Below are 144,179 nucleotides of genomic sequence, written 5' to 3' on the forward strand. Positions count from 1 at the left end.
TACTAAAACTGCCCGATTTATATAACCTAAACTCAACGCTTCAAATAGATCAATTCAAAGGAAAAAATATAGTTCAATATTATATTACATGTTAGGCATTTTTATAATATTAAACATAAACAATAAAAATCTTGTTGAACTTTAGACAACTTTTCTGATTCTCCAACTAGGCAAGAACATTTAAATATATATTTGTTAAAATATCCATGAGAGAACGGAAATTATAGTCCATCCAATACCCAGTACGAAAATGATCATGTAGAATTGACTGATATCTTCCATTTAAGCTATTAAGTACTACACGCCTAATATAGGGTGTCCCACCAAGGTTGTAACAGCCGTTGACCATAGATTTTACTCGACATTTCTGACAAAAAATGTTCGGTTAACTTTTTTCTTATCTACCTTAGTTTTCGAGATATATCGATTTTTCGATATTTTCAGAATATGCCTACTTCCGGTCATTAAATACTCAATAACTCGAAAACTACTGATCGAATTTCAATTTCAAGGGTATTGATGGAAAGAAAAAACATTTCAAATAAGATTAATTTAATTTTATCTGTTGTTTGGTATTTTGTAGTTTTTTATTGTTAGGTATTTTGTAGTTTTTTATTGGGTCTTAAACTTGAAAAAATGCTATTCTTCAAATTCAAAGTCAAATCTCAAACAGATTTTTCTCGATTTTTATCCGGGTGATTATAGTGGTTTCAATATTTCAAAAACTTCTCAATTTCATAAGCTTTCGAATGAGTATGAATTCGAGAAGGTAAGTTCCATGATAAAGTGTTCAAAACTGCTAATATCTGGAATGAACACCTTCAAAATGAGGAAATTCACAAACAGTATGCATCAAGTGGTGATCCTAAAATAAAAATTATATAATTAAAAAATTATATTATTCCTGATTATATTATTATATAATTATAAAATTATATTATTCCTGATATATTGCATTATTTTCTGTAGCACATAGCCTAAATCCTATATAAAATATTAATCATACAATTTTACAAGATCCAACAAAATTTATTCATAGAATAATAATTCAAAGATGACAGAATTAAAAAAAACTGATGGCAATCATTCAGATGGTAATCAAGTTACATTCACTGCTTTCTGGAATTCAAAATAACCTCCATTTGTGTTTATACAACTTCTGCTGCGTTTCATCAAGCTTTGAGTTGCCCGTCTCACTTCGTTGGGCCGTGTCTTCATTACTTTAAACGTCAATCGAATTCTGAGAATCAGTTCCTCCCTGGTCTCTACAGGTTCTCTGTAAACTTTACTTTTCACAACCCCCCAAAAGTAGAAGTCTATTGGAGTAAGATCAGGTGACCGTGGTGGCAAACTTACGGGTCCACCTCGGCCAATCCACCGCCCAGCATAATTTTTATCAAGCCACCCACGGACCTACGGACGTTTCTAGCATAATGAGGGAGGCAGCCAACCAACTAGAGCCACACATTCTGCCTCAAATTGAGAGGCACGTCTTCCATCAATTCCTGAAGCTCATTGACCAGAAAGTCCATATAAACTTCACCATTTATTCTTGCAGGGAAAACGAAAGGTCCATGTATGTGTATTGTGGAAATTTACAGCACCAGTTCTTGTGAACGTACTTTTATCTGTGATCTGTCAATAAAATGTTTGAAACACAATCTTGTGCTAAGATCCAACGGCAAAACTGCATCCTTGAAACAGTATCAGGTTCATTCAACTCTTGAACTGGGTATCATGAAAATGGTCGAAAGTTATTCTTCTTCGATATTCTTTGAACTATTCTTGAAACATCCAACATCCCAGCTGCCCGCCGGATGTTGGATCGAGGATTCTGCTGAATCTTATTCTGTTGAATAAGATTCTCAAAAGCTTCAGAAATTAAGACGGGCCTCTCATACCTTGAAACTGATCCTAGACCCTTACCATCTTGACATCTGTCAATCTTAAAAACGTGAAAATAGGTTGAAACATACACTTCTTGTTATTTTATTCAGGATTTATGGTACAGGAAATAATGCAAGTTATTGAAAAAGTCATATCATTGTAGAATGTTGATTGAAACTTGTGAATATTGTCAGAGATGAATCAGGTAATTCCACCCCTTTAGGATCACCACTTGATGCTTGCTGTTTGTGAATTTCCTCATTTTGAAGATGTTCTTTCCAGATATTAGCAGTTTTGAACACTTTATCATGAAACTTTCCTTTTTGAATTTATACTCATTCAAAAGCTTATGAAATTGAGAAGTTTTTGAAATATTGAAACTACTATAATTACCCGGATAAAAATCGGTTTGAAATTTGACTTTGAATTTGAAGAATAGCATTTTTTCAAGTTTAAGCCCTAATAAAAAACTACAAAATATCTAACAACAGATAAAATTAAATTAATCTTGTTTGAAATGTTCTTCTCTTTCCAACAATACCCTTGAAATTGAAATTCGACCAGTAGTTTTCGAGTTATTGATTATTTAATGACCGAATGTAGGCATATTCTGAAAATATCAAAAAATCGATATATCTCGAAAACTAAGGTCGATAGGAAAAAAGTTTACTGAACATTTTTTGTCAGAAATGTTGTGAAGAATCTGTGGTCAACGGCTGTTACAACCTTGGTGGGACACCCTGTATATTAATTAATAGTTTCAAAACACAACGCAATCAAGATGTTGAAGTTAATGATAGTATCAAGTATTATTATTGGTGTTAAAATTAGTTTTTTGTTAATTTGAAATATTTCAAGTTAGGAAAAAGACTCATCCAGTTGAACATATTTTATCTCAAACAGACATTATATTAGATAAAACGCCAGGAAATGTTTCAATTATTTTTGTTTCAATTAACATAAACATTAAAAATCTTGTTGAACTTTAGACAACTTTTCTGATTCTCCAACTAGGCAAGAACATTTAAATATATATTTGTTAAAATATCCATGATAGAACGAAAATTATAGTCCATCCAATACCCAGTACGAAAATGATAATGTAGAATTGACTGATAGCTTCCATTCAAGCTATTAAGTACTACACGCCTTATATATTTATTAATAGTTTCAAAACACAACGCAATAAAGATGTTGAAGTTAATCATAGTATTAAGTATTATTATTGGTGTTAAAATTAGTTTTATTGTTAATTTGAAATATTTCAAGTTAGGAAAAAGACATATTAGATAAAACGCCAGGAAATGTTTCAATTATTATTTTTGCAATGATATTGCTATTGCAGCGACAAACTGGTAGCTTAGTGAAAAAATAAATGGGTGAATATTACTAATGAAATCACAACATGCACTGTACTTGCGATCAATATCAATTATTAGAAAAATTATCATATTCAAAACAGAAAACCAGTCGCAACAAAAACCATTCCTAATGTAACCAATTTCCCTACCAAAACCATTAGATGTTCCAGAATCATTAATTTGGAGAAAAAAGAAGCAAACTTGTGCTCACTTCTTTGCCTGAAAAGTTTCAAGAGTAACAAAAATTTACATCACTAACATTATTTCAGAGTATCCACAAATCTCAAATGATACACATCTGAGACCAGGTCCCAATAACAAAGACAGCACTAAATCAAATCAGAGTGTGTATCAATTTAAATTTGTTCTTAATCATTAAAAAACAGTCATTAAAATCAAGGGGTATTTACAATTGCGATGATAATCACAATACGGCCTTATAAAAGCATGAATTCAGTAGCATACAAAACTACTTCAAATGTCTAATAGAAATTGATCAATGTAAAAATTGAAAGCTTAAATCCATAAAGTTGAGAAAAAATAAACATGAATAAACTATTTTGAAATGTTGTTAAATAAGTCGAGAAAAAATGTTCTGCTTGAATATAATAGGAACCTTGGGCTTGTGTTACAATCAGAAACCAGTCTCGACCACTAGTGGGGCGCCAAAGAACAACCATTGGCGGTCTAATTTTCCTCTTCGTGAGGAAAAATGTAGAATTCTAAGGTGGACGTAGAGCAAAAAAGTTGAGAATCCCTGATTTGAACGACGACTCCTGTAACTCTATAGTTCAAATTGGATTCTATAGATTTCAAATTACGAATTTAGCATTTCATAAAAGCCAAAGCAGATAGCTCATATGTCCTAAGGAACGTGTTTATAAATGATGCCAAGAACTATCTTGGCGATGCACGCTTTGGTTGAAAAAACACAACAGGAGCCAATCAAAAAAGTTAAACCAACTACTTGAATCGTTCTGATTGGTTCATTAAGACATATTTTGAACCAGTTCCTAAAATTGTTCAATAATATGAATACGGCTTTTAGTCGTGAAATCGTAAAAATGAATATTTTACATTAAAATAAAATTTTCTTGAACGAGTGTTGCAAATAGACTATAGTGAGGTCCACGTTATAATGGCAGTGAAGAAAGAGAGGAGAAAAACGTTGCCAAGTCTCTCCATTTTGCCACTGAGTGTACACAGCTGTTACTCAATTCATCCCATTAAATTTGATCTAGTAATAATTATAATTTCCTTCATAAAGTAATTAATTTATTATCAAATTAAGTTATTTGGTAGGTATTCTATTACAATTTCTTTTAAAAATAAGAGAAAAATATAAATCCTATTGAAAATAAGTAATTTTAATGGAAATAATACTGAAATAACCTTTCAATATTATTTATACCGATACGAGTAGGTCTAACCCACACTAACCTATACGTGTAGGCTAACTGAAGCATGGATGAAGTCTATAAGAACATAGGATGGTTAGTTATCTACTTTTAAAATGTCATTTCAGGTATTTTATTTCGTGTTTATCATACGGTAATGTCTAAAAATTATTTAATTGTTTCAAAAATACATTTTAAATCAATTATACGACTTTTGTAGCCTACTAAAGTATTTTGATAGAATGAAGAAAAAAAAGGCGGCTGAGAATTCTTTGTCTACCATTGTACAGTCACTGTCAAAAATAAAATATTCTGGAAAACAGACAACATCGCAAAGCTAGAGAGAGATAGTGCTAACTGTTTTGTTGTATGATGGAAAAGGACAGCAACAGTATTGTCAATCCTACACTGCCATTATAACGTGGGCCTCACTATAGTACATAATACTTATAATTTGAATTGAAAAATAAAGAAAGCGAATTAGTTATTCACCTTCTTGCCGGCCGCTGCACCCACTTTCGACTTCTTGGTGCCTCTGACTTTCTTCATTCTGTTCTTACGTTCCTTACGCTGTTTCCTTGTCTGTTTCTCCTTCTTGTAGAGACCATGCTGCAAAATATAAAACAAATATGAGAAACACTTACTTCTTCTATTTCTTAATTTTTTTCCAAATAATTCGTGTCATGTCCATATCAATTTTTACATAAATACGAGTAGCCCTTACCAAGAAAGTGAATACAACTAAGAATATCCAATACATTTTCTTCAATAGTTAATTACTAACTAACTACTACTAATTACTAAGTTAATCACTATGTCGTAAGTACTTTAAACAACAGTAAATAGGAGAATAATTTTAGAGCTGATCATCTTCTAATACTTATGCTGAATCTTAAATTCTCTAGAAGTTTACCTAGGAAGTGTCCATATCTCTTACCCTAAACTCCTATGTTTTATTAAATTGATAACTTCAATGGGCCATATAAATAAAGTTGAGCATTTGCTTATACTTCTAAAATATGGAGCATATGCTTCATTTTCTATGAATAGGCCTAAACGTAAGCAAAACCTTTTGCTCATGCTCATAAAAAAATAGTTTGAGCATTTGCTCAAAAGTAAAAGCTTTTGCTCACAATTGTATGAATAAACTAGAGCATTTGCTCAAATTTTGAAGCAAATGCTTCAAAAAAGGTGAGTCTACTCTGGAGCAGCTTTTCACCTTTTGCTCATAGTAAAATGGCTCAACTAATTCGTGCGAGTAATAGGAAACTATACCAGATACGATCACAACCAATAGTTGAAAACTATAAAACTCTTTTCAGATTCAACCATGATTATATATATACGATTATAAGAAGGCTATTGAGATTATAAGATTATGCTGAAAATTATTATAGAGATGATATTTATTCCCACAATTATTTCAAAATTCATAACTCAACTAACCTAGAACTCAATTCATTTCATGGATAGAGCAGAGCAGACGACGCAAACACAAGCGGTGTCTATACTTGCATATTTAGCGCTTACGTGAGCTATAAAAAGTTAAGGCCACAAAGGCGAATCAGCTGATGAAAAATCTTTAAAATACGTGAGCATTTACTCCAGAGTTCAGGAGCATAAGGTAAGAGTATAAATCTCCAAATTTTGCACATAGATTCTAAAAATATCAATCTCGTGCACGTCGAAGCCAAAATTTCAATTTTCCTTCTAGATTTTTCATAATAATTATTGATATTCAAATTTCATTTAAAATGGGAAATACTAATTCATACGGCGAATTCACATTCAAATCATATGATAGAAATTTGATAAAAACAGCTGTTCTATTATTGCTTTCTACACGATTCCACCTGACCTCAATAATATTATTTTGATAATATTGATAAATATTTTTAATAATATTATTATTACTAATATTATAATAGTATTGTTTTGATAATTAATAAATATTTTCATTTTTACAAACTCTGTATAATAATATGGTGAATGTGAAACAGCTGCATCAAAGAAATTATCTCAAAAGCATCTATTTAGAAAAAACATAGTTTTGAAACTTCGTTTTCCTGATGCAATGTATAGGCCTACACGTGGCATGGATTATTAATTTTTCAGTTAGAACAGTTTTTGAGACAAAGTTTTTTGAGCTAAACAAGCGTCTACAGTTTTATCAATGCTGTATCGGATAAATGAATATGAATGACGCATGCAGTTAATATGGCTTTGAATAAATGTGTTGATATTTTCACATAAATGAATTATTCTCTTCCATTTTTATTTAATTACAATCCCAAAATTATTCGAGCCCTGGTAGAATGATTGACTCACTGTAGGCCTACAGTCAGTAGAAAATTTTTATATTGAAATGAGGGGTATTTTGGCATGCTGAACAAAAAATAAGGTCCTATGCACCTTTACGATATTTCTTTAAATGAAAAATGAGTTTTTTGGGTTGTCAAAACTCCCCCTGAAAGGGAAACTATTCAACTTATCCTATCTTTTATTAAAATAATGATTTCTGCGTTGAATAACATGTTTCTTGCCAACAAAAAACGAACTCTGTGAATAGATATGATCTATACTGTAGATTTATATAATTCTATCAATTAAATACATGGAAATTGAAGTATTTATTTCAGTCAGTTTATGGGTAGTTGATGAAATTGATTATCAATAAAAAAAAGATTATAATTTTATGAGTACAGAATTAGTTGAATGAATTGTCGTTGCATTGAGTTCTTGGTCAACAATATTTTAATATTGGTATTTATCCATTCATTATTTTTCTAGGAGTTATTTTATTTAAATTAGAAAATATTTATCAGGTCCCACCAATTTATCATTCGTAACAATGAATTGTTCAAAACATGAAGAATTATAATCAGATAAAAAAAGACCCATATACTTCTGTATTCATGTTCGCGAACGTGTTCGCATGTTTACACTCGTGATGGATAGCCAAAATTGTAGAGCAAACTGCACGGCGAATTGTAATGGAGGACTCTGATTGACTGAAATGTTCAGCGTTCGGAGTACGGTACGGCGAACAGTTAAAACAGAGGCGAGCGGCACGGCTAACGGTTCGGAGTACGGTACGGCGAATGCTTAACAGCTGATTTTCAACTTTATGAAAATGAAGTAAATGCTCATGTTCGCTGAAAGGCGCGATGTTCGGCGGAATGCACGTTTTGCTGCGCGGTTCGAGGTACGGTTCAGCATGTGTGGTCGCACCTTTAGATGTTACAGGACATTTATACAGATCACAGGTCAAAGCAACATAATAATAATCTATATACTATAATAAAGGGAAGAATTGGCTTATACACGTACGGAATAGGAAAATTATGTTTGACACATAATCACGTCTTAACTACTGTACTGATTAACTTGAAATTTTGCATATAGATTCTTAATTAACCGAAGATGGTTATAGGCCTATTTTCGATTCTTCAAGATTTGATTACATCAAGTCTTCAGTTTGTCAAGTTTTCAATTTGTCATTCTTCCAGTTGTTGTATGGAAGCAGTTGAACATTTCTTTTAAAAGGGAAATTAGAAGATAGATATGATTGGGAATCCTATTCAAATAATAAAGACAGGCTTTCCGTCGCACCCAAATTTCGTCCACCATTTTGAATCCAACTTCATTTCTTTAAATTGGAAGGTGGTCATATGATACATGATTTCAAGAGAAAATATGGTGGAAACCGCACATCGATATCTCAAACCTTTCAAAAGTTATTCTAATTCAAAGATACTGATATAAATAATCAATCTATCTATCATCTTCTATACTATAATGAAGGGAAGAACTGGCTTATACACGTATAAAGGATAGGAAAATTATGTTTGACGCATCATCACGTCTGAACTACTGGACTGATTTACTTGAAATATTGCAGAAATTCTCAATTAACCGAGGATTATTATAGGCCTATTTTCAATTCTTCCAGATTTCATTACGTCAAGTTTTCAGTTTGTTAAGGTTTAAAATAAACCCTTGCGAAGCACGGGTTACCTGATAGTATAAAAATAAGCTAATGCTTATGCTTCTACTTGATGCTCATGAGCAAAACCTTAAGGTGCGTACAGACTTTCGCTCTGCTCCGCAACCGAACGTCACTCCAGCAGAGCGATTGATGATCGACCGGGGAGCAACAGTGGTTCGACCGGGGAACGCGAGAAGATCTAACATCTTCCGTAACGTTCATGATGGGTGCGCGGGCGGAGCGACTGTGGTACGATGGAGGAACGAGGGCGGTACGAAGGCGGAGCGTGGTCGGTGCGGGTTGGAAGTGCGTATATGTGTACGCAGCTTTATACTACATGAGTACTCATGCTCATGAGCATATGCTTTGGTATTATTCATATGACCCATTGTTGCAACATGTTACCTTTGATTCAATTTTTTTATCCGATATTCTATCTGTTCTTATCCTTCAAGACGTGTGATATCAAGGTAATTAAAATGAATTCGAAAAATTGCATACGGTAATTGTTTTTAGCTCTTTCTAGTTGTCATAAATGTTCCGTATGCTCAGCCATTAATTCGTTAAAAAAATGGTAAGTGGGAAATAAAAAATGACGGGTGTGTGAGTAACCAAGGACTTTCGGAAAGTTGAAAATGATATTTATATAAGTTTCTTATCCATAAATAATGATCTACAATATTGGTTAACTCGTTGTGCAATGGTATTCAATTGCAAGTGGCGGTGCATTGAGTCATTAATCTATGAAAACAGCTGATGATATGACTGACCCTGGCTAGCCTGTGTTTGGGTTCGAACTTCTTGGCGAAGTCGAGTGTGTCGTAGATGAGCGCGAATCCAACTGACTTGCCGCCTCCAAACGCCGTCCGGAACCCGAAGCAGAACACAACGTCGGGCGTCACGTTGTACATCTTGGCCAGTTTCTCTCTGATCTCAGTCTTCTTCACCGACGACTGGCCCGGGTGTAGCGCGTCTACAACCTTCAACACACAACAATTTACATATTATAGTGGAGAAGGCATATAATAATAATTAGGAGTGAAATTAGCCTATTATTAGCAACATATTGAATTTGATGAGAACTAAAATTGTGTAACTGTTTTTATATCAGAAACTATGTCAGTGAAGGATATGATCTTGCAATTATTGTTTACAGAGCACATATACAGCTTGCTGATGCACCCCTGTCGGCCTGTAGGGAAAACTTTACGTAGATATTTCAGGAGAGAGAGAGACATAATGTTTGTATTGCATGATTGTGCTAAATCGCGACCTTTTCTTATGAACTCATATAAATTAAATAGTCACAGAGACATTCTTGCATCGACTATGTTGCTAATTTGAATCAAGTGTCAAAAAATTCCCGTACAATTCCCGGATTTCCCGCCCCGTGGACACACTGTTGAATATATTCAACAAAATAAGCTTCTGGCACTGCTCCACATTGGTATTTTTGTATGGAGGGGGGGGGGTGCCTTTATGAACGTCTTGAAGCCGCTGCTGATTGTGCAGAAGGCAGTTATCAAGGCTGCGACAGGCCATCCAAGACGTTATCCTACTGATCAACTTTTCATGGAATTTCAGGTTTAAGATATTCGACAGCTTTTTGTCAAGGCACTACTTGTGCATATGCATAAAAGAAGAAGGAAAGTCTAATTATAATTGTATCAAGTCATGACCATTTCACACGTGCCTCTAGAATTAGCAACATAAGGATGCCGAGATTGACGAGTCTGGCCTCATCCCGATGTCCCTATTATATTGCTCACCGCATGTGTTGCATCATGCCTGTTCAGTTGTCAATCTTCAACACATGCAGTAATGCCACGTACAAGAAAATGTTGCTCTCTTGGTTGATCCAACAGCCAGAGTAGAGAAGCATCGGAGATTGCGGTCTGCTTATCATTTCTAAAAGGGTTTTTGAAAATAATATTCGTTTTCAATTTATTATGTCCGTCTCTGGCGGCTCTGATGGATGATCCTCAACCCAAATTGAAACTTTCGATTTTGTACTTCTTCTTCCTATCTCTCTTTCTATCTATCTCTTTTTTAATTTCTCTCTCTCTTCCCTTCTTTCAATTTTTTTTCTTCTTTTCTCTCTCTTCCATGTTAGTTTTTTCCTCTTGTTTCCTCCTCTGAATTAAAATGAATATATTACGTTATTCGGACTCTTCTTCGCACACAGGCATCATAGCCCATGTGAAGAAAATTTCCTATAATGCATTCTATAATTTTCTGTAATGTGTATTTTTATAAAAAGTAATAAATTGATTTGATTTCTATGAGGTCACAAGTTTGCACTATTTTGCAACGTGAATGTTGATCGTCATCTGAAAGCCCCTGTAAAGAATGTTTCAAGATAATAGATAGTGTTTGGAAAGTCACTGAGCGCTTGAATTGTGGGAATAAAAGTGGGAAGTAAAACCGTTATCGCGGTTTCAAGTTACGCAATCGTATGTGGTTTATTGTGACTACTAAACTTACGCTTCAGACGATACACTTCACAGCAGACCACACAAGATTGACAAACATTAATGCGCAATAACGGCATAAATTTATTTCATTCCATACAATTCAAGTGCACAGTTACTTTTTGAACACCATTTATAATCTTAAAAAGTCCATGGTAAGTGTTATCAGATGACCAAAATTTTGCGTTGACAAATAGTGCAAACTTTTCACCTTTTCATGGGAACCAATATTGTTGAATATATTCATATATATTTATTGTGTTTATTGGTTATTGGCAATAGAGCACCAACAAGAGGTGATGCATGTCTTGCTACTGTTGTTACTAATATGAACACTTGGAACTAAAGTGTGGGAGTAGTAGATCTTGTGGCCGATCATCAAGCCCTTGTGATTGACATTTCCGGTTTGTGTGAGGGGGTAAAGGAGGTCCCTTATTGGTGTACCAGGTATACTTTTACCTACTACAGAAGAATTGATGATTGCAACATTCCATTACTTAATGGTGAACTGGAAAGAGTGGACTGGAGTACAATTATTGTGAACAGTGAGCCTCGATTAGCTTTTGTACAGTTCTTTGAGAAATTTATTTCTCTTTTCGACAATTTTTTCTCACTGAGATCTAAACGGCCTACTGTGGATGTAGGAAAGAAGCATAGACTGGAAAAGAAAGTTCAGAACTCATGATCCACAGCTGAAATGGCCAATATTAAAGCCTTAGTGGTTCTGGCAAGTAGCCTTTGTAAATCTGCCACCAGTGATGAACTGAGGAATAGGTACTACACTGCATACCTAAGACTTAAGAATGTTATAAATAAGTCTAAAAAGAAACAGTCTGCCCTGCCAAAAAATGCAAGTCCAGATGATTTCAACTACATCATGTGCGGTGGACAGAGCACCATTACAAAACTGTTATTTAAAAATGGAAAAGTGTCACCTATGGACTTGGTAAGAATTGAAAATGGCTACAAGAGCTCGAGAAGCCCTGACGTCTATGGCTTGTCTACCTTTCTTATGAAGACAGTCATTTCTTCAATAGCCTCACCACTTAGCAGACTGACCAACAGCTGTCTGGAGCAAGTTGTCTTTCCTGATCTACTGAAGATTTCAAGAACAGTGTCAATCTTCTAAAAGGGTGATACTGAAGAGTTGTCAAACTACCGAACTATATCTCTTGATTCCGGTGCTTGCAAAGATTATGGAGTCTGTGATGCTCCTTCAGCTTTCGGCTTATTTTGAGGAGAATTCACTCTTCACAGGGGATCAGTTTGGTTTTCGCCATGGGAGATCGACTACAGGTGCTTTCCAACGCCTGGTGGAATCCATTCTTGAGGCAATGGAGAAGAAACACTCAACTGCCATGACCCTCTGTGACCTCACCAAAGCGTTCAATTGCGTGTCTCATGGGATTTTGCTGGGGAAACTCGGGAGATATGGGATTGGAGGAGTGGTCTTGAAAACAATGGAGGAGTACCTTCACCGGCGTAGGCAGGTTGTAACAGTAAACGGTGCCAAATCGCAGGAGCTAGAGGTCGAGTATGGAGTGCCACAGGGATCAATCCTTGGCCCTTTGCTGTTCCTCATCTTCATAAATGACCTTAGTATGGATGGAAAAGCCCTGCTGTTTGCTGACGACACAACTCTCATTGCACAGGATGAAGATCCCCAATTGGCTGTGCTGAGGTCTGCTGAACTACTGGAGGAGGCGAGATCATGGTTTAGAGCAAACAGACTGTGTATGAATGGAGAGAAGACACAACATGTTCTATGCTCCCTGGGGCTTGGTCTGCCTCCTTTTGGTGGGCCGGAGGTTAAGCTACTTGGATTCTTGGTAGACTCATCACTAACATGGGACCAGCACATCGATATGATATGCAACCGACTTTCCAAAATGACATATCTGATTCGGAAATTGAAAAGTCATGTTTCAAAGAATTACCTTGTGACTGCATACCACAGTCTGTTTCATAGCCATATCAACTATGGGATTGCACTTTGGGGTCATGCAAATGGATGCCAGAGGATTCTCCTTCTACAGAAGAGGGTGGTTCGAATCATATCATCTTCGCCATACTTGGAGCATTGTCGCTCGCTGTTCAGGAGGCTGGGAATACTTACTGTCTCCAGTCAATATGTGCTGAGCTCCCTTGTGCTTCTGAAGGCCCAACTTCACACACTCCAAGCAAGAGGCCAGATCCACAACTACTCAACTAGAAGGAGAGACAACATCGACCTTCCCTACTCAAGATTGGCTAAGCTGCATACCTGCTAACCAATGCGCACATTCAAAATTTTGAATGAGGAGGAGATTGCAAACTTTGTCAGTCTCTTTGATCGGCCATCTTTAGATAACTGTAAAATTTGAACTTCTGTGTTTTATAAATCGACAATGTCTATCCAGTATATACACTGGTCACAGACGGAAGAAAAATTGAATTGAATATTATAAAACCTTATATGAAAAAGTCGCGATTTAGAGCAATCATGCAACGCAAATATTATGTAATCAGTAATAATTCCTAACTTTTTTATTCAGACGAGATGAACTAAATGTCAACTAGGCTATCTTTAATCCAGCCTTACACAATCTTCTAATAGGCCTAGTATAGTAATAGGTATAGTAACTTTTTAATGAAGATACTTGTGATCTGTGACACTACCATCACGATCAAGTAAAGTGTGGTCTGTTCTACCAGTGTTATTTTTTCTTCATGTTGAAGTATATGTAAAGCCTACTGACTGACGCGATCTATCCAGGAATGACCTGGTCTTTGATCGAGAGATTGGATAAAAATATAAGTTACTATCAAATCACTAAAAATCTACAATACTCTCAAAGTATGTGTGAAAACGGCAAGTGGTAAATTACTCGAAATAGTCATAGTCAAAATTGCATGTGATATGTGAAGCATACATGTTATTAAAAAGGAATGCTTTCAAAAGTGGATCACATATAGGAAACTTGTTAGCGAGACGTTGAACGCAATTCGTAATAAGGTTGTTAATTTTGTTTTCGAGTCCAAACGTCTTCAAAGACCATTTTAACTAATTATTACTTGATCTATCCCATATGGAAGCTGGTAAGAAATTGATAATATCGAATTGTGTAATCAAATAGTATAATACATTATGCTGCAATGAATTAATATGATATAGAACAACTTACCATTTGTTTCCGACATAGCAGACGATTTGTCATAAACTTTCTCGTCTTGATAGTAGCAGTACCTTCAGCCTGTAAAATAAAACAAAGTATAGCCTAACTTGAGCTATTAAAATTTAAATCATTCAAAGAGGTCAAAATACTGATAAATTGACAAGTTGTGGCAAATGGATAGAATAAATATCATGAGAGTAGGCCGATCAAATAGGCTAATGGGTTAGAAATAACAGTAGGCTACCGGTGAATGAAAAACTAAAGTACAACACAAATCTATTTTTGAATTTCATTAAAATTGTAAGTTAAAAATAACAATATTCATTATTTTTAAATTTTAGCTCTGAAGCTGTAAGAGATTTTTACAATAAAATCTTGTTAAAAATACAAAAGTAAAGCACAGTAGTACCTACTATACAATATTTTGAGTGGGTATAGCTTGATGTTAGACGAAGTTGTTTACATTTGAGATTGTTATTTTCGAGTAAAATTTTGTGATTAGATAACACATGTGTTATAGGCTGAATAGAAACGGAAGTGTATTATTCGATTTTATTAGAAACTATTACCAAATTAAAGATATTAGAAAAACCTTGTTGGGTTCCAAGACATAACCTAAAAAACACCACGATAAACAAAAACTAATTTTGAATCTTAAATAAATAAAAGCAAATTATTATGATGGAAATATAAAAAACGTTTTTTTATGATAGTAGAATATATATATATATATAAAAATAATAGGAACTAGTTCAGTTTATAAATGATTCTTCAACGTCTGAGATCTTGAAAGGTTAGAATCCTCTTAAAAGACCTTTATTTGATGGAAATTACAAGATGAAATAATTATTGATCAAATTTTATAAAAAGAATGAAAATTTACATTAAAATAATTAAGATGATTATAGATTAAATTTTATTTACCATGATTAACGATGTACCACGCGACAGGGCAAAACCACGAAAGATAGGATGATGACTATTACAGAATTACCAACCAAATACATTTGATTTTCAGCAACAGTATTATTGCATCTCACTACAAGTGAAGAGTCATTTTCTTGATCATTCCTGATTTATATAGATGAAAAACGTTGAAAATAATAATTAAATTGATTCTCCCAGTATTTTTTCTAGTGAAAAAAATATTTTGAGAAATCTTTCTGACAAGATACGGTATATCTCATTTCAATCAGTGTTTTCAGCTTAAATGTATTCAATTGTCACAAAATAGTTTTTTATTATTTTTTTTAATTCTTCACTTAAATTATAATGATTAATGCACTAGATATTCAAAAAAACTTATTTTATATATTTTGATTTACGTCATTTCCCTCAACGTAAGCAAAGTCTTCCTACTGAATGCATTGTCTTTGTCTTTCAAAATGGCGACTAATTCTCAAGACTGTAGTGATCCTTCTCCACCAAAACGATTAAAATTAGACGAAATTAGTTCAATAAGTCATATTTCAAGTATTGGATCGGATTCAGTTCAATTCAGAGTAAACCACAATGCAATAGAAAATCCCGAAGAACGTGAGTAAACTTATTTATTGTGGAAATATGTCATCGCTTTTTCCTACATAAAATGGCGGATTTGTATTTTGTTTGCTTCAATCGATATTGCAGATGATTGGAAGTTGGTGGTGGGGGTTATGTCAAAATATCAAAATAAATGATACGGAATGGCCGAATCAAAGAGAAAGTTAGGTTATCTCTTTGAATAATGCAATGTTAGGCCTATTTTAGAATGTCAGTGACAAATCTCTAACTAAATATTTCTTCTATAGTTTAATTGTGAAATGCTTATAAGTATTTGTATCAATACAAGGTTATTGATATCTGATAACATTGGTTAGATTAAGTAGTGTGTAAACGTTGCCTTATATTTTTCTATTTGGATATTTTTCAGCATCAGACAATCAAAACCTGGAAAACTCTCAAACAATTGCAGATGAAAAGCAACTTTTAGAGTTACTGAAATCTTCATCATCTGAGTCCAGCAGCCCAGGGTATGTAACTTTCACATTAAGTTGCAATAAGTTTAGTTTTGTGACTTAATTTGAATAAATCTTAATTTTATTGCTTGAGTTAGAATAATTTACAACTAGTCAAATTAGGTGATTTATTTATCACTTTAAACACTTTCATTTTTAATAAAGCTACTACTAGCGTTATCTGGAGGAAAATTGAAGTCAATTCCGTGAGTGACTAAGTCTAAATTCTAAGTGACTAAGTCTTAATTCCATCAAGAGTGACTAAGTCTATCTAACACCGGCATTTAAATTAATGATAAAATTTATTGATTGGCAATTAATTTTTTTTCCTGCAGCAGGCACTGAGGACCTTTTCCGGTAGTGTCAAGAAGAATAGCCTAATCATCAATTTTTATTATATTGTTATAACTTATATTAGTTCAATATATTGTATTTTTTAATATTTTCCTTCAAGTCCTGAAAAACGATTTACCAACGTTTTTCATTGAATCCTAATGAATCTATTCGATGTTCATAATAATGTTTCATTACAGAGGTAGAGACGTGGATAATGACGAGGAAGAGGAAGATGATGATGATAATGATGACGATGATGATGATGATTTCGATGTTGCGTCAACCGTCAGCAATATTTCTGACTTGAGTGGAATATCAGAAATGAGTGGCCAGGATTGGAATTGTATCGCTGGTGAGTAATAACAAATAATTTCAAGTGTTATTATTACTACTCAATGTCTACTCAACTTTCTCAATTTCAATGTCTTCACCACAGTCTTAGAATCGGGAAATTGTCCATGTCTTCTATCAATCTCCTTATCATGGTCGTCAGTAGTCATGTAGGCAAGTTAGCAGTGCATCTTGAACGGCTATCCTCTAAGGTGGTTGTATTTGTGGTTCTCAATAAATTCTGTCACTGAATTGTATGGTCATGCAGTGAGTAGTGAGATACGTTTTCAGTTCCTTGTGGTATGATGATTGTGAGATTTTTAAATTTTCATGCTATCTGGCAGAATATTGAAGGAATATGAGCCTGCATTAATTGGTGTGCGTTGAAATCAGTTGAGTCAGTGGTGCGGAATGTCAATATTTAGCTTGGTCCTTGTATTGTTTCCATGTTGACTATTTCTCAAATATAGATCTGAATCTATTGCGAGGACTACAGATCCAAGTTTAGAGTGCGGAAGCAAAACTTCCTTTTTCAAAGTGAACGCCATTCAGTTAGCTGATGTTTTAGAAGAGCGAAATTGGACTCATTAGAGAGGTCAGAATATAAAGTTATCTTCCCGGTATGTTCAGTCGCCATCATGCATTGGAACAATGAGAAGCGCGCATTTGCCGTTGAGACTTGTTTTTCGAGCGGATGTTCTGTGATCACAACTCAGCGCACATTCCGAAATCGCTTTAATCCAGCCCCTTTGGCTACTGTACCGGAACGGAAATTAATTGTTACGTGGGTCACTACGTTCAGTCAAACTGCAAGTGCGACAAGACGCAGAACTGGAGTCCCTCGGCCAATTAGGTCACCTGAGAACATTGAGGCAGAGTGGGTTGCGATCACCACAGCGTTCTGCGCGCAAACATTCGTATGCTCTTGGAATTTCTGATCGTTCTATGAGACGAATTTTCCATGATGATTTTCATTTCCATCCGTACAAGATGGAAATTGTGCAGGAACTTTCTGAACGTGACTTCCATTGAGGGAACACTTTTCATCTCGATTTGGAGTGGCCAGCCCGATCTCCCAATTTGAAACCTTGTGATTTTTTTCTATGGGGGTTTTTGAAATCCCTTGTTCATGTGCACCGTCCAAGGACCCTACAAGATTTGAAGACCAATATCAGTGAAAAATTGCTAACATAACAATAATAATAATAATAATGAGTTTCTGTTCATGGCGTGGTCATAAGTATGGCCACAAGTGAACAAGTCAAGAACATAAAAAACTTTCATAATACAGGTCAAGAACAAAAAAAAACACATCAAACACAAAAAGCAGCAACAGAAGAAGCAGCAAGACTAATGCAAGAAGTATCTACGTACAGTATGAGGATCACAATCATAGAACTCCCTCATAGAATAAAAGGGGTTCTCCTGAAGGAAAGCCCTCAGTCTCCTCTTCAAGACTGTCTCTTGTTCTGAAACTGGCAGCTTGTTCAAAATTTTAGCTGGCTGGTAGATGAGGCTGCTCTGGGTCCTCCCCAATCTACAATATGGCAAGTCCAGCCTCAGCCTGCCTCTGGTGCCATGATCATGCACATCACCCCTGGTAGGCAAAGTACGGACACTGTGGAATGCCTTTATAGCTGACCTGTAAATGTAAAAATTGAATACAGTGAGAATCTTTTCACTCACAAAAAGAGGCTTACAATGCGCTAAAATTTCTGCCCCACAAAGAATCCGGATGGCCTTCTTCTGCACCAGCAGTATATCTTTTACCTCAGAGGCACCACCCCACAAGGTGATGCCATATGCCATCACACTCTGAAAGAAGGCAAAGTAACACATGCGGAGATGGGCCTCTGGTACACATCTTCTCAGGCTCCTGAGCAAAAACAGCACCCTGCAATGCTGGGAGTAGTCATGACAAACGCCAGAAATCGGTTTACTGAGTGTATGGAGAATAGGGGACGTCACCTACTTGATTTGATATTCAAAACTGATTGAAACAAAACTTTACATACAGGATGGGTGAAAAGTCCGAGAACGGCTTAATATCTCATACATAAAGGTAATTTGACGGTGGGTGTGATTGGGGATCCTACTCAGATTGAAAAAAACTACATTACTATGACTTTAAAAATCTGATCCGCCATCTTGGATCCGTCGTATTGAATGCAACTTTTTTAAAAATAGGACGGTGGTCATGCGATACATGATTTCGATACGGAATTTCAAGAAAAAAAAAAGAATGGTGAAAACCGCATTTTGATAAATAATGTGAATATCTTCAAAACGGTTTGAGATATCGATGTGCGGCTTTCACCATTCATTTCTTCTTAAAATTCCGTATCGAAATCATGAATCGCATGACCACCTTCCTATGAAAAAAATAAAGTTGAATTCAATACGGCGGATCAGATTTTCAAAGTCATAGTGAAGTAGTATTTTCAATTTGAGTAGGATCCCCATTCACACCCACCTTCAAATCACCTTTGTGTATGAGATATTAAGCCGTTCTCGGACTTTTCACCCATCCTGTATTATGTGTGTACATTGAAAATAATTAAGACAAACTTTCTGGTCCATACTTGGTTATGGTGCTGTTAAAGCATTGATTATACTATATCAATTAGAAGTGCTCTGTGTTTTGGGGGGATTTTCCTCTGGGCGATTCAATTTTATTTATATCCCCATGAAATTGTATTAGGCTACTCTTGGAATAAATAATTGCATTCCACAAAAAACATTCTGTGCGCGGAATGCAAAATTAATATTATTGAGTTGTTTAATAGTATTGTTGAACTTGTCGATTCATGTTGGACAATGAAGCATTGATGATGGTGTTTCCTCTACAATAATTATTCACGGTACAAACAAATAATATAATTTTCTTTATGAAGTATTGATCGAAATAAAAAACAACTTATTTTAGTAAGATGATAATTTGAGGTAGGCTAATACAGATGTATATCTTCATCCAATATTTTCATCTTCGAAGCATTTTTTCAAGTTCAATTATATTCTTCTAATTTTTATTGCAGGACAAATAAATTGGCTGCAAAGACAAATGAGAAGTGGAGCTGATCCAAGAACTATTCTGGCGAATTTATTTGGTGATAAATTCTATGAAACGAAATGCTCATTGCTGGACAAATTCAGTCTCTGGAGAGTAAGTAAACAGATTTTATAGCTCAAACTCAAATAGATTAGATTATTTATGTAGGCTATGTGAAATAATAATATTTGTAAAACCATGTTTTTATGAATTTATAAACTAAGAGTTTTCAAAACAACTGTTTATTAATGCAAAATTACTGTCTAAACAATACTTGTAAGTTATCCTAAAATAGTTTGTATTTAATATTCGACAATACTGCCAGGACTTGGTTTACTGTTGATAATTGAGAATCTATGTTAAAAGCTAAAAAGATAGAATTATTATTTTAATTACTCTCTATTCTTATTTTTTGTGGTATCTTGAATTATTTGCAGCTGATTGCCAGTGTTCTGAGTGAGCCTCCACCAAGAGCCAAATTACCAACTGTCAACACATTCAGTGATGTCATCCAACTATTGAGATCTTGCAAGAAAGTTATTGTCTTGACTGGAGCTGGGGTAAGTACAAAAATTAATATTCACAAAAATATCGTCCAACGTAAAAAATTGTTTTATAATCTATTTTGAATCAATATGAATCTGACCGGAACAGCGCTGATCCTGGTTTAAGATAGATTTCGTATTGGTGCAACCTAGCATGAAATTCTATCTTTCTTATCGAACCTGTTTTGGCCATCAAAGTCACAATTCTTCCTGAAAAGTTACATCCACCTTCAGCCTTTCAATTTCATACACAACTTTTTCTTGTGTCATTTTGCTCTCGGTTGTAGGGTTCAAATTTATTTGTATTGTTCTAAAATTGTTTGACTAGTTTTTTATATAAATAATAAGGTTTTGATATTCCTTCTATGATCTTATCATTAAGGTATTCCCTTTTTTTCACTGAATGTAATGCCCACGTCAGTCCAGACTTTTGAGTGGGTAATGGGAAGGATGATTTTGAGATTTATAGTAGACCTCATCTAAAATGACATTCTCAGCAGGAAAAACTTGAGCAAATGTATGAAGAACGGTATGTAACTTGAGGTCAGAAATAGTAATTGGGAACAATACCTTGGAGCAGTTGTCAAATATTAAATACCTAGATAGTGACGGGGGTATGGCATTCACCTTGTCAATAATCCGCTGTTTCAACATTGCTAAAGTGTGAGAGTGGCCTTTGAAACCCCTTTCCTCCATATCACCCCAATGAAAGAAGGAGCAAATGCTCAGTCAGACCTGGTGACCTTGGTTTCAGATCAAGTGAAATTCAAGCTCTGTAAGTCGTAGCGCAGTCTGCGTAATTCTTGAGCAATCATTATTTTAAAAGAATGAGACTGAAATATAACTAAAAAATTATTCCAAATTGATGTATTGTTTTCATGATGAACGCGAACGCCAAAGCCACGATGAACACCGATCCAAACCATGTTGACTGCTGAAATAGGGTTAACTAATAAACAAAAATACATCATGTGTAAACTTGAATCACAGCTGATGTGACAATCGAAGCAAACTGCTAAATCGGTTTTGCCGCACCTTGTATGTACCAATCCAACGATATTCACATTATTTGGACATTTTAAATTGTATCATGATATGAATGTCGATACTATTGTTCGTTGAAGTTTTATAATAATTTTGATTTCAGGTATCAGTGTCGTGTGGTATTCCGGACTTCAGGAGCCGGAACGGCGTCTATTCGCGGCTGGCTGTCGACTTCCCCGACCTGCCAGACCCGCAATCCATGTTCGACATCGACTATTTCCGCAGAGACCCGCGCCCTTTCTTCAAATTCGCCCGCGAAATTTATCCCGGACAGTTTAAACCGTCCCCTTGTCATCGGTCAGTTCAATCAATAAATCATTCATTTTTTATTTCAATCAATCATTTTTTACAATTTCATAGAATGTTGAAACAATCATTGTATAACAAATTTAGATGATGTATCTAATTCATAATACAAAATTAATTGTAAAATTGATTGTAATTTATAATAGACCCGTTCAATTTTAAATTATAATGAAATATTTCATCCAGATTTATCTTTTCAAGTGAAAAGAGTGGATGCGAACAAAAATATTGTATATAAACTTATTATGGACTAACTTATTTTTAGCCTAAATTTTGATTAAAGTTTTTGTTAACTGCTTCTCCTTTCGATTAATATTGCATTTTTCAATTCAATTGATAATGGATGTAAAAATATTGCAAAGCCAATAATTAAAAATGTAATAAATGATAATTTTTATCTATGTTTAGATTCATCAAGAAGCTAGAAGAGAATGGCAAGCTGCTCAGAAATTACACACAAAACATTGATACATTGGAACAGGTGGCTGGAATCAAGAACGTTGTTGAATGTCATGGTAAGTGCACAACACAATTATTCTTAAATTTTCTATTCACCGATGATTTGAACAATTGAAAACTAGTATTTTGAATGTTGATTCATCACAATCAATATTGAACTATTCCTAAGTGTTGAGACGCTTATATCAAAGAAGTGGCATTGCGTCTTTGATTTTTTCTTGGCTAATTTATCAGAGATCATTAATTGATAATTCTCTGGGAGATCATTTTTTATTCTAACAAATAATAAAAAAATTGAAACCTCATAGTATCACCAAATTATTTTTATCAATGTAATTTTAATATAATGTAGTATAATATCATAGAGAAACGATAGCATAAGTAGATATCCCATGATATAGGGCTTTTATGTCGAAATTTTACTGTTATCCCAAGCCGATAGTTCACTTAGTTCTTTCCCATGCAGCTGTGTGACGCTGGTAGTCTCTCAAATTATTGTGCCGTTCATACACTATCACCCCAACAAAACAGAAAAAATTGACAATAATCGACAGTAATCGGCTTGAGATAACAGTAAAAGTTGCGACATGAATTCCCTATACCATGGGGTATCTACTTACGCTATTGTTTCTCTATGATAATATTGCTTCAACTTTGATCAAAAGCTTAGCTACCCTTCATAGTGAATTAGTAGTAATAATATCGAGTGACCTGGCTGACTCATGTCTGGTGTCAGAGTTTTCAAGTCGCACCTGATCAATTTCAAATGAATTAGTTGAATAACACTTGTGAAGTGAAAATTCACTTAGCCTACAGGTAGTGACGATCGTTTCGACCTGTTGTTGGTCATCATCAGACTGTAGAAATTTACTCTCTAAGTAAGATAATGACACATAAGGTCGAAAAGATGTCACTACCAATAGTAAGTGCATTTTTACTTCATAAGTGTTTTTGAAAATTCAATGACAATATTAACTTATACAACTTCAAAATTCACTATAACTCATTATAATCAAGCAAACTTCATGTGAATGTCAGGACAAACACTAGGCTACTACTTGGCTACCACATGATTGACTATTTCACCAGTTAATTATAGATGTACTATTTGCTTGCAAATAGGATTACTGTAGTATCATTAAATACATAGTAAACATCAAATGTATTGTACAACATCTTTTTTCCTATTTCGAAAATAAGATTCTAATCAAAACATTTTTCTTATTGAAGAATAGCAGGCAACCCGTGCTCCGCTAGGGTCTAATTAAAACTTGGCCCACTGAAATCTTGGAGAATTTAAAATAAATAGGCCTATAACCATTCTCGGTGAATTCAGAATATTTATGCAAAATTTGGAGTTAATTAGTTCAGACGTGATTCATGAATTTCCTATCCCTACCGCTTTAAGACGGTTCTTTCCTTTATTATAAATATTATAGAGAAAATCCTTTTTTATTTTTAAATACTTTCTTTTCTTTATTGATAAATGAGAAAATACACTATAGTGAGGTCCACGTTATAATGGCAGTGAAGAAGGATAGGAGAAAAACGTTGCCAAGTCTCTCCATTTTGCAACTGAGTGTACACAGCTGTCACTAAATTCATCCCATTAAATTTGATCTAAAAATAATTTTCATTTCCTCAATAAAATAATCAATTTAATGTCAAATTAATGAAGAAAATATATTTTTTCATAATTTGATTCAAAAATTTGCTTCCATAACTGAGATAAGATTTTTATTTTTATACAAACCTGAAATGGCGGCTAATTTAAAATGCTGTGATACACCAATCTGAATTTCAAAACAACAGAAATTTAGTTATTTGGTAGGTATTCTATTCCAATTTCTTTCAAAAAATATAGAAGAATATAAATGCTTTTTAAAATAAGTAATTTCATTGGAAATAATTCTGAAATAAACTTCCAATTATTATTTATACCGGTACAAGTAGGTCTAACCTAAACGTGTAGGCTAACTGAAGCGTGGATAAAGTCTAGGATGGTTAGTTATCAACTTTTAAAATGTCATTTCAGGTATTTTAATTTGTGTTTCTAATACGGTGATGTTCAAAAATTATTTCATTGTTTCAAAAATACATTTTAAAATCAGTTATACGACTTGTGTACCAAAGTATTTTGATAGAATGAAGAAAAAAAATAGCGGCTGAGAATAATATTGTTAGTCTACTTTTGTACAGTCACTGTCAAAAGAAAAAATAAAATATTCTGGCAAACTGACAACATTGCAAAGCTAGAGAGAGATAGCGCTATCTGTTTTGTTGCATGATAGAAAAGGACAGCAACAGTATTGTCAATTGTACACTGCCATTATAACGTGGACCTCACTATACTACCTTATACTCCACTTTTGATTCGTAACTTTCTTAATGAAGTTTACATTTGTGAATATTATTTTATATATTATGTAATATTATTTTAATCTTTATTATAATTAATGTATTATCTGATCTCTTTCATAAGATTTTATGGTTTTTTCTTTGAAAAAAATCAATTCCAGAGATTAATCAGTGAATGCATTTAAAGTAAATGCTCTTGCGATCGAATAGACTAGGCTCTATATTAAGATATGTTATAGAATTTAGTATTTAAGCTGTTTCCTTTTTTAGTATCAGTATTCATTCAGTAGTCTATGGTCCGGTTGCACAAAAGTCTGTAAAAATTTATTTTTTATTAGTTTATCGAGAACCAATCAGAGAAGGTTTTTTATGATAGATTCTCGTGAAAATTAGGCTTCTCTGATAGATTCTCGTAAAATTAATTAATCACGATTAAAATTTCCGGCACTATTTATATTTAGTACAACTTAAATTTAATATCCAAGTTTTTTGTTGATCTGGGTTGATTTCTTCGTTACTGTATTTTCAATCCATTAAGGGCCTTGGCAACCCGCTGTTTCTAATATGTTATCAATATACTGATCAATTTACCAATTTACTAATTTGTCAGGTTCATTTGCGACGGCTACCTGTACCCGATGTCAGCACAAGGTCACCTGTGAAGACATCCGAGAAGCAGTTTTCCAACAGAGAATACCCTTCTGTCCAATTTGTCCCACTAATCCTGAGGATCCAGGTAATTGTGTGTTTACTTACTTTACTAATAATTACTTTACTTCATATTTCGAATTATTCAATCTATTCAAAATTCATTCAGTTCAATGTATTCATTTTTATTTGCTGAGTTTTAAAATACTTTTCAAGTACCTAATAATTATTTTAATTATTTTTATTTTAGCCAAAAAATATATGCCTTATACTGTAACATTTTTCGAAGGAAAATTAATGAAGTGAAAGCATACATTTTTTTGAACATTTCATGCATCAGAATCCTGTTATGGAACAATTGTTTTAAACCTGTTGTTCCTCAAACTATAGACATTGCATTGGGTGTCACTGAAGACTTGCTTCCCAAGGAATTTCTGCTCTTCTGGGTCAGAAAGAGAATATCATTGATTCTTTTGCAAGTGTTCACATATCTACAGCATACCAATGTGTGAACACTCATAAGAACCAATGTATTCTCTTTCAGCTTTGTAGGAATTGATTGGAAGGCAGAACGTTAATAAAAGAATGAATTGATGAAATTACTCATGTATTTCTATAGGGCTAACTTGATAATGATTTGGACACTTGATAATGGAAAGAATACGCGAAACCGGTCGTGCCATCAAAACGCTGTAAAGGATACTAGCGATACTATATAATGATAGAATTTATTAATGTTTGAAAACCCAATATTCAGCGGTCGAATGTTTCTATTGAATCTTTGATCATTGATATATCATGATATCTTTGATAATTTATTTTTGCATATTGTTGCGTTTCATTGTTTATTTACTGTGATTGCAGCGAGTGGTGGTGTGATGAAACCGGACATAGTGTTCTTCAGAGAAAGTTTGCCAAAGACGTTCCACCAATCAATGGCCGAGGATAAGGACGAGTGCGATCTCTTAATTGTGATTGGCTCATCGCTCAAAGTCTATCCAGTCGCGCTTATTCCAAGTGAGTTGCTTAACAAAAAAGATTCAATTTTATCATGAATATGAGTGTGCTTTAATAAGAAATTGGATTTTAAACAACATGATCTGTCATGTATTCATCTACAGAGTATGCTATGAAGTGAACTCGGTTTCATGAAAAAGTACTCGTTAGTATTTCGAAAAGCACACACTAGACAAGCATAGCAAGATGTAATTTAATAGTGGAAAAATGTGTGGAGATCTTAGAGTCACTTATCCATGTATGACAGTCGACGTTACTTTTATCATTTTTTGAACAGAACTTTAATTCAATTCAACACTAATTTTTAACTGGGTTCTATACTGGATACTCATGTTTTTAAATCGTGTAATAGTTAGTTAAAATGTTATCTAAATAAACTAATATAGGGTGTGCATTATAACTGATTCCAACTAATTTAAACGTGACTATGACTGCGACTATGCCCCGTTTCGGAAAACCAATTTTCTGACTCCAGCTTTTTAAAGTCTAGAACTTGGCTAAATCCCGAGCTCGGAAACCGGCCCTTAATTTATTTTTCTCTATACTGCACAGAAAACGTTCACTTTCCAAACAGTCTATAGGTTGGAGAGATATCGTTTCACGTACAGTGTAAGTGTAAGTCTGTGGTCAGCTGATTGTTCACTTGTTCAAATCATTAATGCAGTCACCCTTAATCGCGGCGATCGATCAGGGATTTTAGGCGAGTCAATCATACTTATACTGTTCTTTTCTCTTGTTATTGTAGTTGTAGAATTTTTTTATTCAATTCAAACGTCAAACTCTTTATTGCTTTTGCAACATTATCGCTCCCACTACGTGTTGCGTGATAACTGTTCTGCTCAAGCAATAAAGTTGCGTTTTAACTCTTGAAACATAAAATCTATTCTCATTTCTCATAATATTTTAGGCTCTTCCAATATCCAGCTTAGCAATACTATTTTAAATATTTCAATTACGAATTATTTTTCCAGGTTCGCTGCCAAGCCATGTACCGCAGATTTTGATAAACAGAGAAAGCCTGCCTGATTTGAACTTTGATGTGGAACTGTTAGGTGATGGAGATGTCATCATCAATCAAATTTGCTTGGAGTAAGTTGTAATATTAATAATTTTGATTGTTGCTATTAAAAATAATTGTTCTGGAAATTAAATTCAGTATTTACAAACTGATTCTGAATTGATACTTAATTCTGAATCCGAACTGACACAATATTTGCTTAGAAATTGGAAAATACCATTTTTTAAATAAATACTATTTTGTTTATGTATTATTCTATACTCTCAAATATTACTATAAGCTTTCTAGCAAATTTTCATAAAAATTCTGCTGGGGAATTGAACATTAATACATTGGTTAATTATTTCAATCTGAAAATACTAGAAAAATGGTTATGTTTATAATTATTATGTGCACTCTCTTGTAAATTTATTTGATCTTAGGATGATTTTTGAGATGAAATTTGAGAATGGTTAGAGTTGTTTTCTCATGAGATGATGATTATAGTAATCACCTTATTGAAACTGTCGTTCACATATAATATTATTTGGATCGGTAGTTATGTGTTCACTCTTGTGATTTTCAGAATGGGAGAAAACTGGAATGACGTATGCTGGACCAACAACAAACTGATGGAAACTGAACCAAATATTGCATCATTTCAAAGGTAATACCGTCAATTTTTCTATAAATTTCAAAGGTTAAGAAGACTAGGCTACTTCCTCGATGGTTATTCGTTAGCCAATAAATTGCATACCATAATACTTACATTTCAAGCTCTATTCAACCCTTTTTTGAAACTAGCTTTATCCAAGTCCAGCTTTATCTAAAGATGTATCCTCATCATTCTGATTTCATATTTATGTTTTATTGTTATCTAAAAACTGTGTATTCAGAGATTACTTTAATCATGTTTATTTTTCATTTATTTATCAAAACGTCCCTGACTAGCTTTATCCAAGTCTTCATGTATCTTTTCATTTATTATCCTTATTCTATTAATATATCTATGTAAATAATTGAAAGAATGCATTAAAAACTTGTATCTATATATTTTTGTATTAAACAACATTTGTTTATTGTTGTCAGATGGGGCTCAGATGGGGCAGAGTACAGCGAAGGCGAGATGTCGGTGGACTGGTCGGACAGAGCCGTGCAATCGGACTCGGCCGCCTCTGGCAGTGGCAGTCTGATGGCCGCCGATGCAAGCATGGAGGAGGAAGTGCAGGAAGATGTAGAAAACAGCCAACCGACACAGACAGCTGATTATGCTTGTGGTAGGTAGGCCTACATATTTTGGTCAAATCTTTGACCAACGATATTTGCATCTATTGGTGTAACAATCAATGGGTCGGTTGAATAAAAGCTAGCAATTGCTAACTCCAAGTAATTGTTTTTAGACTTAGTTGAATAAAGTTGGCTGGCACTAACTAGGACTAGATAGAACTAGGGATATTCTGGTCGCCCTAGCAACCACTCAATGCATGTGGATAAAAATTGACGTAGCAACAGCCGCTAGACCTATTATTTGTTCAAGAGTGTGATCACATTGGATACACTTATGTTCAAGCGCATCTGAGATTATGCATAATCAAGTTCAGTGCGCAGATCAGAAACTAAATCTGTGAAAAGCCATAGAATAAAATTTGGTTGATTGAATAAAAGCTAGCTCTCATAGAATATAAAGCAATTGCTTGCTCTAAGTTATTTTCAAGCAAATGCTAGGATTCGAGTCAGTTGTATAATTTTATTTGTATACAGTAGTTGAAACTAATTATAAGCTACGAGTCACTAGATTCTAGTTTCTATTCAATCGTCCGATTGAGACTCGCTTGGAGCTGCTCAAACTGAACACCACAAGCAAGTGCACGCGTTCAGTGTGAATGTTCCTATGGCTCTTTTCAGTTTTGTTTCTTATCTTCGCACTTGGTCATGCTTGATCTCCCGTGCACTTGCTCATATAAGCATCCAATGAGATCATACCCTAAGAATTTTCCGGAAACATGTGATGATGCAATTACTCCTAGTTGCATCTACCTAGAACTAGCACATGATTATTCAACTGAATTTGTGCATTAGCTAGAACTACAGTAACTATAGTATAGTAGGTTTATTACTGTAGCTAGAACTAATAGCTAGTTGTTAGTCACTAGATTCTACTTTTTGTTTAATCGTCCCATTGATAAAAGGTGACCGAAGATCTTTGACCATATCCATATTATCATATATGTGACAGTATATTGGTACCATAAGTTAATTTTATAGCGTTTACATTATAGTTTCAAAATAACCTTTTTCAAAGCCAGTGTATAATGAGGCTATAAGGCCCAATTCACTGAGAAGTTGGGTATGGAGTGGATGTGGCGCTGACTTCTGCCACTCCTATATAAACATATGATCGATGCCACCACTTCTGTGTGAATTGGGTCTTACCGTTTTCTATTCGAACATGGGTTCATGGACCAATAAGAATTCAGCATTTGACGGGATTAATAACCTAGAGAGAAATTATTGTAAAACCAAAATCAGCATTTTTCTGCTTAATTTTGATTCAATTAATAATGTTAAATTCATTATTTTTCAAAATTCTGCGAAGTTGGGGCTATTTTCTTCGGTATATCACCTACTTATAATAAACATATAAAATATATTTACCAACTTCTATTATAGTTAGACTATATTACATGAATATCGGTATGTCATTGTTATCTTTTTTATAAAATATATTTACCAACTTCTATTATAGTTAGACTATATTACATGAATATCGGTATGTCATTGTTATCTTTTCTTCGGTATATCACCTACTTATAATAAACATATAAAATATATTTACCAACTTCTATTATAGTTAGACTATATTACATGAATATCGGTATGTCATTGTTATCTCAAAAATCATGCTTCAGTAGTAATAATTGGGAATGCTTTAGTAGGGCCGGTGGATGCAAGTGGTCATAGATAAAATGAAGTGTATACAAATGCATACTTTGATATAGGCACTCGTGAGATATTTAAGACACTCGCGGAAACACGTGCTCCAAAGACTCTTTTCAACAACCGATTCAATGGCTACTATTTATCATTTTTAAAGTCAAAAGAACAAATAATGATGAATTTATTTGATTGTGATTTTAGACTTCATCTTTCAGATGAAATTATGTTTTAAATGTTGTTTTCTATTGCACAGGCGATTGCGGTAAAAACACCCCCCAGCCGACCGTCAAGTGCCGCAAAATTAGGAAGATTAGGGCCAGAAACAAGATGGCGGCTGAATGCTCGTCGGAGCCGAGCGCCCAGAAGGACGACCGACTGTTGGCGTCCAGCGACAGTGAGGGCAGAATGTCTGTCGAGCAAGAGGTACCGGTAATCCTAATCCACTTTATATAACAGTAGAATAATTGAAGGTGATGTGTAGTATTCAAAACATTCACTATAATCCCCCGCTTATAAACGTTGATAAATTGATTTCGAATCGATACGTGAATCAACTAATAAAAACCCAATTCTAAAAACCAATTGAAACTAAACTCAACTACATTCAATGTAGAAAGTAATGAATTTGGAAAACGTTTAATACAACTAGGAAACCTGTAAGGAATATTGAAGAATTGTTGTCCATGTGCAAAGTAATTACTAATTCGAATGTATTAATAATGAATTTACTTAGCATTAAGTTTCATTTATCGCATTCTTAAGAAACACTATGAAGGCACGCTAAGAATGAATTCTATAACGCGGACCTGACCAAACGAGCATAGAGCTAGAGCAATCTTTGAACATAGACACAATCCGACATGAGAAGCATGAGTGATATATCCCAAAAAATGAATGAATCCACTCACTTTTCACACTCCTTCATAGGTGTTAAACTGGGTAAAACCGGTAAATACATATTTCCAATAATATTTATATATTTGAATATGATTATAAGAATAAGTACAATTTCATATAACGGGATAATCTTTTTTTATCTTTACCGAACGCATGACCTCTCATTGAGCAGACTATACGAACTCGTATAGGCCTACAGAGCACATGGCCTCTTATGGGGCAGCAAACCGAAATTTGGTGGCATTTATTCGGTATGCATGGTATAGGTCTAAGCATTCGTTGGTTTGGTTTAACCCCAGCCTAACGGTGCGAACAGAACGAGTAAGTCGCAGTGTTTCGGTTTCGATCGATACCACTAATCAGGTTCAGTGACTATATAGCAGCATTATAGCGAGGAGTTGACCAACGCGATCACGATACCTGTGAATGTACGTCCTGACATGACAGTTCACAGTTGAGAGATGCCACGCTAGATAGCACTGAACAAAGTCTATAAATACAGGTCATGGCACTCGTGTTCCTTATGGAGCGGCCATAATGTGGGGTCTTTATGGCTGTATATCCAATCGGGGTCTTTATATCCAATCTGCTCATAACAAAATCATGCATTATGCTTTTTAAAAACAATATTCTCGTTCAGATAATATGTAAATTCAGGATTTTCGATTTTTTAATAATGAAATTTCAATAATAAATGGTTCAATTACTATTCATTTTATTATTATTTAAAATTTTTATGATTCATAAAGCATTGGGACAAAAGACTAACCTCAAAAAGAGTTTGAAGTTCCCAATATAAAAATCAACAATTCAGTTCCTAGTTGAAATCTAAATATTATTATTCTGTGGGAAGAATAATTTATTTTAAATTCAAAGCCAAGCAATATTCCTTGAACAATATAACAAAATAACACATCATGTTGTTCAATCTATAATGATAACAGCTAATAAATTTGAAAATTGGTGAACTAGAACCCCATAAAATGGCGATTTTGCAATGCATCACGGGATTGTGTCATGACCTGTATTATTTTATACACCTTGCACTGAACAAGGTCTATAAATACAGGTCATGACACACTCCCGTGATGCATTGCAAAATCGCCATTTTATGGGGTTCCAGTTCACCAATTTTCAAATTTATCAGCTGCTAACATTATAGATTAAACAATAATGATGTGCTATTTTTTTATATTGTTCAAGGGATATTGCTTGGCTTTGAATTGTAAAATAAATTGTTCCGACAGAATAATAATAGTTAGATTCCAACTAGGAACTGATTTGTTGATTTTTAGATCTAATTGATCGGGAACTTAAAACTCTTTTTGAAGTTGGCCTCGCATATTTCTGTCTTGTCCCAATGCCTTATGAATCATAATCCTTGAGTTACAAGAATAAGTACAGTTTTTAATTATAAATAAATGAATAATTGAAGCATTTATTATTGAAATTTCATTATTAAAAAATTGAAAACCTTAATTCGCATATTATCTGAAACAGAATATTGTTTTTAAAATGCATAATTTTGTTACGAGCAAATTTAATTAGATTGGATTTTCAAATGTACCGTCATAAAGACCCCCATAAAATGGCCGCTCCATAAGGAACACGAGTGTCATGACCTGTATTTATAGACCTTGGCACTGAAGCCGTAGCGCAGCGCGTCAGGTTTTAAAAGAACAAATTATTCACAGCTGAAAATAAATAATTGAACTACATCTAGTTTTCCCAGCCCTGAGGTCACAGCGATTTCAAAAAAACAGAAACGTTATCTTAATACTGAATTATTCCATCCACACACGTTGTGCGTTTCTTGTCATGGTCCAAGACAAGCCCAATAAAGCCGCGGAGACCAGGGTGTGTTGCCAGATTCACAATTTTCACATTTAACCAGCAAAACGCCCGGATAGAGGACTGTCTTCAAAGTTTACAAAGTTTATAATGAGTCATCTCATTCCCGCTGTAACCCATGGCTGACAGTACAACTAGTATTTCTGAAAGATATAGATATTATCTTCAACTAATAAAGGGCTCGATACTAAGATATTTCAGGTGAGAAGAATCTCAACCAGTCACATATAAGTATCTAATTACAAATGTAATTTGAGTCGGTTTGATACAAATTGGTCTAATCATGATGAAGAGATGATGATTGTTACTGAATATAGTAGTCTCCTTAACTTGGTTTTATTGAATTGTAATTTGTTTGAATTATTGACTTCAGAGGAAAATTAATTAGAAAACAACATGTAGCAGACTTCAATCAGTGTATCTTCTAAGGCTGCCATAATCCGCTCATATTTTTCAAAGAACCTGGTAGGGAATTGAAAAATTTAAGTCCTACATAATGTGGCCCCTCTCTAGTAATGAGAGCCTGTGTATTGGGTATTTCAGAGTAAACGCTTTGTGTCTGTGTTGTACCCATGGGAAAGGCTTTTATCCATGAATCATCGTCTGTTTCTGAAAACAATGGAGGCTATTTCAGAAAAATACAGGGCTGGTACAGTAAGGAGTTTTAATCGTTTAAAAATTGACCTACACGACACTCTAGAGTCAAATCCTTTAATCAACCTGATGGCCTTCTTTTGTTTTCGAAAAAAACTCTGTACATTTTTTTCACTACATCCCCAAAACATAATACTGAAGCGAATATGAGACAAAAAATAGTCATGGTAGACAGCCAGTGATGCTTTGGAAGTTGCCACTCTTGCAATTATTGTTTTTAAAGCAGAGATATCGATATAACTTAACATCAAGTGCTTTCAAATGGCCATCCCACTTGAAATTTCTCTGCAGCTCCACTCCAAGAAACCGGACCAGTTCCGAAGAGTGGCATCCCTCACTTGCATCAGAACAGATTTTTATTTATTTATATAAAATTATTTACAAATTTAGATGAATTTACCGCCTAAAAAGCAGTCAGGTCATGTCAGAGGCTCTGAAATTTATCAGTTGCGACCTGAAAACTCTGACACCGGACCTGAGCCAGCCAGGTCACTTGATATTATTATTATCTTGTAAATCAAAAAACATGTCGGCTGTCATATTGGTGAACGGAAATGGAGACGTAACCGCACTGTTCATATACATGCTTTACAATGTGTTTGTGTTAGAAGAAGGTCGATCGCGACCGTGATTCATTTTCGAAGCTGAACATCGACATGATCTTTCTGTTCGTTCTCTAAGAAGATGGTATGGTTCAGTGTAAAAAATATAAAACTATGCCAAAAATGCTGAAATATTGCAATTGTGAATTAATGTGATGTCTAGGAGATGGTGAGTCGCCGCCACTTGTCGACCGACTCGACGCGGGACAGCGGCATTGGCGACGGCAGCAACAGCAACAGTAGCCTCAGTGCCGCCGCCGAGCGCCACATGTCCCTCGACTCGCAACACTCTCAACACCTCTCAACACCCATCAACGTCGCCTCTCGCCTTCCAGGTTTGTGCCGCCTCCAACATCAACTCATTAACAATTACATATTTTTCAATAACTGAAGTTACCAAATGAATGCTTCATTCTATCAACTGATCTTCAGTTTCAAAAATCTACATCTTTTCCAATAACTATTATAGAATCATGTGAGCGTATTCACTTCTAGTTTATAATTCTCAGATAGCTCAGTTACAGTGTACTTTTTGTGGGAAAAATCCAAACCAAGTGAATTTTTTGTACAATGATGTGAAAAAACGTCTCTTTTTGTAGATAGAATTTAAAATGGCGATTTTCGGTTGTTGAGAAGCAGGTGGAAATCGACTTGAAATCGTTCGAGAAAACATCAAATTTATTTAATATTTAGTGGGACATCAATTCATTCATTTTCCAATGACTGTAGTTTGCAAATGATTACTACATTCTATTAACTGATCAACAGTTTGAACAATCTTTCCAATAACTGTTGGAGAGTATTCACCAATAGTTGCAGCTGAAAATTTCGTTAACGAAAAGACAATTCTCTGGATTTCGTATGAACTGAACATTAATTATCTGAGATTATTCATTTCTAAATGAGGAAACATCAGATAGCTCAGTTATTGTGTACTTGTTGCGGGAAAGAAGCTGAACTAAGTGCACTTGTTTAACTAAACTAAGTGCACTGATCAACTAGAAGATCAAACAAGCTTCCAACAAGTTACTACAGATAAGGTAGGAAACGCTTCTCGCATTTTGTCAGCGAGCAACTCAGCTAGTGTTTCAACAAGCGTTTCGTACCTTATCTCTGGTAACTTGTTGGAAGCTTGTTTGATCTTCCACTTGATCATGTCATCACAATAATATTTAATACTAATATTATAATTTAAACGATAGTAGATTTCAAACCAATTCTGTAACATAACCTTTTCAGTATGATGTACCCAGAGTTCTAGTGAATTCAGCTGATTTAGAGAATTAGCTTTTCGTTGACGAAATTTTCAGTTGCAACTATGCTATGACATTCTACTTGTCTCAATCTTGAATAATTTTCTGTTCATTTGAGCAATTCGGTTAAGTCGATTTCTACCTGCTTCTCAACAACGGAAGATTTAAATTTTATCTAATAAAAAAAGGCGAGAATATTTTTTCATTTGGCACAAAAAGTGCACTTAGTTTAGCTTCTTAGCTTCTCTGCTGTCCTTGACGTTGATGGTCTTCCTGATCGTCTTGCATCTGCGACACTCCCTGTTGTTAGTAATTTGAAATGGCAATTTTCAACAGTTTTTGCATCCAGTGTTGCATGGAACCCTCGTTCAGCCCTCCACCACCTTTGTACTCGCACCACAGATCCCCAGACCTCATAACGAGCTGCTATTTTGGCTCGTTCTTCCACAGTCAAGAGAGGGGTCATTTCTAAACTGAAACAAATGAAAATTTGTGTTAAACAAAACCTCAAGGAGTGCTCTATCTAACAAATTTAGATCTAACCAAATTGGTTCGTAAATGAAGAAATTATAGCTGTATAAAAATAGGGCATGACTTATCAGACACCCTGTAGATCGAGGTTAGATGTAATTTAAATGTAATTTGATGTATCGTATAAGTTTACTCTGGTACAACTTTGTTTTTCTTCGTATAAATTTTCTCTGGTCTGGGTTTTTCGCAGGCTGAAGGTGGCAGTGTCTCTCATTCTTCTCAGCTTCGAATGCATGTATCAAAGGACTATTTTGGTCAGAGTATAGAAATTTATTTTATTTTGACCTTCGAAAATTGTCTTTTTCTGACATATTAATAATGCCTTATTCAGGGAACCCTTCAAAATGAATGTTTCTTTCATAAATGATCCATTAATCGTACGATGACTAACATTTTTGTGATTGCAGAAAACAGCTACTTCTACATAAGGCCTAACCGCTACATATTCCACGGCGCAGAAATGATGGTGGATGACCCCAGAGAGCTACTCCCCCCAGCTGACGACAGATGCGACACCACAACAGCTGCCCATCAGCTGACAATCGACCGACAACAGCTGAAGCAGTATTTGTCGGTGGTGGCGCATGACAGCAAAATGTGGGGAAGCAACGCCGCTGCCGCAACCTCGCCCGACGAAGACTTGTGCCTCGTCAATTCGTCATCGTCATCAGCTGTTGAAGCAGGCTCATCCACCTCACACAATCTATCGTCAACAACTTAGGCGGGCGAGATCAGGTTAGGTAGGTAATTTTTCTATTGTGTTGAAATTGTCGGTTAAGGTTGGATGACTCGCTAGCGATGTGAATACGTTTATATTTCGCTGAAGCTATTACTTTATTTTCAATCGTTAAACTCAGCTATAGTGCTGGCAGCGAGTACCAAAAAAATCATAAAAAGTACAATACACAAGTGAAAGAGAAGAAAAATTAATACAAATATGTATGACAATAAAAATGTACAGAATACTGATAATATGAGAAAAGTTGAAGTGTAATACAAATGGAGTAAGTTACTGCTATATTAAATTTTATGATTGGTTGCTGTTATAAGTCAATGTTGATATATATTGTGTTGGAAGGAATATATCTGAAATATAATTGAGAATTGATACAATTATTGATGAACTGTAGTTAGTGAAATGAGATGATGGTGATATTTAATATTATATTATGTTTGTAAGAATTGAGAAGTGTTTATTGATTTTATCCACTCTGCTATTTTTTTAGGATTTGCTTTTGTTGTTCTATTTGCTATTAAGTTTTCTGGTAGCAGGTTGATGAGTCTATTGCAGATGTAAGGAAATTGTCTTCGGCATACAGTCATGTCAGTTCTGTTAATTTGATAATTATCTTGCATTCGAAAATTGTAGGTTCGAGCTTGAGGTGTAAATAGATTTCTGTTTTTAATTATGTATAATATTATGTTTTTCACAAATAGTTGCCTAACTGTTAAAACTGGGAATTCTGTAAAAAGGAGATTTGTAGGGTAACGTCTGGGTCGACCAAGTGCTGCTTTAATTAAGTGTTTTTGAATTAAGGAGATTTTGTTAAAATGTACGTCCAATGCCCCACCCCATACCCTAATGCCATACTGTAATACTGACTGGGCGTAAGCAAAGTAAATTAATAGTAATATATTTAAATCACCTAACCCGTTTAACCTGTAAAATTTATGTATAATATGTTTCATTTTTTTACATATATTATCAATGTGAGCGTTCCATTTGAGTTGTGAATCTAACATGACTCCCAGATATTTTGTCTCCCTCACTCTTATCAATGCCTGACATACACAGTTTTCATCCCTCTCCTGTAACCCTTCCAACTCTACATAATGATTATAATATGTACAGGAGTCTGAGTGAGTTTTTACACCATCTTGAAATAGCTCTGTAGGGATAGACCTTTCTGATGGAGAGAAAAGCATGTACACACTTTTTTTTATGTTAAGTGTCAGCGTGTGGTGATCCAGCCAAGATTTAACCCTAGCCAGACCAGCCTCGGCTAAACACTTAACCTCCCGCCAATTTGACCCAGTAAAAATTAAGGCCGTGTCATCTGCAAAGGAGATGGAATGGCATCCATTGATGTCAATTTTCAATAGATCATTGATATATACCAAAATAATAACGGGGAGAGCACTGTACCCTGTGGAAGACCGTAGTCGGTCAATGTCAGTTTACTGGTGTCAAGGATTTGTATTCTTTCATGCAGGTAACTTTTAAATAAATTTAACACCGTTCCCCGGATACCTATTCTCTCTAGCTTACGTAGAAGGACTTTATGAGGAATGGTATCATAGGCCTTTGCCAGGTCCAAGAACACAGCCAGAGTTTTTCTACTGTTTTTAAAGTTTTCCGTTACAATTCTAACCAACTCAGTCATTGCATCTTCGGTGGATTTACCCTCAAAAAGCAGTCAGGTCATGTCAGAGGCTCTGAAATTTATCAGTTGCGACCTGAAAACTCTGACACCGGACCTGAGCCAGCCAGGTCACTTGATATTATTATTATCTTGTAAATCAAAAAACATGTCGGCTGTCATATTGGTGAACGGAAATGGAGACGTAACCGCACTGTTCATATACATGCTTTACAATGTGTTTGTGTTAGAAGAAGGTCGATCGCGACCGTGATTCATTTTGGAAGCTGAACATCGACATGATCTTTCTGTTCGTTCTCTAAGAAGATGGTATGGTTCAGTGTAAAAAATATAAAACTATGCCAAAAATGCTGAAATATTGCAATTGTGAATTAATGTGATGTCTAGGAGATGGTGAGTCGCCGCCACTTGTCGACCGACTCGACGCGGGACAGCGGCATTGGCGACGGCAGCAACAGCAACAGTAGCCTCAGTGCCGCCGCCGAGCGCCACATGTCCCTCGACTCGCAACACTCTCAACACCTCTCAACACCCATCAACGTCGCCTCTCGCCTTCCAGGTTTGTGCCGCCTCCAACATCAACTCATTAACAATTACATATTTTTCAATAACTGAAGTTACCAAATGAATGCTTCATTCTATCAACTGATCTTCAGTTTCAAAAATCTACATCTTTTCCAATAACTATTATAGAATCATGTGAGCGTATTCACTTCTAGTTTATAATTCTCAGATAGCTCAGTTACAGTGTACTTTTTGTGGGAAAAATCCAAACCAAGTGAATTTTTTGTACAATGATGTGAAAAAACGTCTCTTTTTGTAGATAGAATTTAAAATGGCGATTTTCGGTTGTTGAGAAGCAGGTAGAAATCGACTTGAAATCGTTCGAGAAAACATCAAATTTATTTAATATTTAGTGGGACATCAATTCATTCATTTTCCAATGACTGTAGTTTGCAAATGATTGCTACATTCTATTAACTGATCAACAGTTTGAACAATCTTTCCAATAACTGTTGGAGAGTATTCACCAATAGTTGCAGCTGAAAATTTCGTTAACGAAAAGACAATTCTCTGGATTTCGTATGAACTGAACATTAATTATCTGAGATTATTCATTTCTAAATGAGGAAACATCAGATAGCTCAGTTATTGTGTACTTGTTGCGGGAAAGAAGCTGAACTAAGTGCACTTGTTTAACTAAACTAAGTGCACTGATCAACTGGAAGATCAAACAAGCTTCCAACAAGTTACTACAGATAAGGTAGGAAACGCTTCTCGCATTTTGTCAGCGAGCAACTCAGCTAGTGTTTCAACAAGCGTTTCGTACCTTATCTCTGGTAACTTGTTGGAAGCTTGTTTGATCTTCCACTTGATCATGTCATCACAATAATATTTAATACTAATATTATAATTTAAACGATAGTAGATTTCAAACCAATTCTGTAACATAACCTTTTCAGTATGATGTACCCAGAGTTCTAGTGAATTCAGCTGATTTAGAGAATTAGCTTTTCGTTGACGAAATTTTCAGTTGCAACTATGCTATGACATTCTACTTGTCTCAATCTTGAATAATTTTCTGTTCATTTGAGCAATTCGGTTAAGTCGATTTCTACCTGCTTCTCAACAACGGAAGATTTAAATTTTATCTAATAAAAAAAGGCGAGAATATTTTTTCATTTGGCACAAAAAGTGCACTTAGTTTAGCTTCTTAGCTTCTCTGCTGTCCTTGACGTTGATGGTCTTCCTGATCGTCTTGCATCTGCGACACTCCCTGTTGTTAGTAATTTGAAATGGCAATTTTCAACAGTTTTTGCATCCAGTGTTGCATGGAACCCTCGTTCAGCCCTCCACCACCTTTGTACTCGCACCACAGATCCCCAGACCTCATAACGAGCTGCTATTTTGGCTCGTTCTTCCACAGTCAAGAGAGGGGTCATTTCTAAACTGAAACAAATGAAAATTTGTGTTAAACAAAACCTCAAGGAGTGCTCTATCTAACAAATTTAGATCTAACCAAATTGGTTCGTAAATGAAGAAATTATAGCTGTATAAAAATAGGGCATGACTTATCAGACACCCTGTAGATCGAGGTTAGATGTAATTTAAATGTAATTTGATGTATCGTATAAGTTTACTCTGGTACAACTTTGTTTTTCTTCGTATAAATTTTCTCTGGTCTGGGTTTTTCGCAGGCTGAAGGTGGCAGTGTCTCTCATTCTTCTCAGCTTCGAATGCATGTATCAAAGGACTATTTTGGTCAGAGTATAGAAATTTATTTTATTTTGACCTTCGAAAATTGTCTTTTTCTGACATATTAATAATGCCTTATTCAGGGAACCCTTCAAAATGAATGTTTCTTTCATAAATGATCCATTAATCGTACGATGACTAACATTTTTGTGATTGCAGAAAACAGCTACTTCTACATAAGGCCTAACCGCTACATATTCCACGGCGCAGAAATGATGGTGGATGACCCCAGAGAGCTACTCCCCCCAGCTGACGACAGATGCGACACCACAACAGCTGCCCATCAGCTGACAATCGACCGACAACAGCTGAAGCAGTATTTGTCGGTGGTGGCGCATGACAGCAAAATGTGGGGAAGCAACGCCGCTGCCGCAACCTCGCCCGACGAAGACTTGTGCCTCGTCAATTCGTCATCGTCATCAGCTGTTGAAGCAGGCTCATCCACCTCACACAATCTATCGTCAACAACTTAGGCGGGCGAGATCAGGTTAGGTAGGTCATTTTTCTATTGTGTTGAAATTGTCGGTTAAGGTTGGATGACTTGCTAGCGATGTGAATACGTTTATATTTCGCTGAAGCTATTACTTTATTTTCAATCGTTAAACTCAGCTATAGTGCAGTCAACAGGAGCAACAAGACTTCATCACGTAATTTTCAAGCGTTACATGTACCTATAGTGTGGTCAGAATAAGTAGCGTATTTGTGGTCATGATTGATGCTAAAACCAAAACTTGGGAGAAACTTGTTCCCTAGAAACCAAGTACTGAAATCGTTCGTTCTTACGCTATTTAAATCTTACTGAGCAAAGTTTTGGTCTAAAAATTTCCCATAAATACGGCTCTAATTTTTGTTTCGATACTTCAAGTGACTTGGCTGAAGAATGAGTATTTTCGTCGCTAGTTGGTGTATCTTCCAATACATTTCTCAAAATTTGTATCTCTTTTTTGAATTCATGCTGAATTAATTTATTTTTTGATTATTTTTACCTATTTTTTACAGCTTCCTTGTAAATGTTAGTTTTTCTTTAGAAAGATTATTTCATGTTATTATCATAGACAGTTTGAAATGTAACTTAGCTAGATTGCACCAATCGCGATCAACTGTCTTGAATAAACTGATCATACCTACTCAGAATGGTAAATTAAACTAGTAATAGTTTGAACCACTAGCAGTTCCGATTTGAATGATCAAAATGAAATGACTTTCAGATTGAAAATGCTTTCTGAAAAAACATCAGTATATTCAGTATTTTTGTAACAAAAAATTACCAAAGTGAGAATGTAACTTAACTCTGACAACATTAGCTAAATTTGTGTTTCGACGCAGGTTGACAATGTTTTCTTTGTGTCAAATGTTTAAACAATATTAAATTTGAATACAAATCGGAATGATTTGGTCAGGCTTGAACTATTTTATATCGTGTAAGAGAGTATTTCAATAGATTTTCATCAATACTGCGAAAATGGATGTAGTAGTATAGAATAGGTATATTTTATTATTTGAAACACTTTTTAAATGACTGCAGGACGGGATGAGGTCTGTGCACTTTCTACACAAACTTGAATCTTCTTCTTAGTTGCTCCAATGATAGCTTATATCTTATGATATATGGAAATGATGTGGAAATTATTATTGTGTTGAGCTCCTCTTCGGGTTTTCTGAAATCATTTATACATTTTTTGACACTTGAATATTTTTGCTGGGAATCGCCCGAATTCAACCATTTATATTGAAGAAATTTAGATACCTAAGATTCATTTATTAATGTACAAATTACAGTTCTAAGTGAAAAACGTATGTTATGTATTTCCAACTGATATTTTTTTAATTATTTGTATATAAGTCTAAAATGGATTGATAACTTTCTTTCTGGGTTTAACACGGGAGTTTGATATCTTACTTTCAAATGTTATTTATTCTACGATACCACATCGTATCAATGAAGTAGGTTGATTCTACGTGATTTATTCTGTTAAATTTTGTTTTCTTACCTTTTGGTAAGGTAAAATTGCCAGATATAGAACTATTTTTCTATTATTACACGAAACTGTTGATCAGTTCTTTGCATAATTTCCTAAGAACCCTAATCATTGTTTTTTTTTCACTAAATAATTTCTTCGTTCCTCATTCTATCACAGTTCTATGAATTGATAATTAGTAAATTTGGAAAAGTAAAATCATAATCAAAGGTATGATTATAAAGGAACTACTAAGGTATAATCTATTATTATGATTATTGTTGCTCTCAATTCAAAGTATTCTTTCTCAATTTCATGATTTAAGTCTCGCATTTAACACTCTTTCAAAAATGTTTAGTGCTGCATTCTTGTAGCCTAATGTAATTTCTATTTGTCATGTAGGTTGTACAAACCACGAACCTGATCTATTTTTAGTGCCACCGTTTCAAACATTTTTTATTTGATTATTATCAAATTCTCATTTAATGAGAATGTACAGTTTGTTTTATATCCCCTCCTAAATGTTTCATTCAAATGACTTGTCAATCAATTCAAGCAGAGAATATATTTTTATAATTTATTTTTCACCTTTATTTTAATGTTTGTATTTGAATGAACATCATTGTATGATATTTTCTCTGAAATAATCCTGTTCTTAATATTTTGAGAAGATCCATAATCATCTAATATATTTATGTTGTATGCGTGATATAATATTATATGTATAATCATTTTTATATTAGTGATTCGGAACCAACCTAAAACATTGTAGGACAACTATCTTTCCCTCAACAATATTAAGAAAATGATGTAAATCATAAAGGCCAATTGATAAAATAATTATTAAACATAATTTGGTACAGAGGATGATATTTATTGAAAATTTATTCCTAATTATTTATTCTCCATTTAATGCTTCCATTGTTAACAAAAAAGTTGACTTTTCTTCTGTTATATTTACTGTATTTATTTATTATCCAATCATGGTGATTATCCTAGTAATTTTCAAATTTCCCATAAATATTTTATTCTAATGCTTTATTTTAATACATTCAAATTACATTCAATTAGCTATACTTGATCATGTATCACCTTTTTTTACAAATTTGTCGCGATATTCCAAATTCTTTAATAAGCATATTAAACTAGTAAAAAGTTGCATATTAGCCTACCCATTGACTCAACATTTTTTGACAAAAATCTGAGTTTGTAATAGCGTTACATGGTTTTGGTGATACTTGCATGTATTTTGTTTTAATTTCTGAAAAAATGTCTCCCATTTATTAAATAATTATATTATTGACCACATTCACTCTGCATTTAAAGGCTTGCATTGTTCTTAGTAGTAATATTATAATAAATGATCACTCAACATTTTAAATTAACTCTATGCAATGTATACATTAATTTTCATCTTAGTGTGATAACTTGATATTAATTGTTGTTGGTATTTATTAGTTTAATATAACAATTTATTGTTTAGAAATGATTATATTTTCAATTGAATTTGTTCATATTCTTGTTTGTAATTTGTGTTCCTTTGGCTGTTTGTTGATAGAATTTTAGGTAATTAGATGTATTGTTATTTTTTATTTCTAATAAAATAGGTTTATGAATTGACGGAAAGGAAGCAAATACCAAGTGATAGCTAATTTATATGCCTCAATTTTTATTTTTCAATATTGATATTAAGAACCATTTTCTTGACAAATTTTAAAATTTTATATTTCAGCATGCATTTGATTTAAACCACTGCACTATCATCGATTTATTCTAATAATATATGGAAAACATTATTCTTCCCATACAGTGTTACATAAGTGATATTGTTCTGATTCACTTCATTGAATTATTATTGATAAATCAACTTTATAATATAAATAATAGCATGCAATTAACAAATATTCACATAAAAAAAATACAAAACTCAGATCATTGGCGAAACAAATTTAAATTGCCGTTATGAAACTCGCCATAGGTCCAACTATAATATTATGAAATCCCTCAATTGACACATGGGTCAGAACTATCAAATTCTTATTACTTAGCACACATTTTATATAGAAACATTCCAAATGAGATCAGAGAGGCTGAGGTGTGCTGTTTGGCCGTGTATAGGAGGGGTGTCGACAGGTGGCTATATAGCATTGGCTGGGAGGCAGCTGAAGCCCTTCTCTGCTCTCGTTACACCCGCCAACAACCCTTGTAGTGATAAAATTCCTTGAAATCATTAAGTGATTTTTCTTGACACTATGTAAATGTTATTTTTTCCTTTTTTTAATGATAAATTAGTCCTTTCTCTTATTTGTATCCCAGCGTGACACGGTCTCAGAGCCATCCTCTCTCATTATGAATAAGTTATCTTTCTTCATTTTTCTTATTTTTTAAAATATATTCATTTACTTTTTAATTATTATAAAAAATATTTTGTGATTGCAAATGTGTTGTCCATGGAACTCTCCTCCACACGCAGACGATTGGTCTTTGTGGGGGAATTCCGTGCACTATATGTATCTCGCTTGCTATTTTTGTAAAGTACCTATTTTGTAAAGAAGGAATAAAGATTATTTGAATTTAAAATTTGAATTCAATTTTGAAATTGAAGAACTTGAGGTTCATTTCATTTTGACCAAAGAAATTGTTGATGGACTCTTCAAAAATGTATATTAAATATATGGTATTTGTTTCCTTTCCCAGTGGACGAAGATATTCTCTCATATAAGTTGGCGAAAGTGGATGAAATTATTGTAACAGATCAATTACGAGAAAATGATAGTGGCTAACTTTGAATTTAAGGCTGTAATAATTATTATCAATTATTGAGCAGATAGATTTGTTTAACCTGCCCTGCCTTTCTCTTGCTTTTTCATAAAATATGCTATGCATCCTCTATGAATCTTCTATTAATCGTTTGGTGTCGTGCCCTGTTCTCGTGAATTGAACTATCTTATGAAAATAATTATTCATGCAATTGATAAAAAATTGCTCCATTCACAACTATTATCTCATCTATTTTCAATTCGTTATTATTTTAGTTAAATGATCTGGTTATCTTGACGGAATTTCATGTTTCAGACAACTTTTTCTCAATAAAATCTCTGGTTGGAAATTCAACTCAGATTGGGATTCTATCAATTTCTCTTTATTGATTTGTTACGATAATTATTGTATAGTTCTTCAAGACTAATCATTTCACCTCATGTCTAGGCTTTTACACCTGTATTACTCCATATTATATTGTTATACTAGATTTATTTAATTAATTCAAACAATTTTAAAGTATTCGGTGTTAGAATTTAGATAGGAATCTTCTAATTGTAGCCTACTGATGTAGGATAATTTCAATGAAAAACGAGGCTCTAGTTTGAAAAAGAGGTAAATTCCAAAATTGCAACTTTTTTCAATTAGGTTGAAATTTTGGTGCTTCAATCTTTTTCGAAGTAAATGCTTCATTAACGTTTTGTATATTTTATAATTAATATAATGTTTGTTATTTAATAATATTAGATAGATGATTGATTAAGACCTATGAAATTAACTTCCAAACTCAATATGTTTCATTCACTTAGGCTATGACAATTTATTTTCATCGATAGAGAATTATTAAATTTTCTCTGTAGGCTAATATTGTGTGTATGAACTGCTTCAGGTTGATATCAATCCAATTTATTATTTTTCCCCCTAGTTGAATTTATCTCTTTTTTCTACTTTCTGAAATATTATGAGGAATTTCATAGTGTAAAAAATCTTCCTTTTCTACCTGCTATTTCAAAATCGTTTTTCTCGCCTCCATGTTTCTTTTTTATTATCATTTTTTGTTTTCTTTTTTCTGTTCTTTCATATATGATTTTCTTCCTGTCCCTTTTCTTTTCTCCCTCAGAAACATTACTATAAATCTTGTCACTTGATATTATTTTATCTACGTTATGAACTAATTATATTTTTATCATAATTGATATTTTACAGTAATTTGATCGTATTACTTCTAACTTTACTCACCTTTGTAAATTTGAACTTTTTTTTAAGGCTGCGTTTTTCTGAACCAGGATCGAATTCTATCTACAATCAGCTGATCCCGTATTAAATTTAACTCCGGTTAGCAAACACAGCCTTTGAAAAACAACTTCAAATTTATTTATTGTTAGACTATTTTTAAATCAGATACAAAAAAATCAAAGTGCAATAATTACAACATTTGGTTACAAATTTTAGGTTCAGAATAAATTAACTGCTGCAACTACTATAGCACCTCATTTCCATTATAAATCATGTTTTGATAGCAACATGCCCATAAATTATTATATTTATAAGGTAGGACTATTTCATTGTATGAAGTTATTGATGAGTTCATCAATTTCTAACAAAATTAATGTTTGCTCTGTTTCTTCAAGACATTCAGCACCTGGATGGATTGAGATGAGAATTTTTGTCAAGAAAATTACGAAAAGCAAGAACAAAATCGTTGATCATCAACTTCTCAGTAAACTAAGTTACCTTTACCTCATCTTTCTATATTTAGCTGGTTTCTATAAGTATAAAAATTAATTTCAATCTCTATAAAGCCTAAAACTAGATGACTAGTTTATGAAATGGAATTTTTTCTTATTCTAAAATATAGTCTACCTAGAAAATACTACTTCTCAAGCAATACTCTTACTCATTCATGATTCTAGCACGATTTAACTCAAAAATGTCTATGTAACCTTGTAAATTATTTGGAATTGAAAAAGTATAGTTATAAGTGCTTCTAGTTATAGGATTTGTGGTGAAGCATTAGAGAAAATTGATATTAAAATCTTTTTCTACAAAGGTTGTGCCACTCCCACTGTATTGCTGTATTGTATAGTTTGAAATATTCTATTGTAAAATTTTACCTGTTGTATTTATGTGCTTTTAAAAAATGTGTTTTTTATGTAACAGTAAAACCCCTTGTGGTTAATCTATTCACGTACATTGTATATTTTTCTATCAAATATTACAGTCTCCTTTTGCAAATCTTGAATTACTAATCTATCAATTTATTCTTCTGTATCAATGTTGTCAAAATTTTCAGTGTAAATAAAAATATATGCTAAAGATTCTTATTTATTTTGTTCCATTCCTTTTCGAAAGACTACTACTTTCCGATAAATTTATTTATTTAATGTTCAATTTTACCGGTATGTGAATGCTGGATTCTTAGTTAGGTAGGCCTACTTTTTTTTAAATAATTAAATATAACGGCCAGCCAGGCTAAATTTTTGAATAGTAGCGCTCATCGAATTTCCATTTAGCTGTTTCCCTATTGTCAATATTTGCAGTAGCAGAAGTCTTCGGGGTGAATTACAGCATTTAATTTGGATTTTCGTTTAATAATAATAATAAAATATAAACTCACATTACTTTATCCTTAAACAAGAAATGTTTGCTCTAGTTATTCTTAAGTGAGAATCAATTATCACACATTCTCAGACTGCGAATGTTTGAATACTCGAATAAGAAATAATGGTCTTCTCATTGCGTGGAAAGTTATTAACAAATTGACTAAAAACATAACTTTTAAAATTTTGGAGTTGAAGAACACAATGTCAACTACCTTAGTAAATGATGAATTTAATTGAGCGAAATTATCAATGCACTTATAATTATTATTTACGACTGAAACTATCTGTCAATGTCGGAATAAATTGAACATTGAGAACGGAGAAATATTGAGTTTAACTTTGGAAAATTAGCGGAGATTTTATTGTCAGAATAATTGAAACTAGCATTCATTATCAACGTTGTTCGTCTATGCAATATTCGAAAATCTCAATATCAAGCAGGAAATAATTATTCTAAAAACTATTTATCCCAAAACACCTTCAATTAGATCTTTTAAAATTATTTATTGTTTTGATAGAAATTTGTGGTAGCCTAAATGTCTAGCTTTTGTTTGTTGGTTGGGTTTTCTAAACATTAATATTGACAGAGTAATGGAAAATACTTATATGAATTTAACATTACAAATTAAATATTATTCTAATTTAAAGCTATATTAAGAAATTATTATAATGAGGAAGAAACTAATAGCAGTCTACCTGAGAACCGTTTTGCAGTCAATTATTGTTATCAAACATGCACATTCTCACACATTCGTTTTCGTAAATATCAAATGAAAAAAACTCGTTTCATCATTGTTACCACTGAGTGAGCCTATTATTAAACCAGGTATATCATAAAGTGAATGAAATATAGATTATTTTATTATAATTTCATTGAAAGAAAAATGTTCTATTGAATTTGAATATTGAACATTCAAGTATGCTATACTATGAAAATACAGTAGCCTACTGATGCTAATTTGAACACTTATACTGAGACTGGTACTATATTATATTGATCACTTCGTATCAAAATATTAAACATGAAATGTAAAGATTTAGTATCAAAAGTTTTATTTCAGTTTGTTGAACATTAATATTGGTCATTTATGTCCAATTAAGCTTCTAATACGTAAGTTTGACAATAAAAACCCTCTAATATTACAGTAGTCCAGCCTATTTTTAAAAATGTACTGTCGTTATAACTTGAATAACGAGTGTAGCCGCACCAAGGTGAAACGATCGTTGAACACATAATGAGTTGTAACATAGCCTTCATGCTTCCAAATAATATTAATTATATAACGCAAGATATATCATTTAACCAGTATACAAATAATGAATACTCGTCGCTCATCACCATACTTCATAAATCTAAGAGACTTAATTTTTTTATTTGAAAATCAAATCCAAGGGCCAGTTCCATAGTATGTCTACTAAATTTAACCACGGTTAAATGATTTCATTGCATCATATTGGCATCATAGTGGCATTGTTTTTTTTAATTACATCATTTTACAGAAAAATTAAGTAGACGAACGTACAGCTGGGTCCTAATTTGTTACTAGAGAAAACAATTTTCATCTCTACAGTTATTGCCTGCCGAAAGGTGTAGCCTACAGTCTCTTTTCCTTACAATAAATTCCAACAGATAGTCAGTCTATTGAATTTTATATTGATCTTGAACATCGAAAATTCAAGTCCAAGGTAGACTAGGTCTATTCTGTTATCTGTGAAAATGAACAGTTAACACATCTATACGATGTACTGTTTTAGTGCATATATGGAGACCTTTCCAACATTAGTACTGACGACACTTCTCGCCAACAATCAATAAATGCGCGTGGGATGATACTCGCGCATGCGCTTTGGGTAGTGGTGCTCGTTTATGAGGGGAGGAAGGGGTAGAAGTCACAAAAAGCCACAATCTGAGGTCTTCCACAACTTGAAACTACTTTGTGCTTCGAGTGTTAGGCTCAAACATTTTCCTTTGAGTTTTCATTCATTGCTAGCAGAGAAACAGCTCTGAAACTGTTCAATCATGATGAACCAAATTAGAAATTGAATAAGCTACATTTTTGACAGGCTATCTAGATTGCAGTGTTGGGTGTTAACAAAGCTGTACTGAGAAGGTGAGTGATGAAAAAATCATAAATTTTACAATCTTTATGATTTTTATTGGACTACTTGATAAGACATTCTTCAATAATTGATGTCTGTGCCCTGTGAATCTATACTATCTGTTTAGTGATAAATTGTTGAAAATTCAGTTGTTATACTAACAGCCGTATCTCGTATTCCGTATGGATAGGTATTATAAACTACTTTTTTATGATCTGATTTATCCATTTATATTCATTGAAAACCCACGTTTTGATTCTTTTCCATACTCAAATTTAATAAATAACATGATTTTCAACTCCATCTGTTAACAGATGTTTATGAAAAATGTTGGCTTATTCTCTTGATAGGGGTTCATTCTAGAATGATGGTGATACCGGTATATTCTAGAAGATATTAAACACATTCTGTGTTGTAGTGAACATGATATGGTATGATTCATTTTAACTTAATGATAAAACTATTTGAAATTTCATAACCACTGATTTACCTAATGAAAAAATTAAGTACCGGTAGCCTAACTATTTCTGATTACTATATATGCTGTACCAAAACCAATCTAGAATTTAATAATACTATAGAGATTATCAACTGAAAATGGCTTTTCATTGTTTTAAAAACCAGTGTTACCGTATGTCAATTCCATTTAAGAAATCCATTAATATGCTGACTAACGATAAGGTTTGGACATAATAATATCAAGTTTAAAAATATTTATTCATTCAATTCGCATCAGCACCTGAAATTAGAGATATAACGGACCGTGATTGTCAGTACAGCACCGTAATACAAAAGCAATGAGAGTTGAAAAAACTGAAATTGTTCTACCCATCTGGCCTAACTTATTGATATAGTAGGCTAATGTTATAATCACATGAGAATTTCAACAATCTGCATCCCCATAAATGATTAAACCCATGATACTATCAGAATGTAATAGCAGTATATTGATCTAAGATAACAATTTCAGCGTGTGTTACAATAAACCACACTTCAAGGAAACTTGAAAAATTTCCTTATTGGAAAAAACTCACTTGAGTGAGATAATAGTCAGTATAGCATTTTATCAAGGCAATTTTATTTTTACGTTTTTGTCTGTTGAAAAAAGACAAATTTGAAAGTTTTTTATGTTTTGTTTACATATATTTTGACATTAACTGATGAACACTATTGTTCATAGCCTTCAAGCAATATGTGAAGTGAATGTGTGAAGTAAAAGTTAAAGCGACACAGAAATCTGCAATATTTTGTCAATGTGACATCTGTAAGTACCAATATAACATGTTGACCAGAATTTAATAATAAATTATAGGCATGAGAAACAATCAAAAAATTCCACATAATCGAGCTATCATAATCTAAGATTATTTTTTGTTCAGTTAGACGTATTTTTTGGTAGCTAATGCTTTATACTTCGATACAAAAAATAATTATAAATTGATATTCATGTCATGCTCGGTACATGAAATTATTACGATGAACGGTATCAATTTAAAATACAATAATAGAAGGGAAAAGGTATTAGAGAGTCACTTTTTGCTATTAGAAAAAACGACTAGCAGTCAGATATTTTACAATAAATGAATTAATCACTCACTGTGACAACGAGATCTTTCGGCAGGTTCGCCATCTTCTTGGTTGTACTCATAGTATTAGAGAGCTCTCAGCCTTCATTTCAACTATACAATTTACTAATTTAGTATGAGACAATCAATATTGTTTACCATTTAGTTTGGTAATCTAATTAATTTTTGAAATTCAATTTTATTATTATTATTTTGAGTATCTATTTCATTATGCAATTTATATTAAACATTTTTGTATATGCCTTACTAAAATCCAAATATACCTGGATAATGGTGATAATGCTCATAAAAGTTCATATAAATTCATAAAAATATCGAGTATGTACTAACTTCAATAATAAAAATCACTTAGAAATTCATAGGCGAGTTACACTTCTTATGAGACAATCAGTTGGGTATGAAAGATTGAAATATTATATGAGCTTTACCAAGTTATCTCAAAAATAAGTTGACTCAGGTAGAGCTGAATATGTTAAAATATAATATTTGACCAAGATTGTAAACCGCAACCTCCGCCCAGTATACGTTCAAGCACTGATTTATGCAGACGATATCTTGCTAATAGCTAACACTCAAAGAGATCTACAAAATGCTGTAACAGAATGGTATAGTGCGATAAGAGATAAGGGAATGGTTATCAACATTGAGAAGAGTAATAATAATTGATAATTTTTAAATTAAAAATGATAATTTTTTTAAAGTAACATAGTATTTTCTCTCGACCTTACTCTTCTGCTTTCAACTCGGGCTGACCAGTTGCCAGTAAGTCTTTTAAGAAATTATTAGCTTAGTTGACAGTATGTCTTGTAGGAAATTAGCTTTTCATGATAGTGTTGTTAACAACAGATGATTAGCATTGTCAATATGCCAACCCAAACAGCCATTAGCCGTTTTTACAACAATATCTCGCCGATACGACAGGACAGGACAGGACAGAATTTACTCTGATGGACAGGTACCAATTAGAGGAGGCTGATGTAGTTTATAACTGCCGAGATCTACTGTACACAGAACTACTAGTATAGAAAACGGTACTATTCACAATAAAAATTTAATCAAATTCATAATAAATTGGTTCACGTTGAGTTAGATATTTTTCAATACAATGATAGTAGCCTACAGTACCTGTAGGTACTGTTCACAATAAATACGGTACAGTAAAATTTGAACGATATTGTTCAGGCAATTGGAAATGTTGATATCACAAGCAGTAGGTCTATTACTTTGTTAGCCAATTGTGTCAACTGAGATAAAAGTCATAAAAATATGTAGGGTATTCAACACATAACAGATCAACATCTGTTGATACAATATGAGAGCATGAATTATGGCTCGAATAAAGTAATAAATTTTTCAATTGAATGACTGCCGGATATGATGATGCAATCACGATGATCGTCACGTCATATTTGTCACAGATTTTTTACGTGAGTACATTTGCCTGTTATGTTGAGAGGCAGTATCTTAATAAAAAGCAAAGAAATAAATAAAAATCTCATTTCACTGTTTCGGGTAATATTTTGAAGCTGAAAATGTGTAAATAACATTAAATTTGAAATAAAAATGGTCAAAATTCTCGAACTGTATAGGTACCTTGAAATTGAATTATACCCCTCACTATAATTATTGTAATATTGTAGTCCTTTATACAGAAACTGTATATTATAACTTAATTTAATGGCTTGTATGTTCCCCTTAGCCCTAGAGGAGAAGGTCTATCCCTCTACAGTATATAACCTATACTAGCAGAGATCAGATGGTTTATTCTATGATACCAGATTATATTAAATAAAGATGGAGCTGCTAAAAGGCTTGTTGTAATAATTTTGTATTATACAAATATTGGAATAGGCGGATATAATTTTCCTATGAACATAGGTTCGGAAATGTTTTGTTAAAGTTACCAATATGAATATAGCGGGAGATTCCCATTGTTTAGCCTATTTCAAAGTTACAATGATAGGTAATTTTTCAAAATATTGATTTTAAAAATAGACAAGTCTTATTTCAATTTTCGAGAATACAATCAAATCCAGAAGCAGCTTGTAGGTATAAAACCAAGGTACCTAGGATAGATGTATTCTAGGTACATTGGTATAAATTTTTGAATTACAGTTAAAAGTTACTATATAAGAAACTTTAAATAGTAGCTGTAGGTTGAACCATTCATAAACCGACACTACTTGAGTGGTACTATCAAAGTTCATAACATTGGAGGCAGAGAGATTCAAAAGAGGTGGTGAATTGAAATAAGTAACAGCAAATGAAAGGTTCATAATATTGTCTAATAAAATAGAAATGTAAACAAAACAGACTACGTGTATTGTCATTGAATAGATCTTTATTGTTTGATCATATCTGACTCAGCTTTATATCCACAGAACATAATAATATCAAGTATCGTTTATTATTCTGAATGATAAATTATGTTTTATAACTTAATCAGGCTTCCCAACATTGACCATATTTCCAATTATTTTTTTTACAAGTATAAGAAGCTCATTTAATAATTTTTTATAAAAATACTATATCTTTCAACTCTGATTCAGCTTTATAAAAAATATAGAACACATTTGAAGCTGATCAAATATAAACAAGGTTTTTCATTTTCATTCATGAGCTTTTCTAAGCTGAGTGATATTCTTTTTCTCTACTGAGCATATAATTTCCATAATTATCAACAAAGTTACAAGATTGCAGTTGCAGGTGATCTCAATTTTTATAAGCCTTATTTTTCCTATGTAAAGTGCGTGCAGCCTGAAAAACTGCGATCTCGCCGTTCAAGAGAGCAAACACGTTTTCACTCGACGAAAAAGTTCGTCTGCTTTCATTACATGTCAGCCCTAGTTACATGCATGACCCATCCTGAAAGTTTGCTGAGCAAGCAAGAAAAAATTATTATGGATAAACTTGGAAAGTAGCGTAGGAAAAAGTGATTTAGGAGAGCAAGGTCGAGTTATTTTTACACCGTAACTTTTGGGCTACTTTTCCATCCATTAAATTAGGTCTATGGTGTGTAGCCTACCCCTACACATCAAGATCTTCTCCTCTCCGCTCTCACAATAATTCTCACCCTCTTTTTCTTTCTCTACTTTTCACGATTTCTCTATCTCTGAATCTTATTGTTTTTGTCCTCATCTTATTATTTCTGTTGTTGTTGCTTTTCTTCATCTTTTTCGTTTTTCTTTCTTATTTTTATTTTTCGACTAAATATTTCAATCGAAATCTTTCTTATATGTCATCTTAAAAAGTAAATACAATTCTGAACATTCTAATTATTTTAGGATCATAAATGGCATGATGAATACATTCCATTTAAATTAATAATTCACTAGATTCAAAAAATTATTGGTGGCGGAAACTAGAAATTACATAATTTCCAATTTCTTTGCATCACCCATAATATTAGGCTGTAAAGCTGAATGTAACATGCAAACACATCTTTCCAGTGTCGTCTTAAAAAGTAAAGGGGTGCATTTGGACATTTTGATTGTAAGATCATAAATAGGATGATGAATACATGCCTTTCCATTAGTATTCATTCATACGACCTAGTTTTATATGAGTTTTTCGTGAAAATTACACTATTTAAAAAAAATCCCTTCTCCATTCGATCTGTATACTGTAGTAGCCAAGTGCCGTGAGTTTTTGAATTTAAAATCGGATGTATTAGACAACAAAATGGAAATTGGCAGGAAACAATAATATTATGTACCGGTAAACTAATAATTTTAAGATCATTGTGCATTTAACTACACTACCTATACTTTATAAATTTCCTACAATGGAAATGGAAGTACATTTTCATTTCCTCCTACATGAAATATAATCTCCGTATATTGTTGATTTCTGCGTTAGAAACTGATAAAAAATCAATTAATCACAGAAAACAAAATTTAATAATGGTTTTAGAAGCTTATTATGATCATTATCTTGGCAATACAACATGTTGACCCATATCCCATATGTCAAGGTAAAATAGAAAATCATTATTATAAAAGTAAGAGTCCAAAACTCCATTAAGAAGGGGGAGAGCCTATAGTAGGGATATAATTTCTTGAAAACTCAAAGTGAAGGTCTTTGTAAACAGACAACTACTATCGAAATAACGAGGGGAATATCTATCAGAAGAATTCTCAATGTACTAGATTGGTTATGTTGAAATAAAATCGGTAAATAGCTTGTGAATCCATGTAAATTGGCGAGTTTTTGCAAAAATCGCAAACCAGTTATCACAAGAGAATCAAAAGAGATTCAAGGACGAAGAAAATAATTGGGGAAACAATGAATTAGAGTCTTTCATCATTGATTAAAAATTACTTTTATAGATACTGACGATGTAATCTGTTTAATCAAATAACGGGAATTCATCTATATAATATATAAAACTACAATTTAGTTTAGATTATTTTAAATCTTTTTATTGTTATTAATAAATTATAGATTAAACTATAATTTTTAGAAGAAAATTATCCTAGTTATTCCTTATTGGCTTCACACGAAACCGAAATTCCGAGGGCCTTATAAGAACACTAGCCGTCAGGCTCGCTTCGCTCGCCTTATCCGTCTAGCCAGGGGGCTCCGCACACTGGACCCCCGACTGGATCGTCCAAGAATGAGATCAGCAGGCTCGCTTCTCTCGCCTGCATTTTTCATTTGTAGGACGATCATTATATTAGGACGATCCAGTCGGGGGGCCAGACTAAACGTCTGGCTAAACGGATATGGCGAGCGAAGCGAGCCTGACGGCTAGTAATATAGTATTCCCAGGAATAGCTCTGATTGAAGTAGCAGTGCCCAATCAATTTTTCCGCGATAAATGCATTTCAATCTTCAACTTGGTGCCAACCTAACAAAGTCAACTCAACTTAATGCCAACCTGACAAAATTATTAATTTAGTTACCAGTTAACAACTGTTTCGAAGAGGTACTCTCTCTAGATTATAGTTCTATATTAACATATGGTATGGACATTTTTCAATTATAATTAAGAGAATAAGAAGAATATACATGCTAAAAGACGAACTTTAAACCCTTTAAAACCACCCTTAGAGTTGAAATATTGCCAAAAGATTTCTTAGTGCGCCTCTAAAGGGCCAACTGAACATACCTACCAAATTTGAACGTTTTTGGTCCGGTAGATTTTTAGTTCTGCGAGTGAGTGCCATTTCGCTTTTATATATATATATATATATTATATATATATATATATATATATATATATATATATATATATATATATATATGATATTATTTTGCATTATTTATTATGGGCATTAAAATTTATTGTGATAAGCAAATCAGTCGAGTCGATTTAACAATAATTACAGTAGCTACTGTAATTGGAAGAGCTGATAGTTGAATGGATAAATCAATAAGATAGAGATAATATCCTACTAGTTATCTTTTATAAACCATTATGCAAATTGTGTTGAATGAATAAGTTTTAAAAATATTTTATAAATTTTAAATTTCTGATTATCCAGTACCGTACCGTAGGTCTATTGAAAAATAAATATTTTATGGAAACTATAGGCTATTTCTGATATTTTCCTGATATATTCCATCAAAGTTAATTTTATTGAAGACTTATTATAAATTTACTCCAGTCAGGCATATAATAGAATGGCCTTCATTTGATGGCGTGGCAAAGTTTGGACAGTATAATATAATGTCCACTCTATAGGTAAAATATCTATAGGTCCACTCTATTTTCAAGAAATATATTTTTATCTATTTCATACACACATACAAGTTTAATACATATTAACAAAATGAATACATGCAAACATCAACAACAATACACAATGATAAAACAAAATAAAGATATATAATATTTATATCTCATTATTCTCTGTATCTTGTAATTGGAATTATTGAAAACAATATTTCAGCATTCAAAACTGATTAAGATATTAAGATAGCATAAGTTTTAAATTTGAGCGTCTTTGATATTTTTGTATTATGAACGTTTTTAGAACACCGACACGCCGTTTCATTCATATTGTACATTCAATGAACAATTGAGGAAATAATTATTTAAAAAATCACATTGTTTCTTCAATAAGGTTTTTTTTCTAATTATTAATTGGAAAAATAATAATTAATTTTATTTCGTAAAAAGTTTATAATGGATAGGGCCTAATGTTACCGTAATTTGAAAAAAGTATCGGCATATCTATTAGCCTACTGTATTCAATAATTTTATTCAAACATCTAGTACGGTAGTTTCTTTCAACTGTTAAAGGCGTAAATTTTGATCATTATTTATGTTAATTTGATAAATTATTCCATAAAAAACACATTTTAAATGAGTAGTCTCTACTTCATTCTCTCTTGATTATTATTTTAATTCAAAATCAGCGGATCTATTTTCAAAGTTTTAAAAGCTCTTTATAGACTCTAGAGATAATTATCTATCTTTATCATCTTATCGAGATATTACGATGTCACGTTTTGATACTTCCAAAATAGTTTGTTGTCTGCTGTTTAAGCAAGCACAAAATGTTTCCCATCATTTTTCAATTATTTCAGAGCAAACTAACTTTAGTAGATAATAGCAATCTATTTCAAATATATGATTTGAAATTAAAAATTAACTTTTGTATTCCTCGTTTTCAATGTGATAATTTTATTATGCCTTTAAGAATTCTGGCATTAAATAATGAAAAACAAAATTCAAGGTTATCTCTACAAAACACAGTACCTACGGTATGTAATTTAAGGAGTGTTTCCAAAAATTCCATTTCATTATTCTGATCGGATCAAAATATTGTTTTTGATTGAGTAATGTAGTTCTATATAGGCTACTATAGATTAATTTTTACATTAATATCGGCATCTACAAACTTATTTTTGCAGCTTCACTATAATCAAGGATTGATAAACTCATTCTTATAAGTTATTTATAATTATGTATTAATTTATTTTCACAACCCTATTTTGTAATAGCCTAGCGTAGTCTATTTTAAAAAGAATATTTGATAATATTATTATTTTAAAGATAAATAGACTTGATAAGACTTTCTATGAAGTAACTTAGTAAGCAGACGTTTTTATTTGCTCTTCTAATAATGACATTCTCTATTGACATCAAAATAATATTGTGAATAAGCAAAAAAATATACATTCTAAATGAAATTAACTAGAGTAAATTTGGAAATTTGAAATCTGAATTATTGGGTAGTTATAAAAAAATATTTCAATAAAAATAAATTGACTCATTATTTGATTTTTAAACATGTATTGGCCTATTGGTACATTAATTAAAAATTAATTTGGATTCACAATTTTACAATTCGAATAATAAATTAATGATAGGCCCATCTATCAACTGAGATTCTAATTAATTCGCTATAATATATAAGTTGTTTTGAATTCCTTCGTTTCAGTATTATTAGATAATACCGTTATTACAATAGAGTTAGGTACTTGATTATAGTTTTAACTTTATAGTTTTTTGATAGAATAGGTAATATTAGTTACAATTACTTTCTTTGACATTTCAAAATTGTATTTACATCTTCTGTAGATACATGTTGATACACCATGTTTGAGAAATCCATTCCATTCGAGTAAGCCTGATTTTTGATATTCTATTTCAGTAACCTTTGTTATTCCATTTAAAAATCTTATTTAATTTGAAATCCATAGACAATTTGGTCTAATTTTCCACGTCTTTATACTCGTAGGTAGGCTACTCAATTTCAAATCTTTTTAATTTTTCAGTTGAACCGATTCATATGAAGATGTTAGCTGAAAGTTTTGTGCTGATGTCAGCGGTTTGGCTGCTCGCTTTGACTGACTGCAGTGCGGCATTCGAGTTTAAGCACCACAACAACTTGGAAATGCAGACTGCGATGGAGGAGGTGCATCGCAAATGCCCCAAGATCACACACCTCTACACCCTCACCGAGTTGTCCGTTCAGAACATCCCGCTCTATGTCATCGAGTTTTCCAGCAGGCCTGGACGCCATCAGATTTGTGAGTAATTCAAATCATGACTAGCACTTGCAGGATAGATTCCGTCAAAAATGGTAGAATCAACTATACATTTATTAGTGTATAACACATTAATGTTGATCTATTTCATTTTTTCACTGTAGAATTTTATAGAAATAATAAAAACTGTATTATTAGTTTTTATTTTCATAAATAGAAACAGTGTTATTGAATTTTAAAAACTGTACGTATACGGTACCTATTTGAAATAAGGTTTTACTCAATGTTACCTACTATAGTTTTCTGCCTTTCATAGGGGATAGCTGATACAAGTATATCTGATGTAATATTGATATCTAGATCTGTATAATAATATTATACTGTCCATATATTATACTGTTCAATTCATATTAATTTTAGGTGAGTTTTAAATTTCCAGGGAAGTAAGTGACCAAATAAAATATACAGAACTATTCCATATTCAGATTAATTTTCAAAACATTATTTGAAAAAAAGTACTGATTAGCCTTATCATTGTTGAGAAATGGTATTTAAATATTATAATATAAATATATGTTTTAAATAAATAAACTAGTTTGTGATTGTTTGTTCAAAACAATAGTACACAGTTGGTTGATGGGCAAAGGAAGACAGAACATATAGAAAAAAACATTATTTCAAACAACAACTAACCACCTAATGACGTACTAAACACTAACTAATTAATAATCCGCCCATAAAAACAAAACAAACAAAACCTACTCTAGAACATGGTACCTACGCTATAGTGGAGTAGGTCAATTTCCACACAGAAAACACTAAACATGTAGAGGACACATTATAGGACATGTTTTGTAACTAACTATCGTATGTAATTGTAATTTATCTTATATTTTCTGTAATTGATGTAGTAGTTTCATTTTTTTGGGGGAAATGAACATTTATTTATTATTGTTACATGTACAGTACACCCCGAATTCAAATACATAGCCAACATGCACGGCAACGAGGTGTTGGGTCGAGAACTGCTGCTGAAGCTGGCTGACTACTTGTGTGATGAGTACCTGGCTGGCAACGACAACATCATCAAGCTCATCCAGTCCACCAGGATACATCTGCTGCCCAGTATGAACCCGGATGGATGGCAGGTGGCCACTGATGCGGTGAGCTTATTACACCAATCAGCGAGTCGCAGACATTAGCTCTCATGCCGCTCATTACACTAGGGACACCAGTCAGCCACCAACAGTCTGTGCGAGTCACACAGGGCATACAGCTCGTTGTTACTCTGGGGAGATAAGGTAGTAAGCTACCAAGAGTTCAAGCAAATCGCGGGGCATTAGTTTGTATGGCGCTCGTTATTCTGGGGACATCAGAGGGTGAGCTACCAAGAGTCCAAGTGAGTCGCGGGCATTAGTTTGTATGGGACTCGTTACTCTGGGGACATCAGAGGGTGAGCTACCAAGAGTCCAAGTGAGTCGCGGTCATTAGTTTGTATGGCGCTTGTCACACTATGGACACCAGTTAGATATCAACAGTCCGTGCAAGTCGCTGGGCATCAAGTCTTTTGGCGCTTATAACACTTTAAAAGGGACACCAGATGTGGAATACTATAACGCTGTCTAATTATCATCACATGGCAAATCAAATAGTTTATTGCACAAAAAATACATGGTACAAATAATCTTTTATAACAGAACTGTGCTACGTACACGTTGGCAGAAGAAAACTTGTACGCCGACGTTGAGTCTTGACATAACTTGAGACACTTTATATACTAGGTAATTAACATTATACACACATAAGATCTTCAAAAAGACAAAATGAAATAATTTTAATGAAACCTATAATTTAGTAAATACTATAAAATTTATATTTCTTGGCATTGAACCATTTTTGCTGCTATTATGAACAAACGTACACCACTGGTTTTCTAATGAAATACATGCCTAAATCCCCGGAATTCTAAAAAAACATGATAGACGAGGAGCTCAAAGCTATTTTAGAAAAACTTTGACTAGTAGTGGTGTGCCGGGAATAATAAAATGGAATTAAACGTGAGATCACAACTCAAAATTATTATCTTTATTTTTATCAATATTAAAAATTTCTTTATATCTTTATCACAGTAAAGTTGTAGAAGTGAAGTGTAGTAAGACGAAAATTTCAATTAAAACAAAATTCAAGGCTACTATTCATACAGCAAGCAAAATACAGTCTGCTGGGAGCTGGGAGTGAGTTCATTATTATAACATTATCATTTTATAACATTATTATGATGAGCTCATTATTATAATTTCATTTACGACAAAAAACCTAGTAGCCTATAGGAATAGGGCCTATTATGATTTTCAAGAAGCAGAACATTTTTTAACAAAATAGTATTGCAATATAGCCTACCGTTAGCATGGAAGAAAAATATATTAATTATCAATCCATCCCACATTCCTGGTCTACCCCTTCAATTGAATATTTTTTCAAGGAAATTTATTTATTCTTCAGCCTACTTATGCATCTTTATTGTCTTGATGAGATTTGTGGGACTCCATTGTGAACTTTGTAATATTGTTGAACAAGTGAGATGAATGTTTAGATGTATTAATTTTTCATGTTGTATGAGTGCAAGTCACTTATTCATCTAGAGTATTCATTTTTTATCAATACAATTAAAAATAATAATAATAGATAAAACTGGGTAAGAGCAACAAGTCCCAGCCTAATTCTGGAATAGGTAATAATGAATAAATTCCCTTCAATCTCGTTACAGTTTACACTGAACATTAACAATTATTTTTTCTATAATTAGGACTGTAAAAGTTTATTACTCTTCATAGAATTTATCGTCGTCATATTCTTGATTGATTCTCGAAAATCTTTTTTTCAGGGTGGGAACGACTATCTAGTCGGACGAACAAACAAGAACAATGTCGACTTGAATCGTAACTTCCCTGATTTGGACAGGATCATATTCAGCAACGAACGATCGCACATTGAACACAACAATCATCTCATCAATATGGTCGATCGTCTCACTGAACCAGTAAGCTAATAAATTTAATGTTCGATATCTCATAATCAATTTTAACGTTCATGTCTCAATCTCTATAAATAAAAATGAATGTCTGTTTGTGTGTCAGTTTGTTTGTTCCCTATAGACTCGAAAACCAGCCTACTTGACAGCGAACGGCATGAAACTTTGGGAATATGTTGTGTGAATATTGGGGATGGTTTCTGACCAGAAATTTTAATAAGGGGGCTAATAATAATTATACATTAATTCATTTTACAGACCTTTTTTTTCGAAATTGTCGGCCGAGCGGCTAACGTGGAACGGGAAGATCATCATGATTGAAGATCATGTTGTGATGATAATATGATTTAGCATCTAAACTTACCAGCTGTAATAAACACATCACTAAAGATTTGAGTGAAATATCAATGTTTTCAATATTAGTTTTTGAATATCAAAATTGAAAATTTTTAGTTTAGTCATTAGTTTTGAAGTGGAAATTGGACTTTTTGAAGTGAAAAATTAAATCTTAACCTCATTCTTTTTTGAAACTTATTTGTAAAAATTTGGAAGAAGACAGTTTTGGGCTATGTCTGTTGTCTTCTCCCAATAAATAAATACATAAATTAATTAATTAATATTATTGTAGTCAGGAATTCGGAATACAGTAGGTAGTATTTCAATTTATTTATTCAGAATACAGTTTCAATAAAACCAGTATTCACATATTTTGAAATACTCTAGCTATTTAAATAGTACCTCTATATTGAAATACATTCAAAAAATACTAGGCTGGAGTTTTATATTAAGGTAGGTATTATACTAACCAAATAAAGTGCAAAACTCATGAATAATAACTTATACCATAATATCCTTAGTGCTTATTCAAAATTATTCTAATTGGCCTGTCTGACTAAACGATGTGAGATGTGAGCTTGCTTATTTTACTCTGAAGTCCAACACAACTTTTCAATCACTATTGTTAAGGTATAATACGGTATCAATTCTGTTTTAACTCCACTTCTCCTTTGGAAGTTGAGCAATTCAAGAGGCAATGAGCTCAAAATATATGGAATTCTACATTTTGGAGCTCTTTTGCCATAGATAGTTATTGTTCGATCTTCAAGGTCTATAAATTCAATATGTCTCAATCACTGGCTATAGGCCCATAATAATATATATAATGGATATCATGGCTATATCATTGGTACCAGTCTATTGGTATTGGCATATCATTGGTATATATTGTCACAAAGTGAATTTTTGTGACGGATGGAGAGCCGTCGACTAATGCATAATTTAGCGAATTTATTCTATTTTAGAATTGGAATTGGATCGACTGCCGGATATATTTTGTTAGACTTGTAGTTGTATATGCATTATCACCATCGCCGTCAACCCCTTTAAATCATCAGCAGCGGATTCATCTAACCAGATATTTCCAGATCTTGTTTACCACTCGGCTACCGAGTTGAGTCGGTATCGCTCTTCATGAAATTTCTGGAATAGAAATATTGTTACCGGCCTAATCTACTATATGAATCAGCAGTATTGTCATCATTTGCTGCACCCTTAGCATCAGGAGCAGCTGAGTCAAAACCCCGTCACATGACCAGTGGCGTGATCGTCTTTTCAGACTCTCATTGGTCAGGAAGCTCTTTTCCCCCGGCCTCCTAATTTTCAGCGACCCGGTGCAGCTCCAAGAAGACCTGAGAGAAGGCAGTAGTTCGGTGAACGGGTTCGTGTACGGCTGCGTTCCGAGCGGCGCTCCTAATAGTGGTGTAATAGAGGGTTAATATTCTATTCCGTATTTTAGTGAATGGAATATTGTATGTCGAATTGCCGACTGTATTTGAAGATAGAGCTTCCTGGGGGATTTTCTTTCTTGTGGGTTATTTTTCCTAAATTCGTATCACTGGGGGTGAACGAATTATCCTTGGTTTTGAAGCCTGTAAGGGATCTCAAGTTTGTGTTACAAATAGTTGAGTGGGGAATTTAGCTAGGCTCTTAAAGCGGATTATTTTTGAGTGCTTAATTATAAGTCTCGACTCTGTCGCTTCACGACGTTTTTAATTATAATACGGGAAGTGGGAATCGGTTCGCTATTTTCCGTATCAGTATCCACGTCGATTCAGGTAATCGTATGTCAGGACTGGTAGTCCGTATATTTTTCTTTCTCTGTAGTAAGGTGGCCTTTAGTTTAAAGAGTAATTTTTCTCCATTTAATTTTTATTCTTGTAGGGAAATCCCTGTCCTTTGTAAGAATAGTTTTTTCCCAATTAATTTTTATTCTTGTGGGAAAATCCCTGTTCCTTTTGAGGATAGTTTTCTCGATTAATTTTTATCCTTGTAGAGAGATTATTATCATTTATGGTAGATTTTCTTTGCTTAGTTTTCATACTATAGAGTGGCCCTGTATTTTAAATTCGCTTAGCAGTTTCTGACTTGCTGTAATTCCAAGTAGGAAAAGCCCAATCCTTTTCCTAGAGAACTCAGGTGCAGCTTGAGTTCGTCCTTGTCGAAGTTTCTGGACTGCGACGTCCATTCTCTTTCTTTCTCTTCACTTTCCCTATTCTAAAATCCTTCTAGCTCTCAGGTACAGCTTGAGGACTTCCTCGCCGAAGTTTCTAGACTGCGGCATCCTTTATCTTTCTTTCTCTTAATTCTTCCTGTGTTAAAATCCTTCCTGATCTCAGTTTCAGATTTGAGATCGTCCTAGTCGCGGGTTTTCAGAACCGCGAATCCTTTCTAAAATTCTTAGAAACCTGTCCTCTTTAATAGCAAATATTATTTGCTGGTTTTCCCTGTGGAAAATTCACGAATTTTCCCGTGATCTCAGTTGCAAATTAGAGATCGATCTTGTGGTAGTCCTTAGACTGGCAATTACTTGGAAAAGTCTGTTGAAATCTTTTCCTGAATTAGGAGTCTCTGACTCGATATTTTCCTTGTGGAAAATCCTGGAAAAATCCTTTCCGACCCTGACAACGACAGACTGTTGTCTTCCCGATATTATTCTACAGACTGTGTCTGTGAAAAATCTTTTCTATCCTCTCATAATAGTCGACATACTGACTATTAATTTAAAAGCGTTTCGGACGATTGAGAGTGATTCCCATACCCTTAAGGGCAGTTACAGACTGGCCCTTAATAACTGTCGCGCAGTCATCAGACTAGTGCGGAAATCCTGTTTAGCAGTTCCAGAATTGCTGAAAATCCTTTCGCAGCTGCAGGCTCGCGATTCGGAAATCCTACACCTAAAACCTTATCCTCTAAATTTTAATTACCACTTAATTGAAATTGATATACTGTATTTAGCTAGCAGGTCCAGCTTGCTGAGAGCTAGAGCGCAATTCTCAGATTGCGGATTATTGAGCAGGTATTTATTTGCTGTAGAGAATAATAATCTTATTATTGATTCTCTGTTCCCTATACCCTATACCGTATACCTCGTACCCTGCACCCTATTCTCTAAACCACATCCCGGGCTTGCAGGTACAGCTTGCTCGCCGTCAATTCGCAGTTGGTCCAGATTGCGTACTACCTTTATAAATAGAATTATTGGTAGGGATCTGATAGTCAGATCCGTCTCCTTGTATAGGGTTATCTTAAACTCCCTTAAAACCCACCCTGTATTCCAAAGGCCGAGGGCCGAATCGGCCAGCAACGGCACGGGCAAACACTCTTCCCCTGAAATTAAAAATCTCGCGAAAGAAGCAGAGGGTAAAGAATCAGGATAGAGGGAGAAGTGTAGGTCCAGCATCTCCACCAGTCAATACGGTCACCGACCCCGACCCATACCCGACTGTAGCTAGTCCGCGTCGTAGCAATACTTCGCAATTATTAGAAAACCTAGAGGGTGGAATAGGTCATGCTAATAAAACTGACGTCTCCCATCGTGGGGCTAAGACGTCTGGCGCCCAAGAAAATCGCGAAGAGGGTTTAGGTGAATCCCAATCCGCGATGAGTGTACACGGAGAAGAGACTACTCATCAGGATGATGAAGTCGTACAGGCGGTCCGCCGGGAGGACCTCGCGGAACGTGAAGCCGACCCCAGAGTGTCGTGGGTGTATCGGCTGAATAAGGAGGAAGCGGTCGGCTACCTAGAGAGTCTCGGCCTGTCGGCAGCGGGGACTGTGAAGGAGCTGAGGAGGAGGATGGTCGAGCACCTTCGATCCCGGACCGCTGCTGCCTCTCAACCAGGTACAGAGCCGGCACTGTCCCGCTCTTCAGGCACGTATAGTCAGGGAGAAGTCTGCGACAAGGTAAGAAGTTGGAATTTACATTTTGATGGTGTATCGGATGCTCCCAGTTTCATCGAGAGGCTCGCGGAACTCCAGGGCGCATATGGGATCTCTGGGGAGCAATCTCTTATAGCCCTGCCGGAGCTGATGGAGGGAGGTGCCCTACTTTGGATGCGGAATCGTCGCTCCCAGTGGAGGACGTGGGCTGATTTTGTAGAGGCATTTAAACTCCGTTATTATCCTCATTCTTATAGTAACGACCTTGAGAGTCAGATCATTGCAAGGAAGCAGAGGGAGGGCGAACCGGCTGATGAGTATGCCGAAGCCTTGCTTACCTTAATGAGACGGTTAGGTAGTTATGAGGGGGATAGGATGCTTCAAAGATTGTATTTAAATTTATTACCGAGGTATAAATTATATGTTCGTAGTGTGGGGGTTAAAAATGTAGATGAGTTGTTAGATGTAACCAGAGAGTATGAGGCGATTCGTGCTGAAGAGAGAAACGGGAGGTTATCTCTGAAAAACACGAAAAATGATGGAGAAAAACGGAGTGATTTTCAGTCTAAAGCCGCGCCGAAAACGCGAGAAAATAGGGTAGGAGAAATCCAAGAGCCTAAGTGTTGGAATTGTAATAAAGTAGGGCATTGGAAGTCGAATTGTCCCGAAATTTCTAGTTGTCAAAAGTGTAAAGAAATTTTTGACTATTGTAAATGTGTCTCAGAAACTAATAACGTATCAGGAGTCGCTGTAGTGAAGTCATCACGACGTGTTTTAAGTACGAGGTCAAAGTTGGGGGATGAGCGCATTTTTATTGATGTAGAAATTGCAGGAAAAAAATTTATTGCACTGTTAGATATGGGAGTAGAGGTATCCTGTATTAGCGGTAAAGCTCTTAAAGTGTTAGAGCAAGTAGGGTGTGTTAGAAAAGAAAATTGTAGTCACCATGAAGTATTAACTAATGGGAAGTATAATAATTTATCCATAAAAGAGTTGAATCTATTAAACTTTATACCTGTCCTAAAAATATAGAGAAGCAGGGGAATGCTTTAAATATTAAGAATAGGCAGGACAAGGTTGTGGTACGGGATGTACTGTCACGATTTTCTCATAGAGAGGGGGGCGAGTTGAATAGAGCTAACGCAGGTTGTAGTGTAGCTCATTCAATTGAAAATCGCCGTAGCGGTAGCGAATTTAGTGGGAAAGGAGAATTGAAAACCCGATCCGTGATAAGGAGATCAGGGGTGAATGATTTTGAAAACAATTCATTGTATTCTAGCTGTCAACAGTACAGGAGCCGATGGAGAAGAGCGAAAGAAATAGGTAGAATTGCTGATGTGTTGCCGAATGTGCGTTTCAAGGTGCTCGAGTGTAGGAGCAGAACTAGGTAGATTTCTAATGTGTTCCATATGAGGGGTGAATGGTTCTCTTTTCTTCTTTCATCTTTTTCTCCGTTTTCTTTTCATTCTTCACAGGTGCTGCGCCGTTTTACTTTTCCTTTCCTTTCAGATTATTATACAGCTGCTTTCAGCCAGGGGCTGTCGTTATCGGTGTTATCGGGAGATAACAAGCGATGAGGTCTATTGCTAACTGCTGTTACAATAGTTGGAGCAACAGGTTGTTTCTTTTTCAGCGTTAGGTCATGCTTATCTTGTGGCTTGGGAAGCCTGACCTACTACACTAATTATTCTTCTTTTCAGCTTCGAGGAGTCAACCGGTACCTCGGATGCTGTATTTTCTTCTCATCGCCAACCCCCCCCCCCTCCTTAGTAGGAGTGGGGTGTCACAAAGTGAATTTTTGTGACGGATGGAGAGCCGTCGACTAATGCATAATTTAGCGAATTTATTCTATTTTAGAATTGGAATTGGATCGACTGCCGGATATATTTTGTTAGACTTGTAGTTGTATATGCATTATCACCATCGCCGTCAACCCCTTTAAATCATCAGCAGCGGATTCATCTAACCAGATATTTCCAGATCTTGTTTACCACTCGGCTACCGAGTTGAGTCGGTATCGCTCTTCATGAAATTTCTGGAATAGAAATATTGTTACCGGCCTAATCTACTATATGAATCAGCAGTATTGTCATCATTTGCTGCACCCTTAGCATCAGGAGCAGCTGAGTCAAAACCCCGTCACATGACCAGTGGCGTGATCGTCTTTTCAGACTCTCATTGGTCAGGAAGCTCTTTTCCCCCGGCCTCCTAATTTTCAGCGACCCGGTGCAGCTCCAAGAAGACCTGAGAGAAGGCAGTAGTTCGGTGAACGGGTTCGTGTACGGCTGCGTTCCGAGCGGCGCTCCTAATAGTGGTGTAATAGAGGGTTAATATTCTATTCCGTATTTTAGTGAATGGAATATTGTATGTCGAATTGCCGACTGTATTTGAAGATAGAGCTTCCTGGGGGATTTTCTTTCTTGTGGGTTATTTTTCCTAAATTCGTATCACTGGGGGTGAACGAATTATCCTTGGTTTTGAAGCCTGTAAGGGATCTCAAGTTTGTGTTACAAATAGTTGAGTGGGGAATTTAGCTAGGCTCTTAAAGCGGATTATTTTTGAGTGCTTAATTTATAAGTCTCGACTCTGTCGCTTCACGACGTTTTTAATTATAATACGGGAAGTGGGAATCGGTTCGCTATTTTCCGTATCAGTATCCACGTCGATTCAGGTAATCGTATGTCAGGACTGGTAGTCCGTATATTTTTCTTTCTCTGTAGTAAGGTGGCCTTTAGTTTAAAGAGTAATTTTTCTCCATTTAATTTTTATTCTTGTAGGGAAATCCCTGTCCTTTGTAAGAATAGTTTTTTCCCAATTAATTTTTATTCTTGTGGGAAAATCCCTGTTCCTTTTGAGGATAGTTTTCTCGATTAATTTTTATCCTTGTAGAGAGATTATTATCATTTATGGTAGATTTTCTTTGCTTAGTTTTCATACTATAGAGTGGCCCTGTATTTTAAATTCGCTTAGCAGTTTCTGACTTGCTGTAATTCCAAGTAGGAAAAGCCCAATCCTTTTCCTAGAGAACTCAGGTGCAGCTTGAGTTCGTCCTTGTCGAAGTTTCTAGACTGCGACGTCCATTCTCTTTCTTTCTCTTCACTTTCCCTATTCTAAAATCCTTCTAGCTCTCAGGTACAGCTTGAGGACTTCCTCGCCGAAGTTTCTAGACTGCGGCATCCTTTATCTTTCTTTCTCTTAATTCTTCCTGTGTTAAAATCCTTCCTGATCTCAGTTTCAGATTTGAGATCGTCCTAGTCGCGGGTTTTCAGAACCGCGAATCCTTTCTAAAATTCTTAGAAACCTGTCCTCTTTAATAGCAAATATTATTTGCTGGTTTTCCCTGTGGAAAATTCACGAATTTTCCCGTGATCTCAGTTGCAAATTAGAGATCGATCTTGTGGTAGTCCTTAGACTGGCAATTACTTGGAAAAGTCTGTTGAAATCTTTTCCTGAATTAGGAGTCTCTGACTCGATATTTTCCTTGTGGAAAATCCTGGAAAAATCCTTTCCGACCCTGACAACGACAGACTGTTGTCTTCCCGATATTATTCTACAGACTGTGTCTGTGAAAAATCTTTTCTATCCTCTCATAATAGTCGACATACTGACTATTAATTTAAAAGCGTTTCGGACGATTGAGAGTGATTCCCATACCCTTAAGGGCAGTTACAGACTGGCCCTTAATAACTGTCGCGCAGTCATCAGACTAGTGCGGAAATCCTGTTTAGCAGTTCCAGAATTGCTGAAAATCCTTTCGCAGCTGCAGGCTCGCGATTCGGAAATCCTACACCTAAAACCTTATCCTCTAAATTTTAATTACCACTTAATTGAAATTGATATACTGTATTTAGCTAGCAGGTCCAGCTTGCTGAGAGCTAGAGCGCAATTCTCAGATTGCGGATTATTGAGCAGGTATTTATTTGCTGTAGAGAATAATAATCTTATTATTGATTCTCTGTTCCCTATACCCTATACCGTATACCTCGTACCCTGCACCCTATTCTCTAAACCACATCCCGGGCTTGCAGGTACAGCTTGCTCGCCGTCAATTCGCAGTTGGTCCAGATTGCGTACTACCTTTATAAATAGAATTATTGGTAGGGATCTGATAGTCAGATCCGTCTCCTTGTATAGGGTTATCTTAAACTCCCTTAAAACCCACCCTGTATTCCAAAGGCCGAGGGCCGAATCGGCCAGCAACGGCACGGGCAAACACTCTTCCCCTGAAATTAAAAATCTCGCGAAAGAAGCAGAGGGTAAAGAATCAGGATAGAGGGAGAAGTGTAGGTCCAGCATCTCCACCAGTCAATACGGTCACCGACCCCGACCCATACCCGACTGTAGCTAGTCCGCGTCGTAGCAATACTTCGCAATTATTAGAAAACCTAGAGGGTGGAATAGGTCATGCTAATAATATCAATGGCTACATTATTCAATGATTGTGGTCTTTCGATGCATTCAGTATTCCATTGCAATTATAGGTACTAATTCTGTTATGGAAATATTGTATGTCTTAGCCTAGGAATATATTCCCATTATCCTTTCATGACATTCTGATTTGACTTTCTCAGTTGAGTGAGAAAAGCATTTGCTGACTAATCAGCAAAACATTGTCCGCTTTGTATTAAAATAGATCCTGCTTCATAAAAATGTTGATGTAGTATATTAATACAGTAACAGCAAGATGTAGAAAACAAAAAACAGTATATAGGATAAGCTCTAGCACTACCCCTAACATTTATTACCGTATATAGTTCACTGCAGACTGCAGTTTGCTCATTTGGAGTAGCTACCGGTTTTAGATATTCGATTTGCCATTAGAAAGGTCTGTTCATTTTAAATTTGAAGCACTACCTATCTATTGAAAACCCTTACTACACAATCTCTGAATATGTTCAAGAACATGCTTTCCAGCATTTAAAATACGGTACCTACTGTTGTCCTTTTGAGGTTTAGGCGCTATAATACCTACGTACCTAGTTAATTATTATATTTGGTCACTCCACGACACCATATTATGATTGAAGCAAAAATTTGACAATTCCCCAGTCAATGACTGTGGTGAAGAATAAATTAAACCAAACGAAACTATGCAAATACTGTAATACTGTCTGTGTATATTTTCTGTGAAACATAGGTACTTTTAAAGAGAATCTCATAGTTGAAATTGACTCATGGTCCATAATGATTTTCACTTGAATCATTCTTTTTATAGATTCAGTCTCACAGCCGGACATATTTCTGGGTTTGCTTATGCAAATACCAATCACTTTATTTTAGACATTCATTACAGTAAATTTAATTTTGTTATTTCTTTCAAACTGATCTCATTTTCAGATTCAACCAGAAACGAAGGCAGTGATGCGTATGATAATGCAGACACCATTTGTGCTGTCAGCCAACTTGCATGGAGGGGATCTAGTCGCCAACTATCCTTATGATGAGAGTCGCTCCGGGGTGGCGTCTGAATATTCTCAGAGTCCTGATGATGAAACTTTCAGGTAGGCTGAATATTTTTTTATAACATAAATAAAGAATAACTAACATTAGAATTAACTTATTTTAGCGTTAACTACTATTGTTAGCTTAAGCCGGGTCCACTAACTGATCACACTCTACTTTGAATTAAAAGAATTGATGTTATTAAATAACATCAATAATATAAAATATAATCATAAATTTCATGGGGGATACTGACAGTTTAACGTGAATATAACAAATGGGTTCCTCTAAAAACGTTGCAACTGACAAAATCTCACAAAGTGATGCTTCAGTGTAAAGACGTTGGTGGAATGGGTCCCTGCCTAGTCGTGGCATCTGTGGTTGATGGTATGCACTATTTTATAACAATATAGTGTGAACTATCAAACACAGATGTTGCTGCTAGGTGAAGAATTATTATTAGCGTTTATACACTGAAGCATCACCTTGTGGAATTTCTTCAGTTGCAACGTTTTTAGAGGCACCCATTCCTGTATAGTATACCTACTCAGCAATGGACTGATTTGGTATTGACTTGTTGCAAACCATAGCAGCAGCAAGTAGAACGTGACAACTTATTATCAAAGAAAACAACTAGGCTATCAAAGTGTTTTTTACTACATCGTAGAGCAATACTGCAAAATTTTAAAAACAGTTTTTGATATTCAATTATTGTGTGTTACAGACAACTGGCGCTGGCTTATGCATCAAAGCACGCCGACATGTCGAGTCCGTCTCGCAAGGGATGTGGCTATGAGGCTTACAACTTTGGCAAACAGGGTGGTATCACCAATGGTGCTGCATGGTATAGCATAGATGGAGGTGAGCAATCTATTGAGATTATTACATTGAGATAATTTGTTTTCCATCAAGGTGAATGGGGCTGGAACATTGTAGTGTTCATTCATAGAAAAGTGTGACCCATATTGGTTCCTTCTTGGGTCACGGTGTGACCCATCAATATATTCTTTAACATGTCATAAGAAAAAGCACTCATGCTTGATTTAACATTAATTTGACATTGACATTTGAAAATGGCATGAAAGTATAAAGAGGGTGCTAGTATATCTCTATAATCATTGAATAATGCTTTATAAATTTATAGTTTATTTTTTATTTATACACTCTACTATGTTTATAATTACTTGACGATTCCACAAGTTGAAGTTTCAAAGAAAAAAAACTTGTAATAATGGAAAGCTCAAAAGCAATTGAAATTTTACTATGAACAATACTGCAAAATTTCAATACAATGCAAAGTTCTTGGTTGTACAATTCTTGTAGGTATTCAGTTCTTGAATACTGTGGTGGAACAGGGGAGGCACGTTTTTGGGATACTCTGTTGCATAATATAATAATAATAATATTTAATAATAAAGTATTTAATAGGGTTTCTTGAATAATTGTTTAAAGATTATGAAAATGACTAGTAGGTACCCTCTCTTTTTACTATTTTTACAAACACAACTAGTTTCCAGCACTCATGTTCGATTCAACATCAATTTGACATTAAAACTTGAAAATGACAAGAGTGCTCGAAACAGTTATGTTTATATAAAAATATAAAGAAGGTACTAGTAATTTATATAATAATAATATTTAATAATAAAGTATTTAATAGGGTTTCTTGAATAATTGTTTAAAGATTATGAAAATGACTAGTAGGTACCCTCTCTTTTTACTATTTTTACAAACACAACTAGTTTCCAGCACTCATGTTCGATTCAACATCAATTTGACATTAAAACTTGAAAATGACAAGAGTGCTCGAAACAGTTATGTTTATATAAAAATATAAAGAAGGTACTAGTAATTTATATAATAATAATATTTAATAATAAAGTATTTAATAGGGTTTCTTGAATAATTGTTTAAAGATTATGAAAATGACTAGTAGGTACCCTCTCTTTTTACTATTTTTACAAACACAACTAGTTTCCAGCACTCATGTTCGATTCAACATCAATTTGACATTAAAACTTGAAAATGACAAGAGTGCTCGAAACAGTTATGTTTATATAAAAATATAAAGAAGGTACTAGTAATTTATATAATAAATAATATTTTATAATTACAGTTTATTTTTAATGTATATATTCATAGAAACTGTTCGAATCTCAGCCGTCCTGGATATATTTCTTGTGCCACTCACATGTTTTGGATGAACTCGTGAAGTTGTTGGTCCCAGCTGCCTTAAAACAGCAGAGTGATGTTAGAGCGGTCTTGAATTAATCACGTGCGACCTGATAACTCTGACACCACATCTGAGCCAACCAAGTCATTCGATATTCATTTACCGTACAGTATTTATAATTTACCTATAGAATTGCGTATATTAATAATAGTCCAATTTAATTCAACTGTATAGTAGAATTCATTATTTCCTTTTTATTATTTTACATTTTTAAGCAGGTGTAGTATTATTGTTCATAGAAATAATTATTCAAGAGCATAAATTTGAAAAGAATTGCATATTCATCCACTGTAAAATATTTAGTTTCCTCACTGCCAATTTCAAAAATTGTCGCTTATTCATAATTCGTATCCACTGGACGACTATGGGCTTTTGATAGATACTCTTTTTTGGTGTAAAACAAATTTAATCCAAACTACTCTTTCTTTACTTGTTTTATTACTCTGCATTACTTCAGTTAATCAATAATTGTTATTTCACTTTGTAGGCATGCAAGATTTCAACTACCTCTCTTCAAATGACTTTGAAATCACCCTGGAGCTCGGCTGTGCAAAGTACCCACCTGCTGATGAACTGGAGGCTGAATGGAATAAGAATAAAGATGCTCTAATACACTTCATCTGGCAGGTAATTTTTTTGATAGCTTTTAAAAGCGAATCATTAATATCCTTCAAAAAGTAATCTGTCTCAAGTATCAAGATTATGAAAATCTATGCAATATCTAGGTCTTGATATTGGCGTTTATCCATATTGGGTGAATACACTGTAAAAAGTGGGATTGACAATATTCAACAGCTTTTTTATAAATTGTTTAGCAACAGAATTTCAGTCAAATACCTTATAATGCCTCCTTTATACTTTAAAATGTATAGTCCTAGAATCCCTAATAAGATATACGGTACTCTTGAAAAACAACCCTGCTCTCAATCATATCAGATTTGTCATAGATCTTAGACACGCAACTCTAAATTATTGTATGTCTTAGGCTGGCCGCTAACGGCAGGACATGCATGATATACACATGACGTTGTCACAGCAAACATTTTTTGAGGTTAGGTTTTTGTATCTCCGATTTTTGTTATTTATTTTTTCTTTTCTGCTCTATTTGATATTAAATTATTTTTCTATCATTATAATTTGTAATTCTTCAGTGGTTTATTTATTGTTATAGTTTTTTATTGTATGTTAAAAGCATCTCATTGATGATAAAGACAAAGCATGCATGATGTGTGTGAACATGTGTGTGTGTGTGTGTGTGTGTGTGTGTGTGTGTGTGTGTGTGTGTGTTGCATGATAAACATGCATGTCCTACCGTTAGTGGCCATTCTTAAAACACTATTAATAGGTGATAACTTTAGGTAATTGATTTTCTATAAATCAATTTTCCATGCAACCTCTATAGCCAACATTTATGTTGAGCTGCTCCATCCTTCATGCAAAATCAATCTTTCTCTTAGGATGATGATGCTTCTGGTATGGTATAACCCAACATTACAGTTGCTCACTGCAATTCGCCGTGGTATTTATAAAAAATCTTTTTAAATTCTAAACAACACCGTAGAAGACAATAATTCCAGAATCATAAGAAATAATTATTTGCAACTCATTTTAAATTATGCTCTCATTTTGAATCCAGTAGCCACTAGCTCCAGTTTCTCCAGTCCTTCACGAATTCTACTTTATATATACATTACGTATACATATACGTTATACTTTATATATACTTTACGTATACATTAAAGTCTTTCACGAAGTTTCTCCAGTCCTTCAGAATTTTTTTACTACTGTATTTCAATTTTCCAATACTATAAAGTGTAATAAATATTCAACTGAAATTATTTTGTTTGTTTTAGTCTCACATTGGTGTCAAGGGCATTGTTTCGAATCAGGAGACTGGAGCACCAATTGCCAATGCTATCATCCATGTTAAAAATGTGACAGATAATAGAAACGACGAAATATTCCATGACATAACATCAGGTAAGAAATTCTTATTTTTTCAAAATGATAAATTGATAATATTCACCCATCAAAAATCACAAACGTCCAAAATGTATTCTAGAGTCAAATTGCAATATCAAAAAAAAACTGTTGTCAGGAAATTAACAAAACATCTTCACATTAGTATAAAAACATTTTTTAACCTAAATTTGAAGAAATGTGCTTGTGAAAGGTACTGAAAAAACACATCAGTCTACAGTCCTGAAATCTAATGCTGATATCCAGCTTATACTAATGCATGACTCACTTTTGTCTCAGAATGAGCTATGAATGCTTCTAAATGGTAAAGCCAGGCTGGACTGAGTGAACACAAGTTGAAGCGAATACTTTTTTATTAATAATCGGAGGACCAGACCAACAATAAGTTGATCAAATAAAGTATTCTAACACATAAATCAAGTTCAATACAACAAGGCGGTGTAAAACAAAGTCTTTTGTACGAAGGTGGGAATCTCACTACTAGGCGGGAGCACAACTTGCTTAGTTCTTATACTGTCTTTAAGAATTATACACAATAATAGCTCTCAGGTTCAAATAGATGCGGTATCACAGGAATAAAACACTTGGATCAGATTGATCTTGTAGAAAATCAACATACATCTAACTTAGAGCGGGAAACGACACAATACGTTGCAGGAAGGTCTAGAGGTGCAGCAAAACGTCCATCCAATCGCAGTGCATGGAGATTGCCAGAGACTTCTCTAGATCACGTTTGTCATTGGTCAATAACTTCATAAGCTAAACCTGAATGCCCTGGAAGAATCTAGAAGCCCCCCCTGTTTCTACTTCCTCTGAAGGCCCTGCTTCTGCTGCATCAACCCTCTGGAGGCCCATTCATAACACTGCCCCCTCCTTAAAACTGTTCTGTCCCAGAACAGTCAAGACCCTTCCTGAAGGTCTGACAAGCAGGAGCTGGTTTCAATGGATCAGCTTGTGTATTCCATGGATTGTAAACTCAACAGTTGATGCTGATTCCAGTGTTCTTGAAGATTCTTCCAATCATTGGTCTCACAATTTCCCAGTCCAATCCATCATAGCCACAGCTGAGTCTGGGGATCCCAAGTTGCTCCACTCCCAGGAATTGGAGATGAGTCCACAGGTGCATTAGACTTTGCCACAAAGCCTGATATGTGGATTCTTCCTGAGGTTGGTCCTTTGTCACCAAATAGAACAGATGTTGGTTCTGGTCCTGTGGATGAAGTGCTTTTCCCCACTGCTGGATTCTGGAGATTCAGCTTATCTAATCTTCCAAACTCCCTCATAAAGACTGTAGCAATCCCTTTTGGTGCTCCCACATTCCTAGCTATGCAATAGCTCTTTGGCAGGGTGAACAGGTCCTGGCGACTGTCGGTGTCATTCCCTTCTTCCTGTGACATCTCCATATTGACCATGAACTCTTCAAAGTCAGGGCTGGCTGGTTGAAGAGCCTGCACTTTTTGAGCTTCCCTTGCAGTATCGTTTTCATGATAGGGTGCCAGTCGGTTGAAGTGGACAATTCGTGGAGTACCTCGTGGCTTCTTCATACTGTACACCATATCGTTGATCCTTGTGACCACTTCATGAGGTCCATCCCAGGAAGTCTGCAACTTAGGAGAGTATCCTCGACATCGTTGAGGGTTGTACAACCAAACCTTGTAATCAGCCTGGTATTCTCCATGGTCTGCTTTGATGTCATAGCATTGCTTCATCATATCACTCGCATCCTGTGTGTTTGTGCAGACAGTCTCTTGGTTTTCATCCATCTGTTTCCGGAGCTTGGTGATGTAGTTTTCCTGTTCCAGGTCTTGCATCCATACTCCAGGTAACAGGGTAGTTGCATATCTCGCCCAAAAACTATCTTTGCTCATGCCATTCTCATAGTATCATTGATTGAGCTTCGGTATGCCACCAGGAAGAAATGGAGATGTTGATCCCAGTCTCGTTCATCCTGGATACAACCTTTGACAAATATTTTCTCATGATCCTGTTCATTCTTTCCACCATTCCATCAGATTGGGGTTGCAGTGGTGTTGTCCTGGTCTTGTTGATGCCCAATACTTTACACATCCGAGAAAACACTAAAGACTCAAAGTTTCTCCCTTGGTCTGAATATAACTCTAATGGAATACCAAAACGACAGAAGAACTCCTTCACCAATACATCTGCTACAGTAATGGCCTCCTGATTCAGCAGGGCATAGGCTTCTACCCACTTGCTGCAGTAATCCATTGCAACCAGGATGTATTTGTTCCCATCATCAGTAGTAATTGGAAAAGGTCCCGCAATGTCAATGCCAATTCGTTCAAATGTGGCTCCCACATTGTATTTCTCTCTTCTTAGGCATAAGGCCATTGGCAGATACACATACTGCACAATTTCGGCACCAGCACTTGACATCCTCTTTGGAATTTGGCCAGTTGAACCTCTCTCATACCTTTCCAGTGTCTTGTGTACTCCAAAATGTCCACCACAGACTCCATCATGTAGCTGTCTCAATACTTCTGGAATTCTTTTCCTTGGGACAATGATTTGTAGTCGTTTCCAATCACCTGCATCATTTTCCATCACCCTCTTCAAGATTCCCCCCATCTTCCACAATGGAATGCCATTGTGCCCAAAGGGTCTCAATATGTGGTGAAAATGGAGCCACTCCTTGCCAGCTGGGTCTTCCTTCAGAATAAAATAAAATCAAATTAAAAAACATTCATAAAAAACAATTACATTACAAATTAGAATACTATAACAATTAAAACAATGAAGTTCTATGCATTGAATAATTTCTTAATAGGCATAGATAATTCAATGAATGAATATACACCGCACTATAAATGATATGTGTTGGGGTATGAGTTATTAGTTGCTTGTTGTGAGTTATATTTACTATTTACAAACTTCATTCACTGATATGGGATTAAAGTTTTTTTATAATGAAATTAGTAAGAATTTATAATACAAACAGAATTATGAAATTAGTAGATGAATATTAATGTTATATTAAGCTAATAATAAGAAAGTTAATGTTTAGAAAAATGAAAAACAAGTAAAGGGAAAGAATGCAGAATAAATAGTTTTAATATTTACAGTATAACTAAATTTTCACAATTTTCTACTCCAATGTCAACTAACCAGGAAAATAAACTTTTCTTGAACCTGTGTCTATTGAATTCTTCCCTAATGTAACTTGGTATTAAATTGTAAATTTTTGGTCCCTTATATATGTAGTTTCTTTGCCCAAATGTAGTGTTCATCCTTGGTACTATTAAATTTGTGTTTCTCTGCCTTGTTTCTCGTGATGATAGCCTGGATGTAGAGTTGTCTTACACTCAGTACTTTACTGTCCTTGAAAAGAATGTTCGTGGGGAATTGATTCTCCTTGAAACCTATTATTTTTAGTATTCATTTTTGAAGTTTATAGAGAGGTTCAACATGTATAGAATTCATAGCTCCCCAGATAATTACGACATATCTTAAAATTGATTGCACTAAAGAAAAACAGTTTTTAATGTCTCATAGTTGAGAATTTACAGAGTTGATAGAATTTGTAGAGAAGCTTCCTGATCCAGGTAATTGATAGATAAATGTGCTTGTCCCATTTAAATTTGTTGTCCACTATTGTTCCTGAATATTTTATTTCATTGACTTGTTGAATTGAAGGGCAATCACACGGGTTGTTGGTGCATCCACACTGATTATTGAAGAATCTGGTGGTCTCGTCCGTTCCGTCAGAGAAAAGGTTAAACATTTCGTTTTTGTTGCATTTACTGTAAGCGAATTTTCTCTCAACCATTTATCGACTTTCATCAATTCTTCCTGTGCCAGATTAAAAACTTCCTCCCAGGTGTTTCCTTCAAAAGTATACACACATCATCAGCAAAAGCTATGACTCTCCCTCTTATCTTAATTGAACATAGCTCATTTGCATATGCCAAATACAGAATTTGCCCAAGAACTGTTCCTTGGGGAATCCCAAACTTCATCGTTTACTCTGAACTGAGATGCCGAGTATAACGTTTCCAAGTCCACAAGTGCTTTGGATCAGGATCTTTCTCCTGGTCCTTTAGAATTTCACCTCCTCCCCAGTAATCTGTAGCTACAGTTGTCCTGTCCAAAGCTGCTCCCTTTCCCTCCTGGTGTGAACAGTGCTTGCAGTCCTTGTCACAGTATCCAGGATGATCTTGCTTATCTATTGGTGCTTGGCTAAGTGCATTCTTAAGTGTGTCAAATGCCTGCTGACAGTCTTCATCCCAGACAAAACTGTGCTTCTCCTATGTCAAATTTGTAAATGGCTTGACTATCCCAGAGAAACCCATCACAAATCGCCGGTAATATGCACAAAGGCCAAGGAAACTCCTTACTTCTGATTTGTCTTTGAGTACAGGCCAGTTTTTAATAGCTGATACTTTTACAGAATCCATTGATACACTCTTTCATTGGAAACCACATGTGATTTTGAAAAGACTTGCCCAAGACAATGATGTCATCCAGGTAAACCAAAAATGTTTCTCATGATAGTCCCTTCAACACACTCTCCATAAGTCTTTCAGAAGTGGCTGGAGCATTTCACAACCCAAAAGGCATCACATTAAACTGCCAAAGTCCTTCCCCAATCGAAAATGCAGTTTTCTTCTTTGCTTTGTCTTCAAGTCCAACTTGCCAGTATCCACTTTTCAAATCCAGAGTTGAAAACAACTTGCAACCTTCCAGGCTATCCAGTGTGTCATCAATCCGAGGAAGAGGGTAGCTGTCCTTCTTGGTGATATTGTTTAGAAGATGGTAGTCCACACAGAACCAATGTGTGTCATCCTTTTCCTTCACGAGCACCGCTGGTGATGTCCAAGTGCTATTTGATGATTCAAAAACTCCTTCACTCTCCATCTCCCTCATGATTTTCCTCTCCTGGTTTCCTCTCGTTTAGCAAATGGAAGTTTTCTGGGGTTCTGGCAAATGGGTTTGGCATCTCCTGTGTCTATTTTATGCTTGACAATGTAAATTCTTCCTTTTGCTCCTTCTCCAATGTCGATAATATCCTGGTAGGAGGTTATTAAATCCTTCACATCCTTTTCCTGATCCTGGTTTAAGTCCAGACAAGATTCCTCTACATAGTTCTGTAGTTTCCCAGGAAGCTTCTTCTTCTTGGACTGTGTTGATTCTACTTGATGCACCACTGATGCCACAGGTGAACAATGTCCCAACAAACCGCCTTTCTTCAAGGTGACTTCATAGTTATTTACATTTATCAGGCTAACTGAGAACTCATATTTATCAGGGAATGCTGAGCTGGTGAGAAACAGAGTTCAGGCCACTAGGACACCATGGCCAAGCTCTTCTTCAAGAACTACAGGTTCTAAAATTGCATTCACCCCTCCAGGAACTCCTTCTGTTGTCCTTGCCTGAGTCACAATCTGGTTCCTTGCTGGTATGGTGATGTCCTCCACTAGTCATACCTGTGCAGTACAGTCTTTTTTAGGTTGTAAATCCAGCTCTAGTCCAAAAGTAGAGAGAAAATCCAAGCCCAGTATGATGTCCTCACTGATTTTCGCTATTAGCACTCAATGTCTGAAGCAGGCCCTACCAATCTCAAAAGTGGACAACATCTTTCCATAGACACTGACAGCTCCCCTGATATACACCTCCCCTTTAGCAGTTCTCAAGCTTCAGGTTGTTGGTGATATGTTTTGTTGATCAGTTAATGTTCCAGAGTTTATCATTGTCATAATGGCTCCAGTATCAATAAGTAGTCTCCAAGATGAGCCATTCACTTTTCCATCTATGAAGAGACTTATCTTTAATTTATCTGACAACATTGCAACAACTGCTGGGTCCTTCTGCCTACAGGTTGATGATTGCCCCTTTCCATCAACCCTTTTCAGTTTTCCTGCTTCTTGTTGGACATTGACTTCTTTGGGCACTTGTTTCGAAAATGGCCTCTCTTTCCACAACATCTACACCTGATCTCCTTCTTCTCAATCCTGAACTTCTCCAAGATCTTCTTTATTAGTAGTTTTGTGAACAGTAGACCTCACACAGTTTTCTCATTCACAAGTATCTGATGTCACCTGTTCTAGTTGATTCATAATTTACTCTTAAGAACTGTTATTTGTTTTCTCCAAGATCAGAAACTCACTTATGTTAATAAACTCAGTTCACATTTGAATTTGTATCCTATAAATGATAATTTCTGGTTATGATCCAGTTCCGTGATAATCTTTCCATCTGATAATAATATTACCATACTCAACTATTTTGAAATTATTTTTTTCAATCAGGAATATTATAATTTCTTCAGCATTATTAGTCCATTCAATCATTTTTTATTTTATTTTCAATCACCTATTAATTATGTTCTTCAAATGTGAGAATATTGATAATGATGGGTATGCATCATGAAAAATATTGAAACTACCTTATAGAAATAGACACGGCCAGACATCTGTGTAATCCATGCAATGAATAATCCACTTGTCAGCTGACTGATTATGAATAATTATATAGTATGATTTATCCTATCTTCAAAGTAGAAGATATATAGTGATATCAGAGTATCGAGGAATTCTTTTTTTTCATATTATCCTTAAAATGCTAAATTTCAAAAAATCTTGTGTATACATCAACGCACAGTTGAAAAAGGAATGTTCCTGCCAAATCCCTGCCAAGTCTCATTGAATTCTATCCATGCAGTTGGCCATAATCGCGTTACATACTGACAGACAAAAGAAAGTCAGAGTTAAAAAATAGACCTCACTTCGTTCGGTCAATCATTTCCTCCATGAACTCATCATGATTATCCTCCACCAAAGCTGCTCAAACATGGACATGACCCCTCACCGATTGTGTCACAGCTTCATATCCCAAAACCTGAGTGAGTGCCTCCTCACTGAGGGTCTGAGGACGAGCAAGTTTAACAGCTCGTTGTGTTGCTCCCTCACGAAGACCATCCAGGAATCTTTCAACTGCCAAGCTCTCATAAACCTCATCATCAAGAGATGGGTAAGCATTCCTCACGAGGCGAGCTATGTCCGGTTTCAAATTCTTGGAGTGATTCATTTGGCTTCTGAACTCTGTTTTTCAATGGTGAGTGGTGAAGTTGATCCATGTGTTTAAATCCCATTTCCATGTGCCTCAACAGTTCATTAACAGTCCCGTCTGTCAGCCATTGGAATCGTCTGAAGTACTGCCAGTGCATCTCCATGGAGTGACATGTTCAACATTGCAGCCTTCACTACTGGCGTCCATCCATTTATAATCGCAGCTGTATCAAACAAGGCATGGTAATCCTCCCATGGCATTTTTCCATCAAACGTTGATAGTCCAATGTGCTGAGTTGGCATAACAATAGGCTCATTGTAGTTATTGACTGGGGTATCCTCCCTAAGTTAGATAGCAGAAGTATCATTCACTTTCAGAGCTGCTCTTGGCCCACCATTGTCATCAATTTGCAGTTCTTTAATCCTCTTATAATATTTATCTTCTATGTTTTTTAGTTTAGTTTCCAAAATCTCATTGTTTCTCTCAAGTTTCCCAAATTTCCTTCAAATTTATCTTGCAAAATTTTATTGTTCTCTTGTAATTTTTCATCAAATTTACTTCCAGAGATAATCTGTTTTCTTCCAATTATCTTTCCAATAATGCCAATGGTGATTCATTTTCTTCTAATTTACTTTTCAATGATTCAAATTCACTCACCATAAGGGCTTCAGAATCTATTTTGAATGAGAAGGTTTCTGAGCCCTCACTCTGAGTCAGTAATGCTTTGTGAAAACGATTTTGAAGAGAAGATTTTGAACCATTTGTGTTCAAATCACACTCTTCAAGCTCGGCATTTAATTTTCTCACTTCCAAAATTTTAAGTGTCACACCTTTCCCAATTATTTCAGATTAAGTTCCAAAAAATATTCCAAAGTTCACAGATATTCACATATTAATAGCGATAGGAACCAAGATAAAAGTTCACTCACTTGAATATTTAAATTCACACTTGAAGATGAAAGTTCAATCAATTGGAGATAAAAGTTCACACTCACTCGAGGATAAAAGTTTACACTCCCATATTATGATGCTTGAAAAGAAACGATCACACACAAAGATAACAGTTTATAAGATCGCCTCAAAAATAACGTCCCCAATTCTGACACCAAAGTTGCGGGTTTCTACACTTGAGGCGATTTATACTGATTAGATTTACTACTTATAACACTATAACACAGAGAGAGGTAAACTAGAAACTACTATAAACTGATAACCACCTGATAAATTAAACAGAATTATCACAAGCATATGTTAAACTCATATAAATAACTGTATAAGAATAACTGTCACCAAGATAATAACTGTATAAACAACTAAAAGAGTCTATTATCACTTTATCACGTCTCTGTTAAGATGAGAAACAGCGAACACTCCACTGTAGTTTTTCAACTGAACTTGCCGACTGAGATACACTATTAATATATAAGGCGAGCAGAACAATCTAGAAAGGTCTAGTCTAGAGGTGCAGCAAAACGACCAACCAATCGCAGTGCATGGAGATTGCCAGATACTTTTAGATCACGTTTGCCACTGGTCGACAGCTTCTTAAGCCAAACCTGAATGTGCTTGAAGAATCTAGAAGCCCCCCTGCTCCCACCACGTCAACCCTCTGAAGGCCCTGCTTCCACTGTGTCAACCCTCTGAAGGCCCTGCTTCTGCTGCGTCAATCCTCTGAAGGCCCATTTATAACACCCAGATTGAAAAAGGAGCATTAAGTTGGGCATATGAGAGATTTTTATCTTATGTTTTGGGAAAGCGTTTCGAAATACTACAGGACTACTTTTCATGGTTCATTGAGATTATTGAAATACAAAAACCAACTTTGGAGAGTGTTGTTCAATGTATGGCAAATATTTTTGCTTGCTACGGTATACCTTGTGTAGTTCGCACTGATGGAGGTAAGCTACTCAATTTGACATTTTCAGAAAATTCTCTGAACAATAAAGTTTTGAACACAGAAAATCAAGCCCAAAATAAGCACAGTCAAATGGTGAAGCTAAAAAAGCAGTGCATATAGCAGAAAGGAACCTGACCAAATGTGAAGATCCAAACAATGGGCTCCTCTCATAAGGAAACACTCCTTTAGAAAGTGGTTCAAGTCCAGCTGAATTAATGTATGGGAGGAAAATCCGTACAACACTTCCGTCTTTGTCTACTTTTCAACCTACATCTCAAGAGAAAATCGGTGTTTTCAGAAGGAAAGACTTTCAGAGGAAAAAGTACAATAAAATATGTCAAGACGATAGAAATGGAGTTAGGACATTGCCTGAATTAGCACAGGGGGAGAAAGTTTGGATTCCTGATATAAAGTGGTATGAAGCGGTGGAAGAAAAATGACCTGATAAATCTTACATCAGGTCAAACGATGGAGTGCTGAAAAGGAACCGAAGACATTTAGTTCCTTTAGAAAGATAAATACAAATCCCAAAACAGGCAACTGACCAGGGGAGTTCCTCAAGGTACAGTTTCGGACCAATACTATTCTCCTTGTACATGAATGACTTGTCAAAGAATTAATAAACACTGGCAAGCACAGTCCTTTTTGCAGATGATGTAAAATTCGTGGTAGGGGACATAAGAGAATTACAGACTCAAAGAGAGATATTTATTAGTGATATCCAGGATTGGTGCATGGCAAATCGTTTGTCAGTTAATGTGAGAAAGACCTGTTACATGGATTTCTCCATGCAACGCCAAGCACCCCCCATGTATGAATTTTGGAATTGAGGCTGAAGAGGTTTTATTTATGGTGGTGTCTTGGTTTCTGGGCATAAAAGTGGATTCTGGGCTTAAATGGAAGATGTACATTGTATGCCTCATCAAAAAGATGAGTAAGGCTGTCTTTGCAATATCAAGGCTAGCAAAAATAATGAGTCAGAAAGTGAGCTTGACTGCCTACTATGGATACTTCCAACCTATGGCTTAATGTTCTTGGGGTTGTCACAGGACTCAATAAGGGTATTTAGGATGCAGAAGAGAGTTGTCAGGATGATTTTGAAGAAATCTCCAAGAACCTCCTGTAATTTAAAAGTTTAAAAATGATTACTTTTCCTAGCCTCTATATTCATGAATGTGCAATGTATGGATTCAAATTGTAAGAGTCCTGACTCACTGGGACATCTATTCACAGATACAATACTAGAAATAATAGAAAGTTCAGAATTCAGGTCCATAGAACTACATTCTTTGAGACAAGCCCTCACTATATGACAAAATAGCTATTTATGTATTAAGAGCATAATGCGCGACTTTATCGCTCGGGCAAAACAGTTATCATGTGACGCGAAGTGGAGCATGATAATTTTGCAAGAGTGATAAAGAAGCATCAAGCGCAAATTGCATACAACATTTTCCTACAACTGCACAAACCTGTTAAATTACTTATATCTGGGAGAGTTAATAATAATTCGTCTACACTGATATCCATCATGGCTGCAGAACCGGTACAATAACCGACTTTTTAGGTTAAGATCTGACCTAGTTTTGGTGAGCTGCTTAAAGAGCTGCTCATCAGCTTATTAGCGAGCGTAAAGAAACTCTTCTGCGCATGCTCGAATGACTAGCGAGCATAAAGGAAATCTACTTTGCATGCGCAGATGGTTAGCGAGCGAAAAAAAAGATTCTCCTCAGAAATAAGCTGTTTTACGAGGAGAATTGAGTATGTGAATTCTTTTTCTACACGCAGTTATAGAAAAAATATTTTATATGCTCTCCCTACAGAAATCACCAATTTGAAGAATAAAAGGGAATTCAAAAATTGTCTGAGAAACTGGCTGATGAACAAATAATTTTATAATTTTATAATTATTATTAAACAGAAATCCAAATTAAATGCGTTAGTTCACCCCAAAGACTTCTGCTACTGAAAATATTGACAACAGGGTAAACAACTAGATGGAAATTTGATGAGCACTATACTATTCAAAAATTATTTGTCAGCCCGGGATAGTAGCGCTCATTGAATTTCCATCAAGCTGTTTACCCTGTTGTCAATATTTGCAGTAGCAGAAGTCTTCGGGGTGAGCTACAGCATTTGATTTGGATTTTCGTTTGATAATAATTATTAATTCATTAGCATTTGAATAATTGCAATATCTCAGTAACTTCCATCTGTAGAAAGAATTTTATAGTTTGGAAGAGTTTTAAGCTGCATTTAATAATAACGCAATGCGTTTATAACAAAATGTTAATAAATTAATCCTTATTGATTCTATTAGATTGAACGGAACTTGACAAACACTTATGTTCATCATGTGTATGATAAGTTATGTTCAATCTAATAGAATCTATAAGGATTAAGTTATTAACATTTTGTTAATAACTTTGGTGTGAATGCAGCTTTAGGGGGCTCTGCCATATCTGTCAATCTTAAATAATTTACAGATGGAAATTTAAGGCATTTGTTTTGGACTTTCTCAGTAATAATTCTTAGATAATTATTCTTAACTAATTTAAATATGTAAATTCACAGCATTTCACCTGAATTTTAATTTAACTAATTCATTAACTTGTTCTTCTTGTTGTGTTTTTTGTTGTTGTTTATATTTATGACGAACTGCCAAACATAGTAAAAAATGTACATGCAGAGAGTAATCGATTGAAAGAAGCATGTAGTGACGGCTAATTTAGTTTGGGACATATTAAATACGTTTTCGTATCCAAGACAAATAAAACTCAGTTTTGTGTTTATGGTTCTCAAGTATAGAAGCATTTCTTCAGTGTGTAAATCGATTATGAAATGAGGATCAAATAAGTTTTTTTTTGTCTCCAGTGCACGATGGCGATTACTATAGACTGCTGACTCCGGGCTGCTACAAGATCACTGCCTACTACAAGGGCTTCTACCCGCAGACGCATGAGCAGTGCGTCGAAGAGCGTCCCTACCAGGAGGCCACACTCGTCAACTTCCAACTACGTCCACTACCAGCTGTAAGTTGATGAGCAAACTCTAATTAGTTGATCAAAGATTGATTAAGTTTATCCGAAAGTTGTAAAAACGATAATTTGCTGTTTGAACTTCTGTCGAATAGTTTACGAATAATATAGGCTAACATTTCATTCATTATTGGATTATTAGAAGTATCTAGAGATATTGCATCGAATCAATGCTTCTGCTACTGTCAATAGTTGAATTGGTATTTATACTCATGGGATTTATATTATCAATGTACCAGTTAACGACACTCATTATGTCTGGGAATCCGCCTCAATAATGTTATAAAAAAAACTGTGATACAAATAATATTATTGTATATAAATATGTTATTTAGATACTGCTGCTGTATAAATTCTGTGATATTTGAATACTTGTTATAAAAATACTTTGATAATATTGTTTTCTAAATTTTCTTTTGTACCTTGCAGGTACACCAAGAGATCCCCTCCAACATGGACCCCGATTATGACAGCGATGATGACAACAACGTAAGATGGCTCTACTTGAATCCAAGCTACTCAGGAATGCACAGCAGTTATTAAATGCAAGATACGATACATCAGACACAGCACAATCCTCTGTCAAAAAATAAAACCTAAAATATAGTGACTCACCTCAAGTTAGAACAATCTCGAATTGTATTTCATCAACTAGGAAAAGTATGAATTCAAAAAATAACACTGATATGGTTAGAGAGCTAAAAAATTAATGAACTGTTCATCAGAAGTTCGTCTGTAATGCAGGGTAGAAGTTACCAATGCACTAGACTAGACGTGAAGTATATATAACAAGCGTGTTCACACTGATGTCCGGTTTCACCACGCTTGGTCAACACATTTGAACATGCTCAAGCCGAGTACGAATTACACGTGTATATACTGGAATTATTGATAGTAAGTATCTTCATAGAAATCATATTATGTTTCAGTGCACTCGTTATTGTAAAGCGTTCCTAAGTTATGTTCAAATGTCTTGACCGAGCTTGGTGAAGCCGGACACTAGAATAGGCTAAATAATAATCTTGAAAAACTACAAGTTCTGTTAATGCAGGATAAGATAATCCCTACACTAGACGTGAATAGAAGAGTGTGCTATGTTATAAACTTCTATAGCCTATGTCAAGTGTTTATTCGTTCTCCTGTCCTAAAAAATACATACCTATATGGTGAGATTCACTAGAAATTGTCAGCAATGGTTGGATGGAAATAGCATTAATGTTTGATGTTGAAAGAAATGCTTAAAGTTGAAATTCAATCTCTCTATGGAAGGTTGTAGCCTACGCTATGAATAAATGAATAGCCTAAAATGCTTGAGGTGCTTAGCCTATGAATAGGCTACTGATGAACCTAACTTTGGAAAATTAATTCAAGAAATGATCATTTATAACGCAATGCCTGTTTTTTTTCTTCCCAAGTATGAATTGACAAGTAAGAAAAGTATTAATTGAAAATACCAGAGTGTTCTGAGAGATGATATGTTTTAGTAGCCTAATGCAATTTTTCTCCAGTTTTCACTCTGAGAATTTTTCAATGCACCAACTCAAATTGGTTACGATTCAGACGCGTTTTAAAGAACAGAGTTCCATTTTTCATTTCATAGAGTTTCTCTCATGATGGGTCGGTCCTCTTTGGAATTAGATTATAGGAGCCTTAACTTTGAAATGTCATCGGAAAGAACAACAGTTATAAAAAAGTACAACTCAGAGATTAATCAGAAAAAAAGATGAATCAGAAATCAAATTGAAAATCAATTATTGATACCCAACCAAAAGTAGACATCAACAAATGATCCTAGTAATTCACCAATCTAGAATGAAAGAATGTATTAATAATATAAAACCGCGTTTATATAATTTTGTTGACCGAGCGAAGTGAGGTCTAAGGGTCAGGTCGATTGGAATCAAACCCAAAATCACTAGCATGCTCCAACAAGGAAGTTACCACGACACTAGTTTGTTAGACAATTCATGATAAATCTAGACAGTAAAATAACTTGATTACAAAAATCGATCAAATTGATTTGAATTCAATGTTAAGAAAGGCTCGCTTCGCTCCCTCAACCGTCTAGCTAGGGGGCTCCGTCCTCTGGACCCCCGGCTGAATTATCCACAAGTAACTATCATCGCAAGCTTCAGCTTTTCGGCGTATCTTTGGCATTATTTATAACCTTTCTAATGTAACATTTTCATACCTTGGCTGAGCATTCTTTATAGTCTTAATTTTATGTTCATTTCTGAAAAAAGGTGAAAAATGCTGTAAGACGCTGGAAAACCGCTTATTTTAGGTGGTGTATCTTTGGCGTTATTACAAGGCCATTCGAATACAATATTTTTACACCTCAGTTGAACATCTTTGCAAAATTTAAATATTTTTTATTCATTTATTCTCAGAAAAGCTAAGAAACCCCAGAACAACCCTGGAAAAACACAGTTTCGGTCGTATGTTCAATTTTTTCAAATCCATTCTTAGTGCACCTCTTAAGGGCAAATGGATCATACCTACCAAATTTGAACGTTCTTGGTCTAGAAGATTCTTTGTTTACTTAATGAACATGATGCAGTCAGTGAATGCCATCTTGCTTTTTTTTTTAAATAAATCTTTAAATCAGCAAGACTTATTTTGTGTAATATAAAATGGAAGTAATCATTATGTATCGTTTGGAAGGTGATAGACTGTTATCAGCTTCCAAATTGTTGATGTTTTTTGTTGTTCTCTTCAAATTTTGAAACTAGTCAAATTACAAATAGATTCAGTTACCAATATAGAAATGTTATTAAGTGTTTGTAAATATGGTACATATATTAAATTCTATGTTATCAGTGGAGAAATATAATAATGAACAATGAAAAATGTGAGTTTTGTTCTTAAATCCTCAGTCTGGAGCCTCATTTCCTGCCATAAGTTGTTTTCTAAAGATGACAGGACAGTATAATGACATCTTGTCTCCACGCAGAGGCGGCCCTACATGAAGGCGAACAAAGGCGGCGCCTGGGGCCCCACACAAAAAAAATTAAGGAGGAATTTTAAAATTCAATATTTCAATTTAAAATATCCTATATAATCGGCAGAACTTCGATCCTATGTACAACTAATTTCCAGATAATGATTATTGTTTACTCAAACGCACTTTGAGTGGCTAGGCATTAACTATTGGCTGCTAGGCTAACTGTAGTTTCGGCTAATGTATGGCTTGTATGTTTTTTGGAACGTTACAAAGGCTTTATACATTGTTTTCTCTTTATCTAATAGATGGAGTATTCTAAAAAACAAAACAAATATTACCCTTACTTTGAAGCCTCTATCACAAACTAGATGGGAATGTAGAGTAGAAAGTGTTGAAGCTCTTCGTTATCAACTAAAAGAGATTGCTGAGTGTTTAGAAGAACTTTCAGATTCTTCTAATGATTCTGCTATTGCCAGCGAATGTAATACACTCACAAATTCTTGATTAATTATTTGGTATGATTTGTTGGTGAAAATTCAGTTTATTAGTAAAATGTGGCAAAGAGCTGACATGGACCTAGGATCAGCAATAAACCACTTTGATAAGTTTCTATCTTGGTTGGCTGAGTACAGAAATATTGGCCTAGTCTCTGCAATGGTCAGTGCAAATGAGATTGCTGAAGAACTTAGTATATCAAAAGAGTTCAAGAAAATTAGACATAGAAAAAGAAATCCAGCTTTTCTTATGAAGGAGAAGATGATATATTAAGCTCAAATGCAGAAGACCTTTTCAGAACAGATTTTTTCTATATTCTCATTGATAAAATTACTGAAAGCACTGAGTTGAGATTTATTGAGCTTGAAAAGTATGAAGAGAGATTATTTTGGGCATCTCTATAGACTAAATTCATTGAAGGACAAATCTGATAGAGAGATTTTAAGTTTCTGTAAACAGCTTGAAGAGACGCTAACATTTAAGACAGAAACTAAATCTAACTCCGACATTGACGGCTCATTACTATGAACTATGAAGAATTGAAAATGTACTGCCGAACCATACCTGTAGACTTGAAAATTAGTGAAGCAGTTAAAAAATTACTGATTGAGAAAAACTTAATCGATGTATATCCTAATACATATGTTGTGAATGATGATAAATTTATAGTGAAAACTTATTTCTTGTTTATTGAATCAGCACTTTTTTCCAAGTGAATAGTTGACAATTATTTATTTTAGATAATAAGAGGGGCCCACCGTTAAACTTTGCCTTGGGCCCCGCAAACTCTAGGGCTGCCTCTGTCTCCACGAGCAAATAATTCTATACATCCTGCAATGCTACATGCATCTAAAATACTACTACTATGTACCATATTATGTATATAGGCCTATATACTACATTAAGCTATAGATAGATAGAAATATGATTAATTTGAACAAAGCAAATACATAATGATGCACAAAAAAGTTCACAATGTCTTTCATAAGAATAAGTACAATATCAAAAAAAATTATTTTACAAAAATCATCATAGACTTGGCAGAAGCCGTCAGTCGAGTTGTTTACTCTATAATACACTTTCAATAACTATCTTATCTGAGTTTTGACCGTCGTCTTGCAAATCAATTTTATTCTTCAATTCGATTCTCAACACAGACCAGAATTAGGCGTACGGTATTTTTCACAACTTAGATAACCAAACTATAACAGTATCGCTGCATCGATTCTTATCTCATCACCAGAAATGTAACGCTCTATTTCCAACACTGATTCGTCTGGCCGAAAGAAAGTCTCGATTTTATTTTATCTTTCTTAACTACTGTTTATTCCCTATCCTGTCATGGTCAATTTGAACAGCTCAATACAGTACCACACTAATACTATTTCACTAATATAAATTATTGTCACGAACACTAAGAAAAATTTGTTGATTTAGATAATGTTTCGTAGAAAAATAGAGTACCTATGTTTTACATAAATAATAATGATTATAATGCAATTTCTTGTTCAAATCAAACATTATCAAGCCTACTTGAGTGGAAGAACATAATTTAATCTAGTCTGACCATTCAACTGACAAGAAAATTAAGTTTCAAGTACCTAAATAGTTATATTTTAGCAATCTTAGCTGTTGAATTCCCTGACCAACCATTCCCTATAACGCAGAATATCCTTAAGATACCCGAAAAGGCGGTACCATTCAAATAACTAATTATTATGACTCCACTCATATGTGTAAGGAAACCACGCCTGTCTTATCGCCCCTAGTACTTAACACTTACCCATGAAGTGGACCAAACTCTCAGGCTCTCTACTGTTACATAAGGAACATATACCCTAGTGGAAAAGATCCATAGAAATCGATAGAAAAACTCTATTGATATCAATATATGCTCATGGATATCAATACGTGCTCATGGATATCAATAGAAATCCATGGATACCAATGGAAATCACGGTAAATACAGTCAATGAACTTATATTGATATCACTACAAGTTTAGTGATATCAATAGAAGCTCATGGATATCAATAGAAATCCATGGATACCAATAGAAATCACGGTAAATACAGTCAATGAACTTATATTGATATCACTACAAGTTTAGTGATTTCAATAGGAGTCCATGGATTGCAGTAATTTTAAATGAAGTTAAAAACTGAATAATTTTGGCAGATTTTCAATTTTCCCGGAACAATGTATTTTTGATGACTGATTCGGGTGTAGAAGTGAATTTCCAGCACTTTTTGTCCTATGTGAAAATCCTGTCAGACGTGCCGTTAACGTGCTACTGACGTTTAAAATTTAAAAAGAAATTTGGTTCATCATGAAAAATTCTGAAAAAATTCATGGACGTTTCTGTTCATATTATCAACCTTGTCCTAGAATTTAAAATGATTCCATTCAAAATTGGAAAAGTTATAACACTTTTTCAAATTAGATCACAGTTTATGAGGAAAATCATGCAGTATCCAGAATTACTCACAGACTTTGAAATGATTTTTGGGGTTTCAATTCAAATAATAACAACCTACTATTTTATCATTTCCAACATTATTTCAGTGTCAGGCACAAATGTCCCCCCATAAAAAATCAATAATCTCCACCTGAAATTAATATCAAATATTTTAATAACATTAACATTGTCAATAATTTTGAAATTACCACCATTACTATGGTACCTATCGAATGAAAATATCAATATATTATCAATATTATTGATACTGTGAAATGGAAATATCAAAGTCTTAACAATCGATATATCAAACTAATTCTAATTTTTTCCCGGGGAAAACTGATTTTATTGCATTCAAAAATGTAGAAATCAGGATTGTATTCTACTGTTACTTATTTAAACTATGTAATTTGAATAACACATTTCCAAACAAAGATGTAGATGACATTTGAGAATATGTAATTATTAATAGTTGATAATTATTATTTATCGATGTATTGATAATATTATATCGACATTTTGGGTCTATCCATAGACACGATCATGATGCACAAGCACAATAAATTTTGCAAAGGACCAACGGTTTTTCAAATGAGTTTCATAGTCTGTAATTTTTGTGATTTTATCCAGGAAATATAGGTAAGTTGAGTGATTTTGTTTTTATTGATGTACTGTAAAATGAAAGAATAAATTTATTATAGGTCTAAATACTTATATATTAAATGATAATCTTTTCGAAAGACTATTATAGGCCATGCATAACATAACCTTATAACACAACACTGAATACCGTATTATTTAAGGCATAACTTAATAATAATAAGATAAAAGCCTCTTGAATTTATCATTGCTGGAAATAAGATGATTATTATTCTAGGCAGACACATTCCAGGGTTATATGCTGGTACGTATAAATTTAAATGTGTAACAAAACTTTTTATTTAGCCTAGCCTAAGTAATTGAAGTCACCACAAACTAATCTACACTCATGTTATTTTAATGAACTTAATATCAATAATATATGACTGTGGATTGATAGATTAAAATTTATTCAGTTGTTTTCTGGACCGGCAGGCTTTATTTAAACTTTTTCCAGCAAGCAATTGATTCATTTATTTATATTAACAGCTTTATATCATATTCCAATTTAGAAAAACTATCGGTGTAGTCCTCTCATTTTAGCAATATATATTTTATATATTATAAGAAAGAGTGAGACTGTGTGTTTGCAACATTGTGTGTTTTTCCAATTTTTTAGTCAAAAAATATTATTTGAAATATGTTTAATTATAAGTAAACTTTGTTTCATCTCTGATAGGAGCTGTGGTGATGAAATTTACCAACACAAAAGAAAAAGACATAGGAGCAGTACGGTAATCAAATACTGGCTGAAGTCTCCAAAAACTTGGCTTACCAGCAAAGAGAAATCTAAGTAAGTCTCAATTTTGATTAATTTAAAACAGAATATAAAGTCAAACAATTTTTTTCTATGGGTGATGTCCACATGAGCTCCACTTGTGCTAACCATTATAAGTTAGTAATCATACCGGGTGAGTCATATGTAAGGGAACCTTTCAATAAATTAGACTGTTGTTGATATAATACTGTAGCTTCCAGGATATGTTACTGGTCAAATACTCTAACTCTTGATGTACTGTACAACTGAATTTCAACCCCTTCATAAGGGGTTGACTAGGTTCAGAATGTATAATATGGTGACTCAATAGTTTTAACTGGAAAATTTTAATGTAAATGCCTATTGTGTGGTACATTATTTTAAAGGGCTTTTTAAAACAAGAAACATAACATCAATTAAAATGTACTATGAAACTTGAATCCAAAACGGTGGCTGATTGAAGTTACAGTTTGTAAAGAAATGAGGGGTTATAACTCAAATATTTTTAATGTAAACACCCATTGTGTGATACATCATCATAAAGGTCTTTTTAAAACTAGAAAGATGACATCAATAAAAATCTATGATACTTTTTTCCAAAATGGCGGCTAATTAAATTTTATCAATTGTTTCTTTAAAAACCAAAACTTCAATCAGCCGCCATTTTGGATAAAAGTATCATAGAAGATTTTTATTGATTTCATCTTTCTCGTTTTGAGAAGGCTTTTAAGATAATACACAATAGGTATTTACATTCAAAATCTTTGATTTACAACCCCCAAGTCACCCCCTTATGAGGAGTTGTATGTCAAAAGGTGGAGTATTTGACCAATAACTTATCCTGAAAGTTACAGTATTATATCTACAACAGTCTCCAACTTATTGAAGGGTTGAAGACTGTGATATTTTGAAAATAAATTCAATTTTAATATAAATTATTGTTGTTTCACCATTTTATTAAAGCAAAAATCTCCCTATTGGCCATCCAGACATTTATGGTTTTTTCCCATTGGTGATTGGTTTTTTCCCAACAGCTGAAAAAAGAAGCTTACATGAAACATTTTTGAAATTTGTCAGCTGTTGAATGATTACAAATGAAAATGAGCTTTCTTTTTGTAATTATAGTGTCCAGCTGTTAGATTGCATATATCACTACTTACTAGGAAAAATCCATTTGTCTGAATAGGACTGTTAAAACTATTCTCCATCTTCAAACAATCTCTTTTATTGATTTTTTGAATTTGTATTGTCATGTTTCTCTGCACGGTAGTCATTAGTTTGTATCTTTGCAGCTGGAGCACTAGTGGTCCACTGCCGTCCTGATACTGTGCATTCTCGTTGCATATTTTATTTATCTTTGTTCTAGTTTTTGGATATGTTCTAAAGCCTTTGTAATTTATTATTGTATTTGTCAATTTGTTGTTTGGCTTCCGGATATTTTTTGCATCTTTTTAAAGATCAATTTTATTGGTGATTTCTTGATCAAGGTAGCACCTGCTTGCTATCCTTTTCCTGTCTTCACTGTTTCATCGTTTGTCTGTCTACCAGAAACTTCGTGTGTGTCTCCATTTATTTCTACTTTATTCGTGAAAATAGTTTCACCTTGCCCTGTTTTACTTGTTTTATTTTTTGGATACATTTTATCGGTTCTTTGGAGCCATCAACTTTGGAATTCGGACAATTAGTTAATTTGTTATTTCATTTCTAATTTGTCAACGTGCTCGGGAACTCTTGTGTGTGTAAGCTACAACTTGAACTCTCATCTCTCGTGAAAATAGTTTCACCTCGCCCTGTTTTACTTGTTTTATTTGTTGGAGACATTTTTTCGGTTCTTTGGAGCCATCAACTTTGGAATTCGGACAATTAGTTCATTTGTTATTTCATTTCTAATTTGTCAACATGCTCGGGAACTCTTGTGTGTGTAAGTTACAACTTAAACTCTTATCTATAGTAAAAATTTTTTTCACCTCGCCCTGTTTGTTTATTTCAATTGTTGGATATTCTTGACTGGTTCTGTGGAGCTATTTTTAGTTTTTTCAAGACTTGAACACTTGTTTCAATTTTACATAGTTTATTTCCATTACAGCATTCTCAAAATGGCTGCTTGTGTGCGTCACCGCATCTGTCTACAAGTTTAAATTTGTTTTACATATTGCAGACTCTTGTCTTACATCAAGTGCTAACCTTGTTTAATATTTCTTTATTTGCATTGTGGGACTGAAAGTTTACCCATCATTCATTCTATTCATATTTATTGTGATATATTGCCAATATCACTCATTTATGTGACTCTCAATTGTGAATTGCATTTTACAATTATTGCAACTGAATATTTCCAAGACTCAGGAAATATATCCTTCGAAACATTGATTGAAAACTCTTCCTCTACAACTGGCTGCTGTTTCATCAGCATTTCAAACAAGTTGGAATCTTGTTCCTCTCCTGATGTGTCCATTTGAGCTATTTGAAGCTCACGCTGTCTTTGAAGGCCCTAGACCAAACCGGGACTTTGACTTTGGCCTATTCGAGCTATTGGAAGCTCACGCTGTCCTTGAAGGCCCTAGACCAAACCGGGACCTTGGCTCTTGCATTTATGTTCCGCAGCTAAGTATTTTTGTATCATCTACTTTGTATTTTTATACTGCCCTAATCTATTGTTTTTATCTTTCAGGTTAGGAATTCATGGTTGTTCATATTCAACCTCACTTTATCTTTGAGTTATTTGATCAGTCAAACTGCTCTTGAGACTTGTTTGTCAGTTCTTTGTATTCAATTCATGAATGTTCTGTGAACATTGCAATTATCAATCCTTTTGATTCTTTTTTATTATTCTTTGATTATTGCTAAAGCTTTGTTTCTGCATTTTGCAATTAGGCTATTTCAGTATAGGCTACTGTTATTCATATAACCTTATGGTTAATTTCAACCTACCTGTTTTCTTTGTTAGTATCAAACCAGTTCAAATGTTGAAGCTTTGCAATTCAACATATTTACATCTCAAATTTCCTAGGTGTTGTTTGTTATTAGAAATGACAATTGTAGGTTTAAACTAAAGACTACTTATTATAGACTCTGGTATTCTATAAACGTTTGTTTAGTAGCCATTACATTATTCCATTTTTGATAGCTAGATAGATTATTTTCTATGTGCATTGTTGTTATATTCATAATTTTTTACTGTCACTCATTAATAATTAAAATTCAAATTATTTCAAATTATTACTATTTCAAATTGTTATCAGTTCTTGCATTCAGATTACTGTTTTTTATTTACTCTGTTCTTACTAGAAGCATTAATACCGTTTTCAAATTTACTTCATGTATTCAATCTTATCTCTTGTTCATGTGTTTTGACATTCTTTAATGCTGATTAAAGTTTTGTATTTTACTAACCTACTTTTTCATTTAGCATTTCACCTTAGCCTACATGTTGATGATTAGTTTTAATACTGAGTTGCCTAAAACTGTTTTGCATTCATTCCAGTGCACAGGTTTTTGAATGCACAACGGTTCTTGCACTCATGTGGAATTTCAGTCACGTGTCAAATCAATCAAGACACATTGTTTCTCTTATTTCAGAATTTGATTTATTCTCTTCTATTTATACAGTCCACTCTTTTCTAAGACTAAATTCCACAAGGACTTTATAGTTAAGTTTAATTTTTATTCAGTTTTGTGTAAAATTATTGTAAAGTTAGGGTAGAGAATTTACTTCACATTATATTGTGGTTATTCAAAAGTTTTATAAGATTTATAGTTTTTTAATGTAAAAATAAAGAATAATTCTTTTCAATAATTGAAAAGTTTATTTATTCAGAATAATTAAGGTAATCCTTCTCCATCTTTTCACGATAAAATATTGTAAAAATGTATTTTAAAAACGTTATTTTCATGTGAATTTTTGGAAATTTTCATGTGAAAGAAATGACCAAATGTTGGACAAGAAATGTAGAAAAAACCGTTTTATTCATGTTCTTTTCTGAGAGTTCAGTATAACGTGAAAATGTAGAAACAAAAAAAAAACGTTATTTTCAAGTTTCAGTTTCACGTACTTTTCACATGAAAAGTTGGAACATTTACACTTTTTTCACGTGAAAAAATGTGATTTTCTCGACTTTTCCACCAGAATATGACGTTATAATGTAAAACTGTGAGGACATAATTTTCACGTGAAAAAAACGCTCTTGTGTTATCTTGGACTTTTCTTTCAGGAGAGGGAGAGTCATGCATATTTAAATACATTTTTAGGTTATTAAATAAATTTGCTAGCAGATTAATTCAGGAAATAAAATCCTTATTTTATAATTTGTAAAGATTGTATACTTTGAACTGTTATTTGTTCTAGAAATGTTCAAACACTAGATCCTGGAGGAAAATCTGAATGCTACAAAAATTGAGATTGAATTGAGGTGCAGTAACATAAACCAGTATGTAGCTCAAAAAATTGCTACTTTAAACAGGAAGAGATTAAAGTATTCTGGAGCACCACAATAAGGACCTTTCTTAATAGATAAATGACATGCATATGAGTTATTTTAATAAACAAACTTCTCACATTATTTATGTCTTAACTATTTACATCCCTTAATTTTTCATCAATTTATCAATAGACATCTATTCACTGAATCCAATTTACTTATATTAATTATAGATAATTAAACAGGTATACTCTCTTGTATGATGCCAGTTGCAGCTGGGTTAAAATATTATAATCCTTGCAAATGTTATCTTCATCCTAAGCTGCTCTCCTAGATTTAAAAGAGGATTTTTACTATAAAGGAGACAGGCTGCTTATAGATGGCTATTGATCTGTATTGATATCAATACAGCTGGTTATGTATTGATATCCATGGCTACCTATTGATGTGTATTGATATCATTAGGTATTTGGGCCAATACATATCCATGGAAATGTATTGATGTGTATTGATATCAATACAGCTGGTTATGTATTGATATCCATGGATATGTATTGATTTGTATTGATATCAAGAGGTATTTGGGCCAATACATATCCATGGAAATGTATTGATGTGTATTGATATCAATACAGCTGGTTATGTATTGATATCCATGGATATGTATTGATGTGTATTGATATCAATAGGTATTTGGGCCAATACACATCAATACATATCCATTGATACCTATTGATGTGTATTGGCCCAAATACCTATTGATATCAATACATTTTTTTTATTCATCTCTATCGATCACTTCCACTGTCTGTAGTTTTCTGCTCGTAAGCAGGTCCTTCTATATGGCAGCAGCCCTCCACTCACTTCTTTTCTCTGCCAGTCTCTTCGTTGCATAGTAGCTCATCCCCTCCTTGATGTCGTCCAACATTTTTTATCTTCTTCTCCCTCTTCCTCTTCTCCCCTGAATGGTCCCCTCCATGGCATCCACCAACAAGCATTGCCGTCTCATCCAATGTCCCAGCCATCTCCTCTTTCTTCCCTTTATCACATCCAGTAGACTCCTTCCCTCCCCAACCCTCCTCTACACCTCCTCGTTTGTAACTTTATCCCTCCAACTGATCCCCTCCATCCTTCTCCATATCCACATTTCCAATGCCTCAAGCCTCCTCTTATTCTCCTTTCTCAGCGTCCAAGTTTCTGCACCATACAGTGCCACACTCCAAACATAGCACTTTATTAGCCTTTTCCTTAGTGTCTTGTCCAGTTGGCTACAAAGAATTCTCTTTTTCTTATTGAATGCTGTTTTTGCCATAGCAATTCTTACTTTGATTTCTTTGTTGCATTTCATATCCTCTTCCATTATGCTTCCCAAATACTTGAAAGATGATACCTGTTCCAACTGTTCACCCTCTAGTACAGCATTCCCCATTCTTGCTCTCCCTGCACCAATTCTCATGCACTTTGTCTTCCTGACGTTTATCCTCATTCCATACCTCTCACAGGCCTCATTCACATCTCTTAACATTCCATTCATCATTGTCCAGATATCAGCCAGGATCGCCATATCATCTGCAAATCTTATGCACTCTATGTGTCTTCCTCCAATGCTGACTCCTCTTTTGCCATCCAAACATTCCTGCAATGTATCCTCTAGGTAAACGTTGGAAAGGATTGGTGACATACAACATCCCTGTCTCCCTCTTCCTATTCTACTCTCTTCTCCAATTTCGCCCTCTATTCTCACTCTGCTGGTCTGGTTGACATACAGGTTCCTGATTAGTCTCCTCTCCTCCCATTCCACACCTCTTCTTTTCAGAGTATCCATAGGTCGGTCCCATCTGACTCTGTCAAATGCTCTTTCCAGATCCACAAATGTCACAAAAACCTCTCTCTGTTTCTCTACAAATCTCTCTCCAATACTTCTTAACAAGCCAATTGCTTCCCTAGTGCCTCCGCCTCTCCTAAAACCATATTGTTCCTCTCCTATTGAGTTATTCAACCTTCCATACAGCCTTCTATTTATTATTCTCAAGAGGATTTTCGCTGTATGAGCTATTAGACTGATTGTCCTGAATTCCTCACATTTTCGAGTGTTTTTCTTCTTTGGAATTGGTACAATAACTGAGATTAGAAATTCCTCAGGCCATTCTCCATTCTCATATATTTTGTTGCACAGATATGTGACTTCTTCAATTCCCTTCTCTCCCATTTCCTTCCATAGATCTACTGGTATTTCATCAATGCCACAAGCCTTGCCCCTCCTCATTTCACGCAATGCCTTCCTCACCTCTTCCTTCAATATTCTTCCATGCTCTCCCCTCAATTCTTGTGCCTCAGTTTTCCTCTCCAGCTCTATCATAGTATTCTCATGTGTGTTATACAAATCTTCTATATACTCTTTCCAACTGTTTAGAACTTCCTTTTTATCATACAGAATTTCACCATCTCTGTTTTCAATCTCCATTTTGGTCCTATTGCAATTTGTCCTGCTATCCAACTCCTTCACTGCTTGGTACATTTTGTCAAACCTCCCTTCTCTTTCCAAAGTTTAAATTTCTAAACATCTTTCTTGTAGCCATTTATTTCTAGCTTTGTCTGTTTCTCTTCTTAATTCATTGTCAAGCTTCCTGTACGTTCTCTTTCCTAAATCTGTTTTATCATTTTTCCACTTCCTTCTTTCTTCCATTTTCTTCAGCATATCAACATTAATCCATTCCTTGCGTATTCTTCTAGACTTTGTTATCCCTACAGTTTCTTTTGCAGCTTCTTTCAGGCATTTACTCATGTTGCTCCATTCTTCATTTATTTCTTCTTTCCTTTCCTTTCTCTTTGCACTATACCTGTTTACTAATTCATTTCTTTTACCCTCTTCCTGGAGCAACTCCAGATTAAGTTTTTCAACCCTTTTACCTCCTCTAACTCGTTTCAGTTTTATTTCCACCTCTGCTACCACCAGGTTATGCTCAGAGTTTATGTCTGCTCCAGGGTATGTCTTTGCATTCTTCAAACAGTTCCTGAATCTTTTCTGTATTAATATGTAATCAAGCTGATATCTTTCTTCATCCAATGATGATGTCCAAGTGTACCTCCTTCTTTTTGGATGGTCAAACAGGGTATTGCCCACTACAAAAGACTTGTCTTTGCAGAAATTGATCATTTTTGTACCTCTTTCATTCCTCGTGCCATATCCAAAGCCTCCAACAGTAGTTCCTTCAGCTCCCTCTCCCACAACCGCATTCCAGTCACCCATAATCATAATACTTGCCCCCCTTGCCTCTCTTTCTATTATTTCTTCCATCCTTCCATAGCACTGATCCACTTGTTCTTCATCATACTGGCTTGTTGGCATGTATGTCTGAACTATTACTAAATCCTTCTCAGATCCTTCCAGTCTCACCATCATCAGCCTGCCATCTATGTAGTCCACTCTCCTTACTTTATCCTTGACCCTAGGTCCTAGCAATACTCCCACTCCATGTTGTCCCTGTTTCTCCTCTCCTGAATAGAACAACTTGTAATCCCCACTCACCAGTTCACCATTACCTCCCCATCTCATCTCACACATTCCCATTACATCCAATCTGTTTCTCTTCATCTCCTGTTTAGCATTCTCCAGTTTTCCCGCTTGCAGTAGTGTTCTCACATTCCATGTTCCAATATGCATCCTCTCCTTCCTATGTAACTTCTGGTGTCCCCTTGATATCCTCCCCCGGAGATCCGAATGAGAGGAAATAATGATGGAACTGTTGGAATTGATTGCTTGACTTGGGTTAATAATAATGTGAGAGTAAAAATTTATAATAAGTTTATTTGTCAAATGACAAGCCCTGGTGTAAATAAGCAGCTAGGTAACCATATTGTAGACTTTATTGCCTGTCCAGATACAAGATTATGTGAAACCTTTACCTCTGACTTGGCTAAAATGCATTGTATTACTCGTTTGGAAGCAACAATTTATAACTACAGCATTAGAAATAACTATAGCTCTAATCAATTTGACCCTATTCAAGATTGCTTGTCACTCTTAAATGACAGTAAGAATTATTTCCAAAATGCTCCAATTTATTCTGTATCCTTAGCTAGAATGTGAACTAAACTGACAAACAATTTAAAGAATAGCTGTTGTTTGGTTTTTAACAATCTCTTACAATATGTTTACTGGGGAAATAGCAATACCAAGAAATTGAATGGAGTACAATTAAATCTGCCTATCAATCCACAACAACGAAATAAAATAATATCCTATGTAATCTCTGCATTTAGCTTTAATCTACTACCCATTAATTATGTGGAAATTTTCGAGGATACAGACAACAAGGACAATATTAGTTTTATACAAAAGTGTTATATTAAGAGTGGTGAGACTTATTTCTCCAAGTCAACCACAGTTTCCTCTACCATATCCAAAGTTGTTGACTTAGATGAGTTGGGCCTTGTAGCAACTTGATACCACAAGTCTTAAGAAAACGAGCAAACATAACCTGTAAGCTTCTCCCATACCCTGTTAAAGAGATACAGCCCTTGTCTCCAATCACAATACTATCTACCAGAAAGCGTAAGCTAGAACTGGATGAAATTGATCCAAAACAGAGGAAAATTGAGTTTTTTGAAGCCACACAGTCATTTAGGGAACAGCATAAGCAGCTAGCAGAGTTTGAGAAAGAAATAGAAAATTTGAGAGAGGAACTTGAGCCATATTTTCATTCACATTGGTGGAATTTTGAGCCTAGTGGGGTTTATAATGTGACTGCATTTTCTGTAAATAATAAGGGAAAATTTCCATATGTAGGTGTTTTACGAGAAAAGGAAGGTTCAAAACATGTGTACATTGTAAAAGGGTATCACAAAAATGTTTTTCTAAATGCATACAACGCAATAGAAGACCTTAAGAAAGTGGGTTATTTTGTAATCCCATACAATGACCAAAAAGAAATTATTTGTCTACCAAGGGAAGAAATTATTTGTGAAATTACCACCAATGGCATGACAAGCTATAATGGTAACAGATTTCCAAAAATACAAAATCTAAAATTTTTGTCAGATGTATGGAAAAACTTGGAAGACACTCCCTTCACACAAAAAGAAGTGGAGCAATTCAACAACATCACAATGCTGGAAATTAAAGGGAAAGTAAAAGTAGGACAGTGCAAAAGATTAGAAGAGTTACCAGAAGGGACAGAGTTGGTCATTATTACAATAAAAGAAGTGTACAATAGAAACAAGATACAGTATATTTTACAGTTTGAGAGCCCAGAAGAATTGTATGTGTCTAACTATTGGTTAGAGGAGGAATTTGAGAGCTCTAACATTGATTTGGATTATAAAATTAGAATTAAGCTAGATGTTCTAAAGCATAACCCCAGTAGACATAAGGAAAGAGTTGTATTTTGTATTTAATTTAAGGTATTGTAAATAGTGGAAAATGTGAGTGCAGAGAAGGTTGTAATACAATGTGACATCATCCAGGCTAAGAGCAGAGATTGGTGGACTCAAGGTCACATGATAGGGGGAGGAGTGGGGGTCGCTGAAATTGCATCACTGAAAGTAAAGTAAGGTGATTTCTTACCTATATGATTATAATATGAGGGAGCGAAATCCAAAAACATCCTGTATAATAGTTCCTTTTTACCTAGCAGATTCTCATATGGATACTACTCGCTGTTCAAATATACTTTAACATTGTAAATACCACAGCTATCGAAATTAGATATTGATTTTTTAATTTTATTCTTACGATCGGTTTGAAATGCAATTATAACATATTTTGGACTATCAAAAATCGATGTGGTGCGGACTGCCCAAGAATGGTTGAGTGAATTTTGCAAATTTGGTAATTCACAAATTTCACAATGCTAGAAACCTAATTTCAGTGGAGTGTCAGCATCGAGCAGTCTCAAAAATTTCAGTCTTATGTGATTGTAGGGCATTTTCCATTGCAGTTTTGTAATTTTCACACTAATGCTTGTTCCAGTTGCGGACTCAACACAATTTAGGTCTGTCGGTGACCTCAATAAGACAAGTTCCTGTTTCAAATTTAAAATTATTCTTTGAAAATCTTCAAAAAACGGGAGGATTAATTTCAGCGGTACACAGAAAGTGAATTTATTATCTGTTAGCACATATCCTGCTCTGTCAAAACCAAGGCCAAGTGATATGTGTTCTTATCGAGTGTATTCTTCAATAGTATAGCTTTAATTGTGGATGTTAATCCAATCAATCTTGATTTAGAAATTTGCTGACCTGCCAATTCATATTGTATTTCATCAAAAAGGTTGCTGATTACGTTACTGCTTAATTTATAGTCTGCCGCAACTGGTGGTCAAGCCGGGTCTGTTCCCAGTTTTGTACAGCTAACTGTTCCCTCAATAAATATAAATGATTTGCAAGGTAAAGAATAGACATCTAAAGAATTTATGCCAATATGTGCCTCAGCAGAGTTTTTTATTTCTTGTCCCAAATAAACTGTATGAGTGTGAAATTGGAATTTGGTTATATCATTATGAAACTGAAGCTCTGTCTCCACGTCCAGAATTTCACTAATTGCGGCTCCTCCTCCTAACATTCCGCCAATCAACTATAAAACCTAACTTTTCTAATATTCTCGTACTTTTAGCCGACAAATCACATTTGTTTTTAGGTGTTGACGCTCCCATGTTCGTCTCTCTAATGACATTGTGAATACATGTCTTATTTGAACGTGGATTGAAAACAAGATAACCCAATATGTTTACTTTTGTTTTTCACGTATGTGCAACCTAATTGTAATTGTATCTCCACGGAAATCAATAAACGATCCGTTCTGGTCTGTTACCTTTACATTAATAGTTTGAATTTGATGCATATTCAAAGGTACATAAATAATCAGTGATGGTACTTTGTTTATTAAATAACCGCTAGGAACCTTGGGCAAAAATTCGTAGATAATATGTTTTTGTTTTCCGTCAGAGTAACTACCACATGCTAAATTACACTCGAGTACAATACTACCAATGCTTGTTATGTTAACCAAATGCTGGGAATAATGCCATTAATTTGCTTGCAAAACAACATTATCAAAACCAAGTATCTTACCAATCGAATCAGTACGTGTTAAATCAATAGCTTTATCAGAATGAATTTCAATCTTCATAGTATTTGTGTTTGCACGTATAATAAGTTTATTCTTCTTCTCATCAATATTCAATTTATTCTTTAAAGATTTTATAATATCCTCAACTTCATATGCACCCATATCCAGCTCAATTAATCTATCACCATATTTGAAGCTGGAATTTGTTCCTTTGTTAACGTTTGCAATACTATTGTAACTACAAAAATTAATCAATCCAATTTCCCATTCACGATTTTCATCCAATTCTATAATTTCTTGTGAATGTTCGTAGAGGTTACTTGTGTTAGATCTTAATGTAATAACAACCATCTTGTAATGTGTGTTCAGCACAAACACTTGATTACAAATGATTTGCAAGAAACAATAATGGAAGATGACCACAAAAATCACTATTTAATGGTTGCATGTGCTCTACATTATAAAATATATTTACTCCAATTTCTTTTTTCCAATATTTGTCCAATTTGTATGGCGGTTGTAAATTTCCAATTGGATCAAAATACCAAACATTAGAGCCGACTTTTTTATATGCAACCCAATGTGTGCCATCCTTGCTTTCCCTCGCTAAATTCACAATGCCATTCTCATTTTTTAGATTTTTTTGGGTAATGCATCTAGCATATATATACCTCTTAGCCGAATCTGTAATAATTTTGACCAATCAATCAAATCATAATTACTCAATTCTCCTCCAATATTCATGTCTTCTTCTTCTTCTTCTTCCTACTCTTCTTTGTTGTTCTACGTTTCTCAACTTGTTTTTGGGGGAATAAACTCACTCCATATGATGATGGTGGTGGTGGTAAAGAGGGTGGGATTAAAACTCTCCCCCCACTATTTATTTTAGGAAAATGTTTCAAAAAATACCCTTTTCCTGCAATATGCTCTTTCAACTGAGCTATAGCTTTGCATCTAATATCATTACTATAACTTCTCCTCTCATTCTTCCTCTTCTTCTTCTTCTTTCTCAAAGACCCACCAAACGCTGCTTTAGCTTTCATGATGTTTGTAACAAGATACCTAAGTGCTTTCTCGGCAAGGGGTGTTTCTGGATTTTTGAATATGTCCCACGCTGCGTTCACTAGAGCTCTGTCAGCTATCGCTTGAGTTTTATTATTGCTATTTTGTGTATACGCTATATCATGTACCTTACAGGCTCTATGTAATGAATTTATACCTTGATCACCTCTCTTTAACCTTTCATTAACCTTGGTGCCCGGGCCACAATACTGATAGCCAGGAATGTGAATTTCATTTTGTTGAATGTCAATGAGCTTATTTAGAATAGTGGATGTCACATTACCTGCTAAACCCGTCACACCCTTGAAAACTTTTGCCGCTGAACTCAAGATTCCTCTACCTCGTTTCCTCGAACTTTGCTTTCTTCTACATACCATTTTCTTACCTTTCAACTCAATGGTTGAACATTAACTGAAGTTAATTAATTAATTAATCATTACACCAACTTAATCAAAAAAAAATTGAATTGGTTTAATTTCAAATCGAGTTGGAAATGAATTCACACACACACACACACACACACTATCAGATTGCTATAAGCTTATAACATTGTTCGAATGATAAGAATATTATTTCAAATAACAAATGTGAAAAGGTGAATGCAATTTGAAAGGGAGAAATGATGTCATTGCACCCGCCCATATCTGTAGGAATGCATGCCAAAACAGATGTGCGAGAGAGCAATGTATCAACTCACCGAAACTGCTTGGCTGTATGTGTGTGTGTGTGTGTGTATGTGTGTGTGTGTGTGTGTGTGTGTGGTGTGTGTGTGTGTGTGTGTGTGTGTGTGTGTGTGTGTTGTGTGTGTGTGTGTGTGTGTGTGTTGTGTGTGTGTGTGTGTGTGTGTGTGGTGTGTGTGTGTGTGTGTGTGTTGGAACAAGGTATAATACGGGGAGACAATCAAGTATACACAGCACATTAAGGGGAGGTGTGTACACTAAGGGGAGACCCCGTAGTGTCACTGCTCAATTTTAGTAAAAATCACTTCTACATGCTTAAAACCATGTAAAAACGTAATAAAAAAAAATCTCCCCATTTTGTTAGTACTCCACCTAATTGGGATACACTCCAGTTTCCAAAATTGCCACCACGTTGTGCTACGATCGCTAATACACACTTACACAAAACTCATTTACGGATTGAGCATACAATGCGGGGTACTTGCATATCCCTGCATATCTCCATTGTCTCCTTCACTGTTCGAAGTAACTGGTTTGCTATGGGGCTTGCCGTGAATTTATGAATCAGCAACTTATCTCCTTTTTCGTTCAGACTCATTGAGTCACAGCTTAGCGAATTCATAGTTTATTTTTCTGTTCATTCACTTGAGACATGAGAAGGGAGCGAGGAAACATGCTGCCAGAATGTATTGTGGTACTGATTTTTTAGTTATTTGGTACAAATAGTCTGAAAATGATTCTTCACAAAAAAATACCCTCTGCTAACCTTACAGTGTTAAAAATACCTGTTTTTTTCTCCATATAACTCAAAAACCTTTCATAGTGAAAAAATCCAGAACTGTTTCCAAGAGAATAAAATCCTCTACAATTCAACGCCAAATTAGGTTCATCACAATCAATGGTGACTTGGTAACACAATTTCCCGAGAATTTTCCGCATTGAATTTGGGTTATTGCTAGAATGATGCGAATGGGAGGCTTGTTAAGATTCAAGAATAGCACGTCAGTAAGTTTATATTCTTGAACAGGCTTCACTGAGAATTCACTTACTGTTTTAGAGAAGCGGATGCCTCAAACTTTGCTAACCTAACATTGTATCTCAAGATCAGGATAGCCTATGATAAAATGAAATTGTCTCTTAGTTTCTCTCCATATTGACATTTTCTTCTGTGTCTGTCAATCCTTGCGAAAACTCTCTTGTAAACCTTGGATTGAATATTTTACTTGTGTACGGCATGCTCACTTTTTGTGAAAAGACGTTGTTCCGGAGAAAAGATTTAGTAATCATACCCTGCTCAAAAAAAAAAAAAAAAATAGTAGTCAAAACACCTTTTCCAATTTTATTTGAGAAAGTAAAAAGTTAATTTGAGAAAGTATCAATTGTATTTGAGAATAGTCACTTGTAATTGAGAGAATGTCAGATGTAGCCTAAATGAGAATAGTCAATTGTATTTAGGAAGTCATCACACATGTAATTGAGAGTAGTGAATTGTATTTGAGAAATCGTCAAATGTAAATGAGAAGATATCATATCATGAGCAGACATTTGAAAATGAGAAAATTTTCCAATTGACATGTCGTGACTCTTCTGTAGCCTACAGTACAGGTTTGATTTGAGCAGGAAAGGATACTGTACTATGTACACAGTATTCCATAGGCTTTGTATGTGTGAAATTATTATTTTCAATTGTGAAATTGAGGAGCTGGGTAGAAGAACGACCCGAGGCCACTCGTGTCGTTTTCCCGCAACACGCTTCATTCTATCCGCCATTAAATTCTGAACAGATTGGTACATAAAATGTTGTTGTATCTTGAAAAATGATTGAGTTGTGAAAATTTTTTGTTTGTGTGGCAAACCTGAAATTATTCAGCTGACAAGCTGTGAGCCAGCAGCCAGTGAAATCCTTATTTTGTTTTCTTACAAAAGAAGAAGCTGATTGATTGATTGATTGATTGAGTACTTTGTAGATTACTTGTACTTATGTAGATTACAGTATATACTGGCTTATACACTCATATACAATAGCTTACAATACAGCAAAATTATAGATGAATTTACATAATATAGACTAAGAAAATAATTATTGAACTGTATATGATATGGAAAAAGCAATTGGAATAACTATACAAGATTATATTGTAATGCATCTACATAAATTGGCGGAGCTTTGGACATATCAATGTCCATTCTTCGGAAAGAATATTAAAAATATCCTCCCAACTAACTCTCTACCAAATGAATGGTATAAGAAGATCATTAATACATCCAAGGGAACCAATTATCCTCTAGATGATGAAAATAATGAAGAAGACGCTCCTGAAGAAGAATCCGATGCTGAAAGCATTGGGTGTATGAATTTCCCGAAAATCAGAACAGTACCATGTAACATTCCAGAGTCTTGATTATGGGATGAAACGTGTTCAAGAAGAAAATATCATCTTCAATTGTTCACTTCTAAATGACATTTTTTAGATCTTTATTACCTACTTATTAATTATCCAATATCATGAGCAATATATTATCACTACTCTTGATACGGGTTTTTCATCATTTTATTGAACCTCTGAACATGTAACAACCAGGGTTATGGAAAAACGACCTGAGACAACACACCTTATATCAATAATATCAGTTAGCCTTGGATTACTGGCTAATCATGAATAATAGCATTGAAAATAGTATAAAAAGATCAATAAAGTTCAAATACTTGCAAGAATATTGCATTCTGATGAAATAATGAAGATGTGTACTAAATATTTCAAACTCAATTTACACAAAACTTGATTTTTGACTCAGGTCGTTTTTCCACCCAACTCCTCAATTATTTCCCCTGTACTGTTCACGAATGATTAATGAGAATCATTTCTATGTATGTATTGGCAACACGACTTTTGTCTCCAAACATTTGAACTTGATGAAGATCAAATTCTCTATGTTCACGGCGCAATTGAACTTTATCATCAATCAATTGAATCTCTTGATCAAGCAATTCGGTAACTCTCCATTGGATTTTGGGGCTCAAAAATATTTTTTTATTTAAAAACTAAACGTTTCATTCGAATATAAAATATATTATCATATTATTTTTTATGAGTACAGTTATGGAAAATAAAAGTATTGGTTTTTTAAAATCATTCCCCAATTACAACTGACAACTTTTCGATTTCAAATCGTATGTTCTCAAATTAGGAGTTGATAGTGAGCTGTTGAACGGAGCGGTCGCAGAATTGTTTTGCTCTCTTATCTCAAGTTTCCGGACGGGTCGTGCTTAATCGGTTCATTTAGTGCATGTTTAACCTAAAACGTTCTTTCGTAATAAATTGAATTATCAATTTGTTATTTATTTGTGAAATTGTTTTCAAGTGAATCGAAATATTCAAAGTTTAAATTAATGAAAACAGTATCCAACAATACTTTCCACCAGACGGTAGTGCTAAAAAGAGACCTAGAGTTAAAAGTTCTTTCGTAATAAATTGAATTATCAATTTGTTTTTTATTTGTGAAATTGTTCTCAAGTGAATCGAAATATTCGAAGCTGAATGAATAAGAACAGTATCTAACAATACTTTTCACCGGATGATAGTGCTAAGAAGAGTCCTCGTGCTAAAAGTTCGCCTGAGCTCGAAGAGATGGAACAGAAAAAGCGTGCTCCAGACCCAAGTGTTAAAGCTTCCGGTAATGTGAACTCAGACTTTATTGAATCACTATTTGACCGTTTTGAAAAGCGGTTTAGTAAGGCTATGGATGAAAAACTCGCGCTGCTAGCTACAAAGGTGGATTTAAATGGTCTAATTGAAAAAGTGAATAAACTCTCTGTCGAGAATTAACAGTTAAGAAATCAAATTGTTGCTCAAAAAATTCAGAATAATCTCATAATCAGGAAGATGGAAAATTTTGAAAATAGATCGAGAAGGAACAATATAATTTTTCGCGGGCTGAAATATGAATGTGCAACAGTGGATTACGTGAGAACTGTCAAAGACTTTTGTGTGAGTCATTTGGGGGCACGAGCAGGTACCTGGGTTAATCGAGCACATGCATTGGGCCAAGAAAATAGATAACGGGCCAATCATTGCGCATTTTCCGGACGATCAGGACATCCATTTCATCACGAGAAACAGTAGGAAGCTAAAGGGTACACAGTTTGTGATTCATAAAGACTTTGCTTTCGACACAAGAAAACGACGATCGAAGCTTTTCCGGGTGCTTGGCGAGTTGAAGAAACAAGTTCCGGGAGTGAGAGGAGAGTATCGGTTGAAGTGGATCGTTTAATCGTGAATAGTCGGGTTTTCACGCTGAATGAGGAGAATGGACTGGTCCCGGAGGGAGAGGATGGGCTGCAGAAGATCGGGAGCATGTTCGATGAGAGTGTGATGCGGGCCGTGAGTGGGAGCATGTGTGATGAGGAGGAGCGAGGCGGCGAGGACGAAGACCGCAACCGCTGAGATAACGCCGTCAGTCCGTGTGAGAAGGGACAGTTGAGTATAGTAGCGTACAATGTGGCTGGATTAAGTGGTAAGATTGTTCAAGTATATAATTTTATTTGTAATTATGATGTTTTTGTACTATTGGAGACGTTTGTTGAAAGAGGAAAGCAATTGTATTTTGAAAACTGTTTTCAGATTACAATTTATACTGGGAATTCGCAGTTGGAGAATCAAACTGAGGTAGAGCAAAGGGAGGAAAGTTAATAGAAATTAGTAAAAGAATAGAGAGTTTTTGTAAGGTAATCGATGCGCTTGAGAGGAAAGTTATTCACATGAATGCAGGACAACGGGATGAATATATATAGTTCCAATTTACCTGAGTGGTGGAGGAGACATGGAATGGGAGAGAGAATTCAATACATTATGGGAGTTTATGATAGTGCAAGAGCATAATAGAAATAATATGATTTTAATTGGAGATTTTAACGGTAGAATAGGAAATGGACAGGACATGTCGGAATTAACAGATGTAATAGAATTGGGAAATGCACTGAGTAATAAGCAAGAGCCAAAGGATGAGGTGATTAATATGAAAGGTAAGAAAATATTGGAGTTCTGTGAGGTTTTTAATTTCATCATTATGAATAGAAGGATAAGTGGAGATAGGTGGGGAGACTTTAGTTTTATAGGCAGAGGGGCTTCCGTAATAGATCTATGTTGCATGGCTGTCGAATTAGCGCAAATAGTTGGAAAATTTTCTATTGTGCCAGAATTTTTATCTGATCATTTCCCAATTGAAGCTACGCTAATCACGGTTGATACTTTAGAAAGAGAGAGCACAATTTTACCACTCTTACCGAAGTTACATCATAATAATTTAGTTATTGTAGTGAGGTCTATGTTTTAACTCGGATTTTCTTTTGTCTGTCTGTCTGTCTGTATGTATGTATGTAACGCGTTGATAGAATTCTATGAGATTTGGCAGAAATATTCCTTTTTCAACTGCGCGTCGATGTATTAATACACAAGGTTTTTTTCAAGTTTTGCATTTTAAGGATAATATGAAAAGAGAAGGAATCCCTCATTACTCCGACATCACTGTATATAATTGACCGAGCGAAGTGAGGTCTAAGATTCATGTCGACGGCTGTGCATTTCTCTTTATGTTTATATGTTGCGCATTCACAGCGATATACGGCAATATATTTCCATGAAATTTAACAGGTATGTTCCTTTTTAAATTGCGCGTCGACATATATACGAAGTTTTTCAAAATGTTGCATTTCAAAGATAATATAAAAGGAAAAGGAGCCTCCCAAAGATACTCACAAAGATACAGAATATCTCTTGCAGTTAACAGAAGGCTTGATGAACATGGATCTTTGAAAGTTGTTTTTTTTTTGCATGCATCCACTCTTTCAAATAGGATACATTATTCTGAATTATTCTGTGAACATAGGTGTAGACTACTTTCTAGGATCATGTAAATGTTAGGGTCAAGCTACTGAGAAGTCATGGTGGGGGGAGTGAACAAGGCCGTCGTGTTTTTCTTAGGCTAGTTTCACACGGCAGAATCCCGTCTCCTGAAGATCATATTTCAGATCATTTCATATTTCGCAGCTCGAAGGCTTTCACAAGGGGATCTCAAATTTCAGACGCGTTTGCTCAGAGTATGACTCATTACTTTTCTCAAAATATTCGGATTTGGATTCAGCGACCCCAAATTTTTTAAAGCGTAAGTCCCATTTTCGAAAATACCCAAAAACAAGGGAGTTACAGCAGTTTTTAATATAGCTTTTACATTATCATAAAGTTATGTTTAGTAAAAATGTACCTACTAAGATAATAATACTTCTGCCTCACAGGTAAAGGTTTTTAGAAGCTTTTAAACACTCTTGAAAAGTTCAAACATGAACATTTTAAAACATTAGGGGCCGGTTTCCGAGCTCGTGATTTAGCTGAGTCCAAGACTTTAAACAGCTGGAGTCAGAAATTTGGTTTTCCAAGACGGGGCGTAGTCGCAGTCATTGTCATAGTCACGTTTGAATTAAATCTCGAAAAACTAGAAAATTGAACACAAAATAAAATAAAGAGAAAATAGTGTAAAGTTTCAGCTATTTTGAATTATTCAGGAATGTCTAATTCCGTCAAGGAAAAACGTTTCCAATTATAGAAATGAGAAAATAAAAACTAAGAACTAAGACTTCTGTTATAAAAGCTGACCTTTTGGAAAGCCAATTTTCTGACTATTGCTGTTTAGAGTCTGGGACTTAGCTAAATCCTGAGCTCGGAAACCGGCCCTAAAAGTTCTAGTTTAAAAAAAAATTCCAGCTTTGAAAGTTTCAAACTTCAAAAGGTTGAATCCAAATATGGAATCAGAAATCATTTCCCATTATCACTCAATAAAATACGAGAAAAAGTAACCTTGTACAGTTAACTTCACTGAATTATTTACGTTGTCGGGATTTCAATTTTGTCATACAACAATCTAATTCATTAGGTTGAAATCGTTGAATATTACCATGGATTTCCTGTTGAATCATTGACTTAAAATCTTTGCAACAATCAATAAAATCTATTACACAGTATAAATATTCAGTCAGTGAGTATAGAATGTAACATTCTATACTCACTGCATACAGTAGGCTATAAACATTGTGCTGATCTGAACAGTGAGTATAGAATGTAATTACATTATATTACTCTAACAGCTAACTGGATCTGAATTGATCTATTGTAATAATGGACATAATGAAATAATGTCTTACTATTCCAAGTAAAACGAAACTAATGTTTGTTTTTGTATAAGAGCTGCTGAGTGGATACTGCATACTGAGAAATTCATAAATGATTCAGACCAGCCTGGCGACTTCGATGCTATCGACACCGGAATCTCCTTTTATTTCAATCAATGAATGAATCTGAATTAAAACCATGTATTGTATCAACTATCCTATTATTGTATTGTAATTCGTGAAGCCTGTTTAGTAAAAGCCAGTTACATACACATCGATTTTTTACCGTCCTTATAAAATTCTATTAGATCAAACAGATGATGTTTGACAAGTTGCACTTATTCGAATTCATAAGGATGTCAAAAAACAATCGTACAAAAATCAACGTGCATGTAACTGGCTTTCGAAGACCCATACGATATTGTATTCTATGATCAAATAGAATAGTAAATATCGAAATAAGTGTTGCAGCCAGAACTTGTGTTAAGAACCGGTTTTGTCCCCGCTTTGTAAGTTAAACTAAACACACAATTCCTCCCCAGAATGTGGGTTTGAAGTGTACACACCATTTCTCCCCGCTTTGTGCAGTGGAAGTGTACACACATTTCTCCTCGGTTTGTTCAGTGAAAGTGTACACACATTTCTCCCCTTTTTGTAGGTTTAATGCGTAATTTTTTTTTCAAGTTAACAGAAAAAAAAAGTTACAACTGTATTGAACACATATTAATATACTTTCTAAAACAAAAATTAAGTCTCCAACATGTGTGTGAATGTGTGTAAATCAGCCTCCCCGCAATGTATGTTCATTTCTCACCTCCCCGTTTGTTACCTTGTTCCAGTATGTGTGTGTGTGTGTGTGTGTGTGTGTGTGTGTGTGTGTGTGTGTGTGTGTGTGTGTGTGTGTGTGTGTGTGTGTGTGTGTGTGTGTGTGTGTGTGTGTGTGTGTGTGTGTGTGTGTGTGTGTGTGTGTGTGTGTGTGTGTGTGTGTGTGTGTGTAGTAGTAAAGACGTTTGGATCTGTGCATGCTCGCAACAAACTATAAAAGGGGAGCTCAGCTTATTTACATATCATTCGCAACAGAGTGCAAGCATGTGAAAGGTGAACCATTCTTCTGTGTTTCTACTATTCATTGTGAACTTGTCAACAACAACAACTTTTCAACAACAAGGACGAGACAATCTTCTCACAAACAAAGGTTAGTTTCAACAAATATTATTAACTTGTATGTGTACAGATTTTTTTATATAACAATCGATCATTGGAAAAAATCTGTACACACAAGTCTTTGATTATTATTATTTGATAGCAAGGAAATATTATTTGAACTGATTAGAGATGGAATTGAATTACGAGATATTATTGTTTAAAGTAATCGCTCATGCAAAGATTATTTGATAGCAAGGAAATATTATTTGAACTGATTAGAGATGTGATTGAATTACGAGATATTATTGTTGAAAGTAATCGCTCATGCATAAATTATTTGATAGCAAGGAAATATTATTTGAACTGATTAGAGATACAATTGAATTATGAGATATTATTGTTTAAAGTAATCGTTCATGCATAAATTATTATTTGTGGTCTGGCCAGAGAACTCGAACTGTAGCGCCAAAATGCCAGACTGCAGTTCTGCCAATAGCAGGCTTGTGTGTGCCAGCGCAGACCGTCCAGCTGTTTTGGCCTTGTCAATGTTAAACCCCCAGTCCATCTTGTCTAGTCAGCCCATTGTCTTGTTGCAAGACCGAATTTGTATTTTGTCATGTAATTTTGATCGGAAATTTCTTGTAAATAATTGTTTGAGTGTCGTGTGTGTGAATTATGAATATAACAGCGTAAATAGTGTTGAATTGAATTAATTTGAATCGGATTTGAATTTATAAAGAATCCAGTTTGAGCTTTGTTCAAAACACAGTGTATGACTTGCAAGTTGAACACAGAATCAACGCGAAAAGGCAGCCCGGAAGCAAACCTGTCTTCTCCCAGATTTCATCCCACCCTGAATCTGACCAAAACACCTAATAAAGGCTTCGAAGGGCAAGTAGACAAGATTGGAATCAATCTGGTGAGTTTTTGCTCTTTTTTATTGTTCATTAATGCAGAGTTTAACTGTACAAATAACCTGGCTCAAATTGAAGATTAAATTTTGCCCCTTGTTTGTATTTGATTATTTGAATAGTAAATTACAGTCCTCTGGTAGCTCTAGCCTGAGCTTTGTTCAGAACATTTCTTGATCCTGCCAGGCCGGAATGAATTTAAATTTGTAATTGATTGATTAATTCACACACATTGGATTCAAGCAGTTTCATATTTGTCAAATGTTGGCATGTTGAGAATGGTCTGATCTATGCTCAACTTAAGTTTGTTGTAGCCTTGTTCTAGAGCAAGGATTCTTGTCAATTTGTATTTGTCTGAAATTAAATTCATTTCAGTTAAAATTGTAATTTTCCTGAAACTAGGCTCATTGTGCTCTTTTTTGGGAATTTGTTTGTTTGTTGAAATTTATAGCCCATTGTCCATTTTGTTATACATGTTAGTGAAGGTTAATCACCTGTATGATTTTGTTTGTTCAATTCAACAAGTTATCGTTTGTTTGTGAGTTGTTGGAAGAACATTTTCTAATCATATAGTTTTGTCTTCAGCAGTAACTTATCTTGTGAATTGATAATCAAAGTTTAACTTTGATAACTTACTAGTCGTGATTCTTCCTTTCATCTAGTTTCGAACTCATTCTTGTTTTATTGTCTGTTGTTTGTATTGTCGGGGCTGAATTGTTTTGTGTATGAGTTCAAGATGGTGGAAAAATTACAGAAACAAATCAGGGTGCATTGCGCTAAACTGGAACAATTGTATGCCAGATTGCAAAGAATTTATGAACTGTCTAAAAATGTCTCTGATCCAAAAGTTGCTGAGCAATTTTCATTCTTGTATCCTCGGATGTCTCAGACCATTTTGGATTATGAAAAGACAGAATTAGTGGTTAATGAGTTGGAACTTGAGTTGAATAAAGATCATGTTGTAGCATTCAATGACTCACACCTAGATCTGTTTCAGTATATTGAAGTAGCGGCTAACACTCTCAAACAGAAAGAGGTGACTGATGCTATTGCTCAATCTTCGGCAGCTACAGCAGCTAGTGCACAGCTGGTCGTGTCCGAGTCAGTACTGCCTAAAATCGACCTTCCGAAATTTGATGGGAACCAGACTCAATGGTCGGTGTTTTATGAACTATTTAAGGCATTGGTACATGACAACAAGAGTTTGAACGATCAGCAGAAGGTCCAATATCTTGTAAGTAGACTTACTGGACAAGCAGCAAATATTTGTCATCATTTGCCACCATTGGCTAACAATTATCAAATAATTTGGCAGGCATTATTGACCCACTATAACGATCCACGGGCACAAGTCGATGCCTATTTCAAACAAATTTTTGAATTTCGTCCAATAAAATCAGAATCAAAGGCAGGTTGTATTGCGATTTTGGATGAGTTTTGCAGTTCAATCAATGCAGTGAAGAGATTGCGACTCACTGATTTGTCAGACTCGATATTCCTCTATCATGGCTTGAGATTGCTGGATCCAAGTTCTCGTAGAAATTTTGAATCGGCCATCCATGACAAGGCTATGCCAACTTATACCGATTATGTCAAATTCATTGAAAAGCAAATTAAGACTCTTCCTTCTGATGAGAAACAGACTGAATCATTTAATATGGGGCACAAAAAGGATAATAAATCAAAAGTGTTTGTGGTTCAATCTAATGATTCATCTAACGATGCATCTAGTAAAAATCCCAATTGTCTGAAGTGCTCAAAACCGGGTCATCGGTTAGTAGATTGTGCAAGTTTCTTGAAAATGACTCCTTGGGATCGTTATTGTTTGATTAAAGGAAAGTTTTGTTGTTTTCATTGTCTTGATGTGGATCATTTGAGTAGAGATTGTCGTAGTAAAACTCAGTGTGCTCAATGTCGAGAATCTCATCATTCTTTATTGCACTTTTCCAGATCAAGTTCCAATGAAGGTGTTGCGTTCTTGTCGAACTCCAAGGCAGGTGGCACATCACCTATTAGTTGTTGTTCTACATCCAACGATGTAGAAAATTCGACCATTGTGTTGTCAACCGTCACTGCACATGTTCGAGATTGTAATGATCAGCTTTGTGATGTTCGTTTCTTGATTGACACCGGGAGTCAGTGTCATTTTGTTACAGCCAAATTGTGTCGGCGTTTGAGACTACCATTCCAGCTCATGAAAACCGTTGTTTGTGGATTCGGTGGTGATACTAGTGAAGTTCGAGGTCGTACTTGTGTGTCGATTCAGTCAAAGTTGGATCCTACCATCAAGTTTTCGATGGATGCCACAGTGGTAGATAAAATCATCGACAAGTTGCCTTCTTGTGAAATCGACAGATCCAAACTTCATCATCTTGAAAATCTCACACTGGCTGATGACAAATTCTACCTTCCTAGTAGAATAGATGGCATCATTGGTGCGGAGTTAGTTCCTCACTTTCTACGTGGGAGCCCTAGTATAGGTGAATCGCACAAATTGATTACTGTTAATAGTGTCTTTGGTCACATTCTGATGGGGAGAGCGCTGATTCTCACTTCAACAACAAATGTGTCGAATTGTTTTACAGCCATCTGTAGTCCATTCGTTAGTAGTCCATCGTTGGATAGTTTTGTGGAACGTTTTTGGGAGTTGGAATCGTGCCCTGCACCAAGCTGTCAACTGAAACCGGAAGAGTTGGAGAGTGAGGTAAATTTTCGGAAGTCTGTACATCATGTGAATTCTGGTCGTTTTGTTGTTGCCTTGTCATTTGCGGAGCCGCCTAGCAGCTTGGGAGATTCGTATGCTGTTTCCGAACACAGACTGCTGACTTTGAAGAGACGATTAGAGCTTGACAGCAATACTCGTATTTCATATCACAAAATATTGATCGATTACCTATGTCAGGGTCACATGTCGTTTGTAGCAGATCAGACAGACCGAGGTGGTTACTACATACCGCATCACGCCATCGTGAAAGCAAGCAGCACTACCACACCCATCCAAATTGTATTTGATGCTGGTTCCAGAACATCATCGGGTTTGTCATTGAACCAGATTCTTCATGCTGGTCCCAAATTGCAGACTGACATTTTTGTTTTGTTAGTTAATTTTCGTTTGTTCCCAATCGCACTAACTGCCGACATTAAACAAATGTATCGACAGATATTAGTGGAGGATTCCTGCCGTCATTATCAGCGTGTATTGTGGAGATTTTCGCCGGATGATCCAATCGAAATTTATCAGCTCAATTGTGTTGTTTTTGGTGTTCCAAGCTCTCCATATTTGGCGCTTTGCACCGTCCACCAGCTTGTAGAGGAGGATGGAAATCGTTATCCAGCAGCCAAGGCGAGAATACCAAGAGACATGTTCATGGACAACTTAGTCACATCTGTCGCCACAGAGTCAGAAGCCGCAGAGCTGTATCGTCAGTCCAAGCAGCTGTTTGAGGGAGGAGGTTTCTCGCTCACAAAGTGGACTTCAAATTCACCATCAATGTTGGAGAAATTCTCGGAGGAAGAGAAATCGTTTTCGTATAAGGATTTCGAAGAAGACAACTCCTTGGCTATCTTGGGATTGAATTGGCAACCTAGTACTGATCTGTTTCAGTTTTCAGTCAAGAGTGGTGATGTCGTCGCTACTAAGCGTTCTATTCTGTCAGTGATGGCTCGTATCTATGATCCACTTGGTCTCTTGTCACCATTTACATTATTTCTAAAATGTCTTGTCCAGAAACTGTGGAAATTAGGAGTGGATTGGGACGAGAAGCCACCTGAGTCTATCTGCACTCTTTGGGAGAATTGTCAAAAAGAGTTGCCTCTATTGTTGAAATTTGCTGTTCCACGTCACGTTGGTTTGTTCCAGGATTCTCACATCAGTTTGATTGGTTTTTGTGATGCATCATTGTCTGGTTATGGTGCAGTTATCTATGTGAAGTCGCGGAAGGAGAGCGAGGAGCCAAGAGTTGTATTATTGTGTTCAAAGTCCAAGGTAGCACCATCTAGAGTTGTTGCAATACCTCGTTTGGAGTTGTGTGCGGCACTCTTGTTGGCAGAACTCATGAATTCAGTAGTCACTATTATTAGTGAACGTTGTCATGTGTCTCATATTGTCGCACTCTCTGATTCTACAGTCACCTTGTGTTGGATTAATGCTCCATCCGCGAAATGGCAAACTTCTTTTGTTGGTAATCGTGTCACAAAAATACAGGATTCTTGTATACAGGAGTGGATGCATGTTGCCGGAATTGAAAATCCCGCTGACTGTTTGTCTAGAGGTTTATCACCAGTTGAGCTTGTGAACTTTCCATTGTGGCTCTTAGGTCCATCATGGATAGCAGAGGACGAATGCGATTGGCCCATCCGAACTCAAATGGAAGAGATCGTGGATCCACCGGAGGCGAAAAAACCGTCAGTGTTGACAGTCACAAAATCTCCTGATTGTAACAGCAATGCAGTATATTCATTGATTGGTCGTTGTTCGGATTATGGTTGTCTTTTGAGAATTGTAATTCTTGTTCTCAAATTCTTATGAATCTTACCCCAATCAGAAGAATCAGATTTTGATGTTGCTGAGAGGTATCTATGTAAAGTGGTACAGAAGATACATTTTTCATCTGAATTTGTGCAATTAGAGAAGGGAGAGGATTGTTCTATGCACCTACGTCGCCTGTCTCCATTCATTGATAAAGGTGTGATTCGCGTTGGCGGTTGTTTGTCTCATGCTGGACTTGAATTTGAGACTTGTCATCAGATGATCTTACCAAAATCCGACACTTTCGTATCGATGTTAATTGATTATCATCACAAGAAGAATTGTCATGCTGGACCTTCGTTATTGTTGTCCTTGATCAGACAGAAATTCTGGATACTGTCTGCTTGCTCTATTATTCGTATTTGTGTATTTAAGTGTAATTGTTGTTTCCGTATTCGACCTAGTAACAAAATTATATCCACTCCCAACTTGATAGTTGTTGTGATTGTTGCATTTTTTCTTTTGTGTTGTTTTTTGGTGTTGGTGTTTTGTTCCTTTTGGCATGTCTTGATTTTTCCTTTTCTTGGTTTTTTCAGTTTTGTAACTTAGCTGAAAAATAGTTTTTCAGAGGCGGGGGTATGGTCTGGCCAGAGAATTCGAACTGTAGCGCCAAAATGCCAGACTGCAGTTCTGCCAATAGCAGGCTTGTGTGCGCCAGCGCAGACCGTCCAGCTGTTTTGGCCTTGTCAATGTTAAACCCCCAGTCCATCTTGTCTAGTCAGCCCGTTGTCTTGTTGCAAGACCGAATTTTTATTTTGTCATGTAATTTCGATTGGAAATTTCTTGTAAATAATTGTTTGAATGTCGTGTGTGTGAGTTATGAATATAACAGCGTAAATAGTGTTGAATTGAATTGATTTGAATCGGATTTGAATTTATAAAGAATCCAGTTTGAGCTTTGTTCGAAACACAGTGTATGACCTGCAAGTTGAATACAGAATCAATGCGAAAAGGCAGCCCAGAAGCAAACCTGTCTTCTCCCAGATTTCATCCCACCCTGAATCTGACCAAAACACCTAATAAAGGCTTTGAAGGGCAAGTAGACAAGATTGGAATCAATCTGGTGAGTTTTTGCTCTTTTTCATTGTTCATTAATGCAGAGTTTAACTGTACAAATAACCTGGCTCAAATTGAAGATTTAATTTTGCCCCTTGTTTGTATTTGATTATTTGAATAGTAAATTACAGTCCTCTGGTAGCTCTAGCCTGAGCTTTGTTCAGAACAATTTGATAGCAAGGAAATATTATTTGAACTGATTAGAGATACAATTGAATTACAAGATATTAATGTTGGCGGATTCTGCAATACATAAGTTATTACTCACTTTGAGATTGTGTAGTGAATCTATTGATCAAGTTCTCTAGTATGATTTGACGAATCTGATTTGATGATAATCTGAAACAAATAAGACACTAATCAAATATTTTTCAACAGAAACATGCTGCAATGGAGAACAAGTCATTGCTTGTCCCCTTGATGAAGGGAGTGGAGAGGGCAGAGGAGGATGAGAGGAGGGAGATGGACTTTGTCCAACTCATCAATCAGCCTGTACCCAAACCCTGGGTGTCGCTGAGAGAGTTGAAAGAGGATGCTCCCTACCCCATTATCAGCATGAGGGAGCATACCAATAAACACAGACGACGAGTTATTTTGAAAATTAGCAATGCAGGAAGCAAATCTGTGTGTGAGGTATATTTACCACAACGATTTGCTTCCTGCATTAGCACGGAAGAAATTGTAGAGTTCAACAAAAATTGTAAAAATTTGGTAATGATAGTATCACATGAGTCGGGGAATTGGACTGATATAAAAATCTATACAATTTGTCGACTTATGTGTTACAAATTGTATAGATGTATGTGTTAAAGTAGTATTGGTAGTGAATAAATTGTGTACATATTTGATAAAAAATTGTTTTCAATTCTTACCTGTTTTCACTTGTTGTTGTTGTTGTTGACAAGTTCACAATGAATAGTAGAAACACAGAAGAATGGTTCACCTTTCATGTGCTTGCACTCTGTTGCGAATGATACGTAAATAAGCTGAGCTCCCCTTCCATAGTTTGTTGCAAGCATGCACAGAGCCAAACGTCTTTACTACTACACACACACACACACACACACAGACACACACACGCACACACACACACACACACACACGCACACACACACACATACAGCCAAACGGTTTCAGTGAGTTGATATATCACTCTCTCGCACATCTGTTTTGGCATGCATTCCTACAGATATGGGCAGGTGCGATGACATCATTTCTCCCTTTCAAATTGCATTCACCTTTTCAGATTTGTTATTTGAAATAATATTCTTATCATTCAAACAATGTTATAAGCACATAGCAATCTGATAGTGTGTGTGTGTGAATTCATTTCCAACTCGATTTGAAATTAAACCAATTTAATTTTCTTTTGATTAAGTTGGTATAATGATTAATTAATTTATTAACTTCAGTTAATATTCAACCATTGAGTTGAAAGGTAAGAAAATGGTATGTAGGGAAAAGCAAAGTTCGAGGAAACGAGGTAGAGGAATCTTGAGTTCAGCAGCAAAAGTTTTTAAGGGTGTGACGGGTTTAGCAGGTAATGTGACATCCACTATTCTAAATAAGCTCATTGACATTCAACAAAATGAAATTCACATTCCTGGCTATCAGTATTGCGGCCCAGGCACCAAGGTTAATGGAAGGTTAAAGAGAGGTGATCAAGGTATAAATTCATTACATAGAGCCTGTAAGGTACATGATATAGCATATACACAAAATAGCAATAATAAAACTCAAGCGATAGCTGACAGAGCTCTAGCGAACGCAGCGTGGGACATATTCAAAAATCTAGAAACACCCCTTGAAGTACCGTCACCAATTACTTATGTACCTTTGAATACGCATCGAATTCAAACTATTAATGTAAAGGTAACAGACCAGAATGGATCGTTTATTGATTTCTGTGGATATACAATTACAATTAGGTTGCACATACGTGAAAAACAAAAGTAAACGTAATGGGTTATATTGTTTTCAATCCACATTCAAAAATTCTTTAGATGTCTATTCTTTACCTTGCAAATCATTTATATTTATTGAGGGAACAGTTAGCTGTACAAAACCGGGAACAGAGCCGGCTGGACCACCAGTTGCGGCGGACTATAAATTAAGCAGTAACGTAATTGACAACCTTTTTGACGAAATACGATATGAATTAGCAGGTCAGCAAATTTCTAAATCAAGATTGATTGGATTAACATCTACAATTAAAGCTATACTAGTGAAGAATATGCTCGATAAGAACACATATCACTTGGCCGGTTTTGACAGAGCAGGATATGTGCTAACAGATAATAAATTCACTTTCTGTGTACCGCTGAAATTAATCCTCCCGTTTTTTGAAGATGTTCAAAGAATAATTTTAAATTTGAAACAGGAACTCGTCTTATTTAGGTCACCGACAGACCTAAATTGTGTTGAGTCTGCAACTGGAATAAGCGTTAGTGTGAAAATTACAAAACTGCAATGGAGAATGCCCTACATAACTTTAGAAGATCACGTAAGACTGAAATTTTTGAGACTGCTCGATGCTGACACTCCACTGGAATTAGGTTTCCGGCATTGGGAAATTTGTGAATTACCAAATTTGCAAAATTCACTTAACCATTCTTGGGCAGTCCACACCACATCAATTTTTGATAGTCCAAAATATGTTATAATTGCATTCCAAACCGACCATAAGAATAAAATTAAAAAATCAATATCTAATTTCGATAGCTGTGGTATTTACAATGTTAAAGTATATTTGAACAGCGAGTATTATCCATATGAAAATCTGCTAGGTAAAAAGGAACTATTATACAGGATGTTTTTGGATTTTGCTCCCTCGTATTATAATCATTCAATCAATAGCGAACTCGGAACAGAAATTGACTTTAAGACGTTTTGTGATTCAACACCGCTGGTTGTTGTGGATTGTTCACACCAAACAAGTCATTTGAAATCTTTGACAGATGTTCGTATTGAAATGGAATTTAATACTGCAGTACCTGTAAATACTTCCGCTTATTGCGTTTTAATTAGCGATCGTGTGATGGAGTACACACCTCTGATGAGCATGGTGAAAGAAGTTCAGTAATTTTATTGATAGAGTGCAATGCGTGCAATATCATATAAGGTGTGCACCCTGACAAATTTTGTTCATAATCAGTTTCACCTTTGAACAGGTAACATCTAAAATGTCCTATTCTTTGTGTTCTGATATTTTGGAGAGTAAGAACAAAATGCAAACTCAGTCTATTGGTATCCAGTGCGATCTTGATTCTGATAGTTTCTATTATGAGCCAAGGTGCAGTACACGGATCCAGAAGTCACAGGAGGTGGAGGAGCTGAAACGGGAGGAGGAGGAGAAAGACGGAGAATTCGACGAGTCCGCCGAACAGAAAGAAGTGGACAAGCAAGCGAGTACGAAAATTGCTACAGTTGATCTTCACTGGTTTAAACAAGATTGTAATCAAATTATTGTGAAAGAACTTGCCATAATCTATCAGTTTAATAATTATATTGTATTCCATTTCAAATCGTCATTTGCAAAGACAGAATTGACTGCAAAATTGTATAACGATGTAACATGGTTAGAACGTCACTATCATAAAATAAAATGGGAAGATGGAGATTTAGAATACACTGACTCATTAATACGAGATTACCTTGTAGGTTATGAAAAAATTTTTACAAAAGGAACTGAGAAAGCAAAGTTTTTAAGAAGATTGCATACTAACATTCAATGTATACCAGAGGATTTTGCAAAACCTGATTTCAGCTTTTTCACTAGTTCATGGTGTTATGCTGTGTGTAACATTCATAAAAATAGACCAGATGGACGTTGTGCTTTGTTCAGTGCTCAACATTATAATTCTTTGTTGTTTAAAAATATGTATCAAACAAATAATTTCATGTGTGAAAACAATCAAATGCAAAGTATGAAAATGGCCGCAATGTACACAAATTCGCAGAAAAGAAACTTTGCTCGTTATGGATTCTTCTACAACGGAAAAAAGATTCAGTGTGTTTATTGCATGCATGCATTGAGACTGCATAAAGCATGTACATGTTGCCTGTCTACAATTAATGAAAATAAACCACTTAATTACTCTATAATAGTCCCAGCCTACACTTAGTTTTGTTCATTCGCTTATCATGGATCCGAGAAAGTGGTTGGCTGCTGACAACGAGTTGGAAGTGAGGTTAAAAAACTGTATTGATTGGTATGATGAGTGTGAAAGTGCAATTAGGAAATCAACTCATAAAAATTATAGTTTGGCGAAACAATTAAAATACATTTTTCTAAGCACGGTTAATTTAAATGACATAAGAGACTATCTATGTTATTATCGTCCTCATAATTTGTGTATAGATAAGTTAATAAAAATTGAAGATGAAATTATGAATAGTTGTAGTGAAATGTGTAAATAAACTTTTTCTGTGTTCAAATGATTTTTCATTCCAATATCCCACTCACTTTTTAGTTTAGTAGCTGCTCAGAGCTAGACCTGACAACACCAGCGCATGTGCTGTGATCTTTTTATACAAGTGAGACATGCCCCCTTCAACCATCTCTTGATGCTAACAAGTACATGTCGTGCACGTTGTCAATTTATAGAACAGAGACATGTGCCAAACAGGGGGGCGTTAACATGCAGTGTTATGGTTTTTCAAAATTCAAAAAATTACCTTGTCTCTTGATGGCAATTTCATTTAACAAATTTGATTCAATTGCAAAGAATATTAAATTTTCAACAGGATGTCAAGATGCTGATTTACCGTTAACAAAAACAGAAAATGTGCACTTTCCAATTTTATCTGAGATATTCGAATTACTCGATATACTAGACAGTGGACATCTACATTAAGATTGTACAAATGATTCACCATTATCTGTTGTTACAAATTCTGATGAAATTTGGAAATGCTTGTACGATATTGCAGATAAAAAATGTAAAAGAACTTAGATCATTGACCTCTCTGTAGAAATATGGATTCACTTTAATCTGACAGTATAGCAATAGATGTAGAGAGAGAGAGAGAGAGATAGGGAATTTCTCAATTCACTTTAATCTGTCAGTATAGTAATAGATGTAGAGAGAGAGTGATAGGGAATTTCTCAATTCACTTTAATCTGACAGTATAGCATTAGATGTAGAGAGAAAGAGGGTATTTTTCCCTCATAGGGCATTATTTTTTCCCTCACTCGATATCCACCCCCCTCATCTATACTGGAGAAGGGGAAGTGAAAATCTATTTGAGAGAGAGATATCTCTCTCTCCTTCTTCATCCCCCTCGTCCTCACTGGGAGATGGGGAGAGAGATTAGATTAGATTAGATTAGATTAGATTATAGAGAGAGAGATTGATTGATTGATTGATTGACTGCCTTTATTAAAAAACCTAGGAGGGCGAAGTTAGGGCGCAGCCGGCCCTCTCTTACACTTAACCCTCCAATACAATTCTAAGTAAAACTAAAACACTGTACAAAAAAGCTTATAAGATAAAAAAAACTAATTTTACAAAATAATAAAAAACTTCCAAATAGCGAATGAAAGAAAGAAAACAAAATTAAAATTTCTTTCTAATTTGAATCAGTGAAAAGAATACAATAAGAAGAAAGAAGAAAGTGGAAAGTGAAAACGGAAGAAACGTCAGTTCAAAATCCATAGATCATTTCGATAGAAGTAGAAAAGAGGAAAGAGAGGAATAAATTAAAGAAGGAAGAAAGGACACACATACACACACACACACACACACACACACACACACACACACACACACAACACACACGTTAAGGTTCAGTGAACATTCCAGCCGAGTCCACCAGCTCTGATCCACCACAAGACAGCCGCGCCGAACCGACGATGTCCCTCAACAAGCCTTATCTCAGCAGGCAGAGAATTCCACAAACTACAGGCTGTCACAAGGAACGACTTGTTGTACATAACAGTCCTATGTGTTGGGACAGCCAGCAGATGGGATCCATGCCGCGTTCCTCCACGACCAAAATCACCCAAGTAACGGTACTCTACTGCCAGATACTTAGGGGTTCTAGTTTTCAATATCTTAAAGAGGAAGCACAAAGCATGATGTGATCTACTCTCACGCAGCTTCATGAGTTCAAGTCTGTTAAAATATTCAGTTACATGGTCGTCACGTCTCAGGTTAAAGATAAAGCGAACACAGTAATTATGTGCACGCTGCATCCTCTGCAGAAGTTGAACTGTCATGTCAAGAGTCACAATGTCACAGTAGTTGAAGATCGGGAAGATCAGAGTCTTGACCAACATAACCTTCGTTGAAAAGGGAATGAAGTCAGAGATCCTCTTCAATGTCATGATCCCCCAATTACCCTGTTACAAGTCTCAGTCACGTGGCTGGTCCAGTCTAGAGTCCTTGTCATTGTAAGTCCTAGATTTTTCACGTCAGAACTGTATTGCAATTGTATGTTATTCAATTTTATAAATGGTCCATTAGTTATGTCAAGTGTGTTTAAAAGTCTTGAATAACCTATCACTATTGATTTTGATTTAGTCTCGTTAATTTTTAGTCCATTATTCTCAGTCCATCGTACCAAACGAGTCAAGTCAGCATTAACTTCATCAACTGCGATGTCGAAGTCATTTTTCTTGCAGTGCCGGTATATTTGCAAGTCGTCGGCATACAGGTGATGTCTGGTCGTAAGTAGAGTGCTTGTCACGTCACTTATGTAGATGCTGAACAGCAGAGGACCCAATACCGAACCCTGAGGAACTCCTCTGTTCACTTCACGCCACCGTGAAGAGGCATCCCCAACTCTCACACACTGACACCGACCTTGGAGATAGGACCTCACCCATGCCACAGTGGAGTTGGAAAAACCTAAGTTTCTGAGTTTATAAAGTAAAGTAGGATGGAAAATGCTATCGAATGCCTTACTAAAATCTATTAGGACTAGAACTGTTAACTCTCTACCATCCATAGCCCTACGAATGTCGTCAGTGACTCTCAGGAGTGCAGAGGTGGTGCTATGACCACTACGGAACCCCGATTGAAAGTCACCAATCAATCCAGAACCATGGATAAATGAGCTTAATTGGGAGTGAACGATAATTTCCAGAACCTTGGACAAAACGGACAATAAGCTTATAGGCCTGTAATCAGATGGAGAGAGAGGGTTAGGGATCTTGTTCAAGGGAATCACTATGGATAGCTTCCAGTCATTAGGAAAAACGGACGTTAAAAGTGAGGTATTGATCAAATGGGTGAGAAATGGGAGAATAAAAGGAAGGATAATTTTGATGAACTTGATTGGGATACCGTCTGCACCAACAGCGTTACTCTTCACTCGATGAACAGCCAAGAAGACCTCTTGCTCCGTGACATTGGAGAAGTAGAAGTCCTCATTGGGATGAAAATCAGGCAGAGAGTCAAAGTGAGCACGAGCTTGGTCCAAACTTACAGGGATGTCAGTGAAGAAGTCATTGAGATCATCCAGCGAGTGAGCAACAGTCGGTACCTGCCTCTCCTTGCCAGCCCCAATCTCCCTCAGAGCACGCCAAAGAGATGAAGTTGATGATCGCTTTGAGGAGATCAAGTTACGATAGAATGTAGATTTCGCATTTCTAATTGTTTGCTTGCAAGAGTTTCTCAAACGCTTATAATGGTTGAAATCATTGGGGCTTTTTGACGCAAGCGCAGAGAGGGAGAGAGAGAGAGTGAGAGAGAGAGAGCATGAGAGAGGAGTGGGAGGGGGAAAATCTATTTTTACAACACCCCCCACACTGTTGGTGGATGGGTGAGGGCGGGGGGAGGTGGGATGGGAGAGGGGCGAGAGGGGGGAAGGTGGAATGGGTGAGGGGAGAGAGGGGGGATGCCTCAGAATGCCTCTACTAACATATAATTTTTTGAAATAACAATTGTAGAGAATTTAATTCTGAAAAGAATGATGTAAGCTGTATAAACTAAATTTAAAAGTTAAATAGAATGTATTCTTATGTAGTACATTACACCACAAAAATTTGCTGTTTTACGAGGAGAGAACTAATAACTCATAGGTTGTAGCTGATTGCAAATAAAACATGGATTTGAATAACAGCTGTTCCAAAATAGCTGATCTATTTTGTTTCAAATAAGAAAATATTCAAAAGAAATTATCAGCTGAAAATTATTTTCAGAGATATTTTAGCTCTCTGTTGAACAAAACAACAAACTGTAAGTTAGGCCTACTATAACCGCGCTGTGTTTTTTGTTTAATCTATTAACCAGTTATTTGTAACCATTTCACTTTGCTCTTCTGTGTTGAGTGTTAACTTTTTAAAAAACGGCAGGTTACTTTAGACATTATTCATACTCCGAATTAGCTGACGTGCATTTAATGTATGGGATGGGACACAGTAATAGAACTGAAGCAAGACGTTTGTATCAAGAAAACTTTCCTAACCGAGTATGTCCAAGTTCGAGGTTTTTTGCCACTATTCATCAATGTCTGTCTGAAACAGGCTCTTTGATGTCCAAAGAGCACATTCATGCAGGCAGACCCCGATCCACTTGGACTGTTGAGTTGAAGGAACAAGTTCTTAATGAAATTTTTGAAGATCCAGAGAAGAGCACGAGAGAATTTTGAATTCTCTTAAAAGTAAGTGCAGTTTAATGTCAATCAATCTATTAGTTTGAGTATCCTAAAAGAGCAACAATTACATCCATACCACCTCCAGAAAGTTCATACTCTATTGCCACAAGACTCTATTCCCCGTGCTGGTATTTGCCAATGGTTTTTAGAAAAACTTGTTAACCCAAATTTTTAAACAACCGTTTCATTTACCGACAAGGCACACTTTACAAGAACTGCTATCGTTAACGTCCACAACCAACATATTTGGGCAGCTGACAATCCTCATGCTATCAATCCTAATCGTCCACAACATCAGTTTCCAGTAAACATTTGGGCAGGAATCATAGGAGATCATCTACTTCTGTTCGAGCTTTCTTCCAGGCTTAATGGCATAATCTACTTAAACTTTTTGAGAGAGGAGCTATCTATCTTACTTGAAGATGTACCTCTTCAGTTGCGCCAATACATTTGGTTTATGCATGATGGAGCTCCAGCACACTTCAGTGTTGCTGTTTGTAAACACGAACACCTGAATCACAGGTTTCCAAATCAATGGATAGGCCGAGGTGGGCCAGTACCATGGGTACCATGTGGTCAACACACTTGAATCCTCTGGATTTCTATCTTTGGGGACACTTGAAAACCTTAGTATACAATACTCCGATTGATACAATTAAAGAACTCCGATTAAGAATTTTGAACGGAATAGGAATGATAATTAAAGCAGACTCCTGGAATATTTGAACGGGTTCGACAATCGATGAGAAGACGTCTGAACATATGCATTAAGAACAACGGAGGTCACTTTGATCATCATCTTTAGTCTTTTGGTTTAAGTTTAATGTCATTTAGATAATATGTTACTTTTATATAGGAATCAAACTTATCATAAAAAACCGAATATTTTATTTGCAATCAGCTACAACCTATGAGCTATTAGTTCTCTCCTCATAAAACAGCAAATTTTTGTGGTGTAATGTACTACATAAGAATACATTCTATTTATCTATTATTTAAATTTAGTTTACACAGCTTACATCATTCTTTTCAGAATTAAATTCTCTACAATTGTTATCTCAAAAAATTATATGTTTACTGGTCATTAATAAAAGTTATTGGGCATCAAACGTAGAAGTCTGTGTTTTTCTATGTAGCTTTCTTGCATATATTAACTTTTTTCTCAAAAACTACTCACACTACAGCTTCCAGACTAGTTTTATTCAATTTTTCAGATATTTTTCCATATGAATCCATCATACGTTTTTTAAAAACTAGTCCCTAAACAATTCAGCATCGGTGTTTTTCACCAGAGGAACTGAATTCCGGGCGAAATCTTTCACTCTGTATAGCTCGCTAATGAAGCGTTTATGGATATATGTTTATAAAAACTTTTCTTCTTCTTCTGACCCCCACTTAGATAAATTGGCAAACTAAATATTTCCTCATTACTCAAATTAACTGAAATTTTCTGTTTATGATATTATCATTGATGAAAGAAAAACAAAATGATAAGAATGTTTTATATCCCATCATAATACCCCCCTTTGCATGACCAAAACGACTACTTCTCACTCCATACTCCCAAGATAATGTATATTCTGGTGAATAAAAAGCATATCCTTCATCTTGCCCCTCCTCTACATGTGTTTCTAACAAAATAAAAGAAAAAAACCCTTTCACAAAACTAAAAAAAATTCGAATAGTCCTTACCTTTTAATCCATAAACATTATACACTAGAAAATCAGTTTTTTATTCATTTACACTAGGCCTACCGACACGACTGACGGCTCCACCTCATTCATCATTAAGTCTATGATTCTTGTAGAGGGGCGGTCTGGCCAGGTCGGCTGGTCGGGGATCCCCAAGGGCCCCGAGGCCAAGGGGCCCCGAAGGGGGCCCCCAAAATGTAAGGCCTGCTTTTGCAAATTCACTTGGACTTTAAATGTTTTTCGTAGTAACAATAATCCAGGCAATGGTCAAATAAAGGTATAGAGGGAAAGGTTTGGAACACAATTTTCAACTCCACAGCTCTTTGAAGGATAGTAAGAGGATTGACATATCAAAAGTCCTCACCTGTACCCTCTGTGCTAAAGGGGTGGGCTTGGTTTCAAAGTACCATTTTTTCATTTTTCGCATATATCACGGAAACTATGCATCTTATGAACATTATTGTATTCTGTGCAAAATTGAAGTTTACAAAATTACCAACAAGAATGTGCTAATTACGAGATTGTAGAGCATTAAATTATCTTTCATTTCATGTATAATTCGACTATTTCACGCATTCCCGTACGACTGTTGCAGCAGTTTTAGTTTTGAGTGTCTTTGTTTGGTAAGAAGTTTAGATACACCCCCTGTGTTTAGTTCCGGAGACGTTCCGATAGGTATAGTACTCAATATGAATGTTCATACTGAAGCACACTGCCAATTTATGACGACAGAATAGTGTGATATTCGAGAAAAGTCACTTGTTGCAGATCTTGAGATTTGACACTCAAAACTAAAACTGCTGCAACAGTCGTATGGGAATGCGTGAAATAGTCGGATGATACATGAAATGAAAGATAATTTGATACTCTACAATCTCATGATTAGCACATTCTTGTTTCATCAATTGTTGAAAAGTTATAAGAAGATGCATCACATTAGAGCATAAATATTTCGAAAAGTATCAGATTTATCAAAAACCTCTACCAAACAAAACTTGTAGGAAATTTATTAAGCTTTATTTCTATGTAGTTGATTATGTCAATAGAACACATTGTTTCCAAGATATAAGCATGTAAGTAATAAGTGGAAAATGCAACTTTCAAACTACCCTCATCCCTTCAGCACATGATGTAGGGGTTTGGATTTTTTATATTCTCACCTTCAAACTAGTCTCAACAAAGCTGCAAAGTCGAAAATTGTGTTCCAAACATTCCCTCCAAATTTCATTGTCAACTGATCTATTGTTGCTGAACAGAAAATTTCATTCTCAACACTAAAACTGCTGCAACAGTCGTAGGGAAATGCATAAAATAGTGAAAATATACATCAAATTGAAGATAATTTGATGCTCTATCAGCTTATAATCAGAACTAATTTTTTTCATCAATCGTTCAACAATTATACGGCCGAAAATATGAAAAAATTGGAGATAGTAGTTTTTTAAAAAAATGTCTCACCTTCAAGAGTGGATATCTCAGAAACTATGAAAGATATGGAAAAAATGTAAAGGACAAAACTTGTTTGTAATTTTGTACCCTTCAAGTTTGCACTGGATACAAATGTTCATAAGATGCATAGTTTCCGAGATATATGCGAAAAATGAAAAAAAAAGATACTTTCAAACCACCCCCACCCCTTTAGCACAAGGGGTAGGTGGTAAGGACTTTTGATATGTCAGTCCTCTTACTATCCTTGAAAGAGCTGTGGAGTTGAAAATTGTGTTCCAAACTTTTCCCTCTGTAATCTTTCATTGACTGGACTACAAGGTAACAAAAAATATTCAATTCTGAGCAACCAAAGCAAAGGCTCTTGTGCGCGCATAAACTATAAAAAGTGTACCCGAATCTCATTACCAAACAATACATTATCTGCATTATCATATTTCCAACATGAATTATTGTGCCTTGGTCAGTATTGAAGAACGATTTGTTCCAAACCAAGATATTTTGATAGACTGTTTCTGGCTTACTCCGATAAAGTTTAAAGAAATGAAAACACTTGACAGTTTTCCTGCAGACGTACTTTGAGCTATCCCTAAACTGGCCAAAGTAGAAATAAGAAAAAGTTTGGTTGATAAGTTAACTTTATTAGTTAAGTTTTCAAAGGGAGCTAACACCAAGGATGAAGATGACATTCCAAAAGAAGAGCTAGAAGAATCAGATCTTACATCAGACTCCGAGTCAGAGGAAGGTTCTCCCGACGAAGCTTAAAATTGTGATGATGACAAAATTGCGAGAAGTGCATGTTAACTTGTACCGGTATGTGGCCTACAAATTTGTATTGACAATTCCATGCACACAAGTTACATGCGAGCGAGCTTTTTTCTGAGCTGAAAACGCATTTGAGAGAGACGCTTGGACAGGACCTGGCTTCAACCATTGATAAACGTTGAGAGGGATTTATTTCACAATGTTGTCAAAGACCATATTATTATCTACGAGCTCGCCAAATCTAGCCAAGAAATGTCTAAAGCACTTTTAGTGTAATTTTTCCGTTCTATGTAATCTAACAGTCATTGACATCTATGTAAATTTGATAATTATGTTCAAATGAGTTTAATTTTTATCCTTTTTTGGCTTTATTTAGAATTTTCATGTTTTATTCCAAACACATTTATTAATTTCAATTGTACTAATAAATACTACATTAAAAATTTTGTTTTTTATTCTCAAACCTAGTTCAACTGCAATTTGAAAAAAAGTATTTTTTCATAAAAATAACTAAATTTTTTAAAAATAAGCTACCAAATACCACTTATTTTTAGACATATTATATACTCCAAAATGGTGTAAAAATCAGTTATCAGGCATCAATTTATATAAAATTTTCGGGGGGAGGGCCCCCGGAACCCCCCCCCCACTCTAGCTGGAGGGTATTCCAGAACCGACAGTGGGGGCCCCACAATGAGCCATAGTTGAGGGCCCCCAGCTGAACCAGACCGAACCAGGCCCAGCTGAACCAGAACCAGGCCCCCAGCTGAACCCCCTGTTCTTGTAGTTTTTTTGCCCCTCCTTGAAAGATCTCAGAATTTACTCAGACCCGCTTCCCAATAATTCCATGAATTTCTCTCCCCCATTTCTGTTGCCGAACTGCAGCCAACCTGAGCCAGAATCCTATGTGAAAGACGCCTCCTCAATGACCAAACGGTTATGAACGACCCTAATCTTTGAGCCTGGTTTATTTTCCATAATAATTTTTTGCAAGGCCATTAGTTTTCCTCTACTTTTCCGGGTTTTATACGAATAGTCTTTGTGAATGAAATAGTTAGTTACTTTCAGTTTTTCTGCATAAGACAGGATAAAGTTCACATCATCATCACATGGAAAGTGAGCAATATTTGAACCACTGTTAGTTTTTTGATTTACAAGTAGGTGAGCACGGTTGATGAATAAATTATCATTACAACGTAAATAGTTCAAGCAAAGAAGCCTGACTTGCTGTTGCTACAGAAATTTTTAGCACTGTGTTTTTCAGTAGGAGTATTTACAAAATCAATCTATTTTATGCCATGTTTTTCTCATCTTATTGGATGCATAAGTGAATAGCTTGTGTAATGGTTTTTATTCAGGACGATCGTATGTGAGTACAGCTTACCATAGAGAGAACAATAGTAGTCATGTAGCTGTAAAGAGCTGACAATGCTAAAAATCGAATGAAAATTATACTGTTTAAATTGAACTTCTCTTTAATAAAACTTGAACATTAATGACCAATTGTAAAACAAAATAACAAACTTTTAGTCTGTAGGGTGTGATCCGTGGTCTAGTGGATAGAGTGCCTGCATAGCAGCATAGATATCCCGGGTTCAAACCCTCTCAATACCAAAAATTTTTTAACCAGATCACTCCCGTGATATCGGATGGGCACGTTAAACTGTCGGTCCCGGCTAAAGTATGACAGTCATAAGGCCCATTGATGGCTTAAATTATATATTCAGGCGGTGGGACCTTCCCGCAAGGGACTCCCCACCAACAAAAGCCATATGAATTTACTTTTACTTTAGTCTGAAGGGTTGTCAAGGCAACGAATGACATGGAAGCCATGTATTCCCTTCACACTCCCCCACCGTTTAAAAAAGAACTATAATTGTTTCTTTGTCTTGAATTATATAGCAAGGTTCTTGTGAAGGTTTGATCCCTACCCACGGGCACGTAAGATGGGTCATCCTCCTCTGACTCTGGTACTTCCTGCTCCAGGTTGTCCTCCTCCTCCTGTTCATTAATAACTTCTTCAGCAACATCACTGGAACTCAGTCTTGTCTTATCCTTGGGTTTGAAGCAAGGTTTCAAGCGGTGCACGTGAAAGTTGATCCAGCAACCATCGGGCAAGATCACCATATAGTTCACTGGGGACATCTTCTTACTCACTTCCAATGGTCCCACCCAAGGGAGATGGAATTTACTCTATTCTCCAGGCTTTACTGCTGAATTGTGCAGGTAAACTGCATCTCCAGCTTTGAATTCTCTTGATTTTCTGCCTTTATTAGCGATTATAAGCCGTTAATCTGCTGCTTTCGAGAAATTCTTGACAGCTTGTTAATAAGCCTCACCCAGTCTCATTTTCAATGTCTTCAAATGCTCTCCTACTGAACAACGCTTTAGGTCTTGGAGTATGGGTTGATTGGCAGGTAACACCATTTCATGACCCCGACATAGAAAGAATAGGGAATACCCTGTTGAAGAATGAGGAACTGGATTATAAGCCATTAGAGCATAGGGCAGACAGTTGTCCCAGTCACTACCATCCCATTGAACAAAGTGAGCCATGCTCTCGATGGGTTATGATGTAACCTCTCTATTCTCCCATTGCCTTCTGAATGGTATGCAGTTATCTGAATTTTTGCTATTCCCAGCTGGTTACATACTTCCACAAATAGCTTTGACAAGAAGTTTTTGCCTTGGTCTATCATCAGTCGGGTTGGTACACCATGTCTGGATATAGTCCAGGCAAAGAATGCTCAAAAAAGGGTATTGAGGGAAATGTTTAGAAGACAATTTTTGACCCCGCAGTTCTGTTTAGGGTAGAAAGGAGCTAAACATATCAAAAGTCTCCACCCCTACCCACTGTGCTAAGAGGGTGGGGTTGGTTCAAAGGTTCCATTTTTTGGTTTCTTGCATATAACTAGGAAAATATGAATCTTACAAACATAACTGTTATATACAAAACTAGCTGTCAGGCTCGCTTTGCTCGCCATATCTATCTAGCCAGGGGGCTACGCCCCCTGGACCCCCGACTGGGTTGTCCAAAAATGAGATCAGCAGGCTTGCTTCACTCGCCTGCATGTAGACCTTGGCAGAAACTCTGTACCGAATTTGAACGTATTATGTAAATTTGATCTCGAAAAACACCTGTTACTATATTGGCATATCTTTGGCAAACAAAATTCTTCCACCTCAGCTAAACCTATGTACTGAATTTTTTTTAATATATTTCCATCAATTATTGAAAAAGGTGAGGAAACGCAGAAAAGCTGAGAAAAAGCTAATTTTGGGCGTATCTTTGGCGTTATTTCAAATTCCTTCTAACACAACATTATTGCACCCCAGCTGAGCTTTTGTAGTGAATTTGAACATTTTCTGTTTATTTGTTCTCGAAAAATCTGAGTAAACACTAAAAAATGCAGATTTTGGGTGTATCTTTGGAAATTTTTCCAAATTCGTTCTTATTGCGCCTCTAAAGGGCCAACTGAACACACCTACCAAATTTGAAATGTTGTGTCATATTTTTATCATACGTTAGGACGATCCAGTCGGGGTCCAGACTAAACGTTTGGCTAAACAGATATGGCGAGCGAAGCGAGCCTGACGGCTAGTAATATAATGCTCCCAGGAATAGCTCTGATTGAAGTAGCAGTACCCAATCAATTTTTCCGCGATAAATCAGGACCTCCTAAATAGGTATTTAGGAGGTACTGGATAAATTGGTATTAAGGAGGTCATGAATAAATGCATTTCAATCTTCAACTTGGTGCCAACTCAACTTAATGCCAACCTGACAAAATTTTTAATTTAGTTACCAGAACAACTGTTTCGAAGAGGTACTCTCTCTAGATTATAGTTATATATTAACATAATTATGGTATGGACATTCCAATTATAATTTTAAGATATTGGAATAAGAAGAATATACATGCTAGAAGATGAACTTTAAACCCTCAAAAACCACCCTTCGAGTTAAAATATTGCCAAAAGATTTCTTTGTGCGCCTCTAAAGGGCCAACTGAACATACCTACCAAATTTGAACGTTTTTGGTCCAGTAGATTTTTAGTTCTGTGAGTGAGTGAGTCAGTCAGTCAGTTAGTCAGTGAGTGAGTGCCATTTCGCTTTTATATATATAGATTGAAGCTTGCATAATTTCCTACAATATTTGTCTCTCAACTTTTTCTATATCTCCTCTGGTTTTCGAGATATCTGCTCTTAAAGGTGTGAAATTTAAAAAAAAAACATGTTTGCCTCAATTTTTTTTCAATTTATGTTCTTACAACTTTTTAAAAATTGTTGGGAAAGACTCATGCTGATTATGAGGTTATAGAGCATTGAATTCTCTTCAATTTGATGTATAATTCCACACTTTATGAATTTCCCTGCACCTGTTGCTTTAGTGTTGAGTGTGAAATCTCCAGTTTTTCAACAATAGACCAATTGAAAAAGGAATTTGGAGGAAATGCTTCAAATACAATTTTTGCTTACTAGCTCAAAAATACCTCAAAAATGAATCAAGACAAGAAACCAGAATAAAGTTCTATAATACCATTGCAGTTCCGACTCTCCTATATGGAAGTGAGAATTGGATTCACATATGTAGAATGAACAGTCGAATTCAAGCTGCAGAAATGAGGTTTCTAAGGAGTGTATTTGGCTGCACTAGAGTTGATAGAATAAGAAACACTGATATAAGACAGGGTTTATTGGTTGCTCCTCTACATGAGAGAATTATTCAAAATAGACGCAACTGGTGCAGTCATTTGGATAGAATGCCACCTGGAAGAATTCCCGTTGTAGTCCAAAACTATAGACCTACAGGAAAAAGAAATGTAAGGAGACCAAGAAAGAGATGGGTACCGGAACAGGTTCATTAATAAACCTAATCCCTGAAGTGAAGATGATGATGATGATGATGATGCTTACTAGCTTTGTTGAGACGAGTTAGGAGGAGAACATATCAGAAGTCCCCATTCTCAACTCATGTGCTAAGTGGATGAGGGTGGTTTGAAAGTTGAATTTTTCAGCATTTTGCTTCCACGCTCATATCTTGGGAACAATATGTTCAACCGACATAACTGACTATTCAAAAATAGAGCTGACTATAGAAAAAAATTTCTACACTTTTTGTTCAGTAGAATTCTGTGATATCCCCAACAGTTCCCGAGATATTCACACTTGAAAGTGTGTAATCGTTAAAATAACAGGTTTCTATCCAATCTTTTACTCTTTCAGGGCTTATAACTCTCCAACAATGCATCGTAAAAACTTAAATGCTTATGGTAGGTTTGGAAAGCATTGCATTCTCTTTGAATTCATGTATTATTTCACTATTCCAAGTTTTTTTTTTTCGCTCCTAGCAGCTTCAATGTAGGGGGTGAAATTTTCATTGCTGCAACAATCGATCGTTTGACAATGACATTATTTTGAAGGGGGTGTCTGTGACACAATTTTTGACTTTGCAGATTAATTTGGACTAGTTAGTGAGTGAACATAGCAAAAGTGCGCATCTTCATCTCCTCTGTGGAAGGTGTGGAACTGCTGAGTTGACACTTGTTGCAGCAATCAAAATTTCATCCCCTACATTGAAGCTGCTATAACAATGGAAGGAGAACTTGGGATAGTGAAATAATACATAATTTCAAAGAGAATTCAACGATTTACAAACCTACGATAAACATCAGTTTCTTATTATGCATTGTTGGAGAGTAATAAGCCCTGAAAGAGCAAAAAACTGTATAAAAACCTGTTATTTCAACAAATAGCCTACACACCTTCAAGAGTGGATATTTTGGGAACTGTTAAGAATATCACAAAACTCTCCAAAACAAAAAGTGTATAGAATTTATCAAGCTCCATTTTTGAATAGTCAGTTATGTCGGTTGAACGCATTGTTTTCAAGATATGAGTGTAGGAGCAAAACGCTGTGAAATGCAACTTTTAAACCAACCTCATCCCCTTAGAACATGCGTTAGGAATGGGGACTTTTGATATGTTCTTCTCCTAACTAGTCTCAACAAAGCTGCAAATTCAAAAATTTTGATCAAAACATTCCCTCCAAATTCCTTTGTCAATTGGTCTATTGATGCAATAATGGAGATTCCACACTCAACACTAAAGCTGCTGCAAAAGGAGTATGAAAATTCGTTGAGTAATTTGGGCGAAATTGAAGCGTGACCTCCAATCTTCTAAGCGGACAGCAATGAGTGTGACATTAAGAGTCGTCAAGATCTGGATTGCAACTTTCAATGAGAACACTCAAACTGTCCTAATAAAAGACTCTGGTAAGCAAAAAAGGAATGATATTTAAGAGAGTTATTGATCAGCTGTAGTTGAAATTGAATATATGAATTTATAGTACCATCTTGAAACAGGTAGGCTAAATGACATACAAGGATTAGAATCATAAAGAATATTATAATGATCATGAGTACGTAACAGACCTTCTAAAAAGTGTAATTTGGTTTGTTTTATTACCTTAGAATAGTAAAGCATGTACATACAATGGTGGGTCACACAGTTGGACAATTATGTTGACAAATAAAAAAAAGAATTCAGAATCTTCAAAATACAATTGTTTTGAATTTATTGTAGAACTCCTAGTCACAAAAATCGTGTAATTAATGAAATTCCAGCTGTTGCATAAACAAACAAATATTGAAAGTCTTCTGCAAGACAATAGAAATTGAAAAGGGACCGCGATGAATAATTGGGACCGCAGAAAAGTTTAACTTTAAATATACAACCTCAAAAAGTAAATAAAAAAATGTAATTTATAAATGTAAATGAAAATGGTTTGAACAATGAATCGGTTAGTGCACAGAAGCACGGAACAAAATACTTAACTGAGAGGTTAGATGTCTTCACCAGCTGGCTTAAAGAAAACCAGTAGGATTTCTGGAAGGTCTGCGATGCCCATGAGCTGGACACCAGGTAGGCGTCGGCGTTGAATTGGACCAAATACTCGGACAGAACCGGCAACAGGATGGCAGGGAGCCGTGGATCCAATTAGCAGGGCGGCGTCGGCGGCGAACTGCGCTGAATCTTCAGACAGACCGGCAGTGAGACGGCAGGGAGCCGTGCAGAAGTTGAATCTACTCCAAGTGTGACCAGCAGCAGGTAATGATGGTAACAAAGGCGCTGTACTAAGCGCTACAACTCAGTAGGTTCATTACAGATGGAGATAGAATTGAATCCAAGTCGGTAGGATAGTGATTACAGATGTCATCACGGCAGGTGTTGCATGATAATGCGTAGGCTTGTGCATGGACAAGATGTTGTTAGAGAAAACTAGTAACTCCAGGTAAGTGAGTAGATCACAAATGTAAATTGTTGTGGTGATATGGTCGAAGCACACACAAATTCTGATAAACCACAATGGTGATGATGATAGTTCAATGAAGGTGTACACATGGCAGGCGCAATGTAACTTAGCAGCATAAAAGTAGATTGATAGCCGCGACCCAATGAAGCAATTTCAAACATGAACAGTTCTAGGTTACAATCAGGTGGCAACTGGTGGCCAAATAGTCACTGAGGTGCGCAATAGTCACTGATAAAAGAAATCACAATGGTGTAGATTTCAAATGATGAGAGGAAATTAAAAGGGTTGATGTAATTCCAAGAAGAATTGTCATGGACAAGCTTCTTCAAATCCTAGATGCAGGATAAATTGTAACCTTGCTTAGTAACTAGTTCAATGCAGAAATGTCTGATGCATAAGTAATGTTTTTAATGCATTGAGTGTGATGGAACTATATTTCTTCTTGATGATTGAAAATTGTCAGTTGCTGACAAAAATGTTCTTGCAAGTTAGAGATTGCAAATAAAGTTCATGAT

The 144,179-nt window shown here is 35.1% G+C and overlaps 5 protein-coding genes and 1 long non-coding RNA gene across 9 annotated transcripts in view; 4 read left to right on the forward strand and 2 right to left on the reverse strand.

Annotated features, from left to right (window-relative positions):
* The window catches only part of LOC111062055 (40S ribosomal protein S24), a 16,063-nt gene extending 417 nt beyond the window's left edge, over window positions 1-15,646 (reverse strand). Inside the window, exons 1-5 of one of the 2 annotated variants that reach the window (XM_022349757.2) lie at window positions 15,184-15,646; window positions 14,269-14,337; window positions 9,404-9,613; window positions 5,138-5,254; window positions 3,398-3,467 (exon numbers count right to left, since the gene is read on the reverse strand). In XM_022349757.2, the coding sequence (XP_022205449.1) occupies window positions 3,456-3,467; window positions 5,138-5,254; window positions 9,404-9,613; window positions 14,269-14,337; window positions 15,184-15,186 (411 nt within the window). In that variant the 5' untranslated portion in view covers window positions 15,187-15,646 and the 3' untranslated portion in view covers window positions 3,398-3,455. The remainder of the gene's footprint in view (window positions 1-3,397; window positions 3,468-5,137; window positions 5,255-9,403; window positions 9,614-14,268; window positions 14,338-15,183) is intronic. The other variant, XM_022349764.2, reaches the window with a different exon arrangement.
* Window positions 15,625-36,831, forward strand: LOC111062070 (NAD-dependent protein deacetylase sirtuin-1). The gene is made up of 15 exons (XM_022349773.2): window positions 15,625-15,795; window positions 16,172-16,271; window positions 16,790-16,944; window positions 19,958-20,085; window positions 20,409-20,531; window positions 21,664-21,857; window positions 22,275-22,381; window positions 25,294-25,419; window positions 26,196-26,348; window positions 27,320-27,437; window positions 27,932-28,012; window positions 28,435-28,622; window positions 30,536-30,705; window positions 34,450-34,621; window positions 36,478-36,831. Exons 1-15 carry the CDS (start codon window positions 15,645-15,647, stop codon window positions 36,789-36,791), a joined length of 2,280 nt encoding a protein of 759 aa, XP_022205465.2. The 5' UTR covers window positions 15,625-15,644; the 3' UTR covers window positions 36,792-36,831.
* A 1,971-nt stretch (window positions 36,832-38,802) lies between these two features.
* Window positions 38,803-47,743, forward strand: LOC120350117. Its single transcript, XM_039422501.1, has 2 exons — window positions 38,803-39,010; window positions 40,867-47,743. Exons 1-2 carry the CDS (start codon window positions 38,842-38,844, stop codon window positions 41,178-41,180), a joined length of 483 nt encoding a protein of 160 aa, XP_039278435.1. The 5' UTR covers window positions 38,803-38,841; the 3' UTR covers window positions 41,181-47,743.
* Window positions 47,744-49,882: 2,139 nt separating this feature from the next.
* LOC111062089 (carboxypeptidase E) lies at window positions 49,883-91,370 on the forward strand. Of its 3 annotated transcripts, none has more exons than XM_022349798.2 (10): window positions 49,883-50,139; window positions 59,443-59,697; window positions 60,622-60,818; window positions 62,540-62,695; window positions 72,242-72,405; window positions 73,071-73,207; window positions 75,067-75,206; window positions 76,433-76,559; window positions 88,357-88,514; window positions 88,950-90,403. In XM_022349798.2, exons 2-10 carry the CDS (start codon window positions 59,457-59,459, stop codon window positions 89,061-89,063), a joined length of 1,434 nt encoding a protein of 477 aa, XP_022205490.1. In that variant the 5' UTR covers window positions 49,883-50,139; window positions 59,443-59,456; the 3' UTR covers window positions 89,064-90,403. The 3 variants fall into 3 exon arrangements, with proteins under 3 accessions (XP_022205490.1, XP_039278434.1, XP_022205496.1); XM_039422500.1 differs by lacking the exon at window positions 49,883-50,139 and adding an exon at window positions 51,317-51,392 and having other exon boundaries at window positions 88,950-91,370; XM_022349804.2 differs by lacking the exon at window positions 49,883-50,139 and adding an exon at window positions 58,137-58,425.
* Window positions 91,371-94,937: 3,567 nt separating this feature from the next.
* Window positions 94,938-100,400, forward strand: LOC120350118. The gene is made up of 3 exons (XR_005570639.1): window positions 94,938-95,055; window positions 95,735-95,848; window positions 100,158-100,400. It is a non-coding gene; the product is annotated as an uncharacterized LOC120350118 (long non-coding RNA).
* A 2,378-nt stretch (window positions 100,401-102,778) lies between these two features.
* LOC120349662 (craniofacial development protein 2-like) lies at window positions 102,779-103,894 on the reverse strand. Its single transcript, XM_039420153.1, has one exon. It carries the CDS (start codon window positions 103,892-103,894, stop codon window positions 102,779-102,781), a length of 1,116 nt encoding a protein of 371 aa, XP_039276087.1.
* Between the last annotated feature and the right edge of the window lie 40,285 nt (window positions 103,895-144,179).

This window comes from Nilaparvata lugens, chromosome 2, assembly GCF_014356525.2.
Source record: "Nilaparvata lugens isolate BPH chromosome 2, ASM1435652v1, whole genome shotgun sequence".
NCBI classification, from domain to species: Eukaryota; Metazoa; Arthropoda; class Insecta; order Hemiptera; family Delphacidae; genus Nilaparvata; species Nilaparvata lugens.

Coding starts and splice junctions, on each gene's coding strand:
- LOC111062070 (XM_022349773.2), top strand. CDS start 15,645: ATGGCGACTAATTCTCAAGACTGTAGTGATCCTTCTCCACCAAAACGA. Junction 20,086..20,408: donor ACAAATTCAGTCTCTGGAGA/GTAAGTAAACAG, acceptor AATTATTTGCAG/CTGATTGCCAGTGTTCTGAG. Junction 28,013..28,434: donor AATATTGCATCATTTCAAAG/GTAATACCGTCA, acceptor TATTGTTGTCAG/ATGGGGCTCAGATGGGGCAG.
- LOC120350117 (XM_039422501.1), top strand. CDS start 38,842: ATGGTGAGTCGCCGCCACTTGTCGACCGACTCGACGCGGGACAGCGGC. Junction 39,011..40,866: donor CGTCGCCTCTCGCCTTCCAG/GTTTGTGCCGCC, acceptor TTGTGATTGCAG/AAAACAGCTACTTCTACATA.
- LOC111062089 (XM_039422500.1), top strand. CDS start 51,332: ATGTGTGAAGTAAAAGTTAAAGCGACACAGAAATCTGCAATATTTTGT. Junction 72,406..73,070: donor CCTGATGATGAAACTTTCAG/GTAGGCTGAATA, acceptor TGTGTGTTACAG/ACAACTGGCGCTGGCTTATG. Junction 75,207..76,432: donor TAATACACTTCATCTGGCAG/GTAATTTTTTTG, acceptor TGTTTGTTTTAG/TCTCACATTGGTGTCAAGGG.
- LOC120349662 (XM_039420153.1), bottom strand. CDS start 103,894: ATGCATATTGGAACATGGAATGTGAGAACACTACTGCAAGCGGGAAAA.